The 112,500-nt window shown below is 39.6% G+C and overlaps 6 protein-coding genes across 12 annotated transcripts; 3 read left to right on the top strand and 3 right to left on the bottom strand.

Moving 5' to 3' along the window:
• The first annotated feature begins 1,297 nt into the window (after nt 1-1,297).
• On the top strand, nt 1,298-19,544 carry LOC139763391 (uncharacterized). Its single transcript, XM_071689402.1, is given in 13 exon segments — nt 1,298-2,988; nt 3,124-3,254; nt 5,110-5,246; nt 6,664-7,568; nt 7,571-7,961; nt 7,964-8,183; nt 8,365-8,668; nt 10,891-11,053; nt 13,966-14,115; nt 14,353-14,472; nt 16,375-16,482; nt 18,473-18,531; nt 19,206-19,544. Coding segments are annotated over 13 exon segments (4,023 nt in total). The 5' UTR covers nt 1,298-1,740; the 3' UTR covers nt 19,293-19,544.
• Nucleotides 19,545-23,448: 3,904 nt separating this feature from the next.
• LOC139763104 (selenoprotein K-like) lies at nt 23,449-28,369 on the bottom strand. Its single transcript, XM_071688757.1, has 4 exons — nt 28,216-28,369; nt 26,128-26,215; nt 25,069-25,149; nt 23,449-24,021 (listed from the first exon to the last, which is right to left on the bottom strand). The coding sequence occupies exons 1-4, from the start codon at nt 28,232-28,234 to the stop codon at nt 23,937-23,939; spliced, it is 273 nt and encodes a 90-aa protein (XP_071544858.1). The 5' UTR covers nt 28,235-28,369; the 3' UTR covers nt 23,449-23,936.
• A 413-nt stretch (nt 28,370-28,782) lies between these two features.
• On the top strand, nt 28,783-45,208 carry Tom40 (Translocase of outer membrane 40). The gene is made up of 6 exons (XM_071688746.1): nt 28,783-29,064; nt 33,521-33,635; nt 36,984-37,131; nt 38,985-39,222; nt 40,813-40,992; nt 43,502-45,208. Exons 1-6 carry the CDS (start codon nt 28,902-28,904, stop codon nt 43,639-43,641), a joined length of 984 nt encoding a protein of 327 aa, XP_071544847.1. The 5' UTR covers nt 28,783-28,901; the 3' UTR covers nt 43,642-45,208.
• Nucleotides 45,209-47,811: 2,603 nt separating this feature from the next.
• On the bottom strand, nt 47,812-71,224 carry LOC139763098 (uncharacterized). The gene is made up of 7 exons (XM_071688736.1): nt 70,976-71,224; nt 67,536-67,722; nt 66,279-66,889; nt 56,983-57,114; nt 53,130-53,349; nt 52,612-52,750; nt 47,812-48,124 (listed from the first exon to the last, which is right to left on the bottom strand). Exons 1-7 carry the CDS (start codon nt 71,216-71,218, stop codon nt 47,854-47,856), a joined length of 1,803 nt encoding a protein of 600 aa, XP_071544837.1. The 5' UTR covers nt 71,219-71,224; the 3' UTR covers nt 47,812-47,853.
• LOC139763100 (histone deacetylase 8-like) lies at nt 48,140-96,211 on the top strand. 7 transcript variants are annotated; one of them, XM_071688739.1, is made up of 12 exons: nt 48,140-51,140; nt 67,258-67,378; nt 72,024-72,146; nt 73,177-73,272; nt 76,624-76,801; nt 78,465-78,606; nt 79,006-79,112; nt 80,412-80,604; nt 81,554-81,726; nt 82,589-82,683; nt 86,049-86,154; nt 94,098-96,211. In XM_071688739.1, the coding sequence occupies exons 4-12, from the start codon at nt 73,192-73,194 to the stop codon at nt 94,142-94,144; spliced, it is 1,122 nt and encodes a 373-aa protein (XP_071544840.1). In that variant the 5' UTR covers nt 48,140-51,140; nt 67,258-67,378; nt 72,024-72,146; nt 73,177-73,191; the 3' UTR covers nt 94,145-96,211. The 7 variants fall into 7 exon arrangements, with proteins under 7 accessions (XP_071544840.1, XP_071544844.1, XP_071544841.1 ...); XM_071688743.1 differs by lacking the exon at nt 67,258-67,378; XM_071688740.1 differs by lacking the exons at nt 48,140-51,140; nt 67,258-67,378 and adding an exon at nt 71,381-71,611.
• Nucleotides 96,205-110,349, bottom strand: LOC139763099 (uncharacterized protein SYNPCC7002_A1628-like). Its single transcript, XM_071688737.1, has 7 exons — nt 110,137-110,349; nt 108,661-108,834; nt 104,536-104,695; nt 100,484-100,677; nt 99,774-99,932; nt 98,311-98,422; nt 96,205-96,450 (listed from the first exon to the last, which is right to left on the bottom strand). The coding sequence occupies exons 1-7, from the start codon at nt 110,308-110,310 to the stop codon at nt 96,272-96,274; spliced, it is 1,152 nt and encodes a 383-aa protein (XP_071544838.1). The 5' UTR covers nt 110,311-110,349; the 3' UTR covers nt 96,205-96,271.
• Between the last annotated feature and the right edge of the window lie 2,151 nt (nt 110,350-112,500).

The raw sequence follows: 112,500 nt of genomic DNA, 5'->3' as shown, positions 1-112,500 counted from the left end.
TGTAGGTTACTGAAGGACTCTACCCGGACCTGAGGGCCACCACTCAAGTAGCTAGACACCTCCAAACCCTTATCTTCACTAGTTGGCTTCACCTTATCTTATCTCCTCGTAACATTTCATCAGGTGTGTACATGCTGGGGCTGTAGCGCTGCTAGCGTCATCTGTCCACCGTCAGCAGCACCTCACCCTGTAGGTGTAGTGACCTACACATGTGTAGGTGTAGTGACCAACACATGTGTAGGTGTAGTGACCGACACATGTGTAGGTGTAGTGACCTACACATGTGTACGGGAGAGATTCATGCTTGACTCTGTGATTTTCCTTTTAGGTCCCAACATTGCAGCTCCCTCACCTGACCAGCTGGTACAGAGGGCGCCGCCCCTGCTACCCCTCCTCCGGGGCCCCTCGGGAATGACGTAAGGCCCGCGAAATTATGACGTGGGCACTCACTGATGATCGCTGGTTGTGTGTGAAGAGAGAGAGAGAGAGGAGGATGCTCAGAATCGGTTGCTCGTCACGCTTAGGGAGGGAAATGAACTGAGGGAAAGATGAAATCTTATTGTATAGTGATGGAGTTATGGCCGAGCTGGGGGCGAGCGAGTTAGCCTGTTACCAGTCCACGGGGGAGGAGAGGTGACCGGCCAGACCTGATGTTACCAGTCCACGGGGGAGGAGAGCTGACCGCCAACCTGACGGGCCATAAACGATGTTTTATGAGGTTGAGATGATGTTTGGGGTCATGACTCCCGGCTATGTTGGGGCTCATGCAGAGGATGTTGTCACGCATGACAGTGAGCAGCGGCGGTGGTGTCACACGTGACTGTGACAACGTGAGCAGGTGTTGCACACGCGACTGTGACAACGTGAGCAGGTGTTGTGAGCAGTGGGCCAGGGTCTTGAGTGTTGTCAAAGTGTACGAGTCAACATTGATCTCTTATCTCTCAGACTTCAGTGTTATCATTTACCGTATCTTTATTGGCTACATTTTATCTTGTGATTTACAGCTGTGTTCTAATAAGACAGCGTTACACAACACACACACACCCATTATATATATATATATATATATATATATATATTATATATATATATATATATATATATATGTATGAGTACACATAAGTATATGATTGACGTATTATACACATCAGTTGTGGTGGCCAGAAGTCTTACCCGTGCTGGTCATCAGTTGACACTTTGTCATTTCTCTGGTCTCATGTTATACAACGAGTGGGATTTCCTTATACCAGAGTCAAGCGATGTTTTGCTCCATCACTCTTCCATATCACCTTATCAGTTACCATGAGGGTGTTATCGAGCAAGACCTCAGTAGCGGCCCGTCCATCGATGTCCACACATCGAACATCCTGCACACGGAATTTCGTGTGTGTTCCAGCGACCCCAACCATTCTGAAACAAGAGAAGGGTGTCTTCAGGAGGTCTACGGTGTGGCAGTGAGACAGACAGTTCATATTGGCAGGACATGAGGTGGTGGAACGCTCGGTTTAATGAGATGGTGAGGGAGTGAGGTGAGGCGAGGTGAGGGATGGAAAGCTTTGCAGTGGGCGGATACAACTAGTGCCCAAGCCTGTGGTGTGTGTGTGTGTGTGTGTGTGTGTGTGTGTGTGTGTGTGTGAGCTCTCTCCACCCGCACTCTCCCACACACACACGGACGTAAACAGACATATGTATACCTTCATCTGGTGAGAGAAAGAAAGATACGGAAGCAAGTTGTGTGACATGAGGACCACTGGTGTCCGGTCTGCCCCAACCCCGGCGCCCCGCAGTAGCGCCCCGGGAGCCGGGGGCCAGCCCCAGCCCTTGCCCAGGACCAAGTTCCCCGTCAGCACCACGCCTGTGACGTCCCCACGGGAGCGCCTTCCCTCACTGACCCTAGAGCGGCCCCGGGACTCGAACAAACACTCGAGTGTGGCAAGTGACGTTATTTCAGACCATCTCTCCTCGCGGACTCGACAGCCGAGTAAGACTAAGGAAGAAGAGACATCAGGACGAGACGAACCGATGCATGTGGGGACTCGATCTCCCTCATCAACAGTACGGGAGTCATCGGGAAGTGCTTCTGAACCGGAAAGTGTCAGCCCTCCGCCTAAACCCCCGAGGACTTTCGAGTACCTGGGGACTCCCGAGGAACAGAGACGACAGTGCCGGGGTTCTGCCCAACCATCCTGCATGAATGGTGCCACGCCACCCCCTGCTCCTGAGTCCTCCAGTGACAAGCCAGCTCGACCCAAGAAAGGAAACCTCCTACGTAGGCCTGGCCTCTTTATTACCCCTCTTGTGGCGTTGGCTTCAGGCGGAAAGCTCAAGCGGGACATTAATTCTCGACCCAAACCCGAGGCGCGGGCCACGGCAGTGACGCCATCCTCACCACAGGTCGAGGAGGAGCGTACACTTGGCCACAACAATGTTGTGCCCTCCTCCTCCTCCTCCTCTCCCTCTCCAAGCCCTTCGGCCAGCGCTGCTCAAGTCTCGGCCATTGGTTCTTCCTCCCAGGCGATATCCCGCGGGAGACAGGCCTCACAGTCTACCAGGGGCAACTACTGTAGTGGTGAGTCTAGTGTTGTGCCGGGGAAGGGTGTGTGGAGTGCTGAGCCACGACGGACGCCACACAAACGCCACCACACCGTCCCTCTCCCGTCCACCAGTGTTAACCCACCTCCAGTACCCACTGTCCCAGCTCCCCCTCGCCCCAGTGTTCGTCCAGTCCTGCCCTCACGTCCGAGTTCTGCTCAAGTGGCTGCCTCCTTCGGCCGGGGTGGCATTTCTCGTCCGCAGCGCAGGGCCACCGGAGCCTCGGAGGCCTTCCCTAAGCCTCCCGTACGAACGTTCCTTCGTTCCACCTCCGGCGTCAGAGTCCTCGATCAGGACACCGTCTCCACGCCCGCTGACTTCGACGAGACTTGTAAGCAGGTCTTCCAGCGCACCAGGGTGGCCGAGGAACATATGGGCAAAGGACGCCACGTTCAGGTCAGAATGTAGTAATGATAAGATCAGAATCCTCTTCACCAACATGGTACATGATTCACCATAGCATTAGTCGTAATGGCATGACATTTGTGTTCAAGGTTTGTATTGAGGGTAAGATGGGACTCTGCTTGGTAGGCGGCGAGCGAGTACCAGGCGGCGTTGACGGCGATAGACCGGGTGCTGAGGACGCAGGTGCTGGCCATCACCACAGACGAACCCACCAGACAGAGGTTCTTCCACCAGCAGCAGGAGGTCTTCTACACCAGGTGGGCTGAGGAGGCGCCCGGTGGGGCTTGTGGTTCAAACACCTTCCGACCTGGCCTCACATGTGTGGCTCACACACACACACACACACACACACACACACACACACACACACACACACACACACACACACACACATCTAGCTTAGGCTGCGATGTGTGTGTGTGTGTGTGTGTGTGTATATACACTCTGCCAAAAAAGTATCGGCCGGCTGGACCTAAAGTTTCTAATCATGTATAAGTGGCCGACCGTGATTAAAACTCGACTTCGCTGCCACCCTGATGCAGTTTAACTTTGTCCAGCATCAAGGTGGCAGCCAAGTCAAGTTTTAATCTCGATAGTCTGGTTGCTTGGTTATTAAAAACTTCAGGTCCGAGGGGGAAGGGAGAGTCCGATAATTCTTTGGGAAAGTGTATATATATATTATATATATATATATATATATATATATATATATTATATATATATATACAAGGTGAAGAGACGGGACAACACGAGTGTAGAATTCATTCCCCCGTGATACAAATGGTAATTGCATTGTTCAGCTGTTAGAGTATTACATTATTTAACGTGAGGATCTGGAAAGGTCACCAGATGGGACCCGTATGGGCGTGGCACTTCCTGTGTTAAAAGATAATCACGTGTGATTATATGATGTTGAGCTTAGCTGTAGTGTTGTCATAAGGAGAAACTTCCAAGCGGACGATGGATTAATGTTAAACAGTATGAACAACTGGCGTAGATGTGACGACCCTGAACTATAAGACTGTTATATAGACCATAAACTCTACCACAGAAGTGTCTAGGTTGTTGATTATACCATTCCATGACACACAATGAATGAGCACATTTTACATTGTGCTCAGCAGTGAAATGTAAGTATACACCATACATGTATGTATACACCATACATGTGAGTATACACCTATATGTGAGTAAACACATTATACTTCAATATACACTTTATATGTGAGTATACACTTTATATAAACTTGATATCAAAATGGTTACTTGTAGATGGTAGTTTGTGTTATTACATGTGTATTTGATTACATGATGAAAATTATACTTGTAGAAACAGAGCATTGCTGAACATAAGTTAATTGATATGAGAGGAGAGCATAACAAGTTAACTGATATAAAAAGATCTTATATGGAGGTCGTGTGAGCTTTTCATCATGATAAAGTAAGCGAGAAATATTGGATTTGATAATTCAGTTATTTACGATAGGAAGTATTATTGAGATTTTATTGAGGAATTATGTATAAGAAAGCTTGGCTGGGACCCGTGCGTGTGGCAGTACGTGTTGACCATGACAGCCCGACCCTCCACCGGCGCATGATTTAATTTTAGCTGTTGCTTATATAATGGTCGGGGTTGACGTGTTGGCTGAGTGAACTGAGATAATAATCTCTACCGTAGACTAGAGGGGAAAAAGAGACATCATTTCATGTAATAAGATATTGTCTTATGTTTCCCTTAACCGGAAGAAGGTTAAGGGAAACATCAGAAAAAGAATTGGAAGATTTAGACTATAATAATAATCTGTATATACGTTCAGGTGAAATTGTGGAGATTATGAAACTGTTGTAAGTTGGTTGTTGAAACACAGTGTTGTAAGTTGGTTGTTGAAACACAGTGTTGTAAGTTGGTTACTGAAACACAGTGGTGTAAGTTAGTTAATGAAACACAGTGTTGTAAGTTAGTTGCTGAAACACAGTGGTGTAAGTTAGTTAATGAAACACAGTGTTGTAAGTTAGTTGCTGAAACACAGTGTTGTAAGTTAGTTGCTGAAACACATTGTTGTAAGTTGGGTCACGGGGTTTCCATCCTTATGTTGTTGTTGTTGTTGGCAGGAAGGAAGCTCTGAATGGCTTCAGCGACGCCCAGGCCGCCATGACCACACCCCGCGGGGTGGACACTACCAACCAACCCAGCGGAGCCCCTCCTTCCTACGATGACGTCATCAGGGAAGATCTCTCCCGCTCACAGGGTAAGCCACACGTCCAATAAATAACCAAGCACTGGAAGAACGTATCACTAATCCATGACAGATACTACAAGTTAGGGAAGGAAATACAATGATGAGAGAGAGGAAGACAAGGAGGTTTGATCCGTCTCCCGCCGCCACTTTGAGCGCGGGAATATCCGGAGACCAAAGAGGTAAACATTGAACGTGTCTCGTGAAGATCAAACATGACGAGGCTATACTGGTTGTGTGTGTGTGTGTGTGTGTGTCGAGCCTGAAGCCTCCTGTTCATGTCGACGTTGTTTAAGTTCCCGAACGGTTGTGTGCAGGAAATGGTGAACGAGAGGGGGAAAAGAAATGTAGGCTGTTGAAGATATGGTCCGGAAAACACAACAGGTTGGAGCGAATGTCCCAGCTGAGTCTAGTCTGGAAGTGAAGGTCACAGGGTCATCATTGTAGGCCCAGTTACTGACTGAGGTGTAGAATAAGGCATGGTTTATACCTCCCTGACGCTGGGTGGGGATCACACTGAGTGAGCTCCAAGGGTGTGATGGCTGGCGAACCTCGCGTATTTATTACACTCGAGGTGTTCCAGAGGACAAGTGTGAGCTGCGGGTTGTTAAGCTCCCAGCGATGTGTAGATACGAGGATCGGGTGGTAGGATGGTTCCGGAAGGCAATCATGGTTAGTTACGACCTGATTTTTGACGCTGTTTGCCGATATTTTTTGTCTAACTTAGGACGTAACTTTGGGTGGTGTTGGCTGACATTGTTTTCTTTTGGGGGGGATCCCTGGCTGGTATACTGGACCTCCTGGCGAAGATGTTAAGTGAAGACCCAACCTGTAGATAATGTTTGGGATACTGTGAGATGAAGTTGCTGATCAGTTCATATTGATGGGATGAAAAGACATTGTTGTCGTGTTTTGAGAGAAGCGGCAGACGAGACCACAACACACAAAGCAGTTTAGACTGCCTTCCTCAGTGACGGCCCGAGACCCGACACCTGAAGGTGGTCTTGCCGAACACAGACGATACTCGCCCTTACTACACCTTCCTTGATGATCAGAGGAGAAGTGTTCGATGCTTGTGTGTGGCACCTGTCATGGTGGGTGGGAGGTGGGTCGTCACTCTACGGGAATTACCTCCTGACCTCATTACTGAGGTCATGAAAAAAGTCATAACGCCACAGGTGTGGCGACCTGTACTGGGAGGCGTGATGCAGCCTCTCGTGATGTGTGTTGGTGGAAATCTAGCGTACAAAAGTGAGAGTTAGAAGTGTAAGGTAAATGAGGTACACGGTTATGACTGGGCACCACAAGAGTGGAGAGAGTGCAGTGTGAAGTTAGAATGACATACACTGGACGACACACCCTAAGTGGAGTGTGTATACACACGACACAGCGGGGAGGAATGGCCAGTAACCTGCGTCATGATTTTCAGATATGCTCGCGACGCCTTGCTCGCCGGAGTCGCCGCCTGCGCTGCCCACCCGCCAGCCGACGATCCGCGGCCCGCCCGACGTCGTCGGTCAGCCGCCGGTGCAGCGACCCGCCCACCGCCCCGCCCGGACCCAACCCTCGCCGGCGCTCAGGGCGTCACGCGAGAGATCCTCATCCGTGTGCGACAGGGAGTCCGGCGGGGTCGTTCTTGTAGACGTGTCAGGTGGTGATGCTGGTGCTGACCGTACCTCCTCCACCGCCACCACCTCCCACACGGCGCCACTCACCGTCAGCTCCCAGCCGCTGGTCCCCAGCAGAGCCTCGCTACCCAGACCCAAGTCTTCCTACCACCCTGGCCAGGACCAGGCCACACTAGCCCTAGCCAGGCAGCCAGGAGATGAGCCAGTTTCTCACCCCACGTCGAACCACCCCAGTGAAACCCGGGATCTTAGATCAGAGTCGGGTCTCCGTCGTGGTCAAACACCGAGGCTTGAGATAAGACGTTCGAATATCCCCATTGAGGCTCCGGTTACTGGATCCAGGTCGCCTCCCGAAGCAAACGAAGCATTAGCGCACCAGGCTCGTGCCTTACGAAAGTTTGCAGAACGCCGGAGAAGGGAAGACTCGACCCCGGATGTGGCAGGCGTAAACAAGCAGGACACAGCGCAACATAACGTAGCGTCTCCTCCGAAGCATGACAGTAACCCTCCCGGCGGTGCTGAGGGTACCGTCATCACTGCAGGTAGTGGCCAGCCCACCACGACATCCCACCCGGAGGCTGTGACACCAGTAGTCGCCACGTTGCCCACACTCAAGTTAGGAAAGACAAGGTCTCATCCAAGAAAGCAACAGCTGCCGTTAGTGTCGCTGAAACATCAGTCTCTCAGACAACGTCGATGGCTTCCTCGAGGTCATCCATTATTATTGACCCGTTTACAACAGTGGATCCATTCCCTCCCGTGGACCCAAGTGAGGTCAACACTGACGTTGCTTTTCCTGACGGAGGCCAGTCCTCGCCCGCCACACCTGTCGTCGGGAAGGCCTCTCATAACGTGAAGTCTGAAGCCAATAGGAAACCTGTAGATCCAAAACGTTCCCCTCCAGCTCCAGAAAAGCCAAACGCGTCGACTGGTGCTCCTGCCGGAGGCGTTGCCGTCCGTGATGTGAATGAGGCCTGTGCAGGCTCCCCAGCTGCTGGTGATGACGGTACTCTAGATGACTTAGGGAACTCCATACTAGATGCGTTGGATTTTGCAATCTGTCAAACTCCAAGTCAGCTCAGAACGTCTTTCCGGCGATCCAGGGTTCCATGTCTCACCGGTGTCACTCTGAAGAGACGTTGTTGGACTACTCTTGCAGAACGCTAGAGAAGCATCTCCAACCCAATAAAGCAATCTGCGCCAGTCGAGCATCAATCATAGAGGAATTTGATCCCCTTGCGTCTTCATCACCTGAAGACAAACGTGTCGAGGAAAAAACACGAATCCGAAAGAAGATGAATCCGTTTCGGTGGATGACGTAGCACGGAGTCGTAATGCAGAACCCGAGACAGTGAAGCCGGACTTGGAAAATGACGATGGTAGCGCAGGAAAACCTGTGATTATGGAGGTGAATGACGAGGAACCGGGGAACGACGCATCTTCAGCTCGGTCATACGTTGAGGAGGGAGCGACGGCGCCCGCCCTAGATATCCCTGACAACTCGGAAGGCAGGGGCATGTACAGAGAGACCACCTCACCGACGGCGATGGAACTAGACACCCTGCCAGAGATGGCCTTGGCCCACGCTCACCCTCCTACCCCTCTATGAAGTCTTGTTTGTCTTGGCCTCCAGACTACGGCAGGAACGCTGCCCCCTCACAACCCCCGGTCGCTCCCTACTCGGCAGACGCCTCAGCTGTGAACCCGTGGTCATCCTGGTGTCCAGAGAAAGAGGCTTCGGAGGATCCAGCGTCTGCTGTGGATGTGGGCCGCTCGGCGTTTTACACCTCATTCTCTCGTCAGCAGGTAGGAGGGGCAGGGTAAATCCAAGTTTTAATTCACGGTAATGTGCCTCTGGTCGTAAACCATGGGAAGGCCTGTGGGGCCTGGTTGTGGATGGAGTAACTAAGATAGTACGTTATCTTCACAGTTTTATATATATGAGGCTTGACTGTAAGTGAAATTTATAGGTACAGAAAACGTAAACGTTGGATATATAATGATTGTGTATCGCGTGTTTTTCCCCGAATATTTCTCAAGTCTGCGGTTGACACGTCTCTCGCTTGTGACGTCAGTTTGAATGCTGGACGTCGGCTTGGAAGATTGGTTCTTGGACACACTGGTTTACCTCCTGCCAGCCATCGGGATCAAAGTTTCGTGGTGGTTGTCGACTTGCGAAAGAACATGCTGGGGTTTCCAGGTGGCTAAGTCCAAGAAAAGCAGCGAAGTGACGTTGTACGTGGTAAAGATTTAATTTTAATTTTCCAAAAGAAGGAACAGAGAAGGGGGCCAGGTGAGGATATTCCCTCAGTGGCCCAGTTCTCTGTTCTTAACGCTACCTCGCTAACGCGGGAAATGGCGAATAGTTTGAAAAAAAAAAAGAAAAAAAAAAAATATATATATATATATATATATATATATATATATATATATATATATATATATATATATATATATATATATATATATATATGTGTGTGTGTGTGGGTGGGTGTTGTGTGTGTGGTGTGTGTGTGTGTGTGTGTGTGTGTGTGTGTGTGGCGCGTAGTAACGTTCATTTATGAAAGAACATGAGTAAAATGAGGGGAAGAAAAGCGTCTATACATACATTACGTAAACCGAGTTGGTCTGCACAAGCCGTCTACCGGACGACACCATTATTACGACCACTGTCACTCACAAAGCGTCTGCATGAGCGAGTTGACGAGGTGCGTGTGGCCTTACGTCATGCCAAGCAGTACATCTGGCATGGGGTGTGGGGTGTGGTCGGGGCCTCACACGTCACCCCGAGATGTGATGGAGCCGAGGGGACGCCTGGCTATATGTCGGTGGATGTAAAGTTAACATTTCCCCCTCATCAAGCGCTCATTGTAGGGGCTGAACACTGGTGTAACTAGAAAGCAGATCAACACCATAAATACCCAGGAAGATGAGGTGGGTTTTACGGTGCAGAGGTCGGCCATAACCGCAGCAGAATTAAACTTTTGTATACGTTGGTTATTACATGAGCAGATGTGTCTGTGGTGATTGGTTACGACGGAAGCCAAGTTAAACATTACAAAGTTGGTTCTGACGGTAGCAGAGTTTAACATTGCCCTAAGGTTATTTGGCAATATGTAAACTAAAGATTGGCTCTGATAAAAGAATATAGGGAGAGGGCAATGTAGGCATCACAAGAGTTTGATCGTAAAAGAAATTAGTGGTGAAGGCAGGACTAATATTAAGGAGATACGATTATTGTAGAATGATTGAATATTGTTAAAGGTTTTCGATTATATTTACTGTAAGAGGCAGTGAAATGAGCAGATACGGGTAGTAGTCTGGTAACATGAAAATATTAATTGAATCAATGTTACTACAGTGTACCAAGGCAGGAGGGAATATAATGAAAACTTAAGAGAGACGAGTCTTATCTCATGTTAGACATTCTCAGCTCACGTGGTGAGCTGGCCAGCGAGCTTCAGTAGACGACCATCTGGTGGTCGCTACATTATGATTTCGATAATGTGAATAAAGTAAAAAGAAAATGCGATATGATTTCGTATTCAAACAGCACAAAGGTCAGTTGAAATTGCCATCTCTTAATACTGAGTATCGTATTTTATCTTGAATATTGAGTCAGTTTTACTCGCCCTGCTTGTTAAAAAGACGTAGAAGTGAAATTGAGCATAGCTTAGTTCGCGGATGGAAAAACCAACAAGAATCGTTTAGATAACTTGTGCTTATTTTACGTAGTAAAGAGAAGATGGAGAAGTAATTTAGTACAGGTAATCATATTTCTTTGAAATTATGACAGTCATTTAGCAGGATCGTTAATATATGGATTGACTTACCGATAAGAGGACTTGATAACTAACACCATTCACACGTTTTGCAATAAACTTTTAAGTCCATGACTAACCTCATCTGCACCAAGTTGAAAATATTTATCCTTACATCTTTTACAAGCCCCAGCCAGCTGTGTTGTGGGCACTTATTTACACCAAGGATCAAGAACCATGTGAGAATACCATGTGTGTACTTGGTAGGATCAAGTTGCTGTGAGCAGTACGAGGCCACCTAGCGCAGCGAGCGTCTACTCCACCTTCAGGGACCTCCTCAGGATACGTGAGGGGGTCAAAATCTTCTTCATCTACGAAGACGGTGTCGTAACCTCACCCTGGCGGCGCCCTTTCCTCGCTGTTTCTAAAGGTTAGTAACACGGACCATAACTACCTTGTGATTTACTCAAGACGATTCAGTCATTTAAAGCGCAGTAACTGTGGCCAGAGGTGGCGAACCATCGGTGCTTGGATGAGGCTATTGCAGTGACATATCTTGTGCATCCGTACGAGGCTACCATGTCGGGAATGGGCAACCACAGTCTACTCTTCTAAACGTCATAACATTGGTGTAGGTACAATTGTGCCTTTGTGAGGATATTGCGTGAGGCTGGGTAATTTTAATCAGACATGGCCTCTTGCCTGAGTCAGTAATAATTTTACTAGGTCAGTTTTACTGAAAGTCATACACGCTGTCTCTAAACCCATGTGAAAGGATATCAATAACACCTTGATAATGTTTTGGTACCTTCACAGGTGCAGAGTCAAAGGACAGAAAGTACGAGGGCTTCAGTTCTTCAGATAACATGTGTTCATTCATCTCCACGGCTCATACTCTCTCTATGGTGTCCGGACTCTTTGTCGCTGTGAATTTTTGTCAGTTTTATGAGACGTTTTTCCTCCCTTTTCCCCTGAATATTCTTGGGCCCCCATCTTCCTCTTAAAAGGTCCCAGAGGTATCACGTAATGCGTGTAGACGTTAACCGTACATGTTACTGGCATTTCAGCAGACTTAGTGTCAGGTGGTTAGTCCTAAAACGTTGAGAAACCCAAGGTGGATCTCGGCCTTAAGTCACAGGGATGATCTTCGTCGCTCATCGTTCTAGTTCGGTGAACTGTGAGCAATTATAACCCACAACACGATAGTACTTACGACTATATTCCATGCTTCTGAGAAATACTTATTTGTGTCTTAATGTCATCTGAATATTCTCTGAGAGTGCGTGGCTCTAAAGATGTCCAGAAAAGTATTTACAACATATGTTTGATTCAAGTTCGGTGGTTCAGAGGAGCGGGCAACAAAGACTGCATCAGAGGGGTTGGGGCCGAGATGTAGGGTAAGCCAGTAATCATGAAATTACCTACTTTGGAGAAGAAAGACGAGGAAAGACATGATAAGAATGTACAAGTTTCTTAATAGATTTAACGCGGGAAATATCAAAAACTTCCTCTTTAGTATGAGAAGTAGGTTGAGAAGGTTAATGACAGAAAGTAAGAATGTTACAAAAAATGTGATAAAGTACTTCATTACTGACAGGTGTTGATACGTATGAAGTTGCAAATACAGAAGGCTTAGATGGGTTTTGAATGTTACTTAATATTGAAGTAGGTTCTTTAAAAATGGGTCCCAAGAACGGAAAATCTCTCACCGTGTATTGCACAAACTCGTGCAGTAGTGACACAGAACAAGCTCATACATACATAGTATTACATTAATATTTCCTTATAGTGAATGAGAATTGCACTGATACGTAGCAGTCATCAGTTGGCTTGGATGATATGCAGATAGGATTTTTTGCCCTTTTCATAATAACGTTTTCCGAGATGCCAGTAGAGTTAGTTCGACCTAATTGCCTTTCCTCCAGCACCTCCCTTTGACCTGCAGCATCTCATTCAAATAGTCTGGCTGTTTGAAAAGTTAAGCCTCCATGATAAGATTAAATGTGGTTGGTTGGTTGGGTTTAATGCAAGGTTGGAGACTCCATGATAAGATTAGATGTGGTTGATTGGTTAGGTTTAATGCAAGGTTGGAGACTTCCTGATAATATTAGATGTGGTTGGTTGGTTGGGTTTAATGCAAGGTTGGAACTCCATGATAAGATTAGATGTGGTTGGTTGGTTGGGTTTAATGCAAGGTTGGAGATTCCTGATAATATTAGATGTGGTTGGTTGGTTGGGTTTAATGCAAGGTTGGAGACTCCATGATAAGATTAGATGTGGTTGGTTGGTTGGGTGTAATGCAAGGTTGGAGACTTCTTGTGTTAAGATTAGATGTGGTTGGTTGGTTGGGTTTAATGCAATGTTGGAGACTTCTTGTGATACTAGACTGCATCATAGGCGATTCAAGCGAGGATGATACACTAGTTTTACCCAGACTTTCACATCCAATTGGTGATCATTGTGTTGGGAGGTGTGTTGAGCTCCACAGTAAGTGGCGATGATCTATCACTTATCATTTTACTCTTTTTCAAGCATTCCCTGTTGTGTGGTGGATAAACAGGACCAGACAGGGGAGGCATGGGTGAGTTCAGAAAGACCTGAGTTCTGGTAGAAGGTGTCCAAGTTTCGTAAGTGAACTAATAGAGTGATAATAAGTGGACGATTTGCTAAAGTGCTCCCTCCAGTTTAGTTTCTTGTCCAGAGTAACACACAAACTTGATAGAGTGGACAGCTAGCGGTACCGCGGTGAAATGCATGATCAGGTTTGCATGCATGCTTTTATGTGCTGTAAATGTGTAACTGTGAATGATGCATGCTTGAAATACCTAAAATACACTGTGTGCAGGAGCTCTGATTGTGCTTGTTTGTACTCTGCACTTGCGCCATGTTTTGCGTGCCATATTTAATATGTTATGATTCTGGTTGTCGGTAGCACGAATTCTAGCCTTATATCTTATGCAAGCATTCAGATGTGATTGTTTCCTCATGTGTTTGTACATTCATTAAATTTGTATAATGTCATCTTTTTGTTCTCTTTCTGTAATTAGGCTGTTGCAAATTTGCTGTCATTCATACATATGTATGGCAGTGTTGTCTGCAAGCATGAAGTGTGTGTGTGTGTGTGTGTGTCTATGTAAGTTACGTGTATATATTATATATATTATATATATATATATATATATATATATATATATATATGTGTGTGTGTGTGTGTGTGTGTGTGTGTCTTTTCTTCATATGTATTCGTATGTTAACATGTGTGTCTGATGTGTCTGTGAACTATTGTTAGCTCTTCTTCACCATTATTAGTCAACTCAGATTCACCGAGCATTTTCTCCAAAGATCCACACAAAGCATGGCTTGTGGGTGAGGGTTTAGTGCTGCGAGTGGATACTGACCTCTGGGCCTGCCAGTTACACAGCAAGTCAACTCTGGTACTACATACATTATCTGGTGTCTACATATTCGGCGATGTGGCCGGCAGGGCTGAATGTAAGTACTTCTGTCTGCTCAATACCAGTAGGTACTTTGGTCTTGGTCGCAAGTCACAGATAAGTGTTAGTTGTTCATAACCACCGACTCTAGTCTATAATCATCGTACTTTTAATCTTAATGTGTCATGGATCATTCATTCTCAAGAAAATACTACGTTGCCTCAGTATTTGAATAACAATATAACACTTTTGATATGTTTGACAAGAAATTAACAAGTCGTGTGTGGGGCTGTAGGTAAGGCTGTGGGTGTGCAAGTACCATCTGGTGTGAAGCAGGCCCAGCACGAGCTACTGGGTCAGATCCTGCGGGAGAACACCCTCCTGGAGGACGAGCGGCCCACTGGCATCACCAAAGGTAGGTCAAGAGGTTGCTTGGCCAGTTAAAACTTTTCGCAACCAGGGGATCATCGGGCCAACACCACCTGGGGAGTAGTCCAGCTGGATCATTAGCACCACTTGGGTCAAACGGGTCTCGAGCAGTACAAAATTCAGGTGGCCACTTGTACAGTACCAGTCAGAGTCAAATGAATATAACATTTTTTAAAAGTTCGTGAGCACCAACATTATCAAGGGTCACTTGGAAACCATGAGGGTCATGGTCACCATGGACATTGTCGAGATCAGACAACATCACCAGAGTCAGAGGTTACTCAGGCAAGACATTAATTGACCAGCATATCATACAGTCCTTTGGAAATGCAAGTGTTTGGTATCAGTTAAGAATCATCAAAGTTCAGGATTACAGTGATTACAGATCATGATGCAGCAGCGTCAAGTTTCAGGGCTTATGCGGGAGTACCTTTGTCAGGATTTTTTCAAATAGCACCCAAGTCAAGAAAACCACTTAAATAACATCATGGTCAGCGGTCACATGGACAGCACCAGGTGTCAGGAGTAACTTGGATAACAGTATGTAAGGGGTCACTTGGCCTGCAGCAAGGTTAGGAGGCACTTTGGCATTATGAGGTTCATAGGTAGCACATAAAGATTACATGGACACCACCAAGATCAATGGCCAGGATTCATAACTGGACATTCATTCACAATAAAACAGTAAAGAAACATAAGAAAGTTACAATTGGAAGGGTATTAAAGCTTGCAGAAATGAAGTGGTAAATCTGTATATTTTTTTTCCACCCAGTTTTGTGCAGGGAAAGTTTTATATATCCCATAAATGCTGAAATCCCAATAGCTTCCAGGGCATTGCCTTTCTCCAATGTTTCAGGATTTTTTTAAAGTAACCTGTCACATCCTTCCACAAAAGTTGGGTCCAAAAGAATTATAGAAGGTTAATTGCAATTTTGGTCTTAAGTTTCATCTTGCAATGTGTTACATATAAACTTATGCTTAATTAGGTCGAGTCATAAACTGCACGTTTCTCAAGACTTTTTCAAAGTATAGTTTTAAATGCTTGACTCTCCATCAAAGTTTTTTGCTGTCACTAAGTTAGCAATTGACTGCAAAATGGGATTTTGCAGTCAATGTGTTTAGCACCTCATCTGTCCATAGAAGGGATCAAGTGGTTTTTCCTCAACTTGCTCGGGAATAGCATTTTAGATTCATGTACACTTGTGAAATCTGAAAATTACTTGAAGTTATCATCAAAGAATTTAAGGGATATTTCCCATAGACATTGATACTATGCATACATTGGAAACGGATACCTGAAGAGTTAATAAAATCTCTGTTACTATGTGAATGAACTCCGTTCAAAATTCTATGCACTATCTTGTGATGCAATGTATATTACTGTGAAAAAGAAAATAGGAAAGAAAGGCCTTTAGAGTGAGTAATCATGTACTGGCTGCATCATGGTGGTCAATGATCTGTGTATTATGGTTGTCACCAACTTTTGTATTACAGTGGTCAACAGTCCTGGGTCATCAATCACTGTAGGGTATCCAATAATTGAAAGTCCTCCATTTATCTCTTTCTTATCTTGTTATTACTGGGGATTATGTCATCAGCTGTAAATACATAATGACGCTTAACACTAATTTCATAGTCATCTTTCCCTCAAAGTCCTTCAGTTTAGTATCTGGTATATTACTATTACTATTTAGGGTTATCTTCTTTTTTCTTGAGGTATTAATTTCTGGTTGTGTATCATGAAGGTTTGCTTGATTTGTCTGTAATGTATAATCATTCAGTTTTCTGATTTTAACCAAAAGCTACCATATTGTGAATAATAAGTTCTAGTGTTTTGTGCAGAAGTTCCTTCACCTGTCCATGTTCTATAACAGTTTTCTTTTGTCAGCAATCTCCAAGAGTGCATCATCAGCAGCATCAAAGATGAACCAATATGTTGAGGATAATTTCATGACTACTAATACACCCTTCATCAGACGGAATTCCATCAGGGCATGTGAGTATATGAGTTTTCAAGTTAAGCTGACACCAAACTTATATAATAATTAATCTTATGTTTTATATATATTCTTATGTACAGCATGCAGGCAGCATATTTCGTCTCAATTCTTTACAAAGTCATGAAATTCATGCATAATCTTAGTGTTCTCCCACACACACAAATTGATTTTGTCCCCTTGTGTGGTGGAGTAATTATAGGACACAGCTGAACCATAGTGGAATGAAATGGTAGCTGCTACAATAATAGTATGTAGATGACGCTACTCTATTTGGTAAGTCAGAGTAGGGAGAGTTGGACAGAAGGATAATTTGCTTAAATGGTGTGTGTGTTTGGAGGGGTAATGTTGAAAATAAGTTTATATAAGAAATGGCTACCTGATTTTGAAAGAGAATGTTAGTTCCATTGCATCATCTTTTTGAATGCAAAAGAGTTAGTTATTTTTGAGTTTATATATTTGCGAGGCGTGGGCTATGGATAGAGTTGTGGGCAGGAGGGTGGATGTGCTGGAAATGAGATGTTTGAGGACAATGTGTGGTGTGAGGTGGTTTGATCAAGTAAGTAATGTAAGGGTAAGAGATGTGTGGAAATAAAAAGAGCGTGGTTGAGAGAGCAGAAGAGGGTGTTTTGAAATGGTTTGGGCACATGGAGAGAATGAGTGAGGAAAGATTGACCAAGAGCATATATGTGTCGGAGGTGGAGGGAACGAGGAGAAGTGGGAGACCAAATTGGAGGTGGAAAGATGGAGTGAAAAAGATTTTGAGTGATCGGGGCCTGAACATGCAGGAGGGTGAAAGGCGGGCAAGGAATAGAGTGAATTGGATCGATGTGGTATACCGGGTTTGACGTGCTGTCAGTGGATTGAATCAGGGCACGTGAAGCGTCTGGGGTAAACCATGGAAGGTTGTGTGGGGCCTGGAAGTGGAAAGGGAGCTGTGGTTTCGGGCATTATTGCATGACAGCTGGAGACTGAGTGTAAACGAATGGGGCCTTTGTTGTCTTTTCCTAGCGCTACCTCGCACACATGAGGGGGGAGGGGGATGGTATTCCATTTGTGGCGAGGTGGCGATGGGAATGAATAAAGGCAGACAGTATGAATTGTGTGCATGGGTATATATGTATGTGTCTGTTTGTGTATATATATGTGTACATTGAGATGAGATGTATAGGTATGTATATTTGCGTGTGTGGACGTGTGTGTATATACATGTGTATGGGGGTGGGTCGGGCCATTTCTTTCTTCTGTTTCCTTGCGCTACCTCGCAAATGCGGGAGACAGCGACAAAGCAAAATAAATAAATAAATAATATTTGGTAATTGAAAAGCTGAATTGGAGATAAGTCAGGCATTGAAAAAATGGAGATGCATGCTCTGAAAGCCATGGTAAGAGAAGAAAAATATTTGCAAGAAATTTGTATAATAGAATGCTTGTCCTAATTCAAATACCTGATTGTGGAACCATTGTTTTCCAAGATCCTTTAAGGTAGGTAATAAGAGTATAGATATTTTCTGAAGTAATTTTGGAATTAGGATAACATAAAGAATGAAAAAGATGTGGTGTGAAGAATCCATGAGAAAGATGTGTGGAAGATAGCCTTTTAGAATGATAGTCATGTATGATGCATGGCTAGAGATAAGCTAATGAAGAAGGTACAAATTGGTATGTTGGAAGGTATAAGAAGACCACAAAAAAAGATGACCCATACAGTGAGTGCATTATTTATGATAGATGTATTTTCTCACTTTCCTCTAGGTCCCCACATTTTCCAGTCACTGCTTATTCCATTTAGATTATTCACTGCAATGAACTTTTGTCTTGCATCCACTTTTTCAGGTACTGTACCACTTTGAAAATGTTTCCAGAAGGCAATAACTTTTCAGTAAATAGTCTATGTGATTGACTCTCATACTTTAAAAGTGTTCCTAAGACAAATAGCTTTAAACATCTCCAAACTACTGCTAATGCAAAATTTTCCATGTACTTTAGTGAAAGGAATGTCCAAACGTCTCAACACCATTGCTGAACGCACAGGAAGTAACATGAAGGTAAGTCTCTAATTTAACATAGTGTTGCATTTATTAGATGCACTAAAATACAATAAATCAGTTATAGATATGAATTACTTACACCACACCAAAGTCAAACTGTTTTATGTCTGTTTGTTAGCATTGTAATAATGTAATATATGTTCAAGTAAGGATAAAGGTTTTCCTTCAACTAACTTTGGTTAGTTTTTGAAGAGAGATGGTTGCTGCCTTAGATTCATTCACTTAGGCATGGGTGTGGAAAGTTAAAGTTTTAGGAAATGATTTCAATTATACTTAATTCTGCAAGTTATTCTGACAAAATATGATGCTAGTTATGTCTTTTTGTTGACCTTTCTGTAAATGCAGTCTTGTATGACTAACTTTTAATAGTTTCAAAATCCATCCAAACTGCAACAAATGATTTGTTACTAGAATCTTTTCAGTTAGAAGCTACATTTCTACAGTAAATCATCAGTAACCCCTGGTCTTTCTCTCTCATTTGTCACAAAGGCTTCAGTCACAGATTTGAGTCTCAAAAAAGCAGCATTTATCCCCATATCAGTCATTTTTATATAATCAAAGGGTCCCTGTTGGGTAAGAAGCTCATGTGAATACTGGGCTAGTTATACAATGATGATATGCATTTTCATACTTTAAGCCTTTTAATCTTAACTTTGTATTATGTCTCACAGGAGCTGCCAGATGAGTATAAAAAACTTCAAGAGGCTGCTGACACCCTTCGCTTATCCCGAAGTGCTAAGAGGGTCCAGTATATCTGATTTCAGGACTTCAGTGATGTTCGGTAGTTTCCTTGAGTATTTCTTAGGTTTGCATTATCAGAGCATGCTAAAATTACACAAACCTACATAAAAGTATGTCACCAATATGGATTTCGCATGCAGGAAATAAAATATGTTATTCATGGTAAAGTTGTAATTTAGTGTCAACACAAATGAAACTGGAATATTTTAAACTTTCTTTTACAGTGGTAATACATTGTATGAAGACTTGAAAAATGCTGGGAAAGCATACTTTTGACTTTTCTTTTACCCAGTGCCTTTAAATTAAGTCAGTAGTTGGGGTTAATTGTTATAAAAGTCTATGAAATGACAACAACTCAGTAAAACTTTTGATAAGCTAACCCAACATCCTCAAGAAATTGGGGTTTGACCTAGTATTCACTCATTTGAATAATCTCTTGGTACAGTCTCGTACTTACATCCCTTTACTAAATGGCTGTGCACATTCAAAGGAAAATCTTTTGTTCTTGTCTGAATGTTTGTAAAGATATTTTTGAAAGTCTTTTCTGAAATTTCAAAACTACTTTTCAAACAGTTAATAGAAATAATTACTTCTCATGGTTATTGAAGACACTAAAATATTATTTTTGAATTCACATGCTTCACCATGTGCTGGGATGTTGCAGACTATTTATCTGTATCTCTGATGTCTGTTCCCATTGGGAATTCCCTTGGTAGCTACGGCAAGTCTCCACAACAAGTGAACTCTTGCTCCACTTCTTGGCCTTTAGTGCCTTACTCTTAACAGACTACTGGCAGAGGGCAACTCAAGTGCAGTATTTTCAGAGGCTCTTACCTAATGTTCTTACCAAATACTATTACCTAATGTGTCTACCTAATACTCCCAGCTAATGTTCCTACCTACCACTTCCACCTAATATTCATATGTAATATTCCTCCCTCTCTTTTCTGGCTATTCTTTATACCATTATGCCAAAGCACAGACTAGTGCATAGCACTTGTTACAGAAAAATCTAGAGTTAGTAAGAAGAGTTGTGTGACTTAAGTGTTGTCAAGTTTTGTGTGACATGGAGAGATTGTTTTTGGACAGAAAGCCAGTAGTCCATTTGTGGGTGGGGCTGGAAGGAAAAACTACCAAGGAGTGCAACTTGACAACCACTGAAGTGACAGCTCTCTACACTGCCATCACTGACCTTCCTGATGCCCTGGTGGGTAGTAACGGTAATATACCTCCCTGGTTGGTGGTTGCCTTCCAAGTACTACAGACAACAGACATTGTTGCAAATAACATTGACTTATTTCAACTATAACATTGAAAATGAAGATAAATTGTAGCTCCTTGGCAAAAGAAGTAAAGGTTTACATCCTGCCCACAGAGACCCCTTTATCTTTATGGGGCTCCTTCAGCACTTGGGAAGCTGGCCAAATCCACAAGTTTGGACCATAGGATATACGTTGTTGTGATGTGTTTACATCTTTGCCCATAGTGCAGGGCAGTTGAGTGATAAGTTAGTTTTCATTTTTATTCTAACTTTAGGTAGCCCCTTATTTCCTTGATCTTCATAGCCCTCCACACTAGTCTTACTTAGTCCCATCACATAAAAATCATTGTAATCACCCTTCCTTAGCATTTTTGTAGTTCATATACAACATGTTGATATTATTGAGGAGTGTTACTCCACAGTGAGATTCATCGTGCAGCTAAACTACAACTATACCTTATTCATGATAGGAATTTACCATGGATCATTGGGTATACATAAAGTTATGCTGATCATTATTCATGACAGGAATGTACTTTGAATCATTGGTTATGTATAAAGTTATACTGATCCACAACTTACAGACAGGGTAATGGAAAATAGTCCAAATGCTATGGAGATTTTTTTAAAGAAATCTCAAAAAGGAGATTATTATTTCAATTTTTTTTTATTATACTTAACTGGCATCTCCCGTGATAGTGAGGTAGTGCAAGGAAACAGACAAGGAATGGCCCAACCCACCCACATACACATGTATATACATAAGTGCCCACACTTGCACATATACCTACATATACAAACACAGACATATCCATGCTTGCTGCCGTCATCCATTCCCGTCGCCACCCCACCACACATGAAACAGCATCCACCCCCAGTGAGGTAGCACCAGAAACAAACAAAAAAAGGCCACATTAGTCTCTAGCTGATATGTGTAGTGCACCAAAATCACAGCTCCTTTTTCATATCCAGGCCCCACACACCTTTCCATGGTTTACCCCAGACGCTTCGCATACCCTGGTTCGGTCCATTAAGAGCACATCAGTGGATGTACTTACATTTATTTCACAAGGATACACAACAGCAAAAAGGGGAAGAAAAGACTGAGGAGTGAGGAATTAACTTAAAAGCATTAGGTGCTACTGGTCGATGATAGTTCCTTCAGGCAGGATAAAATAAAAAATACTACTACCAGATAGCATCTAAAGAAGGGTCCTGGTACTACTTTCAGTTAGGGATAAGTACTGGAGTGGTCGGGTCTTGAATCAACTTGTAATCAGGGACAGCTAAATGCAAAGAAAGAGCCTCCTTATGCAGTACTAAATCCCTCTGGAGAACAAATGAAATGGGTTAGCAGGTCCTTGTACTAGGATTATGGAAGACAGCCATACTAGGTAGGGGAATATCTTGTATTAACTCGCAATAGAGGACAGCCAGTTGGGATGATGGATGGTTCAGATGCACAGTTATATATTTTTCAAAGGAACCATTTATCATCTTAACCTTTATCTTAAAAAATTAAAGTAATGAGGTGCAGCAGGGAATGAAGTAGGATGGTTGAGTGTAACTTTTAATAGAGAGGACCTGAAGGTAATTGGAGAGCTTTAGATACCTGGGATTGGAAGTGGATGGGGGCTGAGGCAAGTCACAGGTAAGCAGAAGGGTGCATTACAGAGTGTGCCGAAGGGGAGGTCAGTGACTCTTAGGGCAAAGATATGCATGTTTGAAGGCGCAGTATTTCTGATGCTGTTGTATGAATGAAAGTCTTAGTCCTTCAACAAAGATGGGAAGAGGGTGGATGTGTTGGAAATGAAATGCCTGAGCTGTGAGGGAGGTTAAAAGGGTTATGAATGGTTGGAAGAGAGTGAGGTGTGGTCATAAGTGCTTTATGGAGAAAGTTGATCAAGTTTTGCTGAAGTGGTTTGGACGTAAGGAGGGGAAGAAGAAAGAGTGACTGGTAAGATCCTTCAGAAATGGAGGGAGGAAAGGGGAACCACGAAGAGCTGGAAGGATGAAGTGAAGGAGGTTTTTGGGTATCAGGGTGTGAACAGTTGTGAGGGCAAGTTGTCTTGAACTGGATCTATTTGGTAAATGGGAGTGACATAATGCCAAGAGGTTGAACTAGGGCAAATGAAGAGAGACAGTGAATCGTGGAATAGTCTGCGAGACATGGTAGTGGATGGTGGGCTCTGGTTTCTGTACAGTTTACAAGACGGTGAGATTGCAGATGCTACTTCAATGAGGTAGGAGAAGCAGTTAGGTATAACAGAAGTCTTTTGATTTATCAGATCTATAAAGATTTTGAGAGTCTTGGAGGCTATTTGTGTATTGGTTTTGAGTGTGATTTGTTTTGCCAATCATACATCAGTAAATCTTTTCATCATAACTTCAGTAGAGGAGACTGCCCATCTACAATTATGTCAAATTGATTTCTTGTTCTACTTAAAATGCATTTTTCTTTTTATGAAGAGATATGAATGAAACCACAGTTGATACTAGCAGGAAAATGGCTGGTGGTGGAAAAAGCAGTTATTGGGGTAGACTTTGTAAAATATAGAACCGAGAAGTATTCACAGAGATTTTCATACATTGTCACTTTCTCAACATAGGTAAACAATGCTGAAACAATCCAGCAAGAATTGAGATGGATCAGATTTCACTTCTGAAGGAAAAAATGTATTCAAGCGAGCTCCATATCATCAAATTCCTTAATGTTGAAGACTAACTATCAGGTATTCAAAGTGACATCACTCTATATATTTCTTTCATCTTATTCAATTTCTGATTTGTGATTAAAATAACTATTATTTTAGTGTTACAACTGTAGGCTTTCTTAACCATATCATACTGGATTGTACTTAAAGATGCATGTTTAACCAGTCCAATTTTGAAAATGGCAATGAAAAAACACGTGGTCTTGTGACTGATTTATTAAATTCTTAGCATGAAAGTAAACTATTTGATAGCCAGCAACATTTAGTTACACTACATTTTGAACCATTACTGACACTAAACATCATACATCTGAATTTTAGTTATTTCAATCTCGGAGTAAATATACATAAATAGAAACAGACTTTGGTTACATGCATTCTCAGGGTAATGCCCATTATGGAATCTTCAGTATTGCCCACACACATTAATGGTTTCTTGAGCAGCACATCATGGACAAGCTGACACTTGCTCTTAAGGCTAACAAAAATATATGAAAAAGTTTTAAAATCAATGAAAATGGTTTAAAACTTTTTCATTTGGGCTCAGAGTTACATCATACACCCAAATCCCTTAGCTGACTTGCATGAACTTCTTAAGAGCAAGTTTCAACCACAAACCTTAATGGACATCATATTAGTTCCTCTGTTCAGTGCAAGTGGGGGCACTGGCAGAGGAATTACCGGCCTCATCCACCTCCACTCATTGGAGGAGGATCTGCTCCTCCACTTCGGTGTAGCCTACCTATTCTTCTGTGAGGACCACCTGGTGGTCTGAGAGAGTGGAATCTACAATTAAATTCATTAAATGGACATGCACAAATCATACATACAAGTAAAACAAGAAATTCAATAAACAAATGATAAAAAAAATATTGGGGAATAACATTTACCATTTTGAAATCCCAAACCAAGGCTCTTCTCTAAGAAAGAAAAAATGCTGCATGTCCCATTTATGGGTGTAACAATATATGCTCTTTCTTCACCATGAATATATAAAACAAAATTTAAGGATGTACCTTTACTCTGAGTCTCGTATATGAGCTGAAAAGTTAATTTGATATTATTTCCATTTGCTTTTGAAAGATACATTATGAACTTGCTCATTAAAAAGGGGATAAAATATATATGATGTATGATGTTAATACATACATTCACATTTATATTATTACAATATAACCCTATGTTTCCTTTAATGAAAATACTGTTGTTTTAAGGCTGCATTTAAGAAGGAAAATGATGGACCCCTTTCAGGTGAAAAGATCCTTTACAAGACCATACTCATATCCATTGACGAGGAAACAGCCTTGCTAAAGGCGACCTTTTTATCACGGTGTCCACACTTGTAAAAGGAGTCTAGCAACTTCATATTGATACATGCAAATGAACAGGTACTACTGGCCTCCAGCCGCATGAAGTTACACCACAACTGAAAAGTCACTTTTGACAAGGTTGCATCACTGTCAGAGGTTAAAATGTATACAACTTTTCATTCTCAAAGGAGTCCATAATTTCCTTGCTACTAATTGTACTGCAGCCCCATAAAAGGGGTTATGTAAGGATTCATGCATGGCAGATTATCATGCCATTCTAAAACTGCCCATTATAACAGTCCTGAATATAGACAGTATTTTGCAGGGTGAAAAATTTTAATCCCTTACAACAGTAAAGCTCAGCAAAAACCTGAATAAATATGGTAATACAATCTGTCCCCTTTCTGAAAAGGTTTCTGTTAATGGGTATCATGCATTTTCTTTCTCATAGAGAGGGCAATGTTATCTTCAATATAGTATAAAATAAAACTTGAAGAAATATACTTACGGTCCTCTACCAGCGTTACTGTAGGTGCTGGTATAGGCTTCACCTCGTTTTGTTAAGTTTGGGTTTACTAATGTCTGAAAACTGGGAAAATCAAGATTAATGTAAATAACTACATCTACAGCCTGATACCTAAACCATTCCACTTCCTCTTGGCTCTCCCCAATATATATTCAAACCAACCGGTATGATAATAATAATGTAAAAGTAATTGCACGACTAGTATCAATTTAAATATATTAAAAAATAATACCAAATAATAATTCACATAGATCACTCCTAGACAAATAGATTACTTTCAAGTTAGTTTACCAAGTTTAAAGTATTGCTCATGAAAATGGGCCAGGCACTGAAGGATAGGGGAAAATTTGAAGGTTAAATAATGTAAAAGAAAATCATAGTGTTAATGAAAGTGTAACCTACTGTTTCCCTGGTCAAGATTAACTAGGAATGAGATTCTTAAAGCTCCAGGATTTCAAGGACTAGGGACCATGAGTGTGCTGGACTCTTCTGTGTTCATTAGTGTTTTAAAATGAATAATGGAAGGGAAGAGAAACAACACAAAGATATGAAGAAAAGAAAAATGAGTTAGAATAAGTTTATGATATTTGCAGGAAGAGGTTCAGGCTAGTCCAGAGGCTTAGATATTACTGAAACAGTAAGCAAGACCAGCAGTCCTAACAAGGAGGATCACAGGTGTGATATTAAAACTCCAGAGGCAGGGTGCCATCACAACAAAGGTGGGTAGCTATATACGATCTACCTCTTGTGTACAAAGCATGAAACAGAAGGATGGTAGCCATTCTCTTAACACCCAGCTTGTTTTTATGTTGATAATAAGCATATATTGAACTGATAAAACTTCTAGTTCATAAAACTAAGACATGTTTTATCACAAAACATTGAGCAAGAAATCAAGTGGAAATTCAGTGTTTCATTTTAATAATCAAAATTCCTCGGCTATCATATGAAAGAAGGAACTTCAGTGCTAAAGAATATTAAGTGCTCATTTTGGATCTTCATCATGGACAATTAACACAAAAGAGATCATAAATAACTTACAGAAGCACTATGAAGTTGAGGACTCCCCAGAAAACTATGCTGGGAGCTGTATATATGCTCCATTCTCTGTTGTTTCCTATGTTGCCACCTGTTGATAAAGATAAGTTTTAATATATATTGTCTGAATGTAATTACATTCTCCACTAATATGCAATCTTTCCTTGGTTACATTCCCATACACTGAAACATGGTAAGTAATGTTTTCCCTGGGTCACCATATATTTTGGTTTTTTAGAATAAAATCTGGACAGCACAATGTGGTTGTGTTAGAAATCTTAAACTTCTATCTGTGTTCCCTATCCACCTTAAAAAATAAAAAATACCAATGATACTCCAAGTCTTGTTATAATCTTCAAATGGCAAATTACCACTTTAAAACGGTCAGTTAAATTCAACACAATTTCCGGTCTCGCTGAAGTAGAGCTGGTAAAAATATGAAGTTTTCAGGCAGAATAAAAGTAACTTACATTTCACCGTTTCAGTAGAAATATATAATCATTACTTCTTGTTTGCATTCACCAATAAAATGTCTGCAAAAAGAAATTAATTTAGGGTAAGAAGGATCAGGAAAAAGGGTCTTGAATTATATAAAACTCGCTGAACTGATCAATTGATTGACTTTATTCAGGGACCCTGGTACATTATGATAGGTATACACATGTGCAATACACCACAATAAGGTACATAGTAGCTTCCACTAGGATAATCTACCACAGATTTAAAAAAATCCTCTCTTGAAATCAAGAGAACCTATAAGACTTGCACATAATTCCATCAGCTTAGGGTTACATTAAATTTCATTTTTACTGAAATGTACTGATTTCTTGCCTTCACGAACATTTACAATGCCTATGGTAATGGACTTCACCTGCTTCTGATAACATAGTAAGGGAAAAAGTCAACTTCTGTGAGGCTGTATTAGAGCCTGGAGAAGATAAGGAGTGTGGTCTCATCACGCAACTTTCGCTCCAAGGGAGACATCATTTCCCTCTTCCTGACTGTGGTGCAACCTCAAAATGGCACAGGTGCCATAAATGGGGTCTTGGGGTTATATTAAATAATATACACAGCCCAGGAAGTACATGTGGACATGGAACAAAACACTAATATTTTTAATGAATCTGACCCATTTTTTTTCCATATTTTTTCCATGAATGAATCCCACATTTACCCAGTCCTCCCATTATCACCATATTAGTTTCAAAATCATCTCCATCCCTATACATCACTTGAACTATAAGCCAATACATTCATATGATTGGCATCTAGTTCCATAAGCTCGTAAGCGGTCGTGATAAGACATGAACATTATAAAGTTTAATACCCTAAGAAGTTTCAAGAAATTAATACAATGAAGTAAGGAGTGTTAAAAAAAAACTACCTATATTACCCTTGCATATAAGTGGGTGGATAAACGCCATTCTGGGTCTTTTGAACCAAAAAAATAAGATATTTGGTCATTTCAATACGTATCTGTGCGACACATGGGCTAGAAGGATTTATCATGGGCCATCATGAAAATTACACCTGGGGTACCATGACTGGGATCATTTTATGGTAAATAACGTATTTAGCCAAGAATTTAAATAACTTTAGACGTAGACCAGTAATTATATAAAGATTTACCAGAAGACAATGGTTCCCACGAGCATCCTTTTATGCCATGATGAAATCCAATACAAAAATTTTAAAAAGAAAATTTACCTTAGCCTAACTCATGTTTGCCACTTTTTCATTTACTTAGATTTTCATCATTTAAAATGTTGGGAACAACATGGATGGAGAATATCAGAGTTCCAGAAAATATTTGAGCTTGCTTAAAGGGTTCTCTGACCTGGAGAAGGATGAAAATCACAAGATGAGATAATTCCAATAAAACCTGCGAAGCGTGATGTGAAAGCCTTATAATTCATTTAACGCTGATAAATAGCTGATTGGAAGTGAAATTTATGAACATTCGAGGAAAGTATATTAACTTCATCGAAAGTAGCAGCATCGTTTTTTTTACGTTAATTGGGTACTGTGTGATGGCGCTACCTCCTGGACCTGTTGCATCTACCTACAAACTGATCAATCAATAAGACTTACTTGATGATATGTAAGCCATTGCAGCGATTCGTCTCTTACTGGAGCAAATATACTATAATCAAACATGACCGAGTTGTCCCTCATACTGACGTGATGGGTGAAGGACACGTCATGTTTACAAATACGGTTCATACAGATACAATACAGCTGATCCTATTTTGCGCCAATCAAAACTCAGTTTGAAACAAATCTTTATTTTGATTGGTCATTTTGATAGAGGACTTTCAGTTTAAGTAGGCTTAGTTCTCAGGAGTTTATTTGACATTTTCCTATCAATCACTTTTTATCATGGATTAATATATGTATTTATTAGACTAAATACAAATAAAAATATATGTAATGACAGAAATCTTAGAATGATTCGCCTGGGTTCTCTTCGGTTCTATCAGTTATGTATGGAAACCGGAGAACTGCTTACGAAATAGAAGATATTTTCTCTCTTATTTCATTATTGAGATATAATTTCGGGAGATAGTAATGATACATTTCGGGTACTAAAATGTCTAGGTTTACAAATATTCCTATATTAGAGAAATATCCTGCGAATCCTGAGAAAGATGATCATTGATGACTGTGAGTGGCAAGGAAGCCGAGTCGTCTGCAGCTCACGCGTGAGGGTGACTTCCCACACTAACTCCTATTGAACCCCGAGTTTGAATAAGATATATTCGGGATCAGAGGACACCATGGGTAATATTCAGGCCGCTAGTCCGGGGATTCCTCCTCCGGCGCCTCCTCAACCTATCCCACTTGCCGTCCCACCTGTGGCCGAGGAGAAAAAGAGTGAGGAAGGGGATGTAGGGATCGAAAACCCAGGAACTATGGAAGACCTTCATAAGAAATGCAAAGGTGAGGGAAGTAATTACATAATAAATGAATTTTTATATAATTGATCGTCAACATTGAGCAAGAAGAAGGGTGGACGAGGTGTAATTACACAAGGAATGAAAAGTGAGACGTGTTGGTCACATCCACGCCTTGCCTCATGTCAGTTATATCGTAATCTAATTCATTTACATCAGCCACTGACTACAGTCTCTAAACTGATGTCTACAACTCTCTTCCATGTATTGGGAGACATCGTGGCTAGACAGGTTTCGACTTGGGTTCAAAATTTTGCCTTGTTGAGCACCGCATGACCCGACTGCTGAGGACAGTCTCTGTCTGGTCTGCATGAATTATGAATGCATGATCACACTGATCATGCATTGAGTACTGATGGCATGTTTAATTTAATGTATGCCGAACCCTGCTGGCATGTGGTTATGGCTTGAAGGATAAGTTCACCACCAGCGAGGTTGTATTACCGTCAATAGATAACACCAAGTGATGAACTTCTGTGTTTAGGAGAGTCAATGATTTCCGTAGGTACTGATTTTTAGTTCTGCTTTGAAGTACCAGGAGCCTTGTAGAGTCCTAGGGTTATATAAGAAAAATAGATTGCAATGGTTATCGCTTTAGGTACTTTGAGTTGGTTTGAGCTTGTGGAAAGGATACGAAATGGGGAGTTTACAAAGAGGGTGTGTGATAGTACAATTAAAGGGGTTGGTGTAAGAGGAAGACCAGCTGTGACATAGTGGAAGAATACTGAAGGAAAGAAAATGGTCGAAGAATGCATGGAATGGTGTGTGTGACGGAGGCGTGTAAGGTCAGAGATACGCAGAGACTCTTTTTGCCATGGTCTTCGTCTTGATGGGAGTTCCCAGAGGGAACAGGCATTAGAGATAAAGGTAGAAAGATAGACATTGGTTATTTATCTGGCAGTTACCTTAATTGGCTGAATTTGAATATAGCACCATGTCTCTGTTATCTTTGGATATTGAGTGATTTTATATTGCAGTTGTAATGTATTATTTATGTAGTAGAATGAGGGGCAGAGCTTGATTTGGAGCATCGTATTTCATTCTGATATTGAGTAAAATTAGTAGTGAGTCAAGATCATGGAAATTTTGGAAGTTATTAATGTGAAACTTTTAGAAAATCAACAAAACCCATGCAAATTTCAAGTTGCCTTGATGATATATATCAGGTACATTCATGATTGACCATCATGCTGTATGCCCGTAAATGTAAACCATATTTGTTTGCACCACTGTCTGACCTCCCTAAAAACAGCCATTCCATACGGTCTCTAGCAGCAGAATGCCATAATTTTGGTATATCTGCACCATACATCTCAGCTGCTAGGGGAGTTTTTTTTCTATGTATGCTGAGATGGCACAAGCAGCTAAGGCCCTAATCAAGGTCATCCCATTAATGCTATATATGTATATTCTTGATTGCTGTTTCCCGCATCAGCAAGATAGTGCCAGGAAATATGTGAAGAACGACCCATCCTCTCATATACACATATATATATATACACACACCCTAGCCTGAGCCAGGTACCAACCCCTAGGGGTAGATGAAACAGCTGGGTTGACTGTGGACCGACTTCCATAACCAGGATTTGAACTTATGTGCTCAATCCTGGGTGGCCCGTAAATGCATCACGGTCAGGAACGCTAAACACTACACCACTGGAGGTGTTCATAGACAACACAAATTCCATGACCTATCATTGAATGAAATATAGATGCCCCATTGCTGGAATGGGTTGGGTAGAGGCTAGGGCCTTCACTATAGAATATTGAGAATATCCAATGCCAGATTTGTTCAGATGAGCACATTTCTTTAGAAATTAAAATGTTTTAGGACAGATGTGGCACACATGATTACCTTAGCGCTTATCGTTATTTTACATAAGCAGTTAGAATTATCATTGGTTTGTCATTCAGGTGAATATCATAAGCTGGTATGTTTATTTTATGATAATGCCTGAACAGCTCAACAGCACCTGAGCTGCTGACTGCCCAGTCAGAGCAATAAAATCAACCATAGAAGTTCGAAAGTGCACTTAAGAAAACCAAGAATTTATGTCACAGGTACTTTACAGTCAGAATTTATAGAATTGAGCAGTGCTTGAATTTTGACTTCTTCCTCAAGGAAGACCAATATGCAGAAATTCAGTTACAGAAAATTTATCAAATATGGGAAAATCAGATTCTGTTGCAAAACAAATGCACAAAAATGTCCAAATTTCAATTAACATAGAATCCACAGAAAGGAAACAAAACATCTAAGACTTCAGCTTGCTTAGTCTTGGTTGGTATGCATTACTGGCAGTGGTGCAGTGAACAGCATCAGTGAAAGTCATGTTATTAGGATCAGTTTTGAATGGGTTTTGTATTTATTGTTGTATAGAACAGTATGGTAATGTCCTACCCTTTCTTCGCTTACCATGTTCCTTCTATTCCATGACACCTTACTGCATCACTACTTCACACACCAGTCTGCAAATTTCAGACTTCTAATAAGTACAGCTTTTTTATTTCTTGTTATTAGCATATACTGGTCTTGCTTGAATACATCATCATAGAGGTCAGAAAAATTATTATACTATGTTTTGAGTTGAAAATATTTTGTAGGAATGCATCATTGGGAAAGTATGGTCACTTTATGGAAATTCAACATAAAGAAAGCCTTTTAGTAACAGAACGCCTCCATAAACTGAGGAATTGGTGTATTCAGGTTATGGTTACCAATCTTTTTAGAAAGTTTTCCCATTTTTTAATATTACATATTTGCATTATATTCCAGGTTCCCTTTCTATATACTCCTGCATCCAAAGGCTACATTGCTTCCATCAGTATAGAAATGTTGAAACTTTTGGAATGAGAAGTTATTTGAAGAGACTTTAGTGCCAGTGATGCAGCCTCACTCATGGTACTTTTCACTTGTAGTGTACCCGGAGCAGGTGGAGTACATTGACACCCAAATGCATGTATATATTTTCATACTTGCTCACTTTTTCCTTTGTTAATGAGATAGTGCTAGGAACAAGAAATGGCCTCATTCACCCACATTCACTTTATAGCTGTCAGTTTTGATGCACCAGAGCAAGTCCCTTGTCTGCAACCAGGCCTCATATATTATATATGTTGGGATTGGGGGAGGTAGTAGTTGATAGGCAGCCAACAACTAGGGAGGTATATTACCAGTACTACCCGCTTGGGTATTGGGAGGGTTAGTTACATCTGCTCAGTGAACCAACACAGGTAGCTGTCTTTTCTTTTTGCCTCACTAACACGTGGACTACTGGCATTCTGTCCACAAATGTATAATCTCTCCTTGTCATATGTAATGCTTGACAACACTTAACTCACACAGCTCATTCTTCATAGCTAGATTTTCCTGTGGTGAGCACTGTATGCTAGCCCTGCCTTTTGGCATTAGACAGAAGTAGTAACTTGGAACATTTAGGCAGGAGCATCAGGTAGAAATACTTGGTAGAAGTAGTTAGAAGGAGCATTAGGTAGAAATATTTGGTAGAAGTAGCTGGAAGAAGCTTTAGATAGAAGTCAGTAGGAACATTAGGTATGAGCCTCAGCAAACACTGCACTAGTTATCCTCTGCCAATGGCCTGTTAAGGTTGAGACACTAAAGGCGAAGAAGTGGCACTGGAGTCCACTAGTTACGGAGACTATATAACCGTGGTCACCCCTTTGAGGGAGTTCCAGTTGGAACAGGCATCAGAGATATAGATAAACAGATAGGTTGAGACACTAAAGGCGAAAAAGTGGCACTGGAGTCCACTAGTTATGGAGACTATATAGCCATGGTCACCCCTTTGAGGGAGTTCTAGTTGGAACAGGCATCAGAGATATAGATAAACAGATAGGAATGGGGGAATGATACTGTAAATCCTTCCCTCCTGTATTGATTTCCAGAAAAAGGAGTCAAAGAGGAAGCCAGACAAAGATTTTTATTCTATAAGTCTCAGTCGTCTCTTTGTGATACTACCTTCCTCACAGTAGTGAACACCTGTGAAAGAATACATATACATATTTTTTTCCATACTTGATAGCCATTTCTCGCATTAGCATGGTAATGCCAGGAACTGATGAAGAAAGGCAGCGTTTGCTCCCACCCATTTCATGGCTGTCATGTCCAATGCAGAAACCACAGCCAGGTTCCACAGACCTTTCCATGGTTTCCCCAAGTCACATCACTTACCTTGGTTCAGTCTATATGCCATACTCTGCATGCTTGTAGTTGCATCACAAGTGAAGAGTCACATTCAGCAAAGTTATGTCATTGGAGTAAAATCCTGTCAAAGAACTTGCTGTGAAAGAGTCCATCCTATCCTTGCTGCTGAGTGCAGCACAGCCTTTGAGCTGCAGAAGTATCTAGAGAGGAAGTCTTGGGATTATGATATTACAATATATGCCGATGATTAATTTAATCAAAATTTTCTCATCTTCAGATGTTTTTCCTGTGATGTTTGAAGGCGGGAAATTTATGTTGAACAAAGGTCTCAGCAATCACTTCCAGGTCTCCCATACTATTAACTTCTCCACCTTACAGCCTCCTGGCTACAGGTAAGGATTCTCATTTTATGAAAATGCAGTTGAAGATGCCACGATATTAATTTTTTGTCTCAAAAATGGCCTTAATATTGCTATTTGGTTTAAATTTTGACTCCTGGTTGTGAGAATGATATAAAAGAGAAAATTATGTGAACTGTGCCCTTTTTTTCTGTAGAGGCATCTTTTTGGACAGTTAATTGTATTTAGAGCAAATTCATTGACTTGATTTGCTTGTTTGTAGAAATGATAATGCATGTGACATATATGTAAATTTACATTTTTGCCAAAACTGGGTCTGAAAAATAATATCATCAGGGTTTATAAGGTCTTTAGAGTTCTGAATTTTCATCTTCCAGTAATTTTTTACAAACCTTGTTGACAGAGTTTGTGGGGTACGTTTATGGTAGTTCTGTTCTGTCAGAGTAATTAGAACCTATCTTAACAATATTCTGGATCATTACAGCTGCCCTCCTAAGACTCTCTTGTTTTTTACCTCCATGTTGAAGCTACATAATCTGTACCCCAGTTGTTTCATCATATCACAATCTTTAGTAGCCACACCTCGAATGCCAGCAGTCACTTGGTGATATAAATATTGGCACCATGATAATGCTTATTGGAAGAGCTTGATAAAATATTGTTTTTGCTCTCATGGGTAGATTGTTGCACTTCTAGTGATGTTTCTGTCTCTGTTGAATATGTAGCCTACCTTTTTTGCAGTATGTGGTTCAGCCATTTTTGTTCTGAGGCCATTTAGGCAAGGAACTCGTCATGTTAGACTTGGAAATCTGTCCTTCTTTCAGCTCATTCTCATTGTGTATTTCTGCATGTTATCATTGTATGTTATCTATAATACAAAGCATTTCTTTTTTCCAAAGGTATAATGACAACCTCTTTTCTTCATCTTCTGTTAGGTCTCTTTGATCTGTAGCTTAATACATCTCAGAGAACTGCTGTGGTTCTGTCTTTCCTTCACTTATCTGTTGTAACAATACTATAGCTGTCTTTTTCATTGACAAAGCATGTCTTTTCAGATCTCTTCTCCTATGCCTTCTTTCTAGATGACTTTAACTTTCTCTTACCCCCTGATTTTCCTCATATTAATCCCATGCTTCTTCCAGTTATATCTTTTTGAACAGTTTGAAAAGTACTTCTCTCTCTGGAAATAGCAAGTCTTATGGACAAGAAGGCATTCATCCTTGTGCGTTGAAAGTGTGTTGAACTTTTGTCCTTTAGAAAAACAAAACTTATCCTTTTTGAAACATGCATTAGCACATGCTTTTCCATGTGTCCTTCCATTTCCTCATACATCTTGAATCTTACAGTCTTCTTTCTGATCAGCAGCTTGGCTTTTGCAAGGCAAGATCCACTGGTTATATTCTTTCCTGTCATATTGATACCTGGTTATCACGTGTGAAGTCCTTTGTTGTGGCCCTTGATACTTGAAAAGCTTTTGCCATCGTATGGCAATGGGGTCTCATCTCATCTCATAGGCTTCCTTCCCTGACGTTGTTCCCTTGTACCTTACTTCCTGTTTAGCCAGCCTCTCTCTCCATTTGATGAATCATCCTCTTCAATTTTCCTTATCAATACCTGGTATCTTTTAGGGTTATGTCCTGTCTCCAAATGCATTCATATGCCAAAGACTCAACAATGTGTTTTCCCACCTTCAGATCTGCCACATCCTCTTGTGCTGAAACTGCACTATGTCTAGACACAACCTTCTCAATGAACTCAGACTTGGACAGGGTAACCCAGTGTTGTATGCTTAATGTGGTTGAGTTTAGAGTATCCAAAGCTCTCTTTTTGTCCATTTTTGATTCTAAAGCCTATCACAACTTTCTCATCTCTTCTGATGGGTATGTGATTCTTCTACACAACACAGTGTAAACTTATCATTTTAAACGTAACTTATCTTGTAAAGCTCACATTACACAAATAACTAAGACTGCCTCTAAATATCTGGGAGCTTTGTTCATATGCTGTAAATTCTTTTCTTCTTAACAGGTGTTTTGGTTATACAAAAGGATTGATCTGTCCTTGTATGGAGTACTGCTCTCACATCTGGGAGGTTCAAGCTCTGCATGCATTTACAGTTGAGTCTAAAACAGTCTGACTTATCAACTCACCCATTTTACCTTCTTGCCCTGCTTCACACCATTGGTTTACTTTCCCTCTTCTGCATATAATACTCCTGTTTTTGCTCTCTTGAGCTAGGTACTTGTATGTCTCCAGCATGAGCTGAACCATGTAATACTTGATAAGCTTCACGTTGCGTGATTACTACCATGTGGTCACTGGTAACTCGAGTTGGCGCCGTTGTATTACATATGTTTATTTCTCAACTTCTTGAAGCTTGAGAACTCTAATCCCCCAAATGTGTTTCCTAAGAACTATGATGTCTCTTTGTAAAAGGAAGATTTCCCACTTCCTCCAAAAATCTCAAATTATATTTCTTCATTATCAGTCTTCATATATCATCATTTAAGGCTCACCCTTGATGTGGACTTTAATCTGTGACTGGAGTCTCCAGTATTAAACAAAGACATTCTTAAAGCCTTAGACCTCCAACCAAGTAATAGGAATTGATATTGGTCATGGCGTAAGAAACAAAGGAAATAATTGCCAGGTTGTTACACCTCCCACAAGGATTTCTTGACTAATGGTTGGATTGTATAACAGTCAGTCCTACTGTTGGTATGCCAATTTGAGTAACTGACCTTGAACTAATTTAAAATGAATCTTGCACTGGTTGGAGCTGTTAAGTTAGTTTTGGGGAAAAAATACCAATAGATTTGGCATAGATCATTAGGTATTCTTAATGGATTGTGTTGACTGCACTGTAAAGTGATGTTCATTCAGAAGTGCTGGGTTTATAGATGGTCCCTGCTAAACTACTTTGGTTCGTTTAGAAATGAGATAAGTTGATAGAGGGTAGTAGTAAGTTTTTAGTCACTGGCAATATTGATGTTTTGTGACAATTGAATTTTATTCAAGGTAGTCGGTAACCCAGTTTGTACTCAATATAGGCTTTAAAGCTCATCTGTATTACAGAGTCATAGTAAATAAAGGTCCAATAATTATACCCTTGTTGCTGATGAGACCTAGGATTAAACTGATTGAGGAATGTGTAGTTTAGTGGTAAGTAAATACGAGCACCACTTGGCTTGTAGTCATTTATTTGATGACAGCCCATTAATTGGCCTACTCTTCTAAATTTACTTCAACCAGCTGGAGTAAGCCTCTCATCTTCCTGGTCAGTGTCAGATAGAAAACATGGTGTTTTGTGATGAGAAAAAAATTTGAATTATTCACATTCATACTTAATTTAGCATGTAGTTAAGATGGGTTGATTTTCAGGTTTGGTGCTACATTTGTGGGTACTCAGCAGGTGTCTCCTTCAGAAGCGTATCCAGTTATGTTAGGTGATGTTGATCCGTCAGGTAACCTCAATGCTAATATCATACATCAAGTGACACCAAGCGTAAGAGCAAAATTTGTTGCACAGGTATGTATTTGCTTAAATAATTTTCTTCATTTTGGCATAGGATAAGCAGTCAGTGCAAAAGGTGTGTGTATAATGTGATCCTTTCTGTTTGTCCATCTATATGTCCACTTTCCTTTAGCTTAAAACATTACTTTTCTTGAAAAGTCCTCTTCTCATGTAGATATATTGAACAGTAATGGTACAGCATTAAAAGTACTTTTCTTGAAAATTCCTCTTCTCATGTAGATATATTGAACAGTAATGGTACAGCTTTAAAAGTTTTGTTACAGCTCAAGCAAAAAGAGAATTCTTCTCTGCTTGGGGCCGTGCATATCTCCATTGTAAATTGGTTTTTGTGTAGAGATAAGTAGAACTTTGGTTACTGACACATATAAGTGCGTATTAGAATGTTTTTATTTTACGTGATTACACTACATATCAGTTTTCTCTTTAATTTTTCCCCCAATATTGATGTACTTTATCACTATAGGAGGCTTGAACTAACAATGATTTTATGTCCTTGGACAGTGTGTTGCAAATTGAAAGTATTGTAAGTCAAACCATTGAAACCCATGTCATAATGGAGGACATTACATTAGATTTTCCTTAGTAACTCTTGTGAATGAATTATACTGTACCTGAAACAACTTAGCTTACCCCCAAGGACAGTATAACATTCTGCCATGATGTAATCTATATATCATTTAATGAAAACTGAAAAAGGCCCTGTACTGAAACATAATGTGGGTTTACTTGTTGTTGGAATAGGATGGGGTAGAGTGAGGAAGGGACATTCAGGATATCTGCATCACCCTCTGAATTATCCTACTCAACAGGTGTTGCCATATCACAGGTAATGTAGATGATGTTTAATAGACTTTCCAAAGAACCTGGTAATGAGGGCTTGAGCTAGTGATGGGAGTGGAATGAGGGCTGCTGGGAGGGAGGCTTGTCTTGTCTGTGTTACCCCTTGCATCATCTGATCCAGCAACCATTTCACCTGGAGGACATGACTTCCAGACACTGAAATGCCTATCCTTACTGTGCATGCAGTAAATAGAAATGAATGTAATTTCTCAGTTGGTGAGTTGTAATTTGAATGATTTTGCCGAAGAAGCTTTTTTTTATAATTACATAGGTTCAGGTTTCACTTTATGAGACTCAGTTCTGGTTAAGGATGTATATGAATTATGTTACAGTTGCTGTATATATATGGCTCACCCTATTCAGTTGATGATATCAGATAGCATTCTAATTAAGTTCAAGGACTGTTTGTCAGTTTATATAATGTTTCCCAAAAATTTGTCTTAATTTGGCCTACAGCATAGTAATTGTTCATTTTCACAGGTAATAACACTGTTCTAAAGGTCTGTTATGGAGGAAGAGTGTATAGGACATAGATAAGCACATGTCATTTGGGAATATATATAAGATATAGATAATGTTAGTCTTGTAAAATTTCTAATTTTTGTTCAATCAGAGGAGGAGGGTGTGCTGAATCTAAGTAATGAGTGCCATGGATGATTCTACATTCATATTTTGCTCCTTGAACAGTGAAAACTTGACAAAAATTTTCATCACTGGTTTGAATGTCACAGAAGTAGAGTTGCCAGCTGCTGTGCTGGAAATGAATGTGAGTTGATTCAAAAGGATGTGCTACCCCGTATGCTTTTCCAAAGAGTACCTACCTCGAAGGAGGATAGGAATGTTCAAAAAAGTTAAGGCTGCTTCAGAAAGTGATGTTGCCAGCATTTTTATTGGAATATTCTACACCCTCAGACATTCTTTTTATGTATGTGGCACTGCCTTTATGTAAATAAGCCTTCCCTTTTTTCAGTTGTTATTCAGTAGTTAAGTTCATTTTCTTTTCTCAGATACAACAGAGTAAATGGCAAGCAACACAACTTACCATGGATTGGCGTGGTGCAGATCATACAACTTCCTTGACTTTGGGCAACATAGATATGATTAACGGGTCAGGTGTGGCTGTTACTCACTACTTGCAGCAGGTCACCAAAAATATAGCTCTAGGAACAGAATTAGCTTATCAGTATGGTTCACAGGTTCCTGGGGGTCATATTGCAGTGTACTCCCTTGCAGGCAGATATACTGGTGAGTCATGAGGAGCTTATTTTCTCTTTTTAAACATTTCACGTAAAATGAATAGTAGTGACTTAACTGGCTTTTTCTCTTCAGGCGAGTAGTGTCTGGGGTAAACTGATTTGCACAGTATATGTCCTTGTGCTTCTCATTGTGTTTATAAGACAGATGTGTATATACACAAACATTCATATGCAAACCTCAATATATATAATGTTCCTGACTAAAAGATGTACATTTTACACACACTCATCTCCAGAACCCTTCACTTATCTTCAACCTACAGACTTTCAGATACTGAAGATCATACAACCATTCTGCTTTTAAAGAAATTGAGATATATATGAAAAGACTGAAGGTTGCATCACCATTTAAGTTAGTCACTATGGCTGTGCAGAGTTCCATAAGGAAAGCAAGATAAGATAAATAATAAATGGCAGGATTCACTTATTATTGTGGAATTTGAGCATGCATGATGGAGGATAAAGAAATATTACACTGGAAACGTTGTCCATGTAAAAAGATTATGCCTTCATTTTAAGAGGCTAAGTGAAAGCTTTGGTAGTTAGGATACAAGGGCTTGAATTTTAGTTCCAGGAAATGTGATTGCAGTGGTGGATGAATTAAGAAGGGGCATGGGGTCTACAGTGTGAATAATAGTGGGGAAAGCTCGTTGACGTGTCCTGAAAGAAGAATGGTGACTTGGAGTACATGCTGTGAATTTTCTTTTATTGTTCTCACATCACATGAATAAAATGTTTGGCTACTTTCACTATTGATTATATTGCTGCACTGGTAAAGATTTCGTTTTACATCAGAGTTTTCAAGTAGTGTCTTATTCTATTCATAGAAAAATGGGAAAACTGCTTCTTTTATGGGGAGAAGGACCAACAAATGTCTTATAAGAGTACCCTGATAAATCCCATTCTTAGATCTCTTTGCCATGAAGGCATATTTTTCTAATTTTTTATAAAGAGACAGTAGGAATCGTTTCTATGACATAAATTGGAATGTTTGGATACCATTTTTTTTAGTAGGAGCCTCTGAAAGCATTAGAGGTGTCCTCTGCCATTGGCCAGTTAAGGGGTGAGGCACTATAGACTAAGAACCAGCACATCACTGACATTCACCTGTTATGGCTTTTGCTGTGGTCTCCCCTTTGAGGGAATTCCCAAAGGGAGCAGGCATCAGAGATATAGATAGATAGTGTTCTTTTACACCTCTAAACCTACTTGTGTTTGCAGGGATAAACTGATGAGGAACGTAGCATCCGGCATAGAATATTATGATTATTGCAGACTTAAGGAGATAGCAGAAGCACTAGGAAAGAAGTTGTGTCAGGGGAGTGGGAGCTTGAGTGTTGAGTGGTTAGAAGAAGATAAGGTAGTAAGAGTAAACTAAAGGAGCATGTATTTGATATGAAAGTGAGTGTAAGAGGGTATAAGATAGTAGATTAAGAAGAGAGTTTTTGATAGTTGGAAGTTCTCTTTTGAGTATATGAAAAATGTTGGTGTGGTACTCAAGAGAGTTGTAGTGAACCATTTACTAATAAGTGAACCTTTTATTATTTTTTATTGATGAAAATGCATTTATCATCAACAGGTAGCAACTTTACTGCCTCAGGCACATTAGGAGGTGCTGGTGTTCACCTGTGTTATTACCAAAAGGCCACCGAACAGTTGCAATTTGGAGTGGAATTGGAAACAAGTTTACGGATGCAGGAATCTGTTGCTTCTATGGCATACCAACTGGAAATTCCGAAGGCTAATACTATATTTAGAGGTAATGTTCATATAAACAGTGTATTTTGCTTTTATGAATGTAGTGTATCTTTCCAAACTCAGACACTGAATGCTGTATCCAGCATAGCCTGAACATTTTGAAAAATTGCTGATGTCCAAGTTATAGAAAATATTAATGTTAGATCAGTTAGTCCAGGAGGATACAGTTTTTCTCCCCAAACCTGGGGAGTGTCCCAGTCCCACCACCCTTGCTTACCAATTAGTCAGGGTTTGGGAGGATACGCTGTATGAAGTTTCACCGAGATTGAAAAGTCACCTTTGTGAGACTGTATCACTGCCAGTGGATTAAAGACATACAATCTTGTCAAAGAATGTTTCTCTCCAAAGGAGTCCAGTGTTTCCTTGCTAATGACTTTAGTGCAGCCTTGGAGCCCCATGAAAGGGGTCTTTGGGGTGTATAGTAAAATATTATAAGGTTTAGTGAAAGATGGTTACAGTGTTTTGGTAATTTATTGGATTTTAGGTTAACATTTGTAGCAGAAGTATCAGTAAAGGGTGTTGATGGATACAGCATGGTAAAGGTGATTGAGAATTAGAAAGAAGTAAATTAGTAAATTAGTAAATGTTGTATGGTTGCAAGGCGTGGGCTATGGATAGAGTTGTGCGCAGGAGGATGGATGTGCTGGAAATGAGATGTTTGAAGACAATATGTGGTGTGAGGTGGTTTGATCGAGTAAGTAATGTAAGGGTGAGAGAGATGTGTGGAAATAAAAAGAGTGTGGTTGAGAGAGCAGAAGAGGGTGTTTTGAAATGGTTTGGTCATATGGAGAGAATGAGTGGAGAAAGATTGACCAAGAGGATATATGTGTCAGAGGTGGAGGGAACGAGGAGGAGTGGGAGACCAAATTGGAGGTGGAAAGATGGAGTGATAAAGATTTTGAGTGATCAGGGCCTGAACATGCAGGAGGGTGAAAGGCGTGCAAGGAATAGAGTGAATTGGAACGATGTGGTATACCGGGGTCGACGTGCTGTCAATGGATTGAACCAGGGCATGTGAAGCGTCTGGGGTAAACCATGCAAAGTGTGTGGGGCCTAGATGTGGAAAGGGAGCTGTGGTTTTGGTGCATTATTACATGACAGCTAGAGACTGAGTGTGAACGAGTGGGGCCTTTGGTGTTTTTCCTAGCGCTATCTCACACACGAGGGGGGAGGGGGTTGTTATTCCATGTGTGGCGAGGTGGCGATGGGAACAAATAAAGGCAGACAGTATGAATTATGTACATGTGTATATATGTATATGTCTGTGTGTGTAATATATATGTGTACATTGAGATGTATAGGTATGTATATTGTGCATGTGTGGACATGTATGTATATACATGTGTATGTGGGCGGGTTGGGCCATTCTTTCGTCTGTTTCCTTGCGCTCCCTCGCTAACGCGGGAGACAGCGATAAAGCAAAATAAATTTAAAAAAATAAAATTAGTAACTAAAGTTTCTTGAGAGAATCAGGTGATGAAAGATGCTGATGGAATGGGCTATGGTACTTATCACTGCAGAAAAGCTATAAACTGAGATTATGGTAGGATTATAAAACCCTGTCAAGGACAATATAGGAGATATGTTGAGTGGAGTAATCTGAGTGAACAAAGAAAAAAGCAGTTGGTGCCGTGTGACAAAATGCTGTATTTTTCATTTGTCCTCAAAGGAGTTAATGCATCAATTCTTGGACCAGGTTCACACTTTTTTTTTGGGGGGGAGGGGGGTCTTAGATTCCTATGGAATCTTTCTCGTATAGTATTCCTTTTTTCTTTGTTGTGTATTGTAAAAAATTTAGGGTGTCCAGTAGTTAGACTTGATTTTAGGTTGTTTAATTATAAAATGAAGAGAACAAGGCGAAGGACTGAACCTTTTGTGTCTTTTTTTTTATACAACAAAATAGCTGTCCCACCTTAAACCCTAGTAAGGTTGCATCAGAGACATGTGGAAAGCATCTTCTTTTGCATTCATGCACTCTTTAGGTGTCAAGAGTGATGTAACCAATAGTTACATTAAAGAATTTGGGTGTTCTTCATTTTCAAGAGGAAAGTAGATGGTACAAGGAGTGGCAGTGTAGATGAGCCCTCTGTACCAACAGAGATATAACCAAGGGGCCTGAGTGTTGTATGAGTGGTGTGAGGAGGCATACTGGAACGTCTGACATTGTTTATGAATGCCAAACTTTGCTTGAAATTTGAAAATGGTGACCAAGGAATCTTGTCTGATATGATGGATCTCACGGTTGATTGTAAACCACGAAATGATATATCAAAGTTTAAGGGTTTCAAGAATACTGATCAGCTCATAAGAGTGAATATTGAAGGTAGAGGGGGTTGAAAATTAGGGACTTCGTGAAGTATGACTTGATGAAGAAATCTAGTTTACGTCCTGTTTTATAGCAGAGTTCGTACATAGAACTGTTGATACACTTATAACTATGTTTTGTGTTATTGTTTACTATCATTCATGTTTTTTCCTTGTCTTCCACTGACTTGGCACTTTATATACAGGAACTCTTGATTCCAATTGGACTGTTGGAGCAGTAATGGAGAAGAAGCTAATGCCACTACCCTTCACACTGGCTTTGTCTGCCATGCTTAACCACCCTAAGAATCAGTTCAAACTCGGATGTGGATTTATTATAGGCTAATGATTTATGAAATGCATTGTGTAGGATATCACCATGCTCATCCTTCCATCATGATTTCTTCAGTTGTTGAGCAAGAAAAGCTCTACACACACAGGAAATGTGAATGGATGTAGTACCAATTCATGAAGATATTGTATAAGGGTATTGGAATGTATATAGAACCATGGGAAACTTGTAGCCATAATTTTCCCGTGCATCACTGGGGAGTTGTACCGTGACCAAGTACTGTGTACTTAATGATTAATAATACTGTTGTGAAAATATAATGGCTTTTTTATTTCATGAATATTATTGTTTTCCCTTGCACAGTTGCATATTGGACCCACAACAGCCGTGTTCATCCTGTATTGTTGGGTGGCAGTCATTAGGATTGAGCAGGATGATTGGATAACTAGGACAATCTGTTATCATTCCTTTTGAATGAGTCTTTAATTTTACTACTCAATTTTTTATTATATTCTAGGTGCTGTCATTTAATTTCCATTGCTAATTTTCTTTATTGTAGTATAAAGGTAATGCTGTGTGAATATTGCAATATTTGTATAGTCAGTCAAATGGAGAAGTGAAAATAAGGTTACTCTTGCTTTAGGAGAGAATACAGTCATGACTTTTATGCTTATAATATTTGCTTGACCTTTGATGCTAAGCTTAATGAACTGACTTAGTATTCTGTGTATTATAACTTAATATATGAAAAATAAAACTATTATGTTTTCATAAGCTGTATGATTGAGGTCAAACAGGAGACTAATTATTAATGCTCCCATTATGTAATTAGAATTAATACAAGTTTACTACCAAAGAAGCAACATTGTTGCTTCATATATAAAGAATATGGAGGGAAAGGGATTATAGAAGTTACTAAAATTGTCACGTGCTTAACATCCCAACTAATGAATTACTTTTCATTTAAAAAAATGTAATGCTCCATGTATGAAACTATTTCATGGGATGTGATCCCATTCCAGATTGCTTAGTTACATGGAAATATTATTGTCCATTAATAGATTATGCAAAGCTTGTCAATATTGGCAGTATATTGTTGGTTTTAAAGTGAATCCTAGGTTGCAGATTGTAATTGTATTTAAATAATATGCATTTCATGTAAATGATATGGATTTTGGAGACAGATCTACACTGGATGGTAAAATAAGCTAATTAATACACTGTGTACTGTCGAGTTCCAGTCTAATTATGTTTCTGCAGAGATGAATGTATGTATTGTCTGTTTCACACGTGACACATATTAGCTTATTTCTTTCCTTTTGCTCTTGATGTCATTATTGAATTGAGACATTAATCCAATCTGTGATTCCTTAGAACAAAGCAGGAGTATCTGCCTTAAAACAACCAGATAGAAGGCTCTGTAAAATATGCTCCCGCAAACCACAGCAGTGTACTAGTCTGTATTATGGCCATACCAGAAAACTGGTTGGGTGACACAAATGTTATTGCATTACCTCTGATATGTAGGCAGCATTGTAGATAGCCATGAAATATAGTATCAGATTGTTGGAATTGTTTTGATATTTGTTATCGTGTACAAAAACAGATGGCTCTTTTAATATTTTTGTATTTTATTTATGCCTCTAAACTGTACTAGGGTGGTTAGACTACCGTTGGGTACTAGACTGTACTTGCTCTGTTGGAGTACACTCTTGATTGTGTTCCATAACAGTGTGGTTTTAGGTGTCATTTACCATTTAATAATGTGTAGTTTTCAAGCCAAAAGATAAGGTTCATATCTTAGAAGCAGATGATCCTTGTCTTACTTTGCAAGCGTTAAAATGTAACCAATATTTGTGCTGCAAAGTAATCATATACCTTTAGTACAAAGTTTCAGTGGAGGACCATGTTCTGTCAGAAGACAGTCAAATTAGAGATGTTTCTAAGAGACTGAATTGATCCAGGAGGGCAAACTAGGGCATCATGGATGTCACAAAAATTACTTTTATTATCTATTAACCATATTCATTGTAAAGAAGTCTATAGAGAATACCATAGAATTATAAATTGCAGCCTCACATCAATCATTCATGAATGATGACAAAATTGGGCAGCCTGTTCATCTAGCTACATGTATGGAATTTCACTTTGAGTCCAAGGTGAGTGTTGCAAGGTTTAGTCAGAGCATATAAATTCATACACAAGTACATAATGTGTCACCCTTTAGCACTTTCAGTCCTATCTACATGTGAACAAATTTTGGTTGTCCTAACTGTGTACCGATTTTCTTATTTGAATTTTCCTCCCTGCATTTGAGGAACCAAAGGTTCTTTTACTTATTACAGCTATGTAAAGAAGCCATATGTCACCTGCAACTCTAACTAGCCTGCATAAATATCCAGAAGGCTCACTTATCAAGGAGAAAACCATGGTGGGAGGATGTCAATCACTGCCCCTGCAATGCTAAGAGTAAAGAAACAAGATTTTGTGAGGTTTAGATGATGGTAACAATCAACTGTCATGTTTGGATGTACCAGGATATCATGAGAAGACATTTTTGAAACAATATTAGAAGACTCAGGCTCCATGCAGAACAAATGGAAATGAAAGTGGAAGATGATGCAGTGGGTCACTTGCTAGGTATGTATGAGCTTTAATTGGCATTTGTACATGAAGATTTAAATGTAATGCCATTTGGTTTAAAAGGCTACAGTTTTATAAATTTCCCATGATTTTGTTTTACTTAAGAATTTGCTAAAATTCATGAAGCTGGGAGGGGTGGAGATAATTTTTTCCACAGTTGGGACGGTGATGATTATTTGTCTATGCTTTTACCAAATACTATAGGAAATAGGGACATTATTGGGTTTGGTTAACCCTGAAGAATACTATAAAAGGTGCCTGTAAAGAATAGTGGCATAAGAGCATGCTGGACACGTAACATTTTAACAAATTAGCTATGACCATGCGACATGTAACTTGATTAGAAAAATAGAGGGTTACAGAAAAACACCCCTGAAAGGCGGGATGCAACTGTATATGCATTTAAACATTGACAGGTGGCTGGTCATCAGCAAGCAAGGATTGCAGATACAAAATCTTAGAGAAAATTGTCAAAGATATGTCCTTAGATATATTAAGATCAAAGTCAAGGAAAGAAAGGAATGGCTTTGTGGTATGGAAAAGTCATACAGATCATGACTAGATGAAAGCAGTAATTGTTCCACTATATAAAGGGAATAGAATTGACTGCAAGAATTAGAAGCATAAGGCTCCTTAGCATACTTGTGTAATAGGATGGTGAGTAAACATGCTGAAAGGATAAATGAACCCCTTGGTTTTTAATGGTTAAGAGAGATTACACTTAGAATATTGATATAACAGTTGCTAGAGAAAAAGGTGTATGCAACATTTAAGGATTTAAAAAAGGCGCATGATGAAGTGAATGAAATCTCTTGAGAAGTTCTAACTTTGAATGATGTGCATGAAAGACTTTGAGTGCAGTTAAGAGCTTTTGTAATTCGGTTACACTAGTGTATGCATGAGTATGGTTTAAAATGAATGGGGGATTGCTTATGAAATGTCGAATAAAGAAATGAGAAAGGGATGTAGTGTAGAGAAATCCTTGAATGGCATGTAAATTAAAGTGTTAAGGCTATGTGTCCATGTTAAATGTATAGCAGATGATAGTTTGGTGAAGAAAAAAATATTTTCTTGTATTACAGATTTTTAAGTTGAGCGTGTAAACCACAACAGCAAGAAAACTGATCCTTCTCATTTTGCACTTGAAGGTTTATCTCATGGATGTGGTAATGTTTGATCAGCAGTGGAAATATGGATAAAGCAAGACCACTAAATACTTCAAGGTAATTTGAAAAAGATATTTTTCTTAATGATATAATGAACTGAAGAAGAACTTGTTGCATGTGGTGAAGTGTTTTAGATAAAACAATACTAGGGAGGTACAAGAAGTGTGAATGAGTGACATACTGGTGGACAGAGATACACTATGACCAAAGTATTTAAGGATGATTGTGCATGTATTACTCTTTTGAAAACATGGGAAATGTAATATCTAGGTATGGAAGAATTTGAAATATGTAAATTGAGTAGCCATTACATTTCATTAAACACTGTGCTTGAAACATTTAAAATGGTTTGTTCATTGCATATGGTTTTATAAAATACGTATTAGGTAATTCCTATCTACAAATAAAACCATTCTTTACCAGAAGTTTTATTGTGATAACAATAGCATAATCTGAACTATATCTTTTCTTTCATATAAAAATAGATATTATCCATCACAAGCTTCTTCGATAGCGACAAATTGGTCCAAGTTGGGAAAATATTCTCATTTGTCAACAGGTTTGAGCACTGAGCTGACAGGCGTTTGTAATGTTGCTGATTTTGCTTATTCTTTTTCAAGCCATGCAGATCACTTAAAGTCCTATACAGCAAGGTTTTGAAGAGTAATAGAGTTGTATCCCACTCATTGCTGATAGTACCTCTCACCCATGATGTTTCATGTTCCAACCTGTTAAATTAAGAAAATATGACTGTACTGAAATAATATTCTTCAATAAGTGGAGACTCTTTTGTCATAGCCACCCCAAAAGGGAATGGGCATCAGAGATACAGATACACAGATAGATGGAATAATCTTTAATAATAAAAGCTATGCTGATCTATCACCTTTATGTCTCTTATACACTTCACTATTATCATTCTCAACCCACCTGTGAACATGATAAGCACTCTTTTAATAACTCACTTCACCCTGAATCCTAGAAGTGTCTCTTCCATTCCCTGGCAACACTTCACACATGGCTTACATTTTGAAAGGGTATGCTGTTTTGAAGTTTTTTTTTTATACTGAAGGTCACACTGTTCCTTTTCATAATTCTTCAAACAAAGATCCCGTCCCCATTTACTTGACATTACCATGTACTTCATAAAGGTAGTGGGTGGGGGGATGAGGAGGTTAAGTTGTTAGTGAAACAGAAAAAAAGAGGTACGTGAAATATTTGCAAAGAAAGAATATCTGTACAATGTACAAGAGAAATGGCAGGAGTTACAGTGCAGGGGCTGAAAAAGAGGGCAAATGAGAGAGGGTGTTGAAGAGTGTTGGCAAAACTCGGGAGGGTACAAAAATGTCTTCTGAGTAGTGTGAGGCAAACAATGGTGGCAATTATGAGTGGAACAAATGTGAAAGTAGAACCTGGCAAAGAATAGTTCAAGAAACGGAGTGAATATTTTGAAGACTGCTGAATGTGTTAAGATGACGGTGACACGAGATGGGGTGTATGGGACACAGAGAAAGAGATTAATAGCAAAGGGTTTAATGAGAAGAGGTGGTGAAAGCCTAACATAATATGAAGTATGGTTGTTGGAGAAGTTGCCTGCAATTGAATCGCTCAAGGGGGAGGTGCCTGAGGACAAGTAGAATGCTTGTGTAGTGCGATTATACAAAGGCATTGTGAGACAAAGCCTGTTAGTTAATGCGAGCGATGTTGTGAACGTGTCATTTTGCGTTCCTTCTCCATATATATGGTAGCTATACAATATAGATTCTTATGTTGGAATATAGTAATGTAATATACATATTAACTTTCCATTCCATTGTAAAAACGAGAAAAATTATAGAGACGACATATCTGGAAACATTATTGCGTTTTTTTTTTTTTACTTTGATAAACAATTTCAGTACATTAATAGTTTATTACATAAAACCACTCATCCAACCCCATGAAGAAAACTGAAAGACAAATGTTATGGTTGTCTTAAGAGTTTATGTTAGCGAGCGGTGATGCAATTATGCGTTAAATAATACATTTAATAAGGACGCACTGATGATAAAGGCGATTTCTCAATGAAAAAATACCATATGGAGGTGGTTCGTATGTCCGCATACCTATGTAAATTAGGTATAATTAATGTCATCTCTTAATGGTAAACTTAATCTCATCTCTTAGTGGTATACTTAATCATCTTTCTTGGTGAGGGAGAGCATCCGCCTTTTTGTTGGAGATTCTCCCCCCATCTCTTCGTCATATCGTGTGGTGAAGAACGAACAGGATGTACCTTAAATATACTAAATATAGGTGAAAGGAAGAGACAGACACATTTAATATTATGTTTTAGAATCCAACTGCGGGTATGAGGGGTCCTTAACTGTTGGAGCGAGGGAGATGGTGGTGATGGCGGGAACTCCAACACTGCCCCCGCCTTCTCTCCATATCAGTACTATCGATTCATCCACGTTTGTGGTAAACAGTTATACTAACTAATTAACAAATACTCAACGAAATAAAGATAAGGAAGATATTTACACAAGGATAACAGGTCAAGAAGGCCGACCTAGATTTGGGTTAGGTTTCCACCACATTACAAGTCGCCTCAACCTCACACCACCACACCCCCACCATCACTTTAAAGTATCCCCCTTCAACTTGAATTTAATGAGGTTAGCTGATTAACCTTTCGTAATATAATGATCATTAACTGTAAATGTGGCGGATTGTACATCATTAATAAAACGATGCAAGATGTACGACGCAGTAGAATTGTTTTAAGGGAAAAAGTAATTAAAATATTTGTACCTAACTTTACGGTTAAAGACATAAAATAATATATAAAATATTCTGTCTATCCCCCAAAGTGAGGCTGAAAGCAAAAGGTTATTATTATATTGGTATTAGTCAACGGGAATGATCAATTTACGTACACATCCTGCATTCATTCATCTCTATTTTTTACCAATTTAATGTGTGTTTATCCTCTAGGGGCAGGGAAGCCCTATCTCTATCATGCTGCATTTTAAACTAATGTATGATGTTCATGATTAATTTATTCTCATTCAGTTCCCTTTATTCATCAACCATCCCTATACATCTTCACGTCTTCTTGCATTTGATTTTAGTTGCTCTAACCTTCTATATATATAATCCGAATAATTATATTGTAATTTTGTGAATATTGATATGTAAAAATTAATTATCTATTTCAAACTAAACACACACTAAAGCATTTTAAAGTTTTCTGGACACATCACCACCGCCTATGCCACTGAGACGGAATTCACGACATATTTAGTAACAAATCAATATTTTACTTGAATATAACCATAAGAAATATTATGAGTCAACCATTGGCTAACTATACCACACATGACCTGCTGACCTGTTGACCCAGGCCCTGGTTACCTACCACCACCCAACCTCAGTTGACATCTTAACCTTGTGGGTGACACACCGTTCAACTTCGCTCTAGTGAGATTGACTATTTTTTTTTTCCATACATGTGAGTGTGTTTACGCCTCCCATAATGCCCAAACCACAAAGGAAAAAAAAAGGGCTAGTTTACAAACAAAAAAGGGAAATTTGAAACAAACTGGGAAACAATGTGCGTTTGACAGATACAATGAGGGCGTACCACGTGGTGTGGGGGAGAGGAAGCCCACTTTGGCCATGTGAAACTTCCAGGGAGGAAAACCAGCGTGTATTGCCCTACAGAACTACCCTGATGGTGATGATGCTAAACCCTAAACTCTGGTGAGTCACATTACAACCAGCAGCTTTATTCCTTTATTTCTTTTTACGAAAAAAATAAATGGATACTGTGGTGCAAATGGCCCATGTTGTCAAGTACAACCCGTGGACCTGGTGAGTATTTAATTTACATAGTTGTAGCTCTGTGACATGGCTCACTCTATTTAAAATTCTATTGTATACAGTGTGGAAAGTAGTGGGATGGGTTGGAAAAAAAAATTAGAAAGGTGTGGGAGAATTACGGAAACATGGAAATGGACCCCAAGAGCTGTAAAAATTATGTGAAGAGTGGTTGTCACTAGATGGTAGACTGGGAAATGTGCACCACAAACTGGAACACTGGGGGTTGTAATTGGTTAGTAAGCTTGGCAATGTGCCCCAGAAGCCGGGAGAATTTCCTTTCATTTTTCTCCTGTGGAATGGAACGTTTATAGGTAATGTATCAAAAAAGAATATGAGCATATACAGAATTTGACAAATGCGGTAACGTCAATTCCTCTATACAGTTGACAATGAGTGTGATTATAGTCAGTGTAGCACCTCCTATTACCACAATTTTAAGGCCTCATGAAGTGGGCTGGGCTTTGAAGTAAAGGGAAACTGTGAAGCAAATTAAATCTGTATCAACAGTCAAATTTATAAGGAATCGATTGGTGCCACTTATGGTGTCCAGTAGTAATTTTACGGATGTTTTTGCATTATGCATAAGAACATTTTGGAAATAATGATTGCGAGGACAGCTGAAAACTACATTGGCACTTGTCTGAATGCATAGTTTTATTTCATTTGGGAATCAGTGAACAAAGGGCGTAAAGTGGAGATACTCACAATAATTATGAGCTGTGTAATTTGCAATCAGCATTTGCTGAAGGCACTTCTAATTTAAGTAACACCACTTACAACAGCTTTTCTGCAAGGTAGCTCAAAAGTATTGTTTATTGCATCTAAACTAAACTGTTTTCTTGTGGATATTATGCAGTATAAATAAAATATTTTGTTAGTACTTACTAGGGCCAATCTGTGCAGACTAGGCTAAAATTGTGTTTTAACTTGATCAATTTACATTCCCTGATTCAGTTCGGTGGCATCTTGTCATCATACACTGTATTAATCTAATCCAATTCATTCCATTGCACTTTATATCCCCTGGTTCATTCCAATGGCAGTATGTCATCCCATTATACATAGATACTGATCATTTTTTCTTATCTATTGCATGCCAGTTGCTTTCATCAGTGTTCACGTCCCTAGTCCCTAACACCAGTAAATCTTTTTTTTTCATACCTGTATGCTGCTTCCAACTTAGCAAGGTAGCATCAGGAACTAACAAATGAATGTTCATGGAAAAATCCTCCCGTAGCTTCTTTCTATGTTGCCACTTCTAGGTAGATGAAAAAATGCTGAAGAGGATATTCAACCGCAGTAGCCAACGCTCTTTGTTGCCTTAGGAAAATATAAAACATGATTTACTGACCTGATGCAATCCTGGAGAGCTTCCGTAACATTTCCTATTTTAGCTAAAGCCTCCACTTTAAGCAGGGTCCCTACAGCTGCTGTGATGCACAATATTCTTCTTTCACAGGAGCTTCTGTAAAAACTGGCACTTCCTAGATCTGTTAGAAAAAATAAAATGCAATACTTTGCTTGAATTCTGATTTCAGAAATGTTATTTGCAACAGCACTAGTAAGACCACCAGATCACTCAGATAACTGACACACGTGTACATATGAAATAGTAGCACAAGAGAAAAAAATAAGTGTAGCACTTATAAGATGGCAAGTTTTATGGTGTATATACATAAAAGTTTGAAGATTGAATTATGTGATTATTGTCCATGAATGGAGCCTCCACCACCACCAAAAAAAAATAAAGAATTTAGATACTGATTAATATCAAGTGGGATGAATTAAATTCTGATCGAAAAGAACTGCCCTTCTTAGCATGTGGAATGTGGTGCATGCAATAAGGACAGAAAATTACTGCATGTTTACCTTCCTGTCCAAACTGGGAAAAAAGTTTTGCAATATTTTCACTTTCATCCAGACCCATGTGTGCCACAGCAGCAAGAACTTGTATACACACAAAAGATGGCAACTCTGGTATATCATCCTCAGGCCTAAATATAGACCTCGAGCAAGAGGTAGCTGTTTGATGCAGGTTCTCTAACTTCTCCAGCAGGAGGGTGAAGTTCCTCACAGCCTCTGCATACATCTGTAAATGTACAATCATGCTAGTATTAAGAAATAGTCTAATAGAGGCCTTTTCTATTCTGCAGTCCTTTACAGCTTCAAGAAAGGAAAGACGTCTACACTGATGTAGTACTGAAGGAAAGGTATTTTGCCAATGATGAGAGCATATTTATTAAAATCTGACAAGGGTTGATGAGGAACATTTTACGTATGATATTGCTACAGTTTTGGAAATAGCAGTTGAATCAGTAAGGGTGTTCTTGGTTACATTTTTGAAGCATTAACACAATTACTTCATTTTTCAGTAACTGAAAATGTTTATGCTTTTTGTTATTCTTTAAAAAAAACATATGAAGCTTCGTGTTGAAGTGCATCTTATTCCTCCATCCCCAGTAATTTAGGTGAAGTCATGCTAAAAAGTAAAATGACTGGGGTCTTCCGACACATAGCTGCCATACAAAACTTTGGTTAAAGATACATTGTAACAACGTTTAAGTTACATTGTAACAACACTAAAGTTGGTGATCAGTGTCTACTGGCAGGTCAAAATGGGCCAAGATGATATTTTTTGGCAGCCCTTATTAGCTAATCTGCAATCTTGCTCAGTCACTTTCTTGTACCCACCTTACCTTTTTGCCTTAGGAGTACCTTCTATATTTTGTGGGGTTCCTGAAGTACTTAGGAAGCCAGCCATGTCCACCAAGTGGGATAACATGTCATAAAGTGTGGTGGTGTGTGTGTCTGTATGGGGCGAGTGCAGAGCAACTGAGCACCAAATGTTCATTGTAGTAACTTCATCAAGGGCATAAAGGGTCTTATGATATGTTGAACTGATGGAGCAATGGATGGTGTCCAGAGGGCAGACAGGAAAAAGTGATTCATACAAGTCTGGAAAGTGCAATTTTGCAGTGCTTAAGGTTGGGATGGCAGAAAGGCTGTTTATCACTTTTCAGGTCCATTTTGTTTTGCATGTTTTCTCATTACTGCATTTGCTGGGGAAGGAGTGCTTGTTGTTTCTGAAGTAAGACAAGGGATATTTTTTTTATTCCTATTTGGGGGTTGTTTTGATGTGAAGTGATTTGAAAGAGAGGAATCTTGTGCTTTTGCAAAGAACTGAGTGCTGAGCACATTGAGACTTTATCAGGAGAATCATCGTTTCATAGCAAAGGTGCTGAGTGCTTGTGTTTGAAAGGCATTCGATGATTGTTCTAAGTGTTTTCACATTGGTTATATTTGATAGGATGGATTACCAGACAGGTGAGGCATAGTTTCAGGTGGAGCTGATGAATTGTTTGTAAAGGATACTAAGGTTTTTTTTCTTATCCAAGTCTGGTCTAGTAAGGGTTGTAATACTGTTTGAGCTTATATGCTGGGAAAAGAAAACTCCACAAGTTATTATAATTTATTTGATCTATTATCAGGTCCCCTGGGAATGCTAGATATCCAAAGTGAGGATAATTCCAAAATCCACTTATTACTTAGCCCTGAGATTGCTTGATTTGAGACATCAGAGTGTAGCATATATGATGTGATATCAATGAAAGGGTCAGGTGGGGCTTATGTTATGATTGTATGTTGGGATTAAACTTCTCATTTCTACAATTTAGTGCCAGAAATCTGGATAAAATATCAAAGACGAGTGGAGAGGTTAAAGAATGAAAATCTACAACTTCCAAGAGAAGATAAATGCTCTGTTGAATCAAGCTGATGAAAGATTAGTGTGAGGTTGAGGTGGTTACGAACCATCTAAAAGTTGCATCAACAAAGGCTGTTAGAGAAATGGGTGAAATAGCTAGAATAAAATGAATGTAAATTAAGCTCTTACATGTAAATTAAGATCTTAAATTTGAAGCATAGCAAACATTTATTCAGGGAGGTTAATAGGTGCACAAAGGTAACTCTAGAATGCAGTGGAGTTCAGGATATGTGTAGGAGACTGATTGTGACAAGAGATGAAAAGAGTACAGTCTTATTCAGCTTGATATTGGGATGGTATTATATTAAACCTGGTTATTAATAAAGTAGAATTACAGGCAAAGGTGTGTCAAATTGGTATAGAAGACATGAGGACATTTCACATGTTTCTTTTATCTGAAGGGAACAGATGTGGCCATTGCATTATCATTTTGATAAATATATTTTGTTAATGAGTTTGGTTATTTGAAAGTGATCATCAGTGAGAATAGTAGATAGAAACTCAAGGTTAAGAGTAGAACCTTGTAAAGGAAGAAAATGGAGTTGCAGTAACAGAGCTGGTGAATGTGCTTGCATGATGATTGCTTATTACACTTTTGATGTATGGGTGCAAAACTTCTTTATTCAAACTCTTCTTCCTTGAAGGGCAGTACTACCCCTACCATCACATACATTCTTATGTGAGTTCCTTTATTGCTTTGCATTTTCCTAAGCTTTAGGAACTGTCCTTTTCATGGCAGCTGCAGTCAGACCACCTGTCCAGTCACATACAGGTTTCACATGAATATTTGCAAAAGGTGTGCAGTGGAGAGGTGGATAAAGTGCTTTCAGTCTATTCGCAAGCTCAAGGTTTTATGTGAAAATTAATAAGAAAGAAAGTTTAAGTGGCTATCTGGCCCATACTCAGGAAAAATCATATTCAGACTATGTCTCTCATCAGTAGTTCCAAATAGGAATCTATATCTGTGGTTACATATATGTCTGATAGGGTAAATGATGGACAGTACAATGCAAGATTGACAAGCTCAAGGTTGGGGGTTCAAATACTCTTCATACCTACTCTACTGATAAGTTAATCTGAGTGCAGATGGGTAACCTGGTCCGTATAATGTACCAATAACCAACCCTTGGTAGACTTACGGGCTTGTCACTGCAGGCCATGTCCCCAGCCATGGACATCCCCAGAGAAACTCCATGAAAGCTGCAAGCTGTGGGATAACCTTACTAAACAGCTGTGGTGCTTTATCCCAACCAAAATTTGTACCTCATCTACCAGCTAGAGGAAGTACAGCTGGTTGACCTGTGTGCCATCTGCTCAGACTGGGGATTAAAACTGGGCCAATGGATTAGTAGTTATGAACACTAACCACGGTAACATAGTGGCACCTGGTCCATATGGCTAGAGATTTGTAGCCAGGTGGATGTGATGCCATCCACATTAATTCTTTGTATGTATAAGAAGTGGAAATCCTGGGCATTAATCATTAATCTGTTTATGTCTTACAATATATTTTAAAAGCTTTTACCATAACACATCTTCATTTACACATAGTTAATTGTTAACATCCATCATGTTATTACAAACATCTCTGCTGTCACTATCTGTTTTACTAAGAATTACTGATCCTTTCCTGATAAACAGCATGGTGAATGTGCAAGTCTGTAAACTAATCAGTTTACCATCACGTACAGTATTTTACTTGCTCAGTTTTCCCTTCCACCTTCCATTTAAGTTTACCCTGGGCCTGTTTATTCTTTAATCATAATGAAGTGATCATTCTGTATACTTTCTGCTTCCTACATCCAAATGCTGTGTCCCTTACCGTTTCCTATATCAGTCCCTATCTTCCATATTTTTCGTGTTCAAGATATCCCATCTCATCTGCATTTCAAAGTAAGCTTCACCATTGGTTTGCCATAATAAATCATTGGTAACATTGTAATTCTATCCTGAATTTACCTTCATTTGGAGACACCTGCTGGCCAACAAGTAGAGAACACGGCATTGAAGGTCATCTGGTGAATGGTGGTGAAGAGCCAAAATTGAAGATTGAAGATTCACTGGAGAATAAGGATCTTTTTCTTCCAGGCTCTGAGGGATGACACACTAATTTCAAGTTTTTGTACAATGTATACAGTGAATTTTCAAGTATAAATAAATATATACAAAATTGAAGACTTCAAGACATTCATCCATAGTAAATCTGATTGTGCAATCCTTGAATCACTATCATAGGAAGTTTTACTGTGAAAATGTACAAATACAATTGATTTTAAACAGCAACAGACCATCGGCTTTTGCTAAGTTAAGGCTGGTTATGATTGGAGAGATCAGAAAGAGAAAAGCCACCAAGTCAGTTAAGGCATTTATTTAATCGTATCTATTGAGTTGCTTTCAACAGCTCCTACTGGAAAGGCATTCTGTAAGTCAGCAATGCTGCTGAAGAATAAGTACTTTGCCAGATTCACAGTAAAACATTCCTCCATTACCCTTTCCTTTATACAAGCATACTTATATATTCTTCCAGTCATCGGGCATCTCATTTGTACCATAACAAATGTCAAACAGCCTGACTAACCAATCAGCAATACTCCCATCCCACTTCTTAGCCCCAACTGCAGCACCACCCACTCCTGCTCCTTTTTCAAATTTCATCTTGAACAAGATTTTCAGTACTTCCTCTCTTTTCACCATTCCATTTGTCATGACACATTCACTTCACAAAGTCACCCAAAACACATCAAGTCTACCTCCTTATCATCTAAAACATTTGGAAGTCCTCTTCTTCACATACCCTATTACATCCTGATTTTTCCTCCACCCACAGTTTATTTCCTTCCAAAATTTTGTCATACTTTCACTGAAACTTGCTTGTACTTATCATCTGACCAGAGAAGAACATTGTGGTTTTAGGAGACCTAAAGGGTATGTTGACAAGTGTTGTACAAGAATGTTTTAAAAGAATGGTGTGAATGGCATTTATGGATCTGGGAAAAGCATAATTTGACCAGATGCCTTATGGAAGGTGCAATAAACACTTGAAGTAAATGGGAAGATGATAAATGCAGACTTTTATGGCAAAAGTACAGAATGTTTGAAGAAGGAGGAAGGAGGGTGAGAGATTACATTAATGTGGGTGTTCAGTATGATTATGGACAGGTTGGTGACAGGTACATGCCAGGGTCTTGCAGGAAGAAAAAGGTCTGCCATCTTATTTGGGAAGGGAGATGGGAGTTGAATCAGTTAATGTTTGCAAATGACAAGAGATCTTGTGACAGACTGTAGGGATACATTCTAGGTGCTTGTGACAGTTTCCGTGCACGTAAAAGAATAAAGGTGAAAGTATATGTCACCCAAAGGTAAGGAAGTGCAGCATAAGAGGTAACACAGGATGGTTGGAGTGCAAGTTCAGGTGGGGAGGACCTATAAGTCGTGGAGTGCATTAAATACCTAGTAATGGACATGGAAGGGTAGAGGACCATGGAGGTAAAGTACATCATATGGTGAAAGAGGAGTTATGGTCCTGGGCGTAATATGAAGTGTATGGAAGGATAGGTCCTTGTCTGTTACCGTAAAGTAGGTGTGTTTGAGGGTGCAGCCATCCTAACATTGTGATATGATTGCAAATATTGGGCTTTGAATGCAAAGAATGGAAGAGGTTAAGGAATTGGAGTCATGGACATGTGATTAAACCAAGTACTTTGGGAACTGGGAACTGAACATTGTGGAAGGAGAGAAGCATATCTTAAAGAGAACATGACCAGTGTGATTTCTAGGAAGTGCCATTGATAATGAGCTGAACCAGGGCACATGAAGCAGTCAAGATAAAAACACACAGTGTGGCTGTGACAACTGTGAATGGTAGTGGCTAGCTCTGGTAAATTATACATCACAACTAGAAAGCATGTATGTAAATAAGACCATTATTAATCTGTACCTGACAATTTCACAAAAGTGAAATTATGTGTAATTAAGTTTAAAGAAAAATGTCCAACTACACTATAATTATTGTTTTGAAAGGAGGTAAATGATGAGGAAAAATTAATGGGAGCAACAGTAAGGGTAATTGCTAAATGACAAGAGGTGAAAAAGATAAGTATTTTCAGGGACTGTTGATTATGTTGGATGATCATTAGCGTTTCTGGGACAAGTAGTTTGTAGTGACAAAGTCTTCGTAACTGGTGAAAGGAAATGAGGCTAAGAAAGATGGAAAATGAAGTACAGTAAAGAAATGGAGTTGGAGGGGACTGCAGGTTATTATTATTATTATTATTTTGCTTTGTCGCTGTCTCCTGCGTTTGCGAGGTAGCGCAAGGAAACAGACGAAAAAAATGGCCCAACCCACCCCCATACACATGTATATACACACACGTCCACACACGCAAATATACATACCTATACATCTCAATGTACACATATATATACACACAGAGACACATACATATATACCCATGCACACATTTCACACTGTCTGCCTTTATTCATTCCCATCGCCACCTCGCCACACATGGAATACCATCCCCCTCCCCCCTCATGTGTGCGGGGTAGCGCTAGGAAAAGACAACAAAGGCCTCATTTGTTCACACTCAGTCTCTAGCGGTCATGCAATAATGCCCGAAACCACAGCTCCCTTTCCACATCCAGGCCCCACACAGCTTTCCATGGTTTACCCTAGATGCTTCACATGCCCTGATTCAATCCACTGACAGCACGTCAACCCTGGTATACCACATCGATCCAATTCACTCTATTCCTTGCCTGCCTTTCACCCTCCTGCATGTTCAGGCCCCGATCACTCAAAATCTTTTTCACTCCATCTTTCCACCTCCAGTTTGGTCTCCCACTTCTCCTCGTTCCCTCCACCTTCGACTCATATATCCTCTTGGTCAATCTTTCCTCACTCATTCTCTCCATGTGCCCTAACAATTTTAAAACACCCTCTTCTGCTCTCTCAGCCACGCTCTTTTTATTTCCACACATCTCTCTTACCCTTACATTACTTACTCGATCAAACCACCTCACACCACACATTGTCCTCAAACATCTCATTTCCAGCACATCCACCCTCCTCCGCACAACTCTATCCATAGCCCACGCCTCGCAACCATACAACATTGTTGGAACCACTATTCCTTCAAACATAGCCATTTTTGCTTTCGGAGATAATGTTCTCGACTTCCACACATTCTTCAAGGCTCACAGGATTTTCGCCCCCTCCCTCACCCTATGATTCACTTCCGCTTCCATGGTTCCATCCGCTGCCAGATCCACTCCCAGATATCTAAAACACTTTACTTCCTCCAGGTTTTCTCCATTCAAACTTACCTCCCAATTGACTTGACCCTCAACCCTACTGTACGTAATAACCTTGCTCTTATTCACATTTACTCTTAACTTTCTTCTTTCACACACTACCAAACTCAGTCACCAGCTTCTGCAGGTACATTACATAAATCAAGAAAGGGGATGATAGTACTGGTGATTAGTTATTCAGGCTATTCATTGTTTTTATGTCTTAAGGTGAGGAGCATGAGTACTGGCATACTACATGTATAGTACCTCTTGCATAATAGCAAAGGGTACAAATGTGAATGCTCAGCTTACAGACATAAATTTGTTGAGTGTACCTGATAAGGTTTACAGGAGGGTGTGACATGCTCAGAACATTAAGAGGTAAAGGACATGTAGAACAGCTGTTTCATTTAAAGAATTAGTGAGTAATACATAGAGTGATTGCTTGTTACATTTATGGATCTCAAGGTGTTCTATAGAGCTGCCAGAGAGGCCTTATGAAAGGTGCTATTCGGAGTAAAGCCTCAGTAAACTGAGAGTTGCTAAATGATGCAAGGAGTTTTCATCAGTTTATTAAGGTGTGTGAGTGGTAAGAGAGGAGGGCAAGTAATTCATAGTGAAGGTGATTCTGTATCTAGGATATGTAATTATGGCTCAGATCAGCTTATGGCTACAGGAGTGAGGGACGTAAAGGGAAGGATCTTGGAGCAAGCATTAGGTGGTGTGTATGCTAATTGCAGATGACAGCTGTTTGGTAGACTCTAGATGCTGATGATAGATTCTGAGTGTGTGCATTAAATGAAGCTGGGCATATGTGAAATAAAGTATGGTAATGAGATGCTGTAGGTGAAACATGATGGATTGAACTTTTTTACATTTGACTGGGAAGAGCCTAAAGAAAGTGGAGTGCTTTAACTAATGAAGGGTAAATGTACAAGATATAGCCATGGAGATTAAATTGAGTCAAAATTTGGAAGAGGAGAGTATGGCACTGGGGGCACTGAATGTGAGCAATTTCTGTTAGGGGAAGGATTACTGTGTACAGGCACAGGAATCCAAAAAGTGTTTTGTCTATGGATGTCTTGAGCCTTGTGCACAAAAGGATGAGTGGGAATGTGTTGGATAACATGAGGGCAATGTGTGTGGTTGATTGTGGCAGGAATAACTTGTAAGACAGAGGTTTGGTAGGAAGTGGAGTATTGAGAAGAGCCTAGAAGGGTGTGCCGAAATGACTGAAAACACATGGAGAGAAATGAAGGACCATCAGGACTTAACTCAAAACTCAAGGGAGCATGATAGAGGAGGCTGAGGGGATGAAAGGATTCTGTATTTTTTTCCATACATGCTCACCATTCCTCATTTGGCTCCTTGCTCTGTTCCTGCTTTTGGAATACAGGTAGGACATCCAGCCACCTGTCCATTTTGGTTGCCTTCTCCGACACGCATTGGATACATGGGTAATATTCTTTTTGATCGAGTAAGTAATGAAAGGGTAAAAGATGTGTGGTAATAAAGAGTGTGGTTGAGAGAGCAGAAGAGGGTGTATTGAAATGGTTTGGTCACATTCTGATGCTCTGTACATGCCTTCACCCTCTCAATCAATGAGTGAGGAAAGATTGACCAAGAGGATATATGTGTCAGAGGTGTAGGGAATGAGAAGTGGGAGACCAAATTGGAGGTGGAAAGATGGAGTGAAAAAGATTTTGAGTGATCGGGGCCTGAACATGCAGGAGGGTGAAAGGCGTGCAAGGAATAGAGTGAATTGGAACGATGTGGTATACCGGGGTCGACGTGCTGTCAATGGATTGAACCAAGGCATGTGAAGCGTCTGGGGTAAACCATGGAAAGTTCTGTGGGGCCTGGATGTGGGGATAGGGGAGTAAGATTACTTCCCACGTATTACCTGCGTGTCGTAGAAGGCAACTTAAAGGGGAGGGAGTGGGGGGCTGGAAATCCTCCCCTCTCATTTTTTTTTTAATTTTCCAAAAGCAGGAACAGAGAAGGGGGCCAGGTGAGGATATTCCCTCAAAGGTCCAGTCCTCTGTTCTTAACGCTACCTTGCTAACGCGGGAAATGGCGAATAGTTTGAAAGAAAATATATATATGCAAGTAAAACCTCAAGGAAAAGTGGTCATAGAATTCATTGTCACCACTGTAATCATAACAAAGCACTTTAAGCCATATTTTGTTTCCATCCTTATTCATAATTACCTTAGGACCTTTCCAAGACCAAAGCTGCATTACTTCTGGTAGCATGGAAATATTGACCCCTTTGTGGTTTTAAGTTCCTTGATGAGCTTGTATTCTGTGATACTGGTCACTTGCAGTGTAATGCATTTATATTTTTTCCAAAAATAACTGAATACTTCTTTAAAATATGGCTTTCATGCATATTTATGGAACATTGTTACTTGCTCAGAAGATAATTTATGTATGGCAGGAATCATTTGACATGGTTTGTTGCCTGTTACTCCATGGTATTACAAATGGAGGGATGAAAGTTTTGTTTGCCATCCTTAAGTGATATTTTTGCAATTTTTGTTCTGGGTATTTTCCTCAAACCGTAGCTAACCTTGGGTTTGAAGTTTTTCAAGAAATGGCCCATATTTATGATTGCAACCAAGAAAATGTGTGTAAAACTGAAATTTTCATATGTACTAGAAAGGTTTTCATAATTACCCCAGTATTTTTTTCAAGTCTCCACTACTTCCAATAGCATTTATTTTGTAAGGTTGTACTCCCTTTCATCAGCAGATGATGATACAGCCTCACTGAAGGCGACTTTTCACGTGTGATGCAACTGTAGGCATGCAGTCTGGTAAATAACCTTGTGCAATATACATATTTTTTCTAAGCTTGTTTGCAGTTTCCTGCCTTTGCACCTGTAACAAATGAAGAATGGTCTCATTCACTTACAGTCATATCCTAGTTCGTGTAATGATACACACACGTATAAATATATATATCATTCATACATTTGCTGCTTCCTATGTTAGTGAGGCGTGTGCCAGGAGCAGACAAGGAAAAAGTCTTATACCATACATGTAGTTTATTCAGTCTATTATTATTTTACTTTGTCGCTGTCTCCCGCATTAGCGAGGTAGCACAAGGAAACAGACGAAAGAATGGCCCAACCAACCCACTTACACATGTACATACACGTCCACACACACAAATATACATACCTATACATCTCAACATATATATTTATATATATATATACACACAGACATATATACACATATACATAATTCATAGTCTGCCCTTATTCTTTCCCATTGCCACCCCACCACACATGAAATAACAACCCCCTTCCCCTGCGTGTGCACGAGGTAGCTCTAGGAAAAAACAAAGGCCACATTCGTTCACACTCAGTCTCTAGCTGTCATGTATAATGCACCGAAACTACAGCTCCCTTTCCACATCTAGGCCCCACAGAACTTTCCATGGTTTACCCCAGACGCTTCACATGCCCTGGTTCAATCCATTGACAGCACATCGACCCCGGTATACCACATCGTTCCAATTCACCCTATTCCTTGCACACCTTTCACCCTCCTGCATGTTCAGGCCCCAATCACTCAAAATCTTTTTCACTCCATTCTTTGTCTCCCACTTCTCGTTCCCTCCATCTGACATATATCCTCTTGGTCAATCTTTCCTCTCGTTCTCTCCATGTGACCAAACCATATCAAAACACCCTCTTCTGCTCTCAACCACATTTTTTATTACCACACATCTCTCTTACCCTATTATTACTTACTCGATCAAATCACCTCTCACACATTGTCCTCAAACATCTCATTTCCAGCACATCCACCCTCCTCTGCACAACTCTGTCTATAGTCTTTATATCTATTCATATATTTTCATGTATATTCTTCCTCAGTCATGTATAATGCAGCAGTCCCCTATCCAGTCAAGCACAGACTGCGTGCTAATAACTACACAAGTTTTATCACCTTCGGCAAGGCTGTCGTGTCTGAAAAAAAAAATTATATTTTTTTTTTCTTTTTTTACAATGCAACAAAACTAGGGAGTACTATCTTCAGCCTATCCCTGCAAACTATTCCATAATTTACCTTCACCTCATTTACCATGGTACAGCCAACTGACAGCAAGTAGTCTTTCCTAACCTTACACCAAGTGTCACATTCATGATATTCCATGCACACATTCCACCCTCCTGATGTTCATACCCAAATACCTCAAAGCACCTCTAAATCCTTCCACCTTCTTAGTGATCTCCTACCATTGTTGTTTTTATTACGTCACCCCTTTATTTTGAGAAAAACTTCCACTTTGCTCCTTATATGTATGGCATTTAATGACTGATGTATGGACAGGCCTTGTGAATGGGGTATATATGTGTGGTAAATGAATATAATGAAATTCAGCTTTATCCCAGAGAATAAGGTACATCAAAGTAGAAGAGGACAAGAGGCCCACAGCATAGGTTATGGATGTAATGTAAATGTGGCACTTGAATGGTTACAAATACTTTTTATCTAGGTCTTAGACCTAATTGTTGGTGCTGAGGTGCTAGCATGAGGGGACAGGTCTACAATGCAGAGGAAGAGGCAAGGCAGATGCATCATGTTGCATTTGCTGGTAACATTGCTCTAGTGGCTTTGGGGGGCCAGTCCTCAGCAACACTCGTTAAAAAAACAGAAATGTGAATGAAGTTTGACATTTCCTTATATATGCTCACCATTTCCCACATGAGCAAGGTACCATCAAGAAGTGATGATGGGCCATAGGTGCATGCTAATAATGCCAGTTAACAAGGTATCCACAAAAAGAATAGTTATGTGGGTCACGAATTATAATTAAGGATTTCCCCAAGTGAATGTTATGCTTTGTTTAAGATGGCAACGAAAAGCCATATTGTCATATAATCTATACTGTGATTAAAAGATAGAACAAAAATATATTTAGCAATATCAGTACAGAATGAGCAGAAAGAATGACCATGAGGGTACACATAAAAGTGGAAGGAACAAGGAAAAGGAGGAAACCAAGTTGGTGATGGAAGGATAGAGTTCAAAAATGCTTTCAGTGCTTAGGCCTTAATCAGGATGGTATATGGTGTGCAAGGGTGGGAGCAAATTAGGGCTTACAGGGTACGATGTACTGAACCAGAGCATATGAAGCAATCTAAGAAAACCACATTAGTCCTATGTGATCTGGTTGTGGTTACAAGGTTCTGGTTTTGAGAGCAAATAGTTTTATGCAAATGAGGCAGTTTCTCCAACTGTTTCTGGTGCTACTTCACCAATGCAGGATTATGGACATGCAAAAAAAAAAAATCTTTTGCTTGCATGAATTCCCCCACAAAATACTCATTCCCATATCCTGTACAACGAACAAAAACAAGGCTAGATAAAACTCAACAAATTTATGCATGATTTTATTAAAATTAAATTACACAGCTTCATACCTACAGCACTGATGACAATAACAGATGAACAGCCAAACCTCCCAGTAAGGTACTATCACTGTGATGGGAGGCATCTCAACCCTACCACAGTGGTAGTTCCTACCTCGGAAATTATTTATTACCTTTAGGTTGCATCCACATAACTGAACCAATCAGAGGTAAATTACTGGATTAAAGCATTCCCTAACTTACATTACGGTCTTATGCTGTAATGAAACGAATTTCATGAAAATTACTATACATAAACAATTTCAGTATTACTACAATCCATCATAATACTTACCTTTGGAGTTATTTCTGATGTATATAACAGATGCAAACTGAATGAGTGTGAAATCTCTAGTCATGATTTCAAAACTACATGCACCAGAGACACACCCATCCAGTCAACCCTGTATTTTTTCCCCAAAGTACTGGATGTAGAACTAATCATTTGCTGGTCTAATTCAAGAGTAACATATAATGCTAACTTACCAGTAAAACTATCTTTTTGTATTCTTAGAAATACCTGTATTATACTTACTACTATTAAGAGAGATAAAGTTTCAAGTTCAGCACTTCCAAGGTCCATTGAGAAGAAAATCCGAGATATATTGAAGATTGCAGGGATGCATCTCTCGCATTTATCAACAGCAGCTTGAAGTTTCAGTAAGGCTGTATGAGGCTTTCCTACTTTGAACAGTATAAGTCCAGTGAGCCATAATATCCACCCCTGCACATCTGCCCCACACTTCTCACTTGATATGGTTTGCAAACATTTTATGCTTCCTTCAAATTCTCCTTTCTTGTAAAGGTTAACACCAGAAAGGAACTTAATTGTTGATCCAACATAAGTGTCCTCACAGTCAACATGTAGATGATCTCCTTTGCGCATTATCGCAGAGACTAAAAGTAAATAACTGAACGCTGATAAATCTGTGCTAGCTGTGGCATTCAATAACCATGATGGTGGAATCTCCTCAGGAAGCCAACAGTTACTCCATGACAGACTGTCTTTCAGTACAGAAATATCACAGTCATCAGGGACAAGATTGGCATATAACAGAAATAAAGTTGACGATGCAGTGCACATCCATTCCTTCTTTAATAACTTAACTAAATCTTGAAATTCCAATCCTTTTGCATCTTCAAGCCCTGTAAAGTACAAAATTAAATGTAAGTAGGTTATAATTATTACCTCTGGAATTAACTGCTAACATTGTGTAGAACTTTACTAAAAAATAACCTGCTGCCGAATCAATTGTATAGCTACTAACATAATCATCGTTAATTCTATATCAATAAATACAGGACAAAGTAGCAGTCTGCAGCTCTTCTGGGCAATAAAGTAACATTTGATGGAAATAAATTTATCACTGGAAAATGCAAAAACACTAACCCGTGATAGTCCAAGCCGGCAATGATATAGTTTTTGACAGAAAAGATAAAATTAAAAATGCAAGGAGGGCAGCATTATGGGTGAAGCTTTTCTTCATAATCTACAAACTATTTTGCATTTTCAGGGTGAACCCCATAAAACATTCTGCTATCAACAGAATGAACAAGATGACTGATTGCTCTAGTTTAAATGAAGGATGAGAGGACCAAACAAGTATCTGCATCAATACAAAGGCCATGTCCTATGTAAGTACACTACTAATTAATTTCAAGTAAAATCAATATACAATTCACTACTGACCCCCTCATATTTACTTTAATACTATACAGAATACTAACTCAATTAACAAACCACATTACTATAGACAACTACTTTTAAGTAAATCCTTCAGCTTACACTTACACCGTTCAAAAAATTCTGCAACAATCCCTTTAACTGCCAACGTAGTGAAATCCCTCTGGAAAGTGACTGCCATGTACAATATTGTGACAACCATTTCACACTCGACATCCCAGCAGCTGTGTGATGGTGAAGACAGGAACTTTTTTGAAGCATAATCAATGAGTTCACTGACAGAGGCACTCGATGTCTGGAAAAATATACAGTTATGTAGACAGTTGTCTGATACTTCTGGATATACAAATTACCTACAGCAATAATGACAACTGATAAATGACTGGTCAAAATGAGTTAGCCTAAAATTGTAGTACCCTCTCAGCTGACGTCCAGCTATTTGGTAAATGATGAACCTTCGGCACATCTGCAGGTTTGGCGTAAACTTAAACAGTTAATTAAAAGATCCACGATTCTATGACATGTTATGCTGAAACTTGCTAGTCTTAATGAACTTCATATAAGGCTGTGGCTAAGGTTAACATGTAACCCTATTTATCATCAAATACAAATCAAATATATTGTGTAAAAAGAACAATAAACAAGTTCTAAAACAAAATAAAATATGGAAATATCTATTGATATTCCCAATGGGTTAGCATTAAATAGACCACACAAAAATTTACTCCCTAACACATTCTAAATAAACATTGGATTGTTGGGAGATTCAGGTGATCCACAAACTTGTAGTGACATTTAAATACAAAGGCAGACATTTTCAAATGTTCATGCTAAAAATAGCACCAACAAGGCTAATGTATATGCTACATGTTAGAAATGAAATAAAAGAGAAATGCTAAGGGGATGCCCTTCCTATATTAATGGAATGAGCAAATTTTCTGGATGTCTGGGATGTAATATTTTTTTTCCAGCTATGATGGGACTGCTAGTGACTTTATGGATAATTGACAGAATCAAGTGACAATGTCAATGAACTATACATCAATTCTAGCAGTTTCAGGGTTAATACAAGACTGATATTTTGTAGTACTTAGCCATACTGGTATTCTGGGAATGATTTCACCATTACAAACAAGAACTTCAACTTGCACAAATCAAAATCTCTCTATGAATATACAGATGTGCAAATTAATGGAACAAGATTGTCACATTCAGTCAACTCATTTATAGCCCAAACCATATTTTAGCTAACAAGTGCTTTAGGCTTCTGCCTATCTTTACTGGCAGTTTTCAATTAATGTAGACTAAAGTGTGAATATACATCTGTCCAGATTTTCTTATGTTCACGTTTTTTATACAAGGAAAATATGAACAAGTCACATGAAGCAATTGGGGGAAACCATGTAATGGTCTGTGGGGACTGGTTGTGGATGGTACGCTTTGGTTTTAGTACACTTTACATGAAAACTAGGAGGTGGATTTAGATGATCAGGTCAGTTTCATCTGCTTCACTACATTGTAATAAAAGTTTTTGTTTTGGTTGGGTTGAAAGTGTTACGCTGATATGAAAATATGATGATTTTGAAGCTATATTTCTTTATTTTTTGCATTCATTAGTTTTGTTGATTTCTACACATTCATAGGCACTGATTGGTTTTGTCAAGTCTCTATATGGGGATAAGACATTAACAAAATTGTTTTCAGTAAAGTTTTCTGTCAATGTTGAGCTCCACATGCATCAGCTTTAAAAAGGGTTTTTGAACTGAAAATATTTTTTCTCACTTCCCTGTGAGAAGCACTACATCTAGTTTATTATTGTCAATGTACTCAAACATAAATCAGGCTTGGATTGGCTACCTTACCCAAATTTTCCCTACTACAAAAACAATTTACTAGAAGCCAACACATCAAACCTCCAACTAAAATTACCACCACTAAAATTCACATTACAAATAACATGCACAGCAAAGTAAATATCGGCTACAAGAAATTTGGCATTCTGTTCGAAGGATTCCCTGAGGAGTTACACTTAATGACATTTACCAAAGTAGACTGAAGCACTTTACAATAAGAAAAGCATCTCTTGCAGACAGGGAGATAAAAAAATCCATTAGAGGAACAATTTTTTTTTCTAACATCTTTCAATTTCCAATACTTCTTGTAAGGTGAAAACTAAATTAATTGTGGAACAACTAAAAGAATATATCACCATATCACATAACTTAAAATTCCTTAAAATGAACACAACACCAACATCTATGAACCCAACAAATTTTTTTACATTTTCCCCTATGAAAATATTGAAAGGGCCAAGACCCAAACATATTGGGGAGAAAGAAAATTGAATTTCCCTTAAATTGAAGGTCGAGTTATTGATCAAAATATATTAAAGTATGTGCAAAACCAACCATTTAATGTCAATTTCGTTAATCAGATTGATCTCCTACAGTAATACACGTATTTCACATTTACTGTAATCTTGTATTTTGATCATGTACGTACTGTTAAAACAAGAGCTCTCTTAACTTGCTAGATCTATAGAAGTGAAAAACAGATGCACTCATACAGAGGTTATTAATCACCAAACACATGCATAATACATGAGATATTCTATCATACATGGAATTAATGTGCATGTGCCAATCTTTCTTACCTCCAAAAAAAAAAAAAATGCCAAGAATTCCCAATATTAGAGTACAATAAAAAGGCTATCCCAGTCATTCCATAGCCACCATCCAACCCTAGATCTATTCCTGTTCAGTAACACGAGAGGCGAGGTCAGCCAAATGTTCAGACCCCAAAGCAGCCTGTGGACCAAACCTAGATTATCTCCTGCCCATTATAAGGCAGAGATATTAACAAGTTCCCCATCATTCAAATAATTCTACCATTGACATGGTTTTCTTCCGAGTTACGTCTGTGGTGCCCTTAAACTTCATCTTTCCCCCTACATCCATGGTCGCAATTAACATAAACAAGGACCCGGGAAAATGTAGTCAATAGTCAGCTACACAAGCAGGAAAGAAATTGGTTATGCTGGTGTGGTCCACGACCTGTGCTGTATTACACGTTCATAAAGTTCAACTTTTCAAAGTAGACGAGTCTTTAAGGTTGGTGTGTATATATTATATATATATATATATATATATATATATATATATATATATATATAACCACACCACGTAACCAAACACAAGACAGACTGGGGTAGTCACATCAACCAGGGGTTCAACTCATCTGCACCCAGTCCCTAGCCGTGGTCAGAAATTCCAGTCCTTCAGGTATTACTCTCCCAGCCGCCATTTAACATCACACCTACCGCATTTTAGCGAATTTTCTTTTACATGGCTGACGCCCTACGCCATTTAACACGCACCAGGAGGCTGGCGTCTCTCCTCTTCGCCCAAGGTGGCGGACACAAGACCCCATAGACATGGAAATTCCCCATTCATTCAAGATTGGCGCCGACAACATGGCGCCAATTTTATAATTACCATCTCCCACTCGCTAAATACGCCAGAAAACCCGTAAATCCCGGTCTTACTCACGAGAACTTTGGGCGCCAACGACCTGAGGTGGCTGAGGGAGGTGGTGGCGGCGGCGGCGGCAGCCGAGGAAGCGTCAGGGTCGGAGGGAGTCCTGGGTTTGAACGCGGCCGCCGCCCTGATGACCGTTACGACGCCACTCCTTTGTTCACCATGGCCGCCTCCCGCGCGTCGCATCACACACTTCTTACTCTCCCTGCCCTCCGCCACGTCATCACCGCTGCTGTGTCCCCGCTGCCTCTTCATGACGGGCCGGGCCCTCGCCTCGTCCACCGGACGACTACCTAGGGCTCGGCAGGGTCGGGTGGTGCGTCTGCGTTGCGTGCGGGAGTGGAAGAGAGCGGGAGAGGGGTGGGCCGCCGGGGGTATGCGTGCACACGCATATCCCGTGGCCCGACGGTTGCTTGCTGACGACTGTGACGCATGGTTCCCGCGCCCTGACCCGCCACCTGCCGCCCCCACCACGCAACTCCTCTGACGTCATCACTACCCTTCTCTTACCTCCACATGAATCGCCGTGCATATAATTTTTCCTCCACGATAATGTCGCAGAAAAATATAGAAAAAGCTTGAAACTGTCGCGGGACTATTATTTTCGCATTTGTACACCACAGAAGGGGTGAATTGTTTGATAACTAGGTATACCCACCTTCGTACTTTAACGCTTGATTCAAAATTTCTCATTATTTTTTGACAGATGCTAAAGTAATCGTACTTTTTTGGCCTATAAGACTTAATTAAATGAACTAAATTTTTGTTATGAAAATACAGTGCGCATGCGCAGTCCTGAGCTTCCTATGGCGGGAAAGGTAAACAAGTGGGTTTGTGTTGTCAAATATGGATGTTAGCCATATGATATATTTTCAAAATTTTTTATTGCTGTATGGTAATATCTAAGAGAGATGCAATTCCAAGTTAGTTGCATAATGAGTTTCTGATAATGAAATTTGTTCTAGAGCGATGAAAACCTTATGTACAAAATAGATTCAATTTTAATAAACTGATTAATCCTCATTTACGATATGTGCTGAATTTCATTCATACTTCTTAGGTAGTATTTATGATTATGGACCCCTGAGGGAATACCCATGCTGCCTATAACTTCTCGATGAACTTGGCTGCCAAGCATACGATGGACCTTTAGGGCTTTCACTCTGGCCAACATACTTGCTTGGTAAGTGGCTTAAATCCTTTTGAAATTATGTCATATACTTGGCACTTAAGGCTTGGTATTCAAATACCTTTTTGGTTCATTAGCTACTTTTCACAATTTCACCTCTTCCTATTTTCACTTAAGTAGAGCCCCTTTTTCATTTGACAACTGCATGATAGTGCTTGTCATCATCTCATTTGTAATGCATTTTCCGTAATTATTCTTTTCTCACCTAAATCTTAATCTCACTAATCTGTACCCACATCTCGCAAACCATCTTCCCTTTTTCTAAAAGTACCCTCTGCAGATTTTATCCTGTCAGCGAATAATCTCCACGTACCTGTTTACCTTCTTATGAAATATTATTTCATTAAATTTTATGATTTTTGTTAGAACTTTTGAATTCTTTGTGGAACTGTACAGGCAGATGAGCTGGTATTAACATATGAACTTAATTTTGGTTCTGCTTCTAAGTTAAGAATAAAGTTCCTCTGCACAATTTGATGTTTCTGAACATAGTGGACTATGTATTGATAAACTTTAACGTTGTTAGATAAAAAGCCTCATTTACATGTGAATTAACTTTCTGATGTTGGAAATATATTAGTGTTGTCTCATAAATATACTAAATCTTTTAAAGACTTCAAAAGCAGACCTTGTGATAGTATAATTTCTGTAGATCATTTTATAGTACATGTTTCTGTACATCTGTCAACGTAAATTGATTTATTGATTTATTTTTTCCGTTGGAGGCTCCAATCATGGACAAAAATCCCCATCAAGGCTGAGCCATATGAAAGGGAAAAAGAAGTGACAAGGGAAAGTATTTACAAATTTTGGAGGAAGTGGAAAAACCTTTTAAAATGGAGTGTTTTAAAATTAGAATATTAGTCTGTGGTTTCCAGATTACACAAGTTCTTGCTTTAACACTATGATAAACCACACAGCAATGCAAGAACTTTTTGTAATGTTTTGATATGATTCTGCTTCTCCATGGAATCTGCCTGGAACGTTTGCAATGTTTTAGTGATACTTTTCATTTTCTCCACAGAATCTGCCTGGAACAATGTCCAACCCAGAAGTTGTGTATGTTTCAGACCCAAAGCTTCTTGCCTGCTGTGATGCAGTACCAATTTTAAAACATCGGGTATGTTTTCATCATTGTCTAAAGGGTCTCAGCTCCTCTATTGATATTATATTAATAGATCTATATGCTCCAGTCTCTTTCCATGAGCTTGAAGGTAGTTTTGACATTCTCCAATGTATAGTAAATGTCTTTGGCTAATTTGAATGTAGTTTTTGGTAAGATACTGGATACTCTGTCAGCTACTATCTCCCTCTTACTGAAATGTTCCTGTAATTTGCTTGTAAAATGGTTGTCATAACATTGCCAGATTTAACAGCCCCATCCTCATCACGTATTTCACCGAGTCAAATTTCATTTATGGTATGTCAAACAAAGCTGGAAACTTCGTAACTCATGGTGTAGGTCATCATAATCCTGAAGCCAAATTCATCTCAAAATTATCATTGTCTAGAAACATATTTTGTTATGATTTCTCATAGCATATTATTTACATTTGGATCAGAAACAGCAGTAACCCCAAATTCTGGGGAATAACACTGGTTAGTCTACACACCTCAGGTAGCCAAAAATCTAACCACAGCAATAAAACAGTTGCTCAAAAAATGGTTCTTTTCCTTTCTAAGACATTTGCTAAGTTGTAGAAAGGTATATAAAGAAAATATTTTTTATTTTATTATTATACTTTGTTGATGTCTCCCGCATTAGCGAGGTAGCGCAAGGAAACAGATGAAAGAATGGCCCAACCCACCCACATACACATGTATATACATACACATCCTCACACGCACGTATACATGCCTATACATCTCAACATATACATATATATACATACACAGACTTCTTTCTTTTTCTTTCATACTATTCGCCATTTCCCGCCTCAGCGAGGTAGCGTTAAGAACAGAGGACTGGGCCTCTGAGGAAACATCCTCACCCGGCCCCCTTCTCTGTTCCTTCCTTTGGAGAAAAAAAAAAATTATATAATATATATATATATATATATATATATTTTTTTTTTTTTTATACTTTGTCGCTGTCTCCCGCGTTTGCGAGGTAGCGCAAGGAAACAGACGAAAGAAATGGCCCAACCCCCCCCATACACATGTATATACATACGTCCACACACGCAAATATACATACCTACACAGCTTTCCATGGTTTACCCCAGACGCTTCACATGCCTTGATTCAATCCACTGACAGCACGTCAACCCCGGTATACCACATCGCTCCAATTCACTCTATTCCTTGCCCTCCTTTCACCCTCCTGCATGTTCAGGCCCCGATCACACAAAATCTTTTTCACTCCATCTTTCCACCTCCAATTTGGTCTCCCTCTTCTCCTCGTTCCCTCCACCTCCAACACATATATCCTCTTGGTCAATCTTTCCTCACTCATTCTCTCCATGTGCCAAACCACTTCAAAACACCCTCTTCTGCTCTCTCAACCACGCTCTTTTTATTTCCACACATCTCTCTTACCCTTATGTTACTCACTCGATCAAACCACCTCACACCACACATTGTCCTCAAACATCTCATTTCCAGCACATCCATCCTCCTGCGCACAACTCTATCCATAGCCCACGCCTCGCAACCATACAACATTGTTGGAACCACTATTCCTTCAAACATACCCATTTTTGCTTTCCGAGATAATGTTCTCGACTTCCACACATTCTTCAAGGCCCCCAGAATTTTCGCCCCCTCCCCTACCCTATGATCCACTTCCGCTTCCATGGTTCCATCCGCTGCCAGATCCACTCCCAGATATCTAAAACACCTCACTTCCTCCAGTTTTTCTCCATTCAAACTCACCTCCCAATTGACTTGACCCTCAACCCTACTGTACCTAATAACCTTGCTCTTATTCACATTTACTCTTAACTTTCTTCTTCCACACACTTTACCAAACTCAGTCACCAGCTTCTGCAGTTTCTCACATGAATCAGCCGCCAGCGCTGTATCATCAGCGAACAACAACTGACTCACTTCCCAAGCTCTCTCATCCCCAACAGACTTCATACTTGCCCCTCTTTCCAAAACTCTTGCATTTACCTCCCTAACAACCCCATCCATAAACAAATTAAACAACCATGGAGACATCACACACCCCTGCCGCAAACCTACATTCACTGAGAACCAATCACTTTCCTCTCTTCCTACAAGTACACATGCCTTACATCCTCGATAAAAACTTTTCACTGCCTCTAACAACTTTCCTCCCACACCATATATTCTTAATACCTTCCACAGAGCATCTCTATCAACTCTATCATATGCCTTCTCCAGATCCATAAATGCTACATACAAATCCATTTGCTTTTCTAAGTATTTCTCACATACATTCTTCAAAGCAAACACCTGATCCACACATCCTCTACCACTTCTGAAACCACACTGCTCTTCCCCAATCTGATGCTCTGTACATGCCTTCACCCTCTCAATCAATACCCTCCCATATAATTTACCAGGAATACTCAACAAACTTATACCTCTGTAATTTGAGCATTCACTCTTATCCCCTTTGCCTTTGTACAATGGCACTATGCACGCATTCTGCCAATCCTCAGGCACCTCACCATGAGTCATACATACATTAAATAACCTTACCAACCAGTCAACAATACAGTCACCCCCTTTTTTAATAAATTCCACTGCAATACCATCCAAACCTGCTGCCTTGCCGGCTTTCATCCTCCGCAAAGCCCTCACTACCTCTTCTCTGTTTACCAAACCATTTTCCCTAACCCTCTCACTATATTTTTGAGATGATAGATGGATGCAATAATTATTTTTGTGGCATTTTCACAAGTGACAGCTGTTCCTGACACCATGGGACTTGTGAGCTATTTAAGGACCTCTGTAATTCAAATTTAAGTGTGCTTTAAACCCAGATGTCAATCTCTTGGCAAAAGAAAATGCAATCCTACATGTGAGGCATTTGTTTTAAATACATCTCCCCCCCCCATTTGCTGTCACATACGGATCATTGTATGGAAAGGTAATGAGTTACGGTAAAGAGAAATGTCAGGAAGACATGTACATAAACTTTCTTTTAGGATCTTGGTTTGTGGAGGCCTGGTGAATAGTGTGACAAGCAGGACATAGATAGCAGGATTTGTATATCTGTAGGTGTGGATATTGTGAACAAAACTTAATAATAATTATATGGAATATGTGTAATATTCTACATGTGTTCCATGCATTTGATTATTATGTTTTCTCTCAATATATGCTGTAACTATGTTTAAAGTCAACATTTTTACAAAATGGGCATCTGGTGATAGGCAGCAGAAGTGCAGATTAGAGGTATCCTGTACTGTTACAATGATTTTTTTCAGTGTTAAGCACATAGATTACCAGACAATCTTACAAACTGTAATAATCTTAAACATTTATATTGTCTTTCCAGGCAACTATAACTCATCATCTCATAGCTGCCTATGGCCTTCTGAATAAAGTGAAAGTACTACCATCTGTTCCAGCTTCTGAGGAGGAAATCAGAGGTTTCCATTCTGAAGAATATGTTAAATTCCTCCAGGTCGCAAAACCTGATAGCCAGGAGTTAATAGAAGATGAATTTGGTTTAGGTGAGAGTGTATTCTTACTTTACTGCAACAGTCTTAATACTGTATACTATGTGTGGGATGTTCTCAGATATTTTAGAAAAAATATTTCCTTAAGTTTATTATGATTGATTTCCATAAGTTTATTATCATTGAATGGGATATAATTTTCTGAGTAAAGTTATGTACAGCTTAACCTGGTGAAGCTTAGTTTTTGGGTGCTATTCAACCTTAAAGTTATGCTTGTCAGCTGCAAGGCATTCGAGGTACATTAGTGTTACTGTCAGGTGAACGTAATGAGATGCTTGGTATTTATGGAAGTTTTTGTCACAAGCAAATGTGTTTACAAAGTGTTTTCATCACTTTATGTGAATGTCACATCACAAATTATTACATGAGGGCACATATCATGTACAAGCTTCCTTGACACCTCCACATAGACTGACTAGTTTGAGGAATATATACCCCTTCTGCAGTGAACATGAAATAGAACAAAGTGACCTATGCATTGAATGGGATATTATCATCTGATATGTGAAAATCAGCTTTTACTAGGTGTGCTCACCATTGTGTTATTTTTGAACTAATCAAGTATTTAAAAATGGTTCATAGGGAGGTGAATAGTGTCAGAAGAATAAGAAAAGTGCGAGATTGACTGAAAATGTGTGAAAAAAAGTTGCAAAAGTGAGTGGGCTTGGAAAAAGAGATGTTTGTAGAGATGTTATGAGAAATTGAGTGAAGAGTGGCATGGCCTTAAAGTAGATGAGACAAAGGGAGTGGAAGGTATTTAGGGGAGTTGTGGATTACGTATGTGATGTAGAAGGTGGGCTATGAGCAAAGAGTGAATGGTGATGAGTGGTGGGATGAGGAAGTGAAAGCAGGGAGTTGAACGTGAATGTTAAGAAAAGTCAGGTAATGAGATTGGATGGTGTGGTAGGAAGTTTGAATGTGCAGGATCTAGAGGTAACTTGAGTGCTTTATGTACCAAGGGATAGACATGACAGTAGGGGGAACCATGGAGGCTGCAGTGAGACATAGGGTGGGAGAGGGATCAGAGGTCCTTGGTGCATTGAGGAGTGTGTGGAAAGGGAGGTCATTGTCTGTTAGGGGAAAGATGGGTATATTTGAACTTATGATAGTGCTAAGAGTTTTGTATAGATGCAAGTCTTGGACCTTGATTCCAAAAGTACAGGGTAGGGTGGACAAGGAAATTAAATCTCTGGGCACAGTATTTGATGTGAAGCTGGTTGATTGTGTAATTAATGATAAAGAGAGAGATTTGGTATTAATGTAAGTGCATTCCCACTGAGAGAACTGTACTGAAATGAAGAGGACAAAGAAAGAATGACTGACAAAGGGAATTTACATGTTAGAAATGAAACAAGGATAGGGAAGTGGGGAAACAGAGGAGGTGGAGTGAACGCGGCTTTGGGTTATTTAGGCCTGAACATTGAGTAAAATAAAGATGTCTAGGATAGGATGAATCAGATCAGTTTGGTATATGGGGGAAGTGTTCTGTTATTTGGGCTTGGAAGTAGATAGCGGGCTCTAGTTTAGTCCATTATAGATGACTGCTAGAGAATTGGTCTGTACAAACTTGCTTGGCAGTAAAAGCAACTGCATATAAAAGAATAAAAAATTTATGTGTTCTTCATGTTTGTATTTATATATAGACATTTTCTTGCAGGATTCGATTGTCCAGTTATAGACAACCTGTGGACAATAGTTTGTCGTGTGGCTGGAGCATCTCTTACTGCGGCTCGTGCCCTCACATCATACCAAGCCAAAATTGCCATTAACTGGTGTGGAGGTTGGCATCATGCTCAGAGGTAAATAGTTCTTTGATTATTTACCTGTTTTTTTGTATGGTTGTTTTTCTGTGTGTGTGTGTGTTACTGCACCTTTGTAACTTTTAGATGTAATTATAAGGAGTTTTGGCTTTCTGACTTTAAACCATATATATCTCATTGACTTTTCCTTTCCAACCCTCAAAATTGAAATATTTCAGGTTGTTTGAAGGACGTATTTAACCTTAGAGTTTCAGTGATATTCATTTAGGAATGAAGAAATCACTTTAGAAGTATGTTTCATTCCATCATTTTGCATGAATGCCTTAAATGTCTCTCAACACACTTTTGCAGTTACTGAATTTATTTTTTGTTTGCTTAAACGAAGTAACCAGTAGTTCAGTTGTAAGAAATTCAATTCAATTTTATCATTTTTTACAGAGATTCTGCTTCGGGATTTTGTTATGTGAATGACATAGTTTTAGCCGTGCGACATCTACATACTAAGTTTGACAAGATTCTATACATAGATCTGGATATTCATCATGGTTAGTTATCATTTGATGAATATATATGTATTAATCTTTGTTTGCAGTTCTTTGGTCTTAATTGTTTTTGCTGTTCTTCCTTTTTTGCTGAAATATTAGCTGAAGTAAGAAACATCAGTTTTGGAGAATATATGAATGGGTTTATATATTTGAAAGCATGCAAGTGAGGAATGTTTAGCTTTTAGGGAGATGACAAATTAATACTCTTGAACACACTTATCAGTCACCCAGGCCTTTACCATGAAATTTCTCTGCCTCTGGAATCCCATGACCTCTGTCAGATTCTTGTTGCCCAGGGTTCTCCTGTCACTTATCTGGTGCATAAGAATTTTCCCAGAAATACACAACAGAATAGAACAGGAAGTGGGAGCAAGGCAGGCATAAAAGCAATATACAGTAAATCCTCGTTTTAATGAACCCCGATATAACGGATTTCGGATTTAACGAACTGAGCAGATAATGAATTAAAGAAATTCAAAAATCTCAAATGCCACACCATGAGGATTTCAGATCGCACTTGTTTTTGGTAGTGTAGGATATACTCGCTTTGTTTTGGTCTCAGACTGCCTCAAGCTACCATGCGGTCAGGTTGTATACAGAGAATTGTGACTTTATGAAATAATTTTGCTGTCCTTACAATTCAAAATGGCATCAAGTGATAGAGGATTTAAAAGAAAGTATGTGGACTGTATATTGTATTAAAGAATGGCCTGTAGGTTACATTCTCGATTTAACAGACTCGCTATTAATGGACAACCCCTCCCCCCGATTAGTCTGTTAAATTGAGGGTTTACTGTAGTCGTCATCATTTTAAGGTTTAATCCAACCTCATCATAAAGCCTTGAGATGTAGTAAAAATGGACAGTGCTTATTTCAGCAGTCACAAAGAATATATATAAAAAAGACGTGCTGGAAATATGTGCTAAAAGGTTTAAATTTATTGTAAGTAATGACTGCATGTGGCTTATACATCAACACATGTCGATTTCTTAGTTACCTGTTGCTGGCAGACTTGTCCATGCTTCACATGATTAATTTTCACTTGAGTAGGACAGTGCCAAGAACAAACTAACACAATCCTCCTCTGTGCACATCTACTCTTAGGCTGTCATATATAATGTATCAGAACCAGAGCATTACGACTGTTTCCAGAGACAAACTCCTCAGTCTAATCAATGGTTTACTTTGATCCCTTCTCATTCCCAAGTTCAATTTTTTCTTTTCATATGTGTGGATAATTTTGTATTTCTAAATTTTTTGTGAATAAGACACAAATATTAGCATATTAAATGATTCCAGGAGATGGTGTGGAAAATGCTTTTCTGTTCAGCCCAAAAGTGATTACGCTGTCATTTCATCAACTGGAGGCAGGCTTCTTTCCAGGCACTGGTGAAGAGAAGGATATTGGCTTAGGAAAAGGCAGATATTGTTGTTTTAATGTTCCCTACAAAGCAGGGATAAATAACAAGCAGTTTCTTTACTTGTTTAAAAGGTAAGTTGTGAAATACAGTATACATCGATTCAGAAACCATACTGCTGGACAGTTTTAACCCATGAGACTGTAAGAACTAGTGGTTTTAGTATTAACATTGTGATTTGCTATATTAATGTTTCCATAAATTTTGCATACGGCAGAGTTGTTAAATTGATATATATATATTATTATAATTTTTATGAAAAACCATTAAAGATCTTTAAGATTTTCACACCACATATTCTTCCCTGACATTGCATAGTAGATGTATGCCGAAAAAAAGGCTAAAGATAGTGAATCCATGCAAAGCTTACTGAGTTTTACAAAGTAAGAATTATAATTTTAAGCATCTCTAATACCATATGTTTAGGCTTCTGTGTAGTACAAACACTTCATATATATTATTTAATGTAAAAAAGACATTGAGAGAGTAACCAGGATGTGCTGAAATGGTTTGGACGTACAGAGAGGATGAGTGAAGAAAGACCGACTCATGGAATCCATGCCAGCATTGGAGGGAGCAAGGTGGAGGTGGAGACCAAATGAATAGAAGGATGGGGTGAAAGAGGCTTCAGGGTTCCAGGGCCTGAACATTCAAAAGGATAAGAGGCATTCATGCAGTAAAATGAATTGGTTTGGCTTAGTACATGGGTTAATGTGAACTGATTAAGGTAAACGATGAAAGAGTGTGTGGTGTTTGAATGTGGATGATAGGCTAAGGTTTCAGTACATTATACTTGACAGGTGAAGAGTGGATGTGTGCAAGTGATGCTGTTGCTTGTTCCCAATGGTAACTTGCTAACGCTGGAGAAGCAAATGTGCATGGAAAAGAAATAATGTAGTGTCTGCAAGATAGAAAGATGATGTACATTTCTACTCCTTTAGAATATTTAGTTAATTGTATCTATGCTAATATCTTACTGGCTATTTACATTTTGGTTTTGAAGTTCCTCATTTCTCTTTCCAGCATACTTTATAAACTATGTGAAGTATATGTCCCAGATGCAGTTGTTTGCCAGTGTGGGGCTGATGCAATTAGTGGGGACCCTATAGGAGGAGCAAATCTAACTTCTGAAGCCTTCCAGTCTTGTGTTTTGCAGATTTGTAACATCAACACACCCACTCTTTTTCTGGGTGGAGGTTAGTTTATGCTTACGCTTGGATATAGAATTGTAATACTTTTCTTTTCTTGACATATTTCTATTCCATACACTTCCCTTTTTGAAAGTTGCTCAGGAGGATAGTAATTTGATTGAAGTTTTATAAAGCTAAGCTTTTACAGGGCATTGACAGCTTCAAGGCAGTACTACGTTTAGGAACAGGGAAATGATGAGCTTCTTTGGGGTGTGGAGTTAAGTGATGAAATTGTACTCATTTTTGTCTATTAACAATGATACAACCTCACCAAAGATAACTTTCTGTGTGCAGATTACTCATGTAAAGGCAGAGTTCAGTAACACCAGAGGATATTTTATTGCATGTGACGAAGACTGATCATTTAAAAAGGAAACATGGAATTGGAATGGTGGATATGTGATGAATGAGGGTGTTAGAGCCAAAGATTTTTAGAGAAGAGCTGATCGATAAAAGGAATGCTTCTATAGTGTGGGAAGTTTGGGAGAACAAGTCAGGAAATATTTGTACAAAATTAGCATCAAACAGGCCTTCATGTATCAAGTTATAGTTTACTTGTATTTTGCTTGATAGGAAAGTGATATGAACTTCTCATACAGAATATAATGCAACAGAATACTTTCTTTTGCACAAAGTCTAACTCAGCTATATTTTTTTCGTATTCATATAGAAAAATATATTCATTGGCTTAAGAAATTGCATTGATAAGCTAAGTAATCTACAATTGACTGATTAATCAGTAAGTTTTAGGTTACTGTTTAACTCATATTGAAAATTGGCAAAAAGTGGCTTGTTCTCTTTTTGCTGCATTTTGTGTGACCTAGTGGATATTTTTTTTTCTCATATTTTTATGTTTGTAATGTTTCAGGAGGCTATGACAAAGTGAATGCGGCCAAACTGTGGACGGTGCTCACCTCTACTCTTGTCAGTAGCCCACTCAGTGCTGAGATTCCAGAACATGAGGTAAAATTTGATTTTTCAAGATGTCTTCCTGTCCTCTAGCTTATACTTGTGTGTGTGTGGTTGTTTGATTACCTATTTGTACTGTGTGGTTAGTGTTTTATTTTGCCATATGATTATAGTTTTTGATTTATCAAAGTTTCACACAGAACAGCATACTGTGCTGTATTCATAATAATTTGTCCAGAAATATGAGAGACTAATAAATAGGTATTTTGTATTGTAAACATAGAAAACACCAAAATGCTCAAGGATTTAGTGTACATACAAGTGCAAATGCTGGAGTGTTTGCAGAGTTAACTGCCCATGCATCCAGCTATGATATAAGCAAACATGGTTTCTCCTTGCTTGCTTTTCCTCCTTTGTGCTGAGTCTTTAGACAAGTTTTGAAGATTTTCTCATGTAAAATGCTATTTTGACCTTCCCAAAATGAGTAAGAGTCAAGCATCAAAGGTGTGAGAGTGACATGGAAAAGCTACCAATGTTAACAGTAAATTTGATATGCTAATGTATGCTAATGTGGTTTGAAAAAGTATAGATTCATACCAGTGAAGCACTTTATTTTGCCACATATTTATTTATTTATTTATTTATTTTGCTTTGTCGCTGTCTCCCGCGTTTGCGAGGTAGCGCAAGGAAACAGACGAAAGAAATGGCCCAACCCACCCCCATACACATGTATATACATACACGTCCACACACGCAAATATACATACCCATACATCTCAATGTACACATATATATACACACACAGACACATACATATATACACAAGCACACAATTCACACTGTCTGCCTTTATTCATTCCCATCGCCACCTCGCCACACATGGAATAACATCCCTCTCCCCCCTCATGTGTGCGAGGTAGCACTAGGAAAAGACAACAAAGGCCCCATTCGTTCACACTCAGTCTCTAGCTGTCATGCAATAATGCCCGAAACCACAGCTCCCTTTCCACATCCAGGCCCCACAGAACTTTCCATGGTTTAACCCAGACGCTTCACATGCCCTGATTCAATCCATTGACAGCACGTTGACCCCGGTATACCACATCGCTCCAATTCACTCTATTCCTTGCCCGCCTTTCACCCTCCTGCATGTTCAGGCCCCGATCACTCAAAATCTTTTTCACTCCATCTTTCCACCTCCAATTTGGTCTCCCACTTCTCGTTCCCTCCATCTCCGACACATATATCCTCTTGGTCAGTCTTTCCTCACTCATTCTCTCCATGTGCCCAAACCATTTCAAAACACCCTCTTCTGCTTTCTCAACCATACTCTTTTTATTTCCACACATCTCTTTTACCCTTACATTACTTACTCAATCAAACCACCTCACACCACATATTGTCCTCAAACATCTCATTTCCAGCACATCCACCCTCCTGCGCACAACTCTATCCATAGCCCACACCTCGCAACCATACAACATTGTTGGAACCACTATTCCTTCAAACATACCCATTTTTGCTTCCGGAGATAATGTTCTCGACTTCCACACATTCTTCAAGGCTTCCAGGATTTTCGCCCCCTCCCCCACCCTATGATTCACTTCCGCTTCCATGGTTCCATCCACTGCCAGATCCACTCCCAGATATCTAAAACACTTTACTTCCTCCAGTTTTTCTCCATTCAAACTTCCTCCCAATTGACTTGACCCTCAACCCTACTGTACCTAATAACCTTGCTCTTATTCACATTTACTCTTAACTTTCTTCTTTCACACACTTTACCAAACTCAGTCACCAGCTTCTGCAGTTTCTCACATGAATCAGCCACCAGCGCTGTATCGTCAGCGAACAACAACTGACTCACTTCCCAAGCTCTCTCATCCCCAGCAGACTTCATACTTGCCCCTCTTTCCAAAACTCTTGCATTCACCTCCATAACAACCCCATCCATAAACAAATTAAACAACCGTGGAGACATCACACACCCCTGCCGCAAACCTACATTCACTGAGAACCAATCACTTTCCTCTCTTCCTACACGTACACATGCCTTACATCCTCGATAAAAACTTTTCACTGCTTCTAACAACTTGCCTCCCACACCATATATTCTTAGTACCTTCGACAGAACATCTCTATCAACTCTATCATATGCCTTCTCCAGATCCATAAATGCTACATACAAATCCATTTGCTTTTCTAAGTATTTCTCACATACATTCTTCAAAGCAAACACCTGATCCACACATCCTCTACCACTTCTGAAACCACACTGCTCTTCCCCAATCTGATGCTCTGTACATGCCTTCACCCTCTCAATCAATACCCTCCCATATAATTTGCCACATAATAATTTTGAATGTATTCAAGTATCACACAGAACAGCATACTGTACTATATTTGATAAATTATGTCCAGAAATATTTATAGATATATATAAAGTTACTCTGTTGTAAACATTGAAATGCTCATTTTTAGTTACATTCAAGTGCATACACTATAATATTCACTTTAGAGTTTGTTTACTGATGCATCTGGATTAGATACAAACAAAAACCATGGCATGCTGGTGTTTCCATGTTCTCTTCTCTCAGATTTATAAAGTGGCAGGTCCAAAACACCTTGCGACTTACAGTGGAGAATGGCTTATATTCAAATATATATGGGACATCCATCAGAAACTACTCTCCCAGATGTATGATAGTTACTCATTCTCATGTGAGCTATGGGTACCATCTGTCACTCCGACACACACACACCTTTTGAGTATTCCACAAGATCCTTTGTGCCCACAGTGCAACTGCCACAGCTATGACACTGAACACTTACAGCTCATTTGCTCAGCACTCTTCCTGCAATGCATCAATACATGGCTTATAAGCAGTTTGATCTGAATATATGAATGGGAATTTTTTGTGAATGTTGTTCTTGAGTAAGACGAACAGGAGTGGACATCACTTTTTGTGAAATACACTTTTAGAGCTTGGCGTATTGAGATTCTGCTTAAGCCATCTTACTGTTATTATAGAAATTATGATTGAAAAGTGGCTTGTTCTCTTTTTGCTGCATTTTGTTTGTCTGTGACCTAGTGTGATTACCTGTTGTATTCATAAGAACAAGTGGAATATAGTAAGGGATTTACTGTGTTGAGAGAGACATTATACATTGTTTATAAGCAATTTGATCCCAATATATGAATGAGAATTTTTAGTGAATATTGTTCTTGAGTAAGATGGACAGGAGTAGACATCACTTTCTGTAAGATATACTTTTTGATTTTGGCATACTGAAATTTTGCTTAAGCCATCTTACTTGTATTACTGAAATGATGATACCTTTGGCTCATGAAGTTAGAACAATGTGATTAGCTGTTTTATTTGTAACATGTATTTTCATGAAATGTTTTGTGTTTCCAGTTCTTTCCATTGTATGGCCCAAGCTTTGAGTTGGAAGTTACTGCAGGGCTCCGAAAGAGTGAGAACACACAGAAGTCTTTGGATGAAACTATTCAAGCAGTTCATGGTAGGTATAACACAACACAATATATGTTTTCAATATCTTTGAATTAGCTTGGATGTGATTTTTAACATAGAATATATTAAAGAATTTTTGAAATATGGAATTTATAGCCAAATACAATGTGAGTGTGTAAATAATGAAATCCATGTAGCCAACCGTATGCCCTCATTATATATACCTTCACTTTTTCCTGCATTCAGAGCAGTATAGAGTTTCTCAAAAGAATTTCAGTTACTGTCTCTAATCTTTCAACTGTTAAAGATCACTTCATTTATTTAATGAAGAGATCAACATTGGTTGCATTGTTACCAAAGACAAAGTAAAGCATTTATCACCTAATTACATCGTAAATATTGACACATTATAAGAGAAAAGAATCCCTATGAAAACACACAAAAGGTAAAGTCAATTAAGAAAGTAGAAAAAAATTCATGGCTTTTTGGAATGTATGGTAACAATGATGGAATTACAACCAAAGAAAAGAATCGTCTATGGAGACGAAGATAAGTCCTTTTAATCCTCTCTTCAAGGATCAACTGAATTGCTGCCATAACTTGATATTAATCCAGTACTGCTATAATCAATTATGCAGTTTTCTAGGTACTTTCAGAAGCAATAAGAAAAAACAAAGTGTATATTAGAATATTCTTTTTCTTTCTTTCATACTATTCGCCATTTCCCGCGATAGCGAGGTAGCGGTAAGAACAGAGGACTGGGCCTTTGAGGGAATATCCTCACCTGGCCCCCTTCTCTCTCCCTTCTTTTGGAGAAAAAAAAAAAACGAGAAGGGAGGATTTCCAGCCCCTCCCGCTCCCTTCCCTTTTAGTCGCCTTCTACAACACGCAGGGAATACGTGGAAAGTATTCTTTCTCCGATTGATTTTCTTACTCTAAAGCACACTCACATGAATTCAGAAATACAGTTACTGTAGTGCACTCCAAAGGTGGGAAATGCTAAGTAGTGATACTTAAGTATTAGTGAAGGATTAGAGGATTGTGTTGAGTCATGGACTTGCTATTAAGGATTACAGGATTGTGTCAAGTCCTGGACTGTTGTGGTTGATGCATGTGAGACTTTGAAGTATTCAAGATTCTTTTAAGAATGTACAGATGAATTAGAGAATTACCAATAGACTCTATCTGCAGAAGCACAAATAATATCAGTCTGAGAATTGAAGCAAAGTATTTGTTAAGTTTGTTAAAAATTCTGTTGAAGAAAAAGCACTTAACCTAATTCAGAATAAAATTGTTGCCCACAGATTTGTATCCATTATTTCCAGTGAAATCAGTCTAGTCTAGTAGTGCATGGCTTCCTAGGAGATTACTTCTTGGGAAATTAAACTCAGTTAATTATAAATTGCTACTTGGGTTGAGATTGTAAGTGGTGTAGTGATTAGTATTCATGACTGTTTCCTGTGTTTGTAAGACAGCGCCAAGAACAGACAATGAAAAGGCCTCATAGCTATCATATATCATATGTTCATTTCATATATATATATAAGCTGAAAAAGTTGATGCCTGACTAGGTGAGTGTGAAAGGAGAAATTTGAGAGTAAATGTGGATGCGAATAAAAGATTGCGAGGTATGGACTATAGATAGGGTTGTGCGGAGGATGGTGGATGTGTTGGAAATGAAATGATTGAGTACAATTTATTGTGTGAGATGGTTTGATCGAATGAATAATGAAAAGGGAAGAAAGATGAATGGAAATATAAATAGTATGGTTGAGAGAACAGAAAAGGGTGTGTTGAAATGGTTTGGACATATGGTGAGAATGAGTGAGGAAAGGTTGTGTCAGAAGTGGAGGGCTCCAGAATTGGGGGGACCAAATTTGAGACAGAGGGATGGAGTGAAAAAGATTTTGAGCGATCAGGGCATGAATATGCATGAGATTGAAAGGCGTGCACAGAATAGAGTGAATTGGTACGATGTGGTATACCAGGGTCAACATGCTGTCAATGGACTGAACCAGGGCATGTGAAACATCTGGGGTAACCATGGAGAGGTCTGTAGGGACTGAATGTGGATAGGGAGCTGTGGTTTCGATGCATTACACATGACAGCTCGTATATGGACGTGAGCAGATATAGCCTTTCTTCATCTGTTTCATGGCACTACTTCACTGATGAAGGGGATGGCAATGCTGTTTCCTGTGGGGTGGGTTGGTGCCAGGAATGGATGAAGATGAGCAAGTATGAATACATACATGTGTATATATGTAAGTGCATGTATGTGTATACACTGTATATGTAGGAATATGTCATTCCTCTTCTGTTCTCTGGTGCTACCTAACAAATGCAGGAAACGGCAAGTAAAAAAAATATATATATGTTCAATAAACCATCAGTTTAATTGACTAATCAAGGGGAGGGGGTGTCCATTAATGCTGAAAGTATGTTAAATCATATGTAACCTGTGGGCCATTTTTAATACAATATACAGTTCACACACTTTATTTTAACTCCTCTATCACTTGATGCCATTTTGAATTGTGAGGATTGCAAAAGTATTAAAGTGTATACAACCTGACCGCATTAGCATACCCCATGCTACCATGGAAATAAAATGTTTGAGGACTAAGTGGTTTGATTGAGTTAGCAATGAAAGGGTAAGAGAGATGTGTGGTATTAAAAAGAGTGTGGTTGAGGGAGCAGAAGAGTGTGTGTTGAAATGGTTTGGACATATGAAGAGAATGAGTGAGGAAAGTTTGACAAGGAAGCGGAGGGAGCAAGGAGAAGCAGGAGACCAAATTGGAGGGGGAAGGATGGAGTGAAAAAGATTTTGAGCGATCAGGGCCTGAATATGCAGGAAAGCGAGAGGCTTGCAGGGAATAGAGTGAATTGGAACGATGTGATATGCCGGGGTCGATGTGTTGTCAATGGGCTGAACCATGGCATGTGAAATGTCTAGGGTAAACCATGGAAAGGTCTGTGGGGCCTGGAGGTAGGTAGGGAGCTGTGGTTTCGGTGCATTACACACGACAGTTAGAGACTGATTGTGAATGATTGTGGCCTTTTTTGTTTGTTTTGCTGGCACTACCCTGTTGACGCAGGGGGTAGCAGTACCATTTCTTGTGGGGTGGGGTGGCACCGGAAATGGATTGAAGGCAAGCAAGTATGAATATGTACATGTGTGTATATATATATATATATATATATATATATATTATATATCGAGGATGTAAGGCATGTGTACGTGTAGGAAGAGAGGAAAGTGATTGGTTCTCAGTGAATGTAGGTTTGCGGCAGGGGTGTGTGATGTCTCCATGGTTGTTTAATTTGTTTATGGATGGGGTTGTTAGGGAGGTAAATGCAAGAGTTTTGGAAAGAGGGGCAAGTATGAAGTCTGTTGGGGATGAGAGAGCTTGGGAAGTGAGTCAGTTGTTGTTCGCTGATGATACAGCGCTGGTGGCTGATTCATGTGAGAAACTGCAGAAGCTGGTGACTGAGTTTGGTAAAGTGTGTGGAAGAAGAAAGTTAAGAGTAAATGTGAATAAGAGCAAGGTTATTAGGTACAGTAGGGTTGTGGGTCAAGTCAATTGGGAGGTGAGTTTGAATGGAGAAAAACTGGAGGAAGTGAAGTGTTTTAGATATCTGGGAGTGGATCTGGCAGCGGATGGAAACATGGAAGCGGAAGTGGATCATAGGGTGGGGGAGGGGGCGAAAATTCTGGGCGCCTTGAAGAATGTGTGGAAGTCGAGAACATTATCTCGGAAAGCAAAAATGGGTATGTTTGAAGGAATAGTGGTTCCAACAATGTTGTATGGTTGCGAGGCGTGGGCTATGGATAGAGTTGTGCGCAGGAGGATGGATGTGCTGGAAATGAGATGTTTGAGGACAATGTGTGGTGTGAGGTGGTTTGATCGAGTGAGTAACGTAAGGGTAAGAGAGATGTGTGGAAATAAAAAGAGCGTGGTTGAGAGAGCAGAAGAGGGTGTTTTGAAGTGGTTTGGGCACATGGAGAGAATGAGTGAGGAAAGATTGACCAAGAGGATATATGTGTCGGAGGTGGAGGGAACGAGGAGAAGAGGGAGACCAAATTGGAGGTGGAAAGATGGAGTGAAAAAGATTTTGTGTGATCGGGGCCTGAACATGCAGGAGGGTGAAAGGAGGGCAAGGAATAGAGTGAATTGGAGCGATGTGGTATACCGGGATTGACGTGCTGTCAGTGGATTGAATCAAGGCATGTGAAGCGTCTGGGGTAAGCCATGGAAAGCTGTGTAGGTATGTATATTTGCGTGTGTGGACGTATGTATATACATGTGTATGGGGGGGGGGGCTGGGCCATTTCTTTCGTCTGTTTCCTTGCGCTACCTCGCAAACGCGGGAGACAGCGACAAAGTATAATAATATAAATAAAATATAATATATATATATATATATATATATATATTATATAATATATATGATTTTTTTTTTTTTTTTGTCGCTGTCTCCCGCGTTTGCGAGGTAGCGCAAGGAAACAGACGAAAGAAATGGCCCAACCCACCCCCATACACATGTATATACATACGTCCACACACGCAAATATACATACCTACACAGCTTTCCATGGTTTACCCCCGACGCTTCACATGCCTTGATTCAATCCACTGACAGCACGTCAACCCCGGTATACCACTTCGCTCCAATTCACTCTATTCCTTGCCCTCCTTTCACCCTCCTGCATGTTCAGGCCCGATCGCACAAAATCTTTTTCACTCCATCTTTCCACCTCCAATTTGGTCTCCCTCTTCTCCTCGTTCCCTCCACCTCCGACACATATATCCTCTTGGTCAATCTTTCCTCACTCATTCTCTCCATGTGACCAAACCATTTCAAAACACCCTCCTCTGCTCTCTCAACCACGCTCTTTTTATTTCCACACATCTCTCTTACCCTTACGTTACTTACTCGATCAAACCACCTCACACCACACATTGTCCTCAAACATCTCATTTCCAGCACATCCATCCTCCTGCGCACAACTTTATCCATAGTCCACGCCTCGCAACCATACAACATTGTTGGAACCACTATTCCTTCAAACATACCCATTTTTGCTTTCCGAGATAATGTTCTCGACTTCCACACATTCTTCAAGGCGCCCAGAATTTTCGCCCCCTCCCCCAACCTATGATCCACTTCCGCTTCCGTGTTTCCATCCGCTGCCAGATCCACTCCCAGATATCTAAAACACTTCACTTCCTCCAGTTTTTCTCCATTCAAACTCACCTCCCAATTGACTTGACCCACAACCCTACTGTACCTAATAACCTTGCTCTTATTCACATTTACCTTAACTTTCTTCTTTCACACACTTTACCAAACTCAGTCACCAGCTTCTGCAGTTTCTCACATGAATCAGCCACCAGCGCTGTATCATCAGCGAACAACAACTGACTCACTTCCCAAGCTCTCTCATCCCCAACAGACTTCATACTTGCCCCTCTTTCCAAAACTCTTGCATTCACCTCCCTAACAGCCCCATCCATAAACAAATTAAACAACCATGGAGACATCACACACCCCTGCCGCAAACCTACATTCACTGAGAACCAATCACTTTCCTCTCTTCCTACACGTACACATGCCTTACATCCTCGATAAAAACTTTTCACTGCTTCTAACAACTTGCCTCCCACACCATATATTCTTAATACCTTCCACAGAGCATCTCTATCAACTCTGTCATATGCCTTCTCCAGATCCATAAATGCTACATACAAATCCATTTGCTTTTCTAAGTATTTCTCACATACATTCTTCAAAGCAAACACCTGATCCACACATCCTCTACCACTTCTGAAACCGCACTGCTCTTCCCCAATCTGATGCTCTGTACATGCCTTCACCCTCTCAATCAATACCCTCCCATATAATTTGCCAGGAATACTCAACAAACTTATACCTCTGTAATTTGAGCACTCACTCTTATCCCCTTTGCCTTTGTACAATGGCACTATGCACGCATTCCGCCAATCCTCAGGCACCTCACCATGAGTACATACATACATTAAATAACCTTACCAACCAGTCAACCATACAGTCACCCCCTTTTTTAATAAATTCCACTGCATTACCATCCAAACCTGCTGCCTTGCCGGCTTTCATCTTCCACAAAGCTTTTACTACCTCTTCTCTGTTTACCAAATCATTTTCCCTAACCCTCGCACTTTGCACACCACCTCGACCAAAACACCCTATATCTGCCACTCTATCATCAAACACATTCAACAAACCTTCAAAATACTCACTCCATCTCCTTCTCACATCACCACTACTTGTTATCACCTCCCCATTTGCGCCCTTCACTGAAGTTCCCATTTGCTCCCTTGTCTTATGCACTTTATTTACCTCCTTCCAGAACATCTTTTTATTCTCCCTAAAATTTAATGATACTCTCTCACCCCAACTCTCATTTGCCCTTTTTTTCACCTCTTGCACCTTTCTCTTGACCTCCTGTCTCTTTCTTTTATACGTCTCCCACTCAATTTCATTTTTTCCCCTGCAAAAATCATCCAAATGCCTCTCTCTTCTCTTTCACTAATACTCTTACTTCTTCATCCCACCACTCACTACCCTTTCTAATCAACCCACCTCCCACTCTTCTCATGCCACAAGCATCTTTTGCGCAATCCATCACTGATTCCCTAAATACATCCCATTCCTCCCCCACTCCCCTTACTTCCATTGTTCTCACCTTTTTCCATTCTGTACTCAGTCTCTCCTGGTACTTCCTCACACAAGTCTCCTTCCCAAGCTCACTTACTCTCACCACCCTCTTCACCCCAACATTCACTCTTCTTTTCTGGAAACCCATACAAATCTTCACCTTAGCCTCCACAAGATAATGATCAGACATCCCTCCAGTTGCACCTCTCAGCACATTATATGTATGCATAGGTATGTGTATGTGCTTTTATGAATATACATATGGGTTGTTCTTTGTCTGTTTCCTGGCGCTAACTCGCTGACGTGGGAAAAGCCTGTCAAGGAGCATACAAAGATTGGCTGTATTTGGTAATATGCACTCTGTAGCTTTCATGTATAGAGCACCAAAATCAGAGCCCTGTCCTCAACCAAGCCCCATAGACTTTTCTGTTGTTTCTCCTGACTTATATTCCATGATTTAGCCCATTGACTGTATGGTATCCATGTATACCACTTGACTTTAGTTTACTCTTATCTTATGTGTGTTTTGTATCCTCCAGGAGGTTTAGGCCCTGATCACTCAAAGAATCGTTCACTGTCCTTCCATTTCCAGTTCAGTCTCATCCTTCCCCTTGTCCCATCCACTTTTGACACACTCTTAGTCAACCTCAATTTACTCGTCCTTTGTGTCTCTCCAAACCATTTCAGCACACCTTTTCATCTCTATAATACTTGCTGTTCTACGAATGATAGCTCTCTCTTACTTTTTTCAAGTCAACCCTGCTTATAGCTCATGTTGCCCTCAAGCATTACCTTTCCAATACATCCACCCTCTCCCCTACTTTTTTTATGTAGGGCCCAAGCCTTGCATGTATACAACACTTTCAGGACTCCTATACCATCAGACATATCCATTTTGCCCTCACAGAGACTCCTATAACATCAGACATATCCATTTTGCCCTCAAAGACGGTGACCTCCCTTTTCTCACATTCCTTATTGCACCCAGAACCTTAAGACACGCCCACCTCCCCCTTCTCACCCACCCGGTGGCTTTAGTTCCTGTATTTCTAGCTACTGTTGTACTCATTTCCACACATCTAGAACACTCCCTTTCTTCACTGTTTTTCCATTCACTCACACTCCAACCAACCTGTCTCTCTCTTCAACTACACTTATTAACCGTACTTTATTCAGTTGAACTAACAACTTTTCCCCACACATTTTCTGAAGCTCAGACACCAGCTGAGTGTGTTTTTGGGTTTATAGATTATTGTATTGACTCCACATTAATATGCGTCTTTTCTTTTTCAGGAAATATTGATAAATTGGCAGAACTACTGAGAAAAGTGGCTTCATAAGTTTTTAGAGCTTTATCCTCTCCCCATTTTTCTTTTTCTTTTCTTTTAATTTTATCATTTAGAACAAGTTCTCAGAATCAAAGTCATCCAAGGATGCTTTCATCAACAGACTAAAATAATTTTTTGGTTTTAGGCAAATATCATTTTATTACATGTACTTTTTAAGTGATGAGTGTAATATAAGAGTGTGGTTGTTTTAATGTATTATATGTTTTAAGATTCAATGTGTTTCAGGGGTCTGATGATCCAGGAAGCTCTTGTTTTATGATGGTATACAATTTACTTTATGTTTTAGATGTCAGATATTTTATGCTATTATTGACTTTTTGACTAGTGGTGAAACATTGGCACCAAACGGAAATGGTAAAGAGAAGAGGCATGTAGATGCAAGGAAAGGCAGTTAGGCATCAGATAAGAGTCAGTTATGGGTGTGCTCATTAGCAAACATTAGGTACTGATAGATTAGAATGAAATGTTTTATCTTTATGTTCATGTAAATCATATTGAAAAAAAAAAAAGAAACGACTAAACATGAAGCAGAATGAACTAAATAACCTAGAAGCCTGTTGAGTATATCACTTATTACCATATTTTTGGATGTAGGATGGGTTGTGGTGCATAAGACGAGCAAATGGATAGGTATGTTTGTTTGTCTCTGTGCATTAAAAGTTGAAGGGACAGGAAATTTTCTAGCAAACATCTACAGTTTCTCTCCCAAATCTGCTGCCAGTGTAGTATCATCAGCATACAACCTACTCTCCAGGCTCTTATTCCCCACAGACTGCATATTTGCCTTTCTCTCTCCAAGACTCTCACATTTACTTATACATATATATATATTTATACATATATATATACTTATACATATATATATACTCATATATTGGGTGAGAGAGTATCAGTAAACTTCAGAAACAATAAGAATGGTTTGGAAGGAGGTGAGTTATGTGAGGAAAACAAGAAAGCACATGGGAGGGATTGTGAAGGATGCAGATAGAGATGTGGTTACAGGCAAAAAATGGGTGAACCAGAGGTAAAATTATATGAAGGCAGATGTTATGTGTTTGGGATGAGGTGGCATATAAAGTGAAAGAATCCTGGTGACTGATATTCTGAAAAGAAAGAGGTTGGTGAGAGCCTTGCACAAGTTAGGTATGGCAAGGTGGCAGGATTGGATGGGATTGCAGTTGAGTTTCTCAAGAAACAGGGATGACATTGCTGTTGTTAGGTTAGTCAAGTTGTTCAACATCTGTATGGCCCATGGTATAAAGGCATGTTGGACCAAAGGGAATGCTTGAATTACAGAGGCATAAGTTTGTTGCATGTACTTAGGTGTATGGGAGGGTGGCTATTGATAGAGATGTACTATACGAAGAATCTGATAGTTACTTTAGGAGAGGTAGAGGATATGTAGAGCAGATGTTTTTCTAAAGAAATTGTGAGAAATACTCAGAGAAATAGGGTGAATTGTATATGGCATTTACGAATCTTGAGAAAGGTTGTGATGGGGTGAAATGCTTTCTGGAAGGTGAGGTAAATGCTAAATTGATAAATGGAGTGAGGAATTTTTACAAGAAAGTATGACATGTAGGAAGGGAGGAGGATGAGAGGTTCTTTGTGAAGGTGGGTATGCATCAAGGATGTGTGATGTCACTGGGGTTGTTTAAACTGTTCATGGGGGGTGGTAAAGAAGGCAAATTCAGAGTACATGGTTCTGGTGACAGAACTGAAAGAGACTCCTGAATTTGGTAACAGTTTGGGAGAATGTGGGAATGAAGAGAGTTGATTAATGTGACGTGCAGCAGGGGTATAAGACATGATGATTTGAGCACTATCACTTAAGCTCATTTCTCACTTTAACATGCTGGACATGGATGTACTCTGCGTATGAGTGAATTGAGGTACTATATGCTCTTGACCCTTCCCTTACACTCAAAAATTGAATTACTGATAATGAAATTATATAGCATGAAGGTGGAAAGTTTAAACTAAAAGTAATTACTTTCTAATCTTTTCAAAACATACCATGATTTGTATCGTTCATCAGAAATAAAATTCACTTTGTGGTTTTGCTTTTTATTTTGTTTTGTCATTTACAAAAGTGTGGTTTTATGATTTTGAATAGTGTTAAAATGTTTGGCTGACTTCAAGATAAATGTTCCATATTTCCTGAGCAGCACGGTGAATTATGGTATGTCGTGCAGAAAGTTCCATGATGTCATCATAACCTCCGCCAATCACAGTTGCAATAGGAATACCACAGCATATAGCTGATTTCAGGACATACGTATCCCTCTTGAGTAGCCCTGTTAGGAAATTATGATTATATATCTAGTTTATTTGTTACATAAGCTGAATGCATAGAAGAGTAAACCGTGTGTGTGAGCAGGAAGTAATGTGGGTGAGTGGTTCTCGTTGAAGGTTGGTTTGCACCAAGGTAGTATAATGTCATAGTGGCTGTTTAATCTGTTTTTAGGCAGGGATGCAAAAGAAGATGTAATGAACTTTAAATGGTTGTCAACACTATGCCTGTAGCATCCAACCTGCACCCTTCATTGCCCTGAATGGTTTATTATTTTCGTTCAACACAACTTCAACTTTACTGGGCATCACACGTGACACACACATGGCATGACATTAGTGTTATATCTGGATAACAAAAAGAATCCCATGGTGTCATCTACAAACAATTCATCAGCTCCACCCTAAGCTGTGCCTTGTCATCTGTCCTTTTTAAAGCATATATAAAAAAAGCTGTAAACAACATAAAACAAAGCATTCAATTCAAAATTAATAATAGCCTGCTCATTTGACATTACCAATGAAATCACATGATTATGCATTTAAATATCAGTAATCCAGTGTACTGCTTAAAGATACTAAACCTGATATTCATGAAGTTATATAATGATTATTACATCTGAATTGTTTACATATTTATAATATTTTTTGGCTGTATGCTGCCAAATGGTCCTAAAGGTGATTTACTCATATAATGTCAAAATCCATGATGGATAACCAATTTTTTTTTTGCACAATGTAGTGGCTTTGCAAGAAAATTTCCTTGCTTTAAACAAATGATGAAGTCTTAGGCACACCAAAGCAGAGACATCTTGCATGGAGGCCATTTGAGAGACTGAGCAGAGACCAACAACAGACACGTCTCTCATGGAGGCCAAGTGAGAGACTAAGGGCACATCAAGAGCAGAGACAAAGAAAGGAAATGTCTCACTCAAGGCTAAGCTAGCAACTTTGAACACTAAAAATGAGCTGCTAGCACACAAGAACTGTATACAAGAGTTTAAGGAGCAGCAGAGACAAGATAAGAGCCTTTATGATATTTTCTGGATGTATGCTGCCAAATGGTTGTAAAGTTGATTAACTCTATACATGATATAATCAAAATCCATGAGGGATAAAAAATTATGCAAAAACACTGCATTTTCAAGAAAATTTCCTTGTATTTAACATCTAATGAAGTTTACTTTAATTTAAATATTACTCAAAAATTTAACTGAGTACAGGTAATCAAGATGAATATTTTTGGCAGAGATACTGTATGAACACATGCACAGAGTGAGAAAATAAGAAATCCAAGGCTTGAAAACTTGTACTGAAGACGTAAACGAAAAGAGGAGAGTATTGGGAAATTACAAAGTGTATCTATATTCTATAAGAAGGTCAAGGCCCACAGGAGACACAGGGCACTGTCCTTAGTTATTAGACGAAAGAGAAATCAGTAAAAAGGAATGTGAGATACTGTACTTCATTACTTGGGGTATAAAAGGTGGTTAAAGTGGAGAAATATAGAAAAAGAGGAGTCTAGTAAATATAATTTACACTGACCTATCTTAATGTACAAAAAGTTGTACTAGATGCAGGAAGATAAGAGCATGTAGCAGACTACTTAGAGAACAAACATTATGTGTGTAGAAAACATTTACAACTGACCAAGACTTTGAGAAAAATATTTGTTATCAGATATTTGCTCTTGACCACCTTACACACTTGCATAAGTATTTAAGCTAAGCTAAAGCAACTGTGATGACAAATTGAAATATGTTATCCAAACATTCGGTTCTGCATAATGTAATTCTTTGTAGTTATCTGACACTTACCATAAATATGCCTGATTGAAAATAGAGAAAAAGTTGTTAGACACTCACCCTTATCACTTAGTTTTAACTTGCCCAGTTGATCTTTGTGATGAGGATCCACACCAGCATCATAGAGGATAATATCTGGATGAAAGCTGTCTAGAACAGCTGGGAGATAATCCAGTAGATAATACCAAGTATTAGCTTAAACGTAATTATATGACTACATATGAACAGATTTGTGTAGAGCAAATCCTTTAGGGGCTTGACTGTGGATGGTGATCATTGGATTTGTTACATTATATGACAGTTGGAGATTGGATGTGTGTAAATAAGGCCATTGTTTGTTTATTCCTGTTACCTTGCTGAAGTGGTAAAGGCAATTAAGTATGAATAATTTTGATCATATAATGACGGAACCCCTTTTACAGGCTCTGCAGCTTCATGGCAGTGCTAGAATTGCAGCAGGAAAAAATGGCTCCTTTAGACTGAGTTCTTTGACAAGATTGTACTCCTTTTATGTCCACTAGCAATAATATAATCTTGCTGAAAGTGACTGCAGGCAGCCTAGTAACATGCCCAATTTTCCTACCCCAGGTGGTGCTGAATGAGGTTACACCTGCTACTGAAAAGTCACCTTTGGTAAGTTTGCATCACTCTCATTGGACATAATGAGTACAATCTTGTCAAAGGACTTCTAACTATGAATGAGTTTATTTTCTTGCTAATGAGTACAGTGCAGTCTTAGACTAAGAGTCTTGTAAAAGGGGTTCTTGAGTAATATGACATGATATATATATTTATTTATTATACTTGATCACTGTTTCCCATGTTAGATATCTGGGAGTGGACATGGCAACAAATGGAAGTGGAAGCAAGTTACAGGGTGGGGGAGGGCATGAAGGTTCTGAGAGCACCGAAGGATGTGTGGAAGGAGAGAATGTTATCTGGAAGGACAAAAATGGGCATTTGAAGGAATAGTAGTCCCAGCAACATTATATGTATGTGTGGCATGAGCTCTGGATAAACCTGTGCAGAGTAGGCTGGATGTGTTGGAAATATATTTGAGGACAATATGTGGTGTGAGGTGGTTTGATCGAGTAAGTAATGAAAGAGATGTAATAAAGAGATGTGTGGTAATATAAAGAGTGTGGTTGAGAGAGCTGAAGATGTGCTGAAATGGTTTGGACATATGGAGGGAATGAGTAAAGGTTGACAAAGAGGATATATGAGTCAGAATTGGAGGGAACAAGGAGGATGGGGAGACCAAATTGAAGATCGAAGGATGGATTGAAAAAGATTTTGACTGAACAGCAGGAAAGTGTGCATGTAATAGAGTGAACCGGAATGACATGGTATACTGGGGTCAACGTGCTATCAATGGACCGAACCAGGGTATGTGAAGTATCTGGGGTAAACCAGAGAAAGGTCTGTGGTGTGGCTGGTTGTGGATAGGGAGCTGTGGTTTAGGTGCATTACACATGACAGCTAGTTAAGATCTACGTAATAGAATAAGAAATAGCATTACTTACTGACAGAATTTTTATGTATTCATTGTCACCAATGCCAGTTTGCAGCCCAACATCTAAATCACTCTTTTGTTTACGAAGGGGGAAGTTATTTTGGCAGTGAAAAGATAAAGTAAAAATATCTGGACGATCTTGGAATACACTAAATGCGGTACCATCCCCCTGAGAATAAATAAGCTAAATATTATTTTTGAGAATGAAAAAGAAAAAAGTTGTAAATGGCAAGCATAGGTTTCAGTATATCACTCATGACAGTTACAGTGTGGATATGTTCAAATGAGGTTGTTCATTTGTTCCTGATACAACCTCACAAAGGAAGGTGAAGCAATTAGGTATAAAACCCTGTTTTTTATTGACAACTTATCAGCTGGAAATAAATACATTACATCACCTCTTAAGTCTTTCTCACTAAATCTACAATTTCCATGTTCCTTACCTTAATATTACCCCAAAAGGACCTAAATGTCATTATGATACTTCTCTTGACATGATTCTGTTACATTCCATTTACACAGTCACACTACACCTTATGTAATGTAACTCCATTTGATTTATTAGCTATACTCTTACACTGCCGTTCTTTGATCCTTCAAACATTCTATTCATTCTCACTCATTCTGTTTATAACTTTATCAAGATACAAAATTTCATGACTTCCTTCCATGTGAACATTGCAGTGTAGATTTTCTCAGTACAAATAAGACCATTCATACCTGATGAACGTCCAAGTCAACAATCAATACTTTGGTAGCTAAGCCACAATGAATGAGGTTATGTGCAGCAACAGCAAGATCATTTATCAGACAATAGCCAGAGCCATGCCCAGGAAATGCATGATGAGTGCCTCCTCCTGTGCTGCATGCTAAGCCTCGCTCCAAGCACAGCTTCGCTGCTAGGATTGTTCCACCTGTAATGAACGTGAATAAGAGCAAGGTTATTAGGTACAGTAGGGTTGAGGGACAAGTTAATTGGGAGGTAAGTTTGAATGGAGAAAAACTGGAGGAAGTGAAGTGTTTTAGATATCTGAAAGCGGATTTGGCAGCGGATGGAACCTGGAAGTGGAAGTGAATCATAGGGTGGGGGAGGGGGCAAAAGTTCTGGGAGCATTGAAAAATGTGTGGAAGTCGAGAACGTTATCTTGGAAAGCAAAAATGGGCATGTTTGAAGGAATAGTGGTACCAATAATGTTATATGGTTGCGAAGCATGGGCTATAGATAGAGTCATGCGGAGGAGGGTGGATGTGCTGGAAATGAGATGTTTGATGACAATATGTGGTGTGAGGTGGTTTGATTGAGTAAGTAATGAAAGGGTAAGAGAGAGGTCTGGTAATAAAAAGAGTGTGGTCGAGAAAGCAGAAGAGGGTGTTTTGAAATGGTTTGGTCACATGGATAGAATGAGTGAGAAAAGATTGACCAAGAGGATATATGTGTCAGAGGTGGAGGGAATGAGAAGTGGGAGACCATATTGGAGGTGGAAAGATGGAGTGAAAAAGATTTTGAGTGATTGGGGCCTGAACATGCAGGAGGGTGAAAGGCATGCAAGGAATAGAGTGAATTGGAATGATTTGGTATACCGGGGTCGAAGTGCTGTCATGGATTGAACCAGGGTATGTGAAGTGTTTGGGGTAAATCATGGAAAGTTTTGTGGGGCCTGGATGTGGAAAGGGAGCTGTGGTTTCAGTGCATTATTCATGACAGCTACATACTGAGTGTAAACGAATATGGGCGTTGTTGTCTTTTCCTAGCGCTGCCTCACGCACATGCGGGAGGAGGGGGTTTTCATTTCATGTGTGATGGGGTGGCAACGGGAATGAATAAGGGCAGACAGTATGAATTATGTACATGTGTATATATGTATATGTCTGTGTGTGTGTATTTATTTTTATTTATTTTGCTTTGTCGCTGTCTCCCGCATTTGCAAGGTAGCGCAAGGAAACAGACGAAAGAAATGGCCCAACCCACCCCCATACACATGTATATACATACACGTCCACACACGCAAATATACATACCTATACATCTCAATGTACACATATTTATACACACACAGACACATACATATATACCCATGCACACAATTCACACTGTCTGCCTTTATTCAATCCCATCGCCACCTCGCCGCACATGGAATACCATCCCCCTCCCCCCCTCATGTGTGCGAGGTAGCACTAGGAAAAGACAAACAAAGGCCCCATTCGTTCACACTCAGTCTCTAGCTGTCATGCAATAATGCCCAAAACCACAGCTCCCTTTCCACATCCAGGCACCACACAACTTTCCATGGTTTACCCCAGATGCTTCATATGCCCTCACTCAATCCACTGACAGCACGTCAATCCCGGTATACCACATCGATCCAATTCACTCTATTCCTTGCCCGCCTTTCACCCTCCTGCATGTTCAGGCCCTGATCACTCAAAATCTTTTTCACTCCCACTTCTCCTCGTTCCCGCCACCTCCGACACATATATCCTCTTGGTCAATCTTTCCTCACTCATTCTCTCCATGTGCCCAAACCATTTCAAAACACCCTCTTCTGCTCTCTCAACCACGCTCTTTTTATTTCCACACATCTCTCTTACCCTTAAATTACTTACTCGATCAAACCACCTCACACCACACATTGTCCTCAAACATCTCATTTCCAGCACATCCACCCTCCTGCGCACAACTCTATCCATAGCCCATGCCTCGCAACCATAAAACATTGTTGGAACCACTATTCCTTCAAACATACCCATTTTTGCTTTCCGACATAATGTTCTTGACTTCCACACATTCTTCAAGGCTCCCAGGATTTTCGCCCCCTCCCCCACCCTATGATTCACTTCCGCTTCCATGGTTCCATCCGCTGCCAGATCCACTCCCAGATATCTAAAACACTTTACTTCCTCCAGTTTTTCTCCATTCAAACTTACCTCCCAATTGACTTGACCCTCAACCCTACTGTACCTAATAACCTTGCTCTTATTCACATTTACTCTTAACTTTCGTCTTTCACACACTTTACCAAACTCAGTCACCAGCTTCTGCAATTTCTCACATGAATCAGCCACCAGCACTGTATCATCAGCGAACAACAACTGACTCACTTCCCAAGCTTTCTCATCCCCAACAGACTTCATACTTGCCCCTCTTTCCAAAACTCTTGCAATCACCTCCCTAACAACCCCATCCATAAACAAATTAAACAACCATGGAGACATCACACACCCCTGCCGCAAACCTACATTCACTGAGAACCAATCACTTTCCTCTCTTCCTACACGTACACATGCCTTACATCCTCGATAAAAACTTTTCACTGCTTCTAACAACTTGCCTCCAACACCATATATTCTTAATACCTTCCACAGAGCATCTCTATCAACTCTATCATATGCCTTCTCCAGATCCATAAATGCTACATTCAAATCCATTTGCTTTTCTAAGTATTTCTCACATACATTCTTCAAAGCAAACACCTGATCCACACATCCTCTACCACTTCTGAAACCACACTGCTCTTCCCCAATCTGATGCTCTGTACATGCCTTCACCCTCTCAATCAATACCCTCCCATATAATTTACCAGGAATACTCAACAAACTTATACCTCTGTAATTTGAGCACTCACTCTTATCCCCTTTGCCTTTGTACAATGGCACTATGCACGCTTTTCGCCAATCCTGAGGCACCTCACCATGAGTCATACATACATTAAATAACCTTACCAACCAGTCAACAATACAGTCACCCCCTTTTTTAATAGATTCCACTGCAATACCATCCAAACCTGCTGCCTTGCCGGCTTTCATCTTCCGCAAAGCTTTTACTACCTCTTCTCTGTTTACCAAATCATTTTCCCTATCCGTCTCACTTTGCACACCACCTCGACCAAAACACCCTATATCTGCTACTCTATCATCAAACACATTCAACAAACCTTCAAAATACTCACTCCATCTCCTTCTCACATCACCACTACTTGTTATCACCTCCCCATTAGCGCCCTTCACTGAAGTTCCCATTTGCTCCCTTGTCTTACGCACTTTATTTACCTCCTTCCAGAACATCTTTTTATTCTCCCTAAAATTTAATGATACTCTCTCACCCCAACTCTCATTTGCCCTCTTTTTCACCTCTTGCACCTTTCTCTTGACCTCCTGTCTCTTTCTTTTATACACTGTATACATTGAGATGTATAGGTATGTATATGTGAGTGTGTGGACGTGTATGTATATACATGTGTATGTGGGTGGGTTGGGCCATTCTTTTGTCTGTTTCCTTGTGCTACCTTGTTAATGTGGGAGACAGCGACAAAGTATAATAATAAAAAAATAAAAATATCAGTAAAGATAAGCTAACTTAATTCATTTTGTCTATAATCAGTTTCTGCATGACTTGACAAAAAATGGAAAAAGAATAACCTGCAGTAACAAGCACATTATTTATTGATTTCTCCCCAAATGGAGTGAACTTTTAAGACTGTTACAATATTTTTCAAGCTGTATAATACCTTAATATGTATATAATTGTCTTAAGTTTCTACCTTTGTAGGTAATTATTATAATGATGTTAACATTGCTTTCAAAATACGGTCTTGGTGACATAGTTAATCAATACATAATTCTTTGATATGAAAGTCAGATCTATTTCTCATTTATAGTATGTTGCAAGTAATTTTGCCCTGAATCATTCCTAACACACTTCCGGACACAAAAGACATACAGAAACCTCATTGCTGTAATCATACTCACAAAATTATTTGTAATGCATTTCTAACCTGTCTCATATCTGACACGGCTGGCCAACCCCCGGGTCCACTCAAATCCTGTTATTCGCTGCTCTTCACGAGATGTTTGACCGTCAAAAAAATTTTTTACGTAACATTTTGAATGTACAGATGCAGTAACTTCTTGACTTACTTGCTGGGGATATATTACCTAATAATGAAAAAGAAAAAGTGTAAATTTATTGATATTTTATCTCTGGTTACTGTTTTACATTGAATATTACAAGAAGTGATAGGAAACAAAATAATTATGCAGGGACACTTTAATCATCCCTGGGGATAGGGGAGAAAGAATACTTCCCATGTATTCCCTGCGTGTCGTAGAAGGCGACTAAAAGGGAAGGGAGCTAGGGGCTGGAAATCCTCCCCTCTCATTTTTAATTTTCCAAAAAAAGGAACAGAGAAGGGGGCCAAGTGAGGAGATTCAGTCAAAGGCTCAGTCTTCTGTTCTTAACACTACCTCACTAATGCGGGATTTGGCGAATAGTATGAAAGAAAAAAAAAAAATATATATATATATATATATATATATATATATATATATAGGGAGGTTTAGGGAGAATGATTTGGTTAACAGAGAAGAGGTAGTAAAAGCTTTGTGGAAGATGAAAGCCGGCAAGGCAGCGGGTTTGGATGGTATTGCAGTGGAATTTATCAAAAAAGGGGGTGACTGTATTGTTGACTGGTTGGTAAGGTTATTTAATGTATATATAACTCATGGATTTGTATGTAGCATTTATGGATCTGGAGAAGGCATATGATAGAGTTGATAGAGATGCTCTGTGGAAGGTATTAAGAATATATGGTGTGGGAGGCAAGTTGTTAGAAGCAGTGAAAAGTTTTTATCAAGGATGTAAGGCATGTGTATGTGTAGGAAGAGAGGAAAGTGATTGGTTCTCAGTGAATGTAGGTTTGCGGCAGGGGTGTGTGATGTCTCCATGGTTGTTTAATTTGTTTATGGATGGGGTTGTTAGGGAGGTGAATGCAAGAGTTTTGGAAAGAGGGGCAAGTATGAAGTCTGTTGGGGATGAGAAAGCTTGGGAAGTGAGTCAGTTGTTGTTCGCTGATGATACAGCACTGGTGGCTGATTCATGTGAGAAACTGCAGAAGCTGGTGACTGAGTTTGGTAAAGTGTGTGAAAGAAGAAAGTTAAGAGTAAATGTGAATAAGAGCAAGGTTATTAGGTACAGTAGGGTTGAGGGTCAAGTCAATTGGGAGGTGAGTTTGAATGGAGAAAAACTGGAGGAAGTGAAGTGTTTTAGATATCTGGGAGTGGATCTGGCAGCGGATGGAACCATGGAAGCGGAAGTGGATCATAGGGTGGGGGAGGGGGCGAAAATTCTGGGAGCCTTGAAGAATGTGTGGAAGTCGAGAACATTATCTCGGAAAGCAAAAATGGGTATGTTTGAAGGAATAGTGGTTCCAACAATGTTGTTATGGTTGCGAGGCGTGGACTATGGATAGAGTTGTGCGCAGGAGGATGGATGTGCTGGAAATGAGATGTTTGAGGACAATGTGTGGTGTGAGGTGGTTTGATCGAGTAAGTAACGTAAGGGTAAGAGAGATGTGTGGAAATAAAAAAGCGTGGTTGAGAGAGCAGAAGAGGGTGTTTTGAAATGGTTTGGTCACATGGAGAGAATGAGTGAGAAAAGATTGACCAAGAGGATATATGTGTCGGAGGTGGAGGGAACGAGGAGAAGAGGGAGACCAAATTGGAGGTGGAAAGATGGAGTGAAAAAGATTTTGTGTGATCGGGGCCTGAACATGCAGGAGGGTGAAAGGAGGGCAAAGAATAGAGTGAATTGGAGCGATGTGGTATACCGGGGTTGACGTGCTGTCAGTGGATTGAATCAAGGCATGTGTATGGGGGTGGGTTGGGCCATTTCTTTCGTCTGTTTCCTTGCGCTACCTCGCAAACGCGGGAGACAGCGACAAAGCAAAAAAAAAAAAAAAAAAAAAAAAAATAAACTCATGGTGAGGTGCCCGAGGATTGGTGGAATGCTTGCATAGTGCCATTGTACAAAGGCAAAGGGGATAAGAGTGAGTGCTCAAATTACAGAGGTATAAGTTTGTTGAGTATTCCTGGCAAATTATACGAGAGGGTATTGATTGAGAGGGTGAAGGCATGTACAGAGCATCAGATTGGGGAAGAGCAGTGTGGTTTCAGAAGTGGTAGAGGATGTGTGGATCAGGTGTTTGCTTTGAAAAATGTATGTGAGAAATACTTAGAAAAACAAATGGCTTTGTATGTAGCATTTATGGATCTGGAGAAGGCATATGATAGAGATGCTCTGTGGAAGGTATTAAGAATATATGGTGTGGGAGGCAAGTTGTTAGAAGCACTGAAAAGTTTTTATCAAGGATTTAAGGCATAAGTACGTGTAGGAAGAGAGGAAAGTGATTGGTTCTCAGTGAATGTTGGTTTGTTGCAGGGGTGCATGATGTCTCCATGGTTGTTTAATTTGTTTATGGATGGGGTTGTTAGGGAGGTGAATGCAAGAGTTTTGGAAAGAGGGGCAAGTATGCAGTCTGTTCTGGATGAGAGAGCTTGGTAAGTGAGTCAGTTGTTCGCTAATGATACAGTGCTGGTGGCTGATTCGGGTGAGAAATTGCAGAAGCTGGTGACTGAGTTTGGTAAAGTGTGTGAAAGAATAAAGCTGAGAGTAAATGTGAATAAGAGCAAGGTTATTAGGTACAGTAGGGTTGAGGGACAAGCCAATTGGGAGGTAAGTTTGAATGGAGAAAAACTGGAGGAAATGAAGTGTTTTAGATATCTGGGAGTGGATTTGGCAGCAGATGGAACCATGGAAGCAGAGGTGAATCATAGGGTGGGGGAGGGGGCGAAAGTTCTGGGTGCGTTGAAGAATGTGTGTAAGTCGAGAACGTTATCTTGGAAAGCAAAAATGGGTGTTTGAAGGAATAGTGGTTCCAACAATGTTATATGGTTGCGAGGCACGGGCTATAGATAGAGTTGTGCAGAGGAGGGTGGATGTGCTGGAAATGGGATGTTTGAGGACAATATGTGGTTTGATCGAGTAAGTAATGAAAGGGTAAGAGAGATGTGTGGTATTAAAAAGAGTGTGGTTGAGAGAGCAGAAGAGGGTGTTTTGAAATGGTTTGGTTACATGGAGAAAATGAGTGAGGAAAGATTGACAAAGAGTATATATATGTCAGAGGTGGAGGGAACGAGGAGAAGTGGGAGACCAAATTGGAGGTGGAGAGATGGAGTGAAAAAGATTTTGAGTGATCGGGGCCTGAACATGCAGGAGGGTGAAAGGCATGCAAGGAATAGAGTAAATTGGAATGATGTGGTACATCGGGGTCGATGTGCTGTCAATGGATTGAACCAAGGCATGTGAAGCGTCTGGGGTAAACCATGGAAAGTTCTGTGGGGCCTGGATGTGGAAAGAGAGCTGTGGTTTTGGTGCATTATACATGACAGCTAAAGACTGAGTGTGAACGAATGTGGCCTTTGTTGTCTTTTCCTAGCACTACCTCGCGCACATGCGGGGGGAGGGGATTTTCATTTCATGTGTGGCGGGAGGGCAACGGGAATGAATAAGGGCAGACAGTATGAATTATGTACATGTGTATATATGTATATGTCTGTGTGTGTATATGTATGTATACGTTGAGATGTATAGGTATGTATATGTGCGTGTGTGGACATTTATGTATATACACGTGTATGTGGGAGGGTTGGGCCATTCGTTCATCTGTTTCCTTACGCTACCTATATCCTTTACAAAAAACCATAAAGCTTTCCACACAACTCGGACATTACACCCCAGTGTTATGGGAAGTTTGCCTTTCGTTCCCAAAGAGGGTAGTCTTTATCATTTCCCTTGCTCAGTGGTTAACGTTTATTACAAGAAAAGCTAGTAAGAAAACATATTAATATAAACCTCACTTCTTTTCAGATATTGTTGGAGATACAGAAAACTTATTTAAAGATACTGTTGGAGATACAGAAAACTGTTAAGCAGCATTACATGACAATTATCAAAATATAATAATCTGTTAAGAGAGTATTCTAAACAGCTCTTCTATGAAAGTTTCTTTCTAACATTAGTAAAAACATTTAATTTCAAATTCACAATATAAGCTAATACATACCTGTTTACCTTTATTAATTACACCATCCTTTAAGAGAATTTGATACAGGTGATGGAACTTCATCATCTTGAAACGATGATTAGCTGGTAAAGGACATACATAACCCTCATGGTGAACAATTGGCAAGCCTGACAGGCTCTGAGCCTGCCTCCAGTCATCTTCAGAAAGATGGTCCTGTTGAATATGTCATATCTTATACGGAAATGCAAAATACTGGACTAAGTTTTAATGCATCTGCAGTTAAAGTAACACTACCAAAATTCAATGCCACTAATGAGTGATTTGGTGCACTTCCCTAGTCTTTCACCAACCTGCACAATGTAGTTCAATGGCATATCAAGAGGAAGTTGGTTTAAGGTAGTTTCCATAAGCAAGGAAGAATGTTAGTTAAGAATGAGAAAATGCTGAGGGAAACAGAAAATTATATAAACCATACAGAACAAAGGACATACTTGAGTAATCTGGAAATGGGGGAAAGTAATAAACAGTGGTCAGTTCCGGAGTTATCCACTCATGATTGAGGATGAACATTATTCCCTGCTACCAACAACTTACACTTGTGATGCCATCTGCCTCCATCTGCCTGCCACTGTACCCATGACAGCCATAATTATGATTGGCAAATTCAGGACATGATGTGCTTTCCAAAACTAGATATGCTTCATTCATATGTTATCTATTTTTTCTTTTTCATAATTACTCCTGTTAATTTTTTTGTTACTTAAGATTGCTGATCCAGTAAATGACGTTTTACCTAAACAAAGTCTTAATTAGAAAGAGTAATATTTTTCTTGTACACTGGAGGGACATCAAAAAAAGTCAGTTGTGTGAGGAGGGGATTGAATATCAGTACAAAAATGCCAAGGTGAGTATGATTAACGTCCACCGAACATTAGTCATATAAAAGTAAAATAAGGAGCAGCATATCTTTAGACTTGCTGAACTTAGTAATTTCTTTTAATTACATTAAATATCTCAGTGTCATTAATCTGTCATTAATTCTAACACTTTTTCGTCTCCTATGAAAACAATATGTCCCCAGTGAAGCTGGGAATGTAAATAATACAATTCATAGTTTTCATGAAGTGCTCCGAATAAGTTTGCCTAAAATATCTGTACACTTCCAGCGTTTTCAGTACAAGTCTAGTTTAGCTCTGCATCGCTTCTGCCTCTGCATATTAATTTTTTTTCTGCAGTGTCAATGTAATATTTTGAGAATACATAACCAGGTATGGAGAATAATGGATATTGTTATATATACATATGGCAATAGTAAGATTTACCTTTTGTACATAGGGACCAGGTAATAGTTATAGTGTCCCTGTTAGGGCATTATCGTTACATATGTCTACTCTGTGTGATGACTGTATATTGAGTAAATGTTGTCTTAAATGCAGATTTATTTAAAACAGTATAATCAAATTTTTCATTTGTGGTGTCATTAATGTATCTAATTACACTTCATAATGAACATACCCGTATTTTATGATATAAACGCTGGTTACTCGTTGGTAGTGTAAATCTCAAGAAATCTAACGTCAAATATATATTTCGTCCAGTTATGTGAGGTCGCATTTCCAGCTTTAACGCCGATATTACACAACAGTGTAAATTAAAAGTATGACTATAATAAGGGTGACATTCATTCATACACGGAGTCAAAGACTGAAGAGTTGGGGTGATTGTTTAAGGTAACTCAGTAAATATAATGGGAAACCTGAGAGTTTCATAGTTTATTACTAAACATTGCTTTTTATGAAGCTTAAGCCAGAGCCAAATCATAATTTGGGACGATGTGTTTACAATTAAAGTGCTGAAACTAAAATGGTAACTCAGTTGCCGAGATGAATTATTAATTATTTTCGATATATATATATATATATATATATATATATATATAATATATATATATATATATATATATATATATATGTTGTAGTTTTATCATCGCTTTAGTTATTATTATATTATAATACTGTTATTGACAGCTATATTAAATAGTTTTTTTTTTTTTGTATACTTGTCGCTGTAATCTGATGTTCTGAGTTTGCGAGGTAGCGCGAGGAAACAGACGAAAGAAATGGCCCAACCCCCATACACACGTACATACACACGTCCACACACGCAAATATACATACCTACACAGCTTTCCATGGTTTACCCCAGACGCTTCACATGCCTTGATTCAATCCACTGACAGCACGTCAACCCCTGTATACCACATCGCTCCAATTCACTCTATTCCTTGCCCTCCTTTCACCCTCCTGCATGTTCAGGCCCCGATCACACAAAATCTTTTTCACTCCATCTTTCCACCTCCAATTTGGTCTCCCTCTTCTCCTCGTTCCCTCCACCTCCGACACATATATCCTCTTGGTCAATCTTTCCTCACTCATTCTCTCCATGTGCCCAAACCATTTCAAAACACCCTCTTCTGCTCTCTCAACCACGCTCTTTTTATTTCCACACATCTCTCTTACCCTTACGTTACTTACTCGATCAAACCACCTCACACCACACATTGTCCTCAAACATCTCATTTCCAGCACATCCATCCTCCTGCGCACAACTCTATCCATAGCCCACGCCTCGCAACCATACAACATTGTTGGAACCACTATTCCTTCAAACATACCCATTTTTGCTTTCCGAGATAATGTTCTCGACTTCCACACATTTTTCAAGGCTCCCAAAATTTTCGCCCCCTCCCCCACCCTATGATCCACTTCCGCTTCATGGTTCCATCCGCTGACAGATCCACTCCCAGATATCTAAAACACTTCACTTCCTCCAGTTTTTCTCCATTCAAACTCACCTCCCAATTGACTTGACCCTCAACCCTACTGTACCTAATAACCTTGCTCTTATTCACATTTACTCTTAACTTTCTTCTTCCACACACTTTACCAAACTCAGTCACCAGCTTCTGCAGTTTCTCACATGAATCAGCCACCAGCGCTGTATCATCAGCGAACAACAACTGACTCACTTCCCAAGCTCTCATCCCCAACAGACTTCATACTTGCCCCTCTTTCCAGGACTCTTGCATTTACCTCCCTAACAACCCATCCATAAACAAATTAAACAACCATGGAGACATCACACACCCCTGCCGCAAACCTACATTCACTGAGAACCAATCACTTTCTCTCTTCCTACACGTACACATGCCTTACATCCTCGATAAAAACTTTTCACTGCTTCTAACAACTTGCCTCCCACACCATATATTCTTAATACCTTCCACAGAGCATCTCTATCAACTCTATCATATGCCTTCTCCAGATCCATAAATGCTACATACAAATCCATTTGCTTTTCTAAGTATTTCTCACATACATTCTTCAAAGCAAACACCTGATCCACACATCCTCTACCACTTCTGAAACCGCACTTCACCCTCTCAATCAATACCCTCCCATATAGTTTACCAGGAATACTCAACAAACTTATACCTCTGTAATTTGAGCACTCACTCTTATCCCCTTTGCCTTTGTACAATGGCACTATGCACGCATTCCGCCAATCCTCAGGCACCTCACCATGAGTCATACATACATTAAATAACCTTACCAACCAGTCAACAATACAGTCACCCCCTTTTTTAATAAATTCCACTGCAATACCATCCAAACCTGCTGCCTTGCCGGCTTTCATCTTCCGCAAAGCTTTTACTACCTCTTCTCTGTTTACCAAATCATTTTCCCTAACCCTCTCACTTTGCACACCACCTCGACCAAAACACCCTATATCTGCCACTCTGTCATCAGACACATTCAACAAACCTTCAAAATACTCATTCCATCTCCTTCTCACATCACCACTACTTGTTATCACCTC

This window comes from Panulirus ornatus, chromosome 46 (assembly GCF_036320965.1).
Source record: "Panulirus ornatus isolate Po-2019 chromosome 46, ASM3632096v1, whole genome shotgun sequence".
In the NCBI taxonomy this organism is placed as follows: Eukaryota; Metazoa; Arthropoda; class Malacostraca; order Decapoda; family Palinuridae; genus Panulirus; species Panulirus ornatus.
Note: the sequence above shows the minus strand (reverse complement) of the source record. Positions and strands in the feature narration are given on the sequence as shown.

Coding starts and splice junctions, on each gene's coding strand:
- LOC139763104 (XM_071688757.1), bottom strand. Junction 25,150..26,127: donor CTCAACTTCATAGTGCTTCT/GTAAGTTATTTA, acceptor TGATTTTCCCAG/TTTTCAGACATTAGTAAACC. Junction 24,022..25,068: donor AGTAACGCTGGTAGAGGACC/GTAAGTATATTT, acceptor CCACTCTCTCAG/ACCACCAGGTGGTCCTCACA.
- Tom40 (XM_071688746.1), top strand. CDS start 28,902: ATGGGTAATATTCAGGCCGCTAGTCCGGGGATTCCTCCTCCGGCGCCT. Junction 33,636..36,983: donor TTACAGCCTCCTGGCTACAG/GTAAGGATTCTC, acceptor GTTGATTTTCAG/GTTTGGTGCTACATTTGTGG. Junction 39,223..40,812: donor CCTTGCAGGCAGATATACTG/GTGAGTCATGAG, acceptor TATCATCAACAG/GTAGCAACTTTACTGCCTCA.
- LOC139763098 (XM_071688736.1), bottom strand. CDS start 71,218: ATGAAGAGGCAGCGGGGACACAGCAGCGGTGATGACGTGGCGGAGGGC. Junction 57,115..66,278: donor CTTTATCTCTCTTAATAGTA/GTAAGTATAATA, acceptor GTCATCCCTCAG/AGCCTGGAAGAAAAAGATCC. Junction 53,350..56,982: donor GCAGGTGTCTCCAAATGAAG/GTAAATTCAGGA, acceptor GTACATTTACAG/ATGTATGCAGAGGCTGTGAG.
- LOC139763100 (XM_071688743.1), top strand. CDS start 73,192: ATGTCCAACCCAGAAGTTGTGTATGTTTCAGACCCAAAGCTTCTTGCC. Junction 76,802..78,464: donor AGAAGATGAATTTGGTTTAG/GTGAGAGTGTAT, acceptor ATTTTCTTGCAG/GATTCGATTGTCCAGTTATA. Junction 79,113..80,411: donor AGATCTGGATATTCATCATG/GTTAGTTATCAT, acceptor AAATGATTCCAG/GAGATGGTGTGGAAAATGCT.
- LOC139763099 (XM_071688737.1), bottom strand. CDS start 110,310: ATGAATGAATGTCACCCTTATTATAGTCATACTTTTAATTTACACTGT. Junction 108,835..110,136: donor GTTTATATCATAAAATACGG/GTATGTTCATTA, acceptor CATATTCAACAG/GACCATCTTTCTGAAGATGA. Junction 100,678..104,535: donor CCGTGTCAGATATGAGACAG/GTTAGAAATGCA, acceptor CGTTCATTACAG/GTGGAACAATCCTAGCAGCG.